At 41.0% G+C, this 144,179-nt stretch overlaps 1 protein-coding gene across 5 annotated transcripts; it reads left to right on the top strand.

Moving 5' to 3' along the window:
* The first annotated feature begins 50,189 nt into the window (after positions 1 to 50,189).
* On the top strand, positions 50,190 to 127,216 carry LOC120713970 (netrin-G2). Of its 5 annotated transcripts, none has more exons than XM_039999941.1 (14): positions 95,520 to 104,615; positions 104,788 to 105,426; positions 105,556 to 105,651; positions 105,741 to 105,842; positions 106,720 to 106,800; positions 106,905 to 108,455; positions 109,634 to 109,714; positions 109,900 to 109,995; positions 110,156 to 110,233; positions 112,780 to 112,872; positions 114,003 to 114,077; positions 119,074 to 119,241; positions 123,020 to 123,154; positions 124,277 to 127,216. In XM_039999941.1, exons 2-14 carry the CDS (start codon positions 105,231 to 105,233, stop codon positions 124,498 to 124,500), a joined length of 2,976 nt encoding a protein of 991 aa, XP_039855875.1. In that variant the 5' UTR covers positions 95,520 to 104,615; positions 104,788 to 105,230; the 3' UTR covers positions 124,501 to 127,216. The 5 variants fall into 5 exon arrangements, with proteins under 5 accessions (XP_039855877.1, XP_039855878.1, XP_039855875.1 ...); XM_039999942.1 differs by having other exon boundaries at positions 95,520 to 104,901; positions 105,030 to 105,426; XM_039999940.1 differs by having other exon boundaries at positions 95,520 to 105,426.
* Positions 127,217 to 144,179: the final 16,963 nt, after the last annotated feature.

The raw sequence follows: 144,179 nt of genomic DNA, 5'->3' as shown, positions 1-144,179 counted from the left end.
CAGAGGACTGATTAGGGAATGAGACACAGGTAGACTGGAAGTGCAACACGGAACAAAAGCCAGCAAAGATAACAAGGACTACCACAGTGTTCCTCTGGTGACATGGTTCCTTATATGGAGAGAAGTGTTTCCCCCCCTCCTAGATCAACTATGAGTGGTATTAATGCAAAGTGGAAGCATTTAGGAACCACAGCAACTCAGCAACAAAGCAGCAAAGCGAATTACAGAGCGTGGTCATCGAGGGTGAAGGCACATAATGCATACAAGTCACCAGCACTCTGCTGACTCAGTGACAGCAGAACTCCAAACCTCTTCTGGGATTAACATCAGTGCAAAAGCTGTGCGCCAAGTGCGTCGTGGCATGGGTTTCCATGGACACACAGCTTTATGTAAGCCTTATATCACCAAGTGCATTGGACAGAGTAGTTTACACAATGCCGCTCTGGAGCAGTGGCAATGGCTGTCACCTGTAGGGAATGGGGCACATCGGTGCAGGTGGGATAACATTTTTCTGGGCTTTGTCTTGGGCACCATAGTTCCTCCCACTTTGGACAGCTCTAACTTTGTGGGAACAGTTTAGCACTTTTCTATCCCAGCGCACAATGCAAGGTCCATAAAGCCAGAGTTAGCCGAGCTGGAACAGAAGAACTTGAATGGCCAACACAGAGCCCTGACCCTCAACCCCCATCCAAAACCTTTGGGATGAACTAGAAAGGTGACTGCGAGTCAGGCACCTCCCATCCAACATCAGTGTCTGACCTCACAAGTGTTCTTCTGCATGAATGGGCAAAAAAATCCCACAAACACACTTTAAAATCTTGTAGAAAGCCTTCCGAGAAGAGTGGAAACTGTCATAGCTGCAAAGAGGGGACCAACTCCATACTCATGCCTGTGCATCTAAAGAGGATGTCATAAAAACATCTGTATGCATAGTGCAGAAGACCCAATACTTTTGTCCTTTTAGTGTGTGATACATAAGGGCACTGTGGATTATGTTGACCCAATGTATTTTAACGCAATAGAGCACCACGTTGTTAATAATTTACAGATGAAAATATAACAAATTGACTTATTACATGTGAGTTATCTTCAGTCACTGGTTTGGAAGAGAGAAAACACTTTCCTTTCCTTTCCTTTCCTTTCCTGTCTGTCTCATGTTCCTCATCCCTACCTTTCCAGGACTTGTTTTGATTGAATACTTCCTTATAAAGTTTGCCCTCTCTTTATCATTCTGTAGGTTTAATAAACTTCCTGTTAAATCCCTTTTGGTCCATAATTCTGCATTTGAATTCCTATTTTGGCAAACCATAACAGCAAGTGGGAAAATTTAACAAGATAATCAATGATTAATTTGTCAGTGTGAAAAACTACAGCTCCCACGTCACCATAACCACTATTCCCCCCCCCTTGATCCATCACATTCATCAACAGTCTCCCTAAATGCCAGCTTTTCAAGCCTGCAGAATACTTAACTAGAGTCGACTTGGAAACTATCTCCACCAAAGGCTGCAAAAGCATAAGTAAAGCATAAAAATTATTGGATTTTTTTTAAAGTCACTCATTATTTTTGGTTAGGTCCATTATTGTGATTGCAGATAATGTTTTCTTATGCCTTAAACACAAAGTGGGAGAAAAAAGTATTGCCGCTAGTCTAAAAATCCCAACAAATGTCGTGAAAAATCGTGAAAAGTTTCTTCACACAAAGTAGTTTTAATGACAGTGAATTTTATATGTATTTTTCAATGTTCCAAGAGGCTTAACAAACACACACAAAATCTATCACATCCTACCATCTCTCTCGCAAATCACAGTTTTATTGTTACGGCTTATTCTGGACATTTGTCATAGGCTTCTTTAATGGGGGAAACTTGAGTAGCGGGGGCAGATGACAAACAGCAATACTTCCGCATCTCTTATTTCACACACTTATGTGAATCCAATACCACTGGAGCAGTACCGGCCCCCTTTTTTTTCTCCCCCATTCCTCTGCTCAGCACTCCATCCACTGGTAAAAGTGAGCACAAACACAGAGAAAGAGTGAGAGAAGTGTGTGTCTGTGTGCGTGTGTGTAACATCAAGACAAAGATAAAGAGATGGAAAAAGGGTTAGTGGGTGCAGCAGAGAGCAGAACAGGAGAAGTGTGGGGAGCCCGAGGAGGGAGGGAGGGGGCTGGGGTGATGTTAGCGGTGGTGGGGCAGCACGCAGGAGAAGAGAGGGGGAGACTTACAGTTTTCTTCAGGAGACATGATATAAAGTGGGGGGAAAAAAGAAGATAGAAGCGTTTCAGATGAGAAGACGAGTTGAAAAGAGCGAAAGAGAGAGTGGAGGAGAAACAGAAAACAGCTGGCTTAGAGGAATGCGGCGGAGAAGGAGAAAAAACCCCTCATGTGAAGGCGAACCTGCATAATTCATGTTCTGCTCCTTTTAGAAACAGCAGCTTCATCAGGACAGGGCTGCTTCACTGTAGCAATGCAGTGTGTGTGCGCATGTGTGTGTGTGAGAGAGAGAAACAGAGTATGTGATGCGTCGAATTCTGCTTGTAGTGGCATGTTTGTTAGTTGTGCGCTTTCTCTCATCGCTGTACTTTTTCCACCGCGCTTGTGTGCAGTGCATCTAAGCACACAGATGTTCACGTGCATGTGTGTGTGTTAATCTGGAAGTGGATGTGTGTGTCTTCACCTTGCTCTGCTCTTCACCCTCACTCTCCCTGACTGCACTCTACAAGGCCATTAGAGCTCTCTGAGGCCCACGGAGGCTGCTCGTCTCTGTGTCTGCTTTCATGTGTCAGTGAGTGGGCCCTAATGTGCGTGTGTGTGCACATGTGTGTGTATGTGTTCACAGCTGTGTGTCAACCCTACAAAGAGAGCATGGTAAAGCTAAACCGCGGTATGTTTAGCACGTGCCGGGCATATTTTATAATCAGAATATGGAAGTTTTCCTTTTTGTGTGCGTGAGAAATATCAATACACAGGTGTGCGAGTGTGTGAGAAGCACACAGTGAGAAACCTTGTGTGCGAGCATCTACTGATGCAGCGGCCTGTGCACACACTGCGTGCAGCTGCAAACCAGTCTCTGTAGGGTTGCGAAAGGGGGCTCAGCAGGCAGCGCTGGTCTGATCAAAAGATCCCCGGGTCTGTGAAATACACGGCTCCAGCTTTACCACTGTTGACTGCTAGATTAGCACGCTGAGAAGAAACATAACCGTACAAATAGATGGATAAAAAAAAAAAGTTCTTAAGAAGAATCAGCGCTCCCACCCACTCTCCTCACAACCAATATGTTAAAATGTGACAATGTTGTTACAGCTCTGCAACAAGGAAACAAAAGGGAGAGCAGAGGGTGAGCAAGAGAGACATCTTTTGTTTTGAGAAGAGTCACAGCAGTTAACTCGGATATATTACAGATGTCATCACAGCGGATCATGGATACATGTTAGGAGTTTTCTCATACGTATGTGATACACAGGTACTGAAATGTGCTATAAATTAACCATCTATACAGGGATGTCAAACATAAAGCTGGGGGGCCAGAACTGGCCCTGCAAAGACTCAAATCTGGCCCAGTGTACTGCTTTAGAAAACATGAAGGAGTGTATAGATTTTGAGGTTTCATAGTTTTTCCTACTGAGAAAGACCTCCACCCAATCACCATCACACTACATCAGAGTTATCAACTAACACATAAACAGGTAAAACCCCTTTAAAGCCTGAACCATGAAAAAATTGCCAGAAATTTAGAATTTTTTAAAAATAGAATCTTTATTGAACATCAAAAACTCGATAACACACTTCTCAAATGTGATACATTAGGCTTTACTAATGATTAAATGTTTAAATGAATAAAATGAAAAAAACTAAAACAAAAAACTTTATATACTTTATATGTACAGGACAGTCTGGGCATTGAACTACCAGAACTTTTTCTGTAATTTTTCATATTTATGCCTTTATTAAATACTTTCATTTCCACTGTTTATGTCCCATTATTTAAAAATGAGTTTGACACCCCTGCACGGTAGTGTGGATTTTCTTTTTCTTTTAAAAAAAAAAATCACCCTACTTTTTGAGAGCTTGGGGGTGTCCCTGTTGATATATCAGTCCCCACCTTCCCCCTTAACCAGAAATTAGTTTGCTGCCTCAGGCACAACAATGTGCCATAAGGGTACCAAAATGTCACAGTTTCCTGTCTGTACTCATGTAGTAGATCCATGAGAAAACTAAAAAATGTATTCCAATGATAAATAACAACCAATAAGTGTGTGTGTGTGTGTGTGTGTGTGTAATGTTTTAGCCTGTATGTCATCAAGTTACTGTTAGGGGGAGTGACCCTAACTGACCAATCACATTCTTTCTACCGATAAAAACAATGATTTTGCCCATTTCCTGTAATTTGGTACAACTTCATGTCAGTTGTTGGTTTGCATACAGAGGTTCTCCTCGTGATCCTGGTCCTTGCTCCAACAAATCAAATGACTTACTCAGCATTAAATGTTGATTCTGCCTGATGTCACGGTGCATTTGAATCAAGTGTTTTGAACCAGGTAAGCACCCAAAAACCTAAGGCAAGCAGCCACAAGGACCACGCATGGCTTTACCATTATTGCCCAAGGAAAAGTGTAATAAAAGCATAAAGTTGGCCCGAGGCAGCAAACCAAAAAAAAAGTATATTTTAGTAAATGAATTAAGTCAAATTCTGTCTTTAAACAACTAAATATACTTCTTCACATATTCATGACATGTATATATGTATTTTTCATAGTTATTTTAATTAAAAATGCAGAAAAACAATATTAGTCTCAGCAGTAGCCCCATCACCACATCAAAGGTCAAACCCTCATCAGCAAAACTCCTCATTTTACTGATCAGTGCTGATCCCTGTGTCTTTACATAAACTAAATAAATAACTCAGTATAATAACCAAAGATATGCCAAACAGGATTCATTATAGTTACAGAGTAGCACAAAAAAGCCTTGTTTTCAATGCTTATACGAAGCAAATGATAAAAACTATGACCTGTTAATAGTAACTTAGCCACATTCTGATAAAGCATTTTACCTTCAGCTGTGTAAACCTATTGACAGGAGGATTTTGGGCCATGATTTCCTGCAGCTCTACCCAGGTTGTCCATGAGTGATATTAGAGATGGTCTTCAGCTTTGTGCAGCTTTGACCAAATTTTGCTTTCACTTTTGTAGTCAGTGTAATATGAGAAAGCTTTCTGGGTTTTTTTTTTAAAGCGACCTAAACTATGACAAACTTTGAATAGGATGCTAAAAACACTTAATGATCGGCAAACATTTGATGTACAATTTGCACAATCCATCTATCAAGTTTTTTTTTAACCAGTGGGTCATAGGATAAAAGGCGGAGTACCCTTTGGACAGGAAGGCAGCCTGTCCATTTATGTCAACTTAAATTATCTCCATTTCTCTATTCCCTTTCTCTATTTACTATTACCAAGCACAGGAACCTTGTGTATGATACTCCTTGGAAAGACAGAACAGGTTGACATTTTTTTCCCATCAATCGTACTGTAACAGTATTCACTATTGGTGTGATAAAGGGTTAAGGTGTGATTTTGGCAGGAGGGGAAAAAAAAATAATTAGAAAAAGTCCCACTGAAATTTCTGTTGTGAGCTGCAGTTTTGTTTTTAGTTATTAAATGCAAAGTGATGTGTAAACACAAAGAGCTTGAGAAGAGGTGAGTGAAGAAGAAACACGATGGGATGATGGGAAGCCCCCAGCATCAGCAGCAGGTTAGTTTTCACAGAACATGGGTTGTGTTGATTTTGTTATACATTTTTTACACTAGAATTGCATCAGAAAGAAACTTTTTCAGAGCCACACTGAGAAAACAAATAACTTAAGCCAACGATGTATCAGACATATATTAATATACTGCAGATGCGGGGAGAGGGCACTGCACGGGAAGAAGCTGAAAAGATATAAACCTGTCCTTTAGTGGTGTTTACGCAGTCATACCAAGTGCCTGTAAATATCCCACTGCCCAGCAAGAAACTCCAATCAAATTCTAGTGTGATTAAATTTTCTTTTTAAAAATCTGCCTGTCGGCATAGCCACGTGCTAAAGCTTACTCCAGGGTTTTAAATATGTATTTTGAAGGTTGTTTGGGTTTTAATGTTATTCAACAGGGTGACTTGATTAGAGGAGTGTTTGTTGGATCCCTTCCTATTACTCTGGATTATGGCTCGGCCAAATACTTTCATTAGCGTGGACCTTTTGAGTTTTGATCTGAACACGGATTATAGGATATTTGCCACTTTTGCCCTCTTGACCCAGGTCACATCCCCCACCTGCTTTCATGCTGGAGTGAGTGCAATGGGGGTCATGGAGGAACACAGCAAGGCCCTACTCTGAGAGAGTACGCAACGCCCATAAAAATGGACTCAGATCGGCCACTAAACAAGCAGCTTTTTTGATTCTCACTAATTGTGAAATGGTTAAACATTCTATGCGTGTTTCTCTGCTGCGCTTAAGTTAAGCCTCCGTACAACCGCAGTCTTCCTCCGGCCCTCAGATGAGCTTCGTCAATTAGAGCACAGGCCAAAGCGCGGCATGTTAATTCACAGTAAAATATTCCTCCTCCAGCGCTAATTAGGTGCTAGCTGTGGTCGAGAAGCGCCGTACACTGAGCAGGAGCAGCCTGTGCTGCATAGCAGTCCCCCAGTATCGTTTGGCTGACCAAAGCAGCCGCGATAACAGGGAATTATTTTAATTAACTGGTGCCGCCTTCTGCAGCTAATGAGCCTAGTTAAAACGAATCCGACATCTTGCTGCAGCATGCGCACGTTCCTCGAATCTAGAACCAGGACCATGTACTCAAAAAGAAAAATGTGTGGATACATAAATTACAAGGTGAATACTTAAGAAACAGTACTTGCCTAGATAAGCAAGTACTTTGAGTACCGTGAGCAAAAACTGGCTCACCGGGAGACGATACAGTAAGCATCAGAGAGAGTCAAAGTTCTCATGTGCACCTGAATGCTACATGTGTGGCCTACCGTGACCGTGATATGCAGGTAGGAACAGCGTACTGAAGACGAGACAATGGCCTCTTGTTCATAGTCTACACTCAGACACCAGAATGATAAATTTCTAGCATGAATGTAGGAGAAGGACACTTTTTTTCTTCCGACTGAGTCAGAGTGAGAAAAGAGTAGGCTTTGAAACTGTGCCCAGTCTCCTGTACAGCGCAGCAGAGGAGGGAGAAAAGAAGAAAAAAAAAAACAAGCTGGCCCTCAACGTGGTTATTACTCTTCAGTTGTGTAACGGCGACATTTGCCCCCAGTCTGGAGCACATTCATCTCTACCTCCAAACCACCTGCATTTTTAGAACTGCTGGCTATCACATCTTAACCCAAACCACTAAAAGAAAAGAAAAAAAATTTGCTCACATATTGTTTAACCTCCATCTGCTACACATGAATGGAGTGACAAGAGTAGCACAGTAGGCTCGGACACAGATGTTAACTGACCTACTGAGTTGCTGAGAGCAGGAGCCTGCAGCATCGCACTGTGACAATATGTTATGTGTGTGTGTCTAGTGAGGAGATAGCACGTTTTCATTGGGGAGGCCGCTGAATTCTAGTAGCTGACACGGGAGATTAGGGTGACATCACCCTAATGAGGTAATCGTCATCAGGGCCGTAGCGCGGTGAGCTAACTAGCTCCGAGGCAACCCGCACCACCCTCGTGTCCACTCGAGCACACTGCAGATGTCCGACCTCAAATCAGCAACCCTGGCCTCTTAGCGAGATGCTGTTGTTAGTGCAGAGGCTCTCATTACCTTTACTTAGGAGCTGAACTTTAAATTAGTCAGCGTGGCATATTCATTAGCTTGCCCGAATTTAGCTCCTCTAACCCACTAAAGTGCAACAGCACACTTCATCTCCACATCACACATCTTGTCGTCATACTTAGCCTCTCATCTAAAACCAAGCGGCGGCAGCAGTCAAGGTCATTTGATGAGAGCGAGAGGTGTATGTGATGTGAATTCACTTGCCGGATTGATTCCTCCCGTACGTCCTAATGATCAAACCCTGGTGGATTTAGAGGATAGTCAGGCCCCTTAATGAGAGTGCGGAGGATACCGGTGTACAGGGAAATGAGATACTGTAAGGTACACGTGTTACAGTAGGGAGTGCCAAATAAGAGGCTCTTTCATGGCGTGAACTGCTGATCGTGTTTGGAGTGAGAGAGGAAAAGCCCACCTTGTCTTGTTAAAAATCAAACTGACGAGCTTGAAGTTGAATTTCAAGAGCATCTTACAGCTTTCTGTTTTTAAGACACTGTATGTGATGCGTAAGCATTTCGAGTGGTAAGTAGTAGTCTTTCAAAATGACTACTGAATGCTGCTACTGTAGTTCAGTAAGCACATCAGGTTCACAATTTTAGAAAATTATTTTTCCCAGATTTTGAGATCACTGTCTTTAGTACCTTCTTCTGCACAGGCAGTAAAACTGGAGGTTAATGTAATTTTATTTGTAGCACTCAAAGTATTAGAAAGAAACTGCCTTTCTAATCAGTTTGGATCAGAAAAACTTGGTAATTTGTTATTACATTTACATTTAAAAAAGTTCTTCTTTGTAAGAGGACTGATCTCACAAGCCATCACGTGGTTCAGCCTTCCATCTTGGGAACCACTGATATCGATTAGCAGCATCGGCTGCTTTTTTTTGGATGTTTTTGAAAATCAGACAGTTTGTTCTTGCGATTAAATGGTCTTTCAACTGACCAGAAATTCAAGGAAACTTTTCTTATTCCGTAACGTTTACATAAGGTGTTTTAACTCTTTGGGTTCAGGCGATAAAAGGTACTTGTGTGGGGTGGGATTATAATCTGCCCCTTCACCACAGCAACGAAAACAAGCTGAGAGTGACCCAGTCTCTCTGAAGCCGTAACAGGCGCTGAAGGACACCTTGCGTGTTACCGAGACGCGCCAGCAGCTTTGAAATTGCAACAATAATTGACAAGACTGAATCAGAATGAGCTACTTGAACCATACATCCCATAATTACATGCTTTATATTCACCTCAAATGGAGTACATTTTGCCGATGTAGGCCATGCCTTTTTCACTTGTATTTTATTTTTTTTTTGCAAACGATGTCTAGTCAAACTACCTGCAACCTCCCTATCATACCCTGGGGTACTTGTCTTGGGTCTAAATTGCGTGGGGCTGCTTGGACCCTATTATAATTGCTTGCAATTCTATTTTTTTCTGCTTTTACTCACTCATTTGCTGCAAGATAGTAACTTGCCAGGCAGGGAAGGGGGCAATTACGATCAACCCTAAAATGAGCAGAGGGAGAAGAAGCAGCACAGAGACAGAGAAAGGCAATGAAGTCCAGAATAATGGAATAACAACAAACCAGAAAAGAAACAAGCATAACAAATGTTGGCTCTGAGATGGAGGTCTGTGGTATTTCCTAGTTGGGACCTCCATAAATCAGGCTCCTCTGGATATGTGGACATGAGGGTTTTTGTAGCCTGGAACTCATTTTGGATTTAAACACGTCTTTGCTTGCTATGATTGAGCAAGTGGAGGTGTATGTGTGACAGTACAACACGGCACTAATGAGATCCCAAACCAGCACCAAGCAATGCTGGAATTAGTGCCTTTCACACCTCCTCCTCCTCCTCCTCTTCCCCCTCCACCCAACAGCCCCTTAATTCTCCCAACCCTTCGACTGGCTTTATTAAAACCTGGACATGAGGCAGAGTTGAAAAATGAGCTGAACTCAATCACGGCTTTAGACGGACGCAGTCGGGGTTGTGTGCTCTGAGGGGGGGGGAGCGGAGGGAAATGACCTATGAAATACAGCCTCGTCTCAGCCCTCGCTACACACATGTAGAGTTAGAGTGTGGGCTGCACACACACACACACACTCACACATGCTTGTGCAATCCTACGCGTATACATGCGCATGCCAAGCATCGGAGCAATTATGTGATCTGTGTTTCGTGTAAGAGATGGAAGCGGACAGGGTTCCGTTTCATAACGAAGTCTTTGCTCGAGACAAAGCCCGAGCGGCGAGGAGCGCTCTGATTTAACAGATTACAACTGAGTAAACAGCCGCACGCGAAGAAAAAAAATATAATGAAGCAGTTATGAAAATGATACATTTTAAATAAGATATATCAACACAATCTCCTGGTGTCGGCAGCCAACTCACACAGTGGGCCTTACCAGATGACAGCGCTTAGAGAAGTAAAGCAAACACTGTGCTGCTTCTTATCAAAGAGCTCCTGCTGCCTCTGACTGGTTTTAATGAGGGATTAGCAGTAAAAGATAAATAAACAAATTCTGATTTTACTATTCACTCGCGTCTTACAATGTTCCATCGTTCTCTCGCCCATCAAAGACCTAAGCAGATCTGAGTGATGGAAGAGTTTTTGTTTGTTTGTTTTGGGGGGTTTTTGTGTGTTTTTTGGTCAATGCCAAAGCTGTAAAATCTTACTGGCTCATTGGAGCTCATGCTTTGCTGTTTTCTCATTGATTTTTTGTTTGTGTGTGTGTGTGTGTGTGTGTGTGTGTGTGTGTGTGTGTGTGTGTGTGTTAGGGGTTACACTACTTTCAGTGTTTGACTGACCAACTTATTAGCTGTGGCTCACAGAACAGCAGGGAGTATGTGTTCCTTGTCATTAAGGTGCTTTGCTGGGTCATTAGCAGTTGAGCAGGACTGCAGCACAAGGAGGAAAGCAACATGTACACACCCACAAAAATGCACAAATACACACACACGCACACACAGGATGAGCGTGGGTGGGTCACCACTGACTTCAGCCCGTGGCCTCGCTCCACAGATGATTAAAGCCAGTGGTGACACAGAGAAACAAGCGTGCGTGCGCAGGCAAATGCGTAAAACAAACATACAAGTGAGCGTGCTCACATGCAGACATGAAGAGGAAATCTGCACAGCAGTGATGCTGCTATATACAAAGGCAAATAAACAACTTTTGATCAGCTTTCAGGGAGAAAAAAAGCCGATCCAGAAACAAAAGATCCTCAAAAAGCGACAAACAGTGACAGTGGCGCGGCACGTTCAGGGGAAGACTATGGGTGGACTGCCCATAAACTGTAAAAAAAAAAAAAACAGAGTTCAACTTTAGACAACAGATTAACATATTAAGTCAAAACCTGAAGCTAATCTGCAGGCTGCGTCCCCCTACTTGCTCTCTTCCCCCCTCTCTGCCTCGCCCTCATTAGTCGGGTACATTAGCTTTGCTGCTACCCTTCGAGCCAAAGAAAGAAAATAGAGCCTGCGGCAAAGTGACCTTCTGGGGATGGAGGGAGGCCAGGGGAATTTTCTGACACCACTGATCTCCAGCAAGCTCAGCCTCGCCTCAGACAAAACTCTGATCTGATGCAGCCACCGGTGATTGACGGGGGAGATGGAGTGAATTTTAAGCGTAGTTCCTATGCGAGAGGAGATCATTTGACTACTGACTGACAAGCCTGCTGATGGCTGCTAGCAAATTAACTCCTTGAAGAAATGTCACGAAGGAAGATCTGAGGTGGAGAAATGTCTTGCGTTTGATTAAAGAAGAGGGGGATACACAAAGGATAGGGTTGATCAAAAAAATGGGCTGCTAGTTCCTCGTAGAATTAACCTGATAAACATACTCTTGAAGGTCTTGAAAGCTCTCCAAAGAAATGTTACCCAGAGACACGATCCTTTGAGAAGTACCCAGGGAAGCATAATTGAAAGTTTGCCTTTGTCTTTTTCTTCATAATCACCACTGCAGCTATATCAAATTTTGTGGCCATAGCTTTGGGCGACACTTGAGAGACCTCCAGTGCCCCGGCATTACCGCCCGACCCTGTCACAGTCAGCGCTTCTGCATAGAGCACTGCTCAGCATGTCACATAACCTGCAGTTCACCGTGTATTTGTTTTTTTGCATGCTCATGTAGATAGATAAGAATATATCGCCAAAAGTATTCACTCATCTGCCTTCACACGCATATGAACTAGAGTGAATGAATAGTGGTATTGTAAAGCGCTTTGGGTGCCTTGAAAAGCGCTATATAAATCCAATCCATTATTATTATTATTATTATAGTGACATTCTTAATCCATACAGTTTAATATAATGTCAGCCCACCCTTTGTAGCTGTAACTGCTTCAGCTTTTCCAGGAAAAGCACGTTTGTGAGGTCGGACACTGATGTTGAATGAGAAACCCTAGCTTGCATTCTCTGCTCTAATTTATCCTAGAGATGTTCTGTCGGGTTGAGGTCAGGACCAGTCAGGTTCTTCCACCCCAAATTCGCTCATCCATGTCTTTATGGACCTTCTTTCGTGCACTAGTGTGGAGTCATATTGCAAGAGGAAAGGGCCATCTTCAAGGTGCTTCCACAACGCTGGGAGCGTGAAATTTTCCAAAATATCTTGGTATACTGAAGCATTAAGATTTCCTTTCACTGGAACCAAGGGGCCAAGTCCAACTCCTGAAAAACAACCCCACACAATAATCCCAGCACCACCAAACTCTACACTTGACACAGTACAATCAGTACCATTTTCTTGGCAAGTGCCAAACCCGGACTCATCCATCAGATTACCAGATGGAGAACTGTGATTTGTCACTCCAGAGAACACGTCTCTACTGCTCCAGAGTCCAGTGGTAGTATGCTTTAAACCAATACATCCAACACTTTGCATTGTACTTGGTAATGCAAGGCTTGGATGTGACTGCTTTGCCATGGAAACACACCCCATGAAGCTCTCTATGCACTGTTTTTGTGCTAATCTGAAGACCACATGAAGTTTGGTGGTCTCAGCAGAAAGTTGGCGGCCTTTGCTCAATATGCCCCTCTGACCCCACTGTGATTTTACCTGGCTTACTACTTTGTTACTGAGTTGCTGCTGTTCCCAATTTTTACCACTTTGTTATAATACCACTAACAGCTGACAGTGGAATATTTGGTAGTGGGAAAATCTTCCGATTGGTTTAGCTGGACAGCTGGCATCCTATCACGCAGATGTTTGTAGAAGCAGTCTGCATGCCTAGGTGCTTCATTTTGCGCACCTGTGGCAATCCAGTCTCACATTAAAAAAACAGAACTGATGATGATGGTGCTTGATGTGATCGATAGAAAGACAAGCAGATAGATTGATAGATTTAATAATATGTCGTCGATACTACTGTTTGTACCACCACTTTAAAAAACCTTGAATGTCGGGCACCAGATGCTGCCACAGATTCACTGGCCTTGCAAGATAATAAGGCCCAAACTCAAGCTGACTGAATCGGGGGAATGGCATTTATAAATTACTATAAGACCTGAATTTCAAAATGAATCCTGAAGGTATTCGATTTAAGATCAAAAACATCAGCATGGATACAAAAAAAGGTAAAACTGTAGCCTTTTAAAATGTTTATATTGCGTAACCAGTGAGATGATCAATTTAAAGTCAAACGACATTACTAATCTACAGTGCAATAAGCGTCAAGGCACCTGCCAGAAAGTGTAGCTGGTAACCAGTGAGCACTGTGTCCCACATTATGCTTTGTATCATTATTGAAACAGCATCAGGGGCGGTGGGTGATAGGTGGAAGCTGTGCTCATGTATAGAGCAGGGCGATATGGCCAAAAATATTTATCACGATATATATTTGAAAATTTGCGATAACGATATAACCGACGATATAATTGATGCGGGACAAAATACAACTCCACAACATTACTAGCGCAAAAAGACAACCTTCCATTTATTTTCACTTAAACAAGAAGCTTTGTTTTAATGTACATTAAAGCTTTATAAAAATGTAACAGTGCAAATGCAAATTCCTTGCTGAAAGTTTAACCAAAAGGCATTTCCAGTAGAAATGGGCTGACATATCCTGAGCATAACCATGTATAATATCCAATGAAGTTAAAAAGAGGTGCTTTGCAACATTAAACTGCAGTGTGCAGTACGCATTTTTCGGACCATAAGGTGCACGGGATTATAAGGCACATTAAGCGAAACAAAGCAGTCAGATAAATCAAACTTTATTAAACTCATTCTTCTTGCTTCCTCCACTTCTGTACCATTGATTTATTAATGAATGAATTCTGCTCTATTCCCATGTTGTTGCAGTATATTAATGACTAACCTTGTATTGTGGATGGATTATCTCAGTTGTTCTCCTGACTGAAGTTTGGTCCGTTTACAGCATCCTGCCATGCGATTGCATTTGTCTCTAACTATCAGGAACCTTAACGTTAACTTTTATAAGTGGAAAAGTGTTAGTGTTCGTCCTCCAGCTTCACTGTTTATGTTATGCTAACATAGCTGTGTCGCTAGCGATCACGTAGCACATCATTATATACCAGCTAGCCCAACTTCAGTAACCCTACAAATGTCACTGCTGTTTAGTTTCCTGTCTTCATTTATGTTGGAAGTGATAGCAGAGCTGTACGTTTGAATTTTTCCAGAAATCTCTCAGTCAGAACATGCAATATCATGCTTAGGTAACTAGCGAAACTAGCGAGCTAACTTCCGCTAGCTTCCTGTTAACTTCTAACTCCGTTAAATGTAATAAATTTTGTTTTCATGGATGCCTGGAAATTAAACTTCATAGTTACACCTGGTAAAGCAGCAATGCTGATCGTTTTTATTAAAGATGAAAGAGTTTAGACAGTTTTTAACTCTCAGTGATGCTGCAGTGTTCGTTTGACCTGAAGATACGGAGTTTAGGACCCAGATTACTCCCAGATTTAAGAGCATCTTAGTCCGACAAATACGACAATAACGACGGCCGCTTGCATGTTCTGCAAAAAAATGTGCTTTGTTGTGTATCTGACGGACAAACACCAAACCAGTTCCACATCACTGAAGTTGCACCACTTTTACAAACCAATTCTGGTTCATCTGTTTCACTCAACAATCGGCCATGTGCGTATGAAAACAAAGGCACTGCGCATGCGCGTTTTACTCATATTCTATCGCGATATTTCATTTTCCTATCGTTGCCTAACATTATACCGGTATTACCGTGAACGGTATAATATGGCCCAGCCCTACTCATGTAGTCCTCAGCATCCTTTGTGTGGCTCTGTGAAACTCTACGCCAGTTTAAACTGTTCACAGTCTGACCGAGCCAAAAGTGAAAAAAAAAGAAAAAGAAAAGAAAAACGAAAGAAACAGTTGCTACAGCACCACATCGGCTTTGAAACACACCCCTGTCATCAGCCATTACGAGGAAATGCACCAGCAAAGGAAGCATCAGACTTCAAACAGAGGAACTGTGATCCATACACAACAGTGTGACAAAGATATTTTTCTTTCCCAGAGAGAGCTGATAAAAAAGACACACAGATATGATTCAATCTCCTCAGCACATTTTGCAAGTCCAATGAATTATACAAACCAAAAATAATTTGTTTGTCCATGAAAGTCCTAGAACGACACACATGAGAGTTTTGTTTTTGTTTTGTTTTTAATTTGGTGACACTATCTGCAGAATTTACTTTCCAAAACAGCTACAATCCTTATTGCAATTTTTTAAAGCTTTGGCTAAGATTTGGTCTAGTATAGTAAAAGACCACTGAGTTGCCTTTTGGGATCGGCTGGGACAGACAGTGAATTTGAGGAGCGGTTAAGAAAATGATGACTTTAGTTAGATAAAGCATTTTTTTGAGGTCAGAAAACATTGTGACTTTTGTGTTAACAACAACTGTGAATCAGTATCAAAATCATGTCTGTTTTGCTGATAGTATGTAGCAGCATGTGGTTAAACTTATCTCATACTATATTTTGGGGATGGGGACGGGCTAACAACTTGAGACTTTACAGATACCTTCCTAGGCAAAGTATGGGTATGCTACACAGATCTCTGGTTCAGAGCCCCTCTTTGCTTTGGTTTTTGCTCATATTTTCTCCAGACAGAACGGCCTCCTGCCCAGCTGAAGGGAAACTACATAAAAAACCAATTATCCAAGAGAGTCAAATTCCCCATAGTCTCCTTTTTTGATACCCTGAAGTAAGCCCCACCTGTGGAAGCCCCCACACTCCTCTCTGTCCCAGCTACAAGAAAGAGACAAAGGGCCCTTTAGCTAAGATGGCAATATGTATAATGGGAATAAACAAACATGACATGAAATGATCTGAGAGTATAATTATTACCATGTTGTACATTCTGCAAAAATAAAGACAAGCTGCTGGTTAGGACCAACACTGGCACTGAATCCGCTGCAGCTGCACCCCCTGCTCTCCTCTCCCCTAGCTCTCCCTTCTTCTTCCTCCACCTCTTTCTTTATACTTGGTATGAGGCATCCCTACAGGATTTCTGTGCTTTCCTCTCAGCCTGTTTTGTTTGTTTGCTCTTATTTCTTAAAACACACTGCCAGACTCTACAAGACAAGCCAAAGACTCGGACACTGTGATCTGAAGTCTGGTGGCTGAGTCCAAGGACCAGTGGAAGACTGAGCCGGAACAAAGCTGACCACAGATCTGAGTAATGGAGCATTTAAAGGTGGTACAACAGTTTCGTTCCAGGATTAACTGGCCAACTTGTGGAGGTCACGCTTGGAAAGATGGTGGAGACATGAGTTTAGTGTGGTTTTCTATGTTAAAAGCGATTAGGCCAAAATACACAGCAGCCATACAAATATCTACGCATAGATATGTGGGACTAAATTTGCCTGCGTATATTTTTTTATATGTAGTATGGGACTGTGTGAGTGAGACAAGGGGGAGGGGCGGATGTGTAGGGGAGTGCAATGATGCACTTGATATCTTTATTATGTGACGTGGGGGGGGTAAAGCAGGTGCTTACACGGCTCAGCACTTCCCCACAACCGTGCCAGCACCGGGAGCAACCACACATCCAGTGTTAATCACCATGTTCCCTGCCATTTCACTTGCAAGCATGCCTGCTCTCACACACGCACACACAGGCACACACAATGAAAAATACAGACACACTTGGGGCACCCCAGTAGCCTGCAGGGAAATCGGGGGCTAATCCGACAGTGATCTAGTGACTCTGGAGAGAAACCTCTTGCACACAGGAAAGTTGCTGGCTTAGGGCTGAGGAGTGTGTATGTGTGTTTCTGTTTTAGACGGCAACTGGGGACAAGACGTGGACTTGGAACCTTTGACTGGGGATAGCTTTATATTTGCACTGCTGTTGGGATTGTTGTATGGGTGGTAATTAATTATGAACTGGGTTTGAATGATTTAAAAAGAGGATAAATTAAATATATGTTAACTAACAAAAGTTTACAGTATAGCAATGCTAGTTTTTTCCTGGTGGTCACACCTGGCAATACAACAAGTTTTATCATTTCAAGCTTGAAAGTCAGCCTCAGCCTGAACTCTTTTAGGCAAGTTTTCTTGCAGTTTCTTGAAGTAGTCTTCGGGAGCAGTTCTCCGGGCTTCATGAAGAACATTCAAAGCTCTTCTTTGGATTTTTGTTGCCTTTTGTTTCAATCTCTGTTAAGACAATCTCACACTCCTATAATGTTGAGGTTTGGGCTCTGGGGAGGCCAATCAATGACTGATAGAGTTTCATTCTGTGTTTTTCTGCCAAACAAATGCTTTCCAGACATTGTTGCATTTAGGAATTATTCATAAATCCACCAATTATGACAAGATTCTCAACACCTCTGGCTGAAATGCAGCCCCAAACCATGACAGAGCCTCGGTCGTGTTTTACAAATGGCTGTAGACCCTCGCTATTGTACCTGCCTTCTGAACTCTCCGCATACAAACTGATGATGATTTCAACCCAGTTTCAAATTTGGAATCATCACTTCACAAGAGCCACTGATTTTCAGGCCAGTTGTTGTAATTTGGCATACTTCAGCCTTCCTGAACAGACACCGTTTCCACTGAGATGTCTTATAAAGCTTCCTTAAAGTCACGTTTTTTAAGAACATGACTTTCAGGAAACATAGGTCTGCCACTTCTTCTGTTGTCCACCACTTTTTCAGGTTTCACGATGTTTTTAAGGATACACTGCACACCATGTTGAGAATTGCCAAGTTTTCATCTAATAGTTCTCTAAATCATTGATGTAAAAATGCTTATTTTTTCTGTCAAACTGCGTTATCTTTGGATTTTTACGGGAATCAACTAAAGAAATTTTGGTTTTTGCGACAAGTAACAAAGTGCTTATAGATAAAATGTTTGCTGTTTGCTATCTTTAGAGAAAACAGTAACTGATCTTTTACTGATCTTTTTAGGTTTTCATACTTTAATGATTCATACTATAGGGCAGTGTTAAGTGGATTAACAAACAAACTAAAAAATGCTGTGGAAATGTTTTTGTTTGTTTGTTGGTTTTTTAAAACAAGGACCAATACAAAGACTGGATTGAAAATAAATGAAAAAGCAGCTAATGTCTAAAGAAGAGCATTGAAAGACCTTCAGAAAGCCTGCAGAACTTGACAGCAAAATATAAATTATTGATGGGTGACTCAAGACTTTTGCATCATACTCTAAGCAAAATGACTGAATGTTTAATCCATGGAGGGAGACATTCTGTAAATCCCAAGAAACAGCAGGATCGGTGGGTGAAACAGGAAACCAGTGCACAACTGTCTATAACTGAAGTTCCTTTAATGGTCACTTGAAGCGTGCTCCAAAAGCACGTCAGTCTCTGTAAAGTCATATGAAAATTCTCATTTTTATAGAAGAAATAAACTTCCAAAATCTCAAACTTGAGGATTTAAACCTGTAGTAAACAATCCCAAAGATGAGGTCAAAGTACGTATCACTTAGGGACTTAGGAAAATGTATTCTTCCTAACTTCTTATCAGTGTAACATATGATCTGGGGGAAATAGTAATATTTGAGATGTGATCACCCCGTTTGTGAAAGTAAACCCTCAAGAATGATTTTATTGGCACATTTATCATATAAGCACATCATTCAAATCAACTAGTTTTGTAGTAAGCAGTCAGTTCATCTTATACATAAACCCATGGGTAGCTCATCAGGACTACTTATAAATTAAAGCTGCTGGATAATGCCAATAGTTTTATGCTATTATTACTAAAATCTTAACTCTAAACTGATGATGGGGATAAATTGAGTTAGTGAATCATGAAAGTAATTTCGATATATCATCTGGGAACCATGAATATTTGCACAAAAAGCTGGGTGGATCCAGAAGATATCAAGGTATTTCACCTTATCAAGTGGCAACTTTGATCTGTCAGTGGTAGTTTATATTCTAGGGACCTTCAATGAATGTCGTCACAGTGATGACATAAATGACCCCAATGAACAGGAACAGCCAGGGGACCATCACAATCAGGGATTCATCTATCTGAGACCACGAATGTGTGTATAAAATTGAATGGAGATTCATTCAACAGTTTAATATTTCAGTCTGGATCAAAAAGGAAGATTTCAACAGATTTCAACACTCCTTCATAAAAGCAACGACTTCTGCGTATGTCTATGTTGTGCGTGCGTGTGTTTCTGTACATAGACGGCTCGCATTACTGGCAAACATTACTGTAATCACAGGAAGTGAAAAGAGAGTCGGGTAACAGGGGTGGGGGGGGGGGGGGGGGGGGGAAAGCAAACTCAAACAAAATAGAAATAGACAAAAGATTATAGAGATCAACCAGATATAAAACAATAAGAATGCTGGCAAAAAAGAGAAAAGGATGGCAATAAGAATGAAGCAGATATGTGGAGAGAGCTGAAGCAAGCAAACAGTTTGGACTCTCCTGGGAAGGATCTGTTCATCCCACACATATCGAGGGATGAAAGAGAACAAATGTTCTGGGGCCCACATGTCACATAACAAAGATCGGACCGTGCCACTGCTCCATCGGATCCCTCTGAGCTTCTATTGTTAGAGCACAATTCCCACGGGATCCCGAGGAGAACGATCACGAATAAGCCACTCAACATTTAGAAGGTACAGCGTGAGAGACTCCAGAAATCTACTGGCAGAATATATTTTCACCTGGCTCAGAAGGAGAAGAACAGGTGGAAGTTATTAGAATTACTGGAGATGTTCCAGTGAGCCATAACATTAATTGTATCTTCATCTGTTTTTAGACACATTTTGAGTTTTCACATAAAAACAAAGCTTTAAACATGGTACATTTGAGGAAAATGGGCTTATGGTTAGATTAAAAAGATATGGGTACCCAAGAAGAGGACCGGCAGCTCAAGAACTTAACTGGGTAAGTTGAGCCATCTGAAAAAAAAAGGTTAAGAATTTGAATGAACTAGATCTGATAGTATTAAAATAGTCTGTGGATTTTACAACTTGTGTAACGTGAATAAATATGAGAATGTTGTGACAAGCCAGACATGGAAACCTTAAACTAAAACAATATTCTACACTTTTTGATGACCACGAACTTAGATTGTTTTTCAAACCAAACAAAAACTGTTTTTAGCCAACAAATATTACATTGAATACTGAACACTTTGTAGAAAATGGCTATTGAAATTAACAAAACAAGAGTGATGTTTCAAGGAGGCAAACAAAAACTAGAGTTATAAGCATGTCTCTGTCCAAAACTGGAGCAACAGTGGAGCCGTTCTCCATTTTTCTTGTATAATTATGTGGATTAATAGCTCTTAACTTCATATCTATGAAATATTATGTCTATGATTCATGGATAAGTGTGTTCACATGCAGTGGCACACTCTACTGCTTTGCTAGCGGTTCTGAACAAACTTAAGGCATAGTTGTTCATGCATCCCTTTAAGCAATCAGAATGTCAGAGAAGTAATGGTAGCTCATTGGCTTGTGATTTGTCACAATTCATAGGTAAATGCCTGTAAAATAACAGATATAACCTTAACCTTGACATAAAATTGGATGATGACCATATCAGTGTCAAAGTTTGACTAAATTCTGATCGATGCTATAGGAGGAGTAGCAATTCTTGTAAATTCTGAGAGGTTGTTGGATGGATGGATGCCTCGTCATGGCATGTGCTCACTGGTTCTACACTTAAATGAGGAAACTAAAGAAAAGATAAGCCTCTTAAAGTCACTGTGAAAACATATCAAAGATCAGTACAACACGTTATGTCCTTCAATATGTGTCACTTGCATTATTTCCACTTGGTAATGCCCTATGATGTCATAGTGCATGATTTTTTTATAGGTCGGCAACTCAAGTTGGGCATGCAATCATGCAGAGTAAGACACAGAACAGCACTATTCTCTGCAAAAGAACATATTGCATAAACTTCAACAAACTATTCATAGTTTTCAGTCTAAGACTGACACAGGGATCAGAAGGGAAAGGCGCTGTTGCATCAGGGCTAACACCAAATGCACCAAAGAAAGGCAACACAGGCCTGTGACGTCTATTTGATCATCTTTGTCTTCTTCCTGTGGCTGTTCCTTTCTCTTAGGGTTCGCCACAGAAGAGGATGCTATGCCTAGGATCTGATTCTGTGATGGAAACTCTCTGCATGCCCTCCTCCACTACATCCATGAATCTTCTCTATGGTGTTCCCCTTTTTTCCTTCTTTCAAAATCCATCCATCCATCCATCTTCATCCGCTTTATCCTAGGCCGGGTCGCGGGGGCAGCAGCCTAAGCAAAGAGGCCCAGACCTCTCTCTCCCCAGCCACCTCCTCCAGCTTATCCGGGGGAACACCAAGGCGTTCCCAGGCCAGCCGAGAGATATAATCTCTCCAGCGTGTCCTGGATCTGCCCCGGGGCCTCCTCCCGGTGGGACATGCCTGGAACACCTCACCCAGGAGGCGCCCAGGGGGCATCCTTGTCAGATGCCCGAACCACCTCAGCTGGCTCCCCTCCCGGATGGCCGAACTTCTCACCCTATCTCTAAGGGAGAGGCCAGCCACCCTTCGGAGGAAGCTCATTTCTGCCGCTTGTATCCGCGATCTCGTTCTTTCGGTCACTACCCACAGTTCGTGGCCATAGGTGAGGGTAGGGATGTAGATAGACCGGTAAATTGAGAGCTTCGCTTTTACACTCAGCTCCCTCTTCACCACGACGGACCGGTGCAGCGTCCGCATTACTGCAGCTGCAGCCCCAATCTGTCTGTCGATCTCCGGCTCCCTTCTCCCATCACTCGCGAACAAGACCCCGAGATACTTGAACTCCTCCACTTGGGGCAGGAACTCATCCCCGACCCGGAGTGGGCACTCCACCCTTTTCCGGCTGAGAACCATGGCCTCAGATTTGGAGGTGCTGATCCTCATTCCCGCTGCTTCACACTCGGCTGCGAACCGTTCCAGTGCGAGCTGGAGGCCCTCACCCGATGAAGCCAACAGAACCACATCATCCGCAAAAATCAGAGATGAGATTCTGAGGCCACCAAAGCGAAAGCCCTCCGCCACTTGGCTGCGCCTAGAAATCCTGTCCATAAAGATTATGAACAGAACCGGAGACAAAGGGCAGCCCTGGCGGAGCCCATCACCCACCGGGAACGAGTCTGACTTATTGCCGGCAATGCGAACCAAGCTCTTGCAACAGTTGTATAGGGATCGAATGGCCCGTAGCAATGGGCCAGACACCCCATACTCCCGCAACACCTCCCACAGGACACCCCGAGGGACACGGTCGAATGCCTTCTCTAGGTCCACAAAACACATGTAGACTGGTTGGGCAAACTCCCATGCACCCTCAAGTATCCTCGAGAGGATAAAGAGCTGGTCCAGTGTTCCGCGACCAGGACGAAAACCGCATTGTTCCTCCTGTATCCGAGGTTCGACTAGCGGACGAACTCTCCTTTCCAGCACCCTGGCATAGACTTTCCCAGGGAGGCTGAGGAGTGTGATCCCCCTGTAGTTGGAACACACCCTCCGGTCCCCCTTCTTTTTTTTTTTTCTTTTTTTTTTTGCCTGTCCCATTTGGTTCTTTAGCCATCAGAATTGTTGTCTGACGACCAACAAGGATACCCAATGGATTTACTTTGCCAAATGGATCATCGTGGCATTGCCGTGTTGGTCCATTTGATCGACCTTTGTTTTTATTATTTATTATATTTTATTTTCAGATGTTACAGACGGGACAGACATGAGTGAGGGATAGGAAAGGGAGAGAGAAAGAGGAAGGAAAAGAAAAACAGAAGGGGAGAGGGACAGTGAGAAAGGGGGGGAGTCCGGTCCCCCTTCTTAAAGATGGGGACCACCACCCCGGTCTGCCAGTCCACGGGTACTGCCCCTGATCTCCACGCAACATTGCAGAGGCATGTCAACCAGGACAGCCCTACATCGTCCAGAGCCTTCAGGAACTCGGGGCGGACCTCATCAACACCAGGGGCTCTGCCACCAAGGAGTTGTTTAACTGCCTCAGTGACCTCACCCCCGGAAATTTGCGAGTCATTCCCCTCATCCCCAGACTCTGCTTCCTCCTCGGAAGACGTGTCAGTGGGATTAAGGAGGTCCTTGAAGTATTCCTTCCACCGCCTGACAATTTTCTCAGTCGACGTCAGCAGCGCTCTGCCAGCACTATACACAGTGCAGGTAGCGCACCGCTTTCCCCTCCTGAGACGCCTGACGGTTTGCCAGAATCTCTTTGAGGCAGTCCGAAAGTCTTTTTCCATGGCCTCTCCGAACTCCTCCCACACCCGAGTTTTTGCTTCAGCCACTGCCCGAGTCGCATTCCGCTTGGCCTGTCGATACCTGTCGGCTGCCTCCGGAGTCCCACAGGCTAACCAAGCCCGATAGGACTCCTTCAGCCTGGTGGCTCCCTTCACCTCTGGTGTCCACCATTTGGTTCGGGGATTACCACCACGGCAGGCACCAACCACCTTGCGGCCGCAACTCAATGCAGCAGCTTCGGCAATGGAGACGCGGAACATGGTCCATTCGGACTCAATGTCCCCAGTCTCCCTCGGAATGCTGTTGAAGCTCTGCCGGAGGTGTGCGTTGAAGATCTCGCGGACTGGGGCCTCTGCTAGACGTTCCCAGCACACCCTCACTACGCGTTTAGGTGCACCAGGTCTGTCCAGCGTCCTCCCCCGCCACCTGATCCAACTCACCACCAGGTGGTGATCAGTTGACAGCTCAGCCCCTCTCTTTACCCGAGTGTCCAGAACATATGGTCGCAGGTCTGGTGATACGATTACAAAATCGATCATCGACCTACGGCCTAGAGCGTCCTGGCACCACGTGCACTTATGGACACTCTTATGTTCGAACAAGGTGTTCGTTATGGCCAAACTGTGATTAGCACAGAAGTCCAATAACAAAGCACCGCTCGGGTTCAGATCAGGGAGGCCGTTCCTCCCAATCACACCCCTCCAGGGACTCTAAGAAGGCTGGGTACTCCGAACTGCCACTCGGCGCATAAGAGCAGATTGCAGTCAGGACCCGTTCCCTAAGGCGCAGGGAATAAACCCTCTCATCCACCGGGAAAAACCCCAACGTACCGGCAGCAAGCCGAGGGGATATTAGAATACCCACCCCAGCCCACCGCCTCTCACCAGGGGCAACTCCAGACTGAGACAGAGTCCAGCCCCTCTCCAGGAGACTGGTTCCAGAGCCCAAGCCATGCGTAGAGGTGAGCCCGATTATATCTAGCCGGTACCTCTCAACCTCACGCCTCTCAAACTCAGGCTCCTTCCCCACCAGAGAGGTGACATTCCATGTCCCTATTGCCAGTCTTGGCAGCCGGGGGTCAGTCCGCCAGGGCCTCCGCTCCTGGCCGCCACCCGGCACACAATGCACCCGACCCCTATGGCGCCTCCTGCGGGTGGTGGGCCTGCTGGAGGATGGGCCCATGTTTCCTCTTCGAACTGTGCCCGGCCGGGCCCCATGGACTAAGGCCCGACCACCAGACGCTCGCCCTCGGGCACCCTCCCCGGGCCTGGCTCCAGGGCGGGGCCCCGGTAACCCTATCCCGGGCAGGGTAAACTGTTCCCTCAATGTTATTTTCATAAGGGTCTTCTGAATCGCTCTTTGTCTGGTCCCCCTCCCATGACCAATTTGCCATGGGAGACCCTACCAGGGGGCAAAAGCCCCCAGACAACATAGCCCCTGGGATCCCTGGGAAACACAAACCCCTCCACCACGATAAGGTAGCGATTCAAGGAGGAGCTTTCTTTTGTCCAATATACCCACTATGTCTCATCTGCACTTCTCAGCCTTGCTCTAATGTTGTCTTCAAAACAATCAGCCTGAGCTGTACCTCTGATGTACTCATTTGTAATCTTTTGTGAGTTGTCTGTTGACCCCAGGTATTTAAACTCATCTACCATCACCTTGTGGGAGTGAGAAAACCTGTCTCACATGTATTCAGTCTTGCTTCTCATGACTTTTATTCCTCTTCTCTCCAGAGCATACCTCAGTCTCTCCAGGCTCTCATATACCTGCACCCTATTCTCACTACAGATCACAGACTCATCTGCAAACAACGTAGTCCACAGAGACTCCTGCCTGACCTCGTCTGTCAGCCTGTCTATCACCACCGCAAACAAGAAGGGACTCAGAGCCGATCCCTGATGTAATTCCATCTGGTAATATCTTAAAAGAAAAACACCAAAGGCAGCTGAACTTGTAAAATGAAAACAGCAAAGTCCCTGCCAGAAATCCCTTTGCATTCCAAATATCTCGTGGAGAATTCTTCCTTGTACCAATACTAGAATAAAAACAAAACAAAATAAATAAATAAAGATACATTTTAATGTATTCCTGACTTTGCTGGGTCACTAATGCTGCTGTTTAGAAGGCTTAGTATTGCCAAAGTGTACTAATTAGTTCATATAAGCCAGATACCAAATGTTGAGCCACTGGGCATAACTTTTAGAGTAACTGTAACTGCAGTTGTGATAAGGTGGTAAGAATTTAGTTAGAACTATAGAAGATAGATGCTAAAACAATATCTTGTAACACACCAAATTAAAATTACAAATAATTTCCAGTGTCAGTTCAAATTCCCCAAACATGCCAATAAACCGAAGTGGACAACGAAGCATTGGTACCATTTCCAGCCAGGTCAGGAAAATGTTGTTAATATGCAATGCCACTAACTTTACACTTTGCTGGAAGGGTAGAAGCTGTAAGTTAATGTATCCACGTACTGGGTAGTGTGGTGACTGTCATGAACTTGATGATTTTAAACAGAACATGATGAACAAAAACTGAATATTGTCAAGTAACCAAGGGCCACTTCAAACACGCGTCTTAGCAACACGATAGTCAAAAGGTGGCCCATCATAAAAGCATTATCATTGATCATCCTTTGAAATTTGAGAATTATTTTCACTTAGAGTGACTGAATAGAGTCCTGCTCATTGATACCCAGGATTATACGAGATCACTAAAGAACATTAATTTAGGCTGGTAAAGAGAGTTAAGAGTTACAAAAGAATTTGGCAAATTAGTTACAGAGACGTCAATAAAGCGCAATCTACAAAGAACTGTGTGGATGTGAACAATTTACACACCCACACAGCCCTTTAAAAATTCTCCCTGTAGGTGCATTAAAACATTCTCCTGAGATTTAAGTGTTAGCTAAAGTTAACTTTCAAATAATTCATGTTTGCCTATCGTTTCTCTCCCACACGTTTTCTGACTACGAAGTTAATCAACACGGTGTTTTCACCACGGAGATTCTGACAAAGCAGAGAGACCACAAGCCAATCTTATATTAACGATAGCTGCAATCCATTTAAGAGTTCAGTTTCAGCACTCTGCTATTATTCACAAATAATTACTGACTTATTTTAAATTAAATCATGTAAAGCTTTTAATAATGCTTACTGACCCTTTGTCTGAGGTCTGTATAAATAATGTCGCTATTGAGTATCCATTCTTTTATATCAGTGGATAGATGAAGCCACCAAGTCCAGTATCATCTGATAATAATAGATAATAAGTAATATTAAGTTGGACTGTGGTTGTGGTGACTCAGTTTCATAGTCAGCAAACCAGGATCAGGATACCTGAACTATACCTGAACAGCTACATGCATTATTTACTCATGAGTGATACCTTGAAATGTCTGGAAAAGGTCTGCCATTTTCTTCTTTACTACTCTTTAAAAAAAAAGCAATAATAATAGGACTAATGATAAAACTAACAATATGTTGATAATTTTATTTTAAACCCAGATGTACAAACCCAAAATGAAGATCTGATGGGTCTAAGATGCTGAAAAGTAGGACATTTTCTATTAAACACAAAAAATATGAATGCATGCATGCATATAGACTTCCTGTTTAAAAGGAGATTTTCCTTTCCACTCTCGCCAAATGCTTGCTCATAGACAGTTAAAATTGATCTGAAAATGTCTTTATTCTATCATAGTGTGTCTTCAGTTTAGGTTCAAGAGGTAGACCCTACAACAGAGCAATATTTATCTATATTTTCTATATCTTTAGTACAACAGCCTGCGAGCTGCAGTATTCATCCATACTTTATGGTTCTATACTACTGCACTGAGTGTGTAGTGTTTTTTTCTAGTGACAGCAGATGAGACAACACATCATTCAAAAAGGAGCTATCATTTTAGATGTGCAAACACAAAGTCTTTCCAGGTATGATTAAAGATAAACATTGAAAAAAAAAAAGATTAATGTTTGGGGGAAAAAAATGCAGATGAACTGATTATGGATGTGAATGACAAGTGGTGGACAGGTGAGGAACAGCAGAGACAGAAAAAAACAACCAGTAAAGCCAGAATCATGATAACTAAATGATTTCACTTTGGTACAGATCAGTGAGAAAGTTTCTATTTTTAAAAGCAAATTGCTTCAACCTACCAGTGTGCTCTTCAGAAAACAATGACTAGGCTCAAAAGCTGTCAAAAGTCAACAAAACCAGAATAGATTTATCAGAAAATCCTTTTGCCTTTTTTGACACTGAAAGGAGAGAGAATATTAAGATTCATACAGAAACTTCCCGAATAATACCAAATCTAACATTGCAGAGGCTCCTAACCTTCAAAAACCTTCTTAAAAAAAGAAAAAGAAAAAACAAACTGTGAACTTGAACACAGAGCACATAGTGACACAAAATTTAAATGCTTATGAAATATCAACTGCAGTCTCCGTTGATGACCAAACTCAACGGTGGAAGGTTAAATACCTAACCTGTAATAAATAATAGCACATAATTAATACAATAAAATATTTCATAAACTTAGAAACATTTAAAGGATATTTATATAACTGCACTTAAAATAGGTTTTCACATCCTGAAAGAATAAAGAAATGCTATAACATGTCAGAAATACAGTGGAGATTTGAGCAGATGTACAGATGAGCTGAGGATAACATCATTATAATCACTTACAGGTTTCTGAAGGGAGTTATCTAAATGCTGGAGGTTGAACAACAACCTGCAGCCATCTATTCAGGTGTTTGGAGCTAGAAAAACAGTGTAAAGACAGACTGGGGCAAATAACAAGAAAAAAAAGAAAGCAACCTGAGTGATATAGGTGAAGATGCCTATCAGTCAAACAGACTCCCATTTTAACAATTCCCACACTGATATGGAATACTATATTATTGATGGTGTGCTTGAATTTGAGTTTTGCACACTGAAATCCTGCATAACAGTCGTGTGTATATGCAACTGTGCTCGATGGATTGATTTTATAAGTCTGAGCATTCAGGTCACTGTCTGTGCTTTCAGTTCTGTTCCTGCAAACACTCACAAGCTGTAAGGCAGAAAAGTACATGCACGAGTGTGTGTGTGTGTGTGTGTGTGTGTGTGTGTGTGTGTGTGTGTGTGTATGTGTGTGTGTGTGTGTGTGTGCGTATGTGTGTGTGTGTGCGTGTATTCTCAGACTTCTGACAGGTTTACTCCATGGTAGAGTCTTGTCCTGAGCTTTGCACACACACAAAAAAGTCAATATACTTTGAAGTGACTACAAACGTTGCAATTGGCTGTACGCTTCAGAATGGTGTGATGTGGCTGTGAAACAGCCAGCCTGCTGCTACCTACAGATCTTGGCTCGATCACAGACTTCACACTAATAACATAACTGAGCGAGATAAAATGACCCAACCAGTTAAATCTCATGTTATGTATAAGTCTCTAGACCAATGTGAAATTGGACAAAATTAACAGTTTGGTTTTTTTTTTTTGTTTGCTTGTTCGTTTGTTTTCCCAGAAGTCCTAAAATATCACATTAAATGTTAATGGGAGACAGAAGGATGAAGAACATCATAAATATGACATCAAAACTGGTACGGCCCACACCGTGACTGCACAAAACATCGGCACATCTGTAACACTAGTATTCCACAGGTTTGGTATTGAATGTGCGTTTAAATTTTTCAGCTCTTGGAGTTACGGATTACATGGAGTCAGTGTGGAGACTAAACACTAACAAAGCTGAATAATGAAGAAGGAGAGCAACATATTCCTGTTCTCTGTAGAGTGTTGCCAGGACGGTTGGAATATGAAACCACTTGCAGCCAGTACAAAATGTGGTAGAGTATACAATGCTTTGCTACAACATTTGGATTGAGAACCTTTATACTTGCAAAAACTCCATCGTGTCTGTTGTTGTTTCTGAGGATAAAACACAAAGGAAGTTGAGCCAATAACATGACCGAGAGCGCTGTAGAAGAGACAGCAGAGGAGTCATTGGTGTTGTAAGAGGGAAAAAGATACAAGGTAATGTGTGTTTTAGGTGCATAATTCATACAATACCTTAGATACATGTTTGCTCTTTCTGAAGTTTCAGTTCATTCAAGTATATAGCTGCCACCAAACAGTTGGCATCATCATTCTGTTGATTCACTGACATTTTAGAGGAAAAACGATAATGGTGTGTTTGTTCTACCACACAAAGCAGCACAAGTGATGTTTAAGTGTACAACTTTATTTTTTACCTTTTTGAAAACCTTTTGCATGAACTATTCCATACATCACTGTAACTCTAGGGTAAATGTGAAGACTGAACTTCTGTTACTGACTTATTAGTTTCCAAAAGAATTTCTCTTTGCTACTTAAAAGTTAAAACCAGAGCCTTTGATTGGAAGAGTCACATCATTGCCATTCACTCTACAGCAATGGAGCCTCACAAACATTCAGAAAGTTAGCAATATAGCTGTGGCATAGAGATTTAGCAGTACAGAAGTTTGAAATGCATTTTTAAAAGGTAAGATGTTAAAAAAGAGGTCTGTCTGTTATCAGCACACAATCCAACTGCCCGCTAGCAGGTTCTAGCAAAGTCCAAACCCTGACAGGACTCTGACTTATTCGAGGTAGCTGGCTAAAAGTAGTTTTAGCCAGAGCCCTCGAGTAAGTCAGAGACACAAAGTACATTCAAGTGCAGTCAAGAGAACAAGGACATTTAAATATGATGGCTTACAGAAAGATGGTGAGAATGAGGGAAGACTCCGACCTCATGGTTCTGTGGTTTCACTCTCTCCTTTTAGCTGTGCAGGTCTCACAACAAACATATTGATCGTGTTTACATTAATGGCTACGTGGGGAGCAGCAGAGGAGAGGCCGGCCCTGCCTTTGCTGCAGTCGAGGAGGGCTAATCTTACGGCCAGACCTCCACCCACTGTCTGCTTTATTCCCATACTAAGTGGACAGGAAAGGTACACCAACAAACACCATCGCCTCACATCTGCATGCTGTGGGAAAAAGATAAATACATGCATGCAGTACTGTACACATGCTACACGTACACAGAGACAGAACAGAAAGGTGAATGAAAAAAAGACGAGCCCATACTCATGAGAAGAACAGCAGGAGAAGTGCTGCACACATGCTCATTCAAGCACAGGTAAATTACAGCACATAGTCTGGTAAACTGTGACCCAAGCAGACAGGCTTAAAAGCATGAAGGAAATCATCCAGTTGTGGTGGAGCGGAAAAAATAATTGCACGAGAATCAATGTTCTTTGTCTCGGTCTAATAAGGGAAACATCAGGGAGTGAGGGAAGAAATGCTTTTAAATCCTGAAAACCTTAGGTTGCAGCGAAGGCATACACTGAACCCCCGCAGCGTGCAGCTACTGTAGGACGTTGGATCTGACGGTAATTAACAGAGTTTCCATCCGATGGCACTGGGTCCTGATGAGCTGGAGCTCACATAAAGGGCTTTTGATGCAGAAAAAGAAAAGGCAACAAGTTCCCCACCCAATAAAATAGTCAGAGGTTTGATGCATGGTTACCAGTTAGTGAAAACACAGCTTCCAACTAAATGATCTGATCAGTCAGATGTTTCATATGTCCAAAAATCACCAAACAGGGCTTTACTGGTTTTAATGGGCTTAAAAGGAATTCTGGTAGACTTAATGGATGTTCAGCTGTGATATATATTTTAAAGCCTATTGGGCTAACATGCAAGCTAATGATCATATGCTCAGCCATGCAGCAGGCATGGAGGAGCAATAATTTGTGTGTGAAATATCTGACTCTTTAATGACTAAACACTTTGCTGTGTTAAAGCACACCAAGTCAGTAAAATCACAGGCTCCACACACTGAGCCGAAAGACTTGTCAATGCTCTTTAAAGGCGAGAGGAGCTCCGGAGTTTGGGTGGTAAGTTTCACTGCATTTCTCCCTGCGAGTGACACATTTCACATTACACACTAATTTAATCCACTGATAATTAGCTGGTCTTCCAACCCAGAACCCAAACAGCACTGGGAGACCCTGAGTGATATACAGAGGAAAAAAATATATTGTGCAGTGCAGTAACTATATGGAGCGATTGATATATTGTATATGATACCTTTTGGGCTGGTGTTTGCAATATGCTAAGAAGGTCCAATAAGCGAGCAGCAAAATAAGCCACATTAAAATTCACTGAAACTGAAACCAAAGCCATCAAAGTTGGAAAATTCAGCAAAGTTTTTCATGAAAGTTTCTGCTGAAATGAGAATGTTAGATGAGCTGCTTGGAGAGTAAAACTGCAGTAAGATGAAGAGTTGTTTACATCCTGTTTTGACTGAGGGATTGATTATGCTTGCTTTTCCTCTAATTTCCTCTAACGTTTTTCTTCTTAATCGAATTCTTCTCGTTTTAGGCAACAACAACTTCGAGAAATTGTTTGGGGATGAATCTGTTACCAAAATATCTTAAATATACATTTATTATTATTGTTTACTCAGATAGGTATATAGATATATACTTCTAAATAATCCTTACATTTAGGAAATATCGAGCAAAAACGTTACCTTTGCTTTACTTTTTTAATGTATTTTAATTTTTTACATGATCGGTTTTGCTGTTTTTTTTTTGTCTTGTTGTGTCTTAACTCTTTTGAGCCTCTTGATTTGTAATGTTTTGTGCATTAATTAATATGACAACGGTTGTGGGTAGCAGTGCAGGACATAGTGGGAAAGCGCATAAATACACATAGAAATATAGCATAAATAGTTTCCTCCAGCCTCATATCCATTTCCCTTGGATCGCCACTGCTGACCCCATGACCTGTTAGATGTAGAGCTTCCAAAGACGCAAGCCTCATTACCCAGACTCCTCTCTGGCGGAGCGGGGTCTTATTTACCCCCGAGGAAGGACAGAAATAAACAAAGACCACCACTGATTGAGTGATGGAAACAAAACACCACTGCAGTAAAAGGTTACGATGCCCGACATCCTGTTCAGTGCCCACTGGCTTTCAATCATAAAAAAAGAAACACACAATGTCGCTGACACTGTCTCAATTCTGACAAAAATGTCAGCCATAAACAACATTTACACATGTTAATTATCACAACAGCCACGTTAGAGTGTTAGTTATGGGTTACTGACTGGTTATAGACAACAGTCATTAGCAGTGAAAATGCACAATGTTCCAGCTATCAGTGTGCCATGTGCTACATCGGTAAATCAGTAGAACATTGGTAATAATTAAGACAAGTACTTTAAAAAGGCATACAGGCTCATGATATGGTGAATGCTTTTCCATTAGAAGACAAAGAGAAAGTTTGTGATGTTGCTCTTAGAGTCCACAGCGGGAGGAGGTCAGGGTGGTTGATGGGTCAACGAAGCGATCACCTTTAATGCAGGAATGCACTTAATAGTTTCCTGTTTCTGTCACTTTTGCTTTCTTTTGACAATTACCAAAGAACCAAAAACCCAAACGGCTCAAGCCTTTCCCCAACTTTGTCTGAAGCAGTGGTGGAAAACTTAAATTTTGAAACTCAGGAAATATTATACAGCTGCTCAAAAGTTAGCAGTCACTTTGACATGTCCTTGTACTTTTTGTGAAATTGATCAGAAATATTATAAATGATGGTTAATGATTAACTGGATCACTCATCATCAATCATTTATACAGGCACACAAAAGCCAACAACCACCGATCCTAAGTTCAACAATGTGTTTCCTCTGATAGTTTAGCATGTTTAAAAGTCACTCAAAAAGAATTCCAGTTTAGTTGGAAGATGTAAATATAGTTCTTCCAATTAAAGAAGTCCCAAATAAATTTCACACCTGACCTGTTTAAAATGATTTCTGTTTCATTTTCCCACTGATTTCTTGCTCATTTGGAGCTCCTTTAGAGTTTTCTTTGTTTAAAAACAAATAAAACCACCAGACAAAGTTAAAAGTTGACAAACTCATCATCTAATTCAGACCATGGTAAACAAACTAGGTGTGAAAATCCTATAAGAAATTAGGCCTGTTACACGCGGGAAAGTGGAAAAAAAGATCTCACTGAACGGTGTATCTAACTCCCATCACAGAACATCAAAAACTGACTTTAACCAGAAAAGAAAAAAGACTTGTGAGATTCCAGAGAACAAACAAATAAAAGCAAAAGCACATCAGAGCCTCGAAGGTCCTCCGGTGGCAGCCTCGTTGATAATACCTTTGTGGGTCATCGTGGGACAAAAGCTGATGCTACAGGCATTCAGCTGGCCACATTTATAGTTTTTTATGTCTGTTTGAGGTCTACGTCCTGATCTGTGATCAGCCCGACCCTAAACTAGCCATGATGCTATTGAAATACATGCTTTATTTTCATACCTACATTTCACCCTCCCCCAAAAAAGTCCTTTTTGTCTAGGCCTTTAGTAATCATCAGTGAGGTCTTAGATCTCACACGGTTAATTGGTGTAATTGTACATAATCGGAAAGACCTTCAACGTAATAAACTTGTGTAGGGTAATACCAAAACACAGGCATTGTTGTTGCTGAGAGTTGGCCTTTGTGCAATAAAAATCCTCATTGAATAAAGATGTTTATGTTGATGTGTCCATAAATCAGAAATGATCATGTACAATATTTTGGATCAATTAGCATAAATAGTCCACGAGTGTGAGTCTAAGTTTTCTTTGGATTTCTTTGTTTGTGGCTTTGTTGAGAATCTGTTCATACTCAGAGATTTGCCAGCACCGTCTGCATTGTACGTACAAACAGACAGAAATTAAATCTCACCAATCACTGTTAGGGATAGTTTCTTTCCTGTTTTAAAAGATGATATTGTGAGATCTCTAAGAGCTGCTGTCACTAAACAAAGGCACCATCTCCTGCTGGTGAAATTGATAGGCACTATTTGTAGCTATATGAATGAAGAAGAGCATCCACAGGTGACATCAGGGGTCAGCGTGGCAGGAAAAACCTCCGGGTGTGACGAGGGCGAGGTTGGGTGAGCAAATCAATGAGACGAGAAGCTGGTATTGATCCTGCTTGGATTTATCCCCCACGCCCCTCCAATGTCAACATGGAGCGTCAGTATGAAGAGGAGACTGCACCCTGTTTGCCCTGAGAGCACCGGGATAAATCTCGGTCTTTCTTCTGCAGCTCATTTAGTGAAGGATATAATGGTGTGAGTAGGCTGAGAGACTGTTAGCAAACCATTCTGTTGAACAGACTGTAAATCTTTTGTCCTGCTCTAGATCCGGCATCTATTTGCTGAAAATAAAAATCTGAGTTATGAATTTGAAGTGGGCACACGAGCGGCTATAGCGCATGCCAAATAATTTGTTCACCGTTGGTTACATGAAATTTGCACATTCATTACCTCCAGCGCCGCGTAGAAACCACTGTTAGTGCGAAACCACTTCATAAAACGCTGATGTAACAACCATTAGGATCAATCAATAACCATCACCATTAAAAGGAACAACTCAATAAGGAATCGCAGTGTTAAATGAGGAGTGCTCAATCTTGCCTGATATAAATAGAAAATATAAACATAAATAAATCAGTTGGTAGTAATTCCCATGACATCAAGAGAGTAGAATCGCAACCTGTAAGATGAGAAGCCCCTCTTTAAAGGGGCACTACGCTGTTTTTTTACATATCAAAGTCCTCAAAAATATTCTGAATATGAGGAGAACTCACTGAAGGAGGCCACGAAGGAGCTCTGAAAGGACAAATTTAACCAGATGAAAGCGTCAAGGTTATGTCAACTTTCAATGCTTCAAGAATGAAAGCCTGCATTATAAAATGGTGTGTGGATTTACAAAGAAGATAATGTTTTGTGGGTGGACAGGCTTTTTTTTTTTTCAATGTACAAATTTGACAGATGCGAATCAGGAGAATGAATCATACTGAGGATTAAAGGTCCGGATGTCAAAGCGTCTGCACATGCTACTACCTCTCACAAGCCTTTCCAGACTTTAATTGCAATATTAAACTTGTTAAAGCAAGAGTGTCAAACATATCTGGCCCACTGAACGGCTTTGGACAACGTGAAGGAAGACTTTTAACTGTAGGCTTTTAACTGTATTTTAAGTTTTACAGCTTTTTGTATTGATCAAGATCTCACCGATGGCAGTAAATAAAGAGTTTCCATTTTATAATTATAGGGCAAACAAAGGGCTAACAGAATTTTTTCTGTAATTTTACACATTTATTTCTTACCGTTTAAGATGTAGTGTTGAAATCGCACTTCTTTTTGTTATTTTTAAACATTGCAGTGATTAAATCTGTCGTTAAACTTCTTTACACAGACAGAAAGGACAGCTTCGCTGGTCCGTTTATCACACAGAAAACACTGTATCGCTTCATCAGCTTCAGTGCAGTTGTCATGTCTTTAACCAGTCCTTTTGATTTATTTATTTATTTTAATCACTACGCCTTTGATTCTTACATCTTCTTTATCAGTATTTGAAGGTTGCTGCTGTAAGCTACCACCCCCAGTTTTTAATTTAATTTTCCTGACATGTTTTGCTACACCTTGTCAGTAGGGGGTGCCGCAGCACCCTCTGCACCCCACTTCCTGTAGCCATGCATGACTGTGCAAAAGACTGACGAACTTTGATTTTTGTGTCTTTTGTGATGCGCTCAACTCAAAGTGAATTACTTTTTAAAGCACCCTGAAAACACTTGCGTTACATACACTACATGGTGTTGTGTATCAGTAGATCCCTTGCAGCAGATCAATATACAACAAGAACATTAATGACATAGTAGCTCATTTGCCACACAGTCCATAAATGTTACCCTGACCTTGACCTTGTGTACAATTTGGGTGGAGCTAAGATAGGTCCCAGTGCTCCCATGACCCGGAAATAAATAGACGGGAAAAAAATGGCTGGTTGGCTGGTTGGATGGAACTATTGGATGGATGGACTCATTAGATGATCATTGCATGTAAGTTTTATAATATTCATACTGTAGGAGTAATAGCAGTCCTTTGGTCAGATGAGCTTATGTCATTTTCAGATCCAAAGTGTTTTAATCAGGTGGCATGGTGGTACAGTGCTTAGTTCTTGCCTCACACCAATGAGGTCCTGGGTTTGAATCCAGTCTGTGTGGAGTTTGTACTCTCTCCCTGTGTCTCCATGAATTCACTCCACTGTTGCTTCCTCCCACAGTTAAAGGACAGACATGGCCCTTGAAATCTTCAGAAAGAAAGTGTCCTTTTCTACTCATATATGTGAAACCCAAATCCATCGGGGAGTGTCATGAGAATGACAGCAACAAGGCAGGCTCAGCAGTGTGTGACTGAGTCGGTAAACAATGAGATCAGCCTAAAGTGTGAGAGAGTACATGAGCACTGCTCGAGTGTCTGTTTTGGTCATGTCAGTGAGATTTACCAGCAGGGCAAAATCCTGGCAAGAGCCAGTACACCTCTACATTTGTTGAGGTCGCCTTGTTGACAGATAGGCGAGCAAACAAGTGAGTAAGGAGGAACGAGGACGCGAATGACTAATCAAATAATCCAGTGAGTAAAAAAGGTGACAGAGAGGTCGTCTTTGTAACTGTAACCTTGAGTGGCGACAGACACTTGCGGTGTTGAAGAGTGGAGCGAGGAGTGTGTGAAAGGCACCTCCAGAAGTTCTCATCGATCACTGGATCATATGGGAGCTCTGAGGAGGTTCAGTCAAGCTGCAGCTGACGAGCAGAAAAGAGGCCACTCACTGTAAAGCACCTGCACAAATGCACAAATGCAGTGCATCTCACAGATGGATACAGCTTTAACACCCCTGTACTGCTGCATACACACAAAAAACAGAAAAATAGACAGTGACCAGGTCCTTCCACACACAAATCCAAACACACACTCACTACAGCAGAATGTGTCTGCTGTCGGCCCAGTGTGGGACAGGACACCAGCCGGGCCCTCCACAAATGCTGTTAATCTCAGACACAGCACCTTGTCATTGCGTGTTGCAAAGAGAGGATGTGTGATGTAGAAAGACGAGCGCCTGTGTGTGTCACAGCGCTTCATTTGGATCTTTAAGCGCTACCGCTCATCAGACTTCCTAGGACTAAATTACACAGAGGTCTACATCTACAACTGTTTATGTTAGGAGTAAAAGAAATAAAAATAAAGCTATAGTACAAAGAGGTAGATGTAGTGCTGATACCTCTTTAATAGTACCTCGGTATATGGTGGTTTCTGGGAATGATGTGAAATACATTTCAGGGTCACTCCAAGGTTATATCTGGTTTCCCTGGTGGGCAAACACCAGATGTAAGTGAAAAGAGCATCTTTCCCCAAGGTAGGACCACTAACTAGGAGTTGCTAGGAGACCATGATTGGTGTGTGTGCGTGTGTATGTGTGTGTCTGTGTGTGAGCGACACAAGTGTGCATGCTTGTGTGTGTATGTCTTCATTCATTGTCTGGAAGGCCCATCTGTTTTTTTTGTTTTTTGTTTTTTTTTCCCTCGAAGAAGGAAATGTGTTCATAGTGACAGGTGTTTTGTAGTCGGACAGAACATATGGGGCTCACTGGTGAAAATGCCACGAAGTACATCCATCTAAACTTTTAAACAACACATGAAAGAAGAGCAAAACAATCAACAGTATTTATAAAAATGTCAAAAAACACAGTTAGTTAAACATTTGGCTGTGTAGAGTGGCAGATTATATCCAGGAGAAGGCAAATAGTCAATGTGTTAGATCCAAACTCAAACCAGATCAAGACACAGCGGACTGACTGTACAAACAATACAGGTGGGCTCAAGGCACAGGTAGGAAAGGCAAATCAGCAAATCAGAGGACATCCAAAGACAGGAAACGCATAAGAAAAAGCAATTATCAACTTAAAACAGGAAGTTGAAACAAGGAAGACAGGGGGTACTAACAAAACAGAGGCAGAAAAAAGCTTGGAAACACTGGGAATACTAGGAAAAATAATAACATTATAAACACAAGAAAGAACATCACCAAAATCAAAGCAGTGACAAAAACTCAATAATCAATAACAAAAAAACCCCAAAATATATGGATGTGATTGGTGAACTGTCTCTTTAAGGGAAAAACCTCCATCTATATTCTTATCACTGTTTGTCCCTGTGTGCTAGTGATTTTAAATATCTTCTTATAAGTTATGTAGTTATATATCTTATAAGATATTAGCCAGCTGAAGAGACCTAATGCACATGCAGCAAAAGAAGATGAACATGAGCACTGGGCTACCTTCACCAACAGGAGTTGCTTGGCTATGGAAACCCATGGCATGAAGCTCGCGGCTCACACTGTTTGTACTGATGTTAATGTCACAGGAGGTTTGGCCGGTTAGGCGACCACACTGTAACTTAACGAGGTCTGAGTTGCTATGGTTCCTAAATGCTCCTGCTTTGCAATAATACCACTTAGAGCTGATCATGGAACATCTAGGTGTAAAGAGACAAGCTGTCTGATTGTTAGCTTTCTATCACAGCACCACACTTGACATCAGTGAGCACTTTCGAACGACCCATTCTTTCATGAATGGATGTGAAAGCAGACTGCATAGTTAGGTGCTTGAGTTTATGCACCTGTAGCAAAGGGACTGAAAACTGATTAGGGGCTTTGCTAAAGTTTGCCAAGGATGCATAAATGTGACTCTTGCACAAGCAGGTTTTTACAGAGAGAGAGAGCGACAGAGCGAGAGATGAGGCCTTTCCTGAACCTTTTCCAAACTCCACAGGCTGCCACGATCAAGGGTGTATATTTTATCAAGGTCTGCCAGCTAGGCTACTCTCATAGCCCTATCCTCTGCCAAAACACAAATATGGAGGGAGTGAGAGTGAAAGACTGGGAGAGTGTAGAGAAAGTTGGGGAGACACAAAATAGAAACAGAGGATGGAGGAGAGTATGATTTGACACCGTTCATTTGTGCGGTTCACACAGCAGATTTCAATCCAAACCGATTGCAGATTAAGTGCTTTTTTTTTTTTAAAGGATGGCATGTCATGTCAGCAGCACCCCTTTGAACACTGCGTGGTCATGCGACTAACATTGTTGCAGGAAATGAATACGGCAGCGTCGCTTGCTGTGCTACATGCTGTTATGTGCGCGAGTCTATTAGCCAGGACAGCCTGTGCTATTGTTATTGATGCTCCTATTTAGGTAGACATAATTGAATTCCAAAATACAATATCAGTCATTCATCACATTGAGGGTTGACATTTCGATCAGATTATTGATGCCCATTCAAGTGAATTAAGAAAAGTGGGGGGAAAAAATCAAACGTACATGTCGAAAATGGCTAAAAACACGATTAGGATTTCTGTTAGAAGCGATAAGCGGTAAATGACGTCAGCTGCCTGACCGGCTTCACTGCCTACACCCGTAATCTGCATCCGTTTGTGAAATAAATGTTTGGAGCTTATTCACACTAAGTCACATTTCAAGCACGGCTGACGCGCTCTGGCCATTGCTGAATCAGTGATGAACCCTGGCTTCAAATCAGTCACACCAGGAAAACAGAGGAGCGGAAGAAAAAGTAGGAGGGTCAGTTGCTCAAAGTTTCAAATTCTAACTAGTAAAAATCTGATGACCTTTGGAAGTGTAATACTGAAAGTGAAATATAGGCTGCTACATAGTTTTTTCGCAGCCTCTGACAAATGCTACACTGTTCGTCTTTCATCTTTGACTCCGAGGCTGTTTGATAAATTGAGCGGGGCCTTTTTTCTTCTCTTATAGTGCAGTGTCGATTAAAGGTCTATGTTTTTTCTATATCGATAGCCTCTTATAATGGTGAATGCCATATTTGAGATGCCCTATTGATTGCAGAAGGAGGGATTTGTCTTTCAGCTTGGCCCTGCTTAAACTAGTTAGAAAAATGGTCTTTGCCTCTAAAATGCTCTGGGAGTTAAAAAAAAAAGGGTTCAAACTCATCTCAAAGACACGAAAAGAGAGGGAAGGCCTGGCAAGGACAAAGTATTGATCCTCTCCTGGGTTTACTGCCGGCGTTTCATACAGAGGTTCATAATTTCCTTTCAATTGTACATCTCTTTCTCTCTCCCACCCCCTGCGTCTTCTGGCCTCTTTCTACTTCTGTTTGTCCTAAAATGTGACCGGAGGTGTGAATTATGTAATCCCAAATGCTTGTTGTTCACCTCTTAAGTGTGAATTAGTGTTCTGGCCCAGTATGAACTGATTACACATCTGTTCTTGTGTTTTGGCACCACGACAGCGTTACTTATGCAGCTTGGTGTCATGAACTGGCACACGAATGACACACCAAGTCATTTTGTGTGTCACAGCTTAGTCACACTAGTGTAAAAATAGGACAGCAACCTCCTTGCAACTAGGAAAAGATGGTTGTCTGGCAAATGCCTTTAATTTTTCTTTTTGCATTCAGCAACCAATTGCAACACGATGATTGCGCAAGTCAGCGGGAGGGAGGCAACCAGTCTCTAACCAGTCACGGTCCAGCTATCAGACTGATTGGAAAACATTTGCAAATAATTGCTCTCTAATTTATTTCTAATTTATACAGCGCAAATAATCTGAGTCAGTCTGAGTTGATGAGCACAACCTGTCGGTCTCTTTGCAATTGAGGACTTGACTCAACTAGTTTCCAGCTGGTTATATTCTATTTATATTACTACAGTATATAGAGTGCCGAATTTCTTTGTCGGACCTATGACGGTCCAGCTGAACTCTGAATGTAAGTACTAAATATAAATTTCTGTCTAAATGCCAACAGATTCACAACAAGTAGCAACAGATTTTGCAATTTTTGCTGATTTTTCACAGTTCATTGCCGTACTACCGCAAACAGAATTCATGCAATTGCCAACTTGACCTCATTCAATCTTAAATCAAACAATCTCACACTTATGAAAGACTGATTCCTTTTTTTATTGCTATTTTATGTCCATTTTGTTGCAGTCTCTTTAGAGACAGTAACTGACTGTGAGTGATCGCAGACCTGTTCCCATCTTATAAGCTACCATTAAAAGAGAACAAGATTGCAGGTTTGTAGCATGCAACAGCAGTAATTGCGGCCATGTCTTGGTTAACAACCACTGCTTTCCCTAGTAAGCAATATTGAGGGTCATTTTTCTGCTTTTGGAGTCATTTATTTTTATCTACATGAATGGCACATTAAAGTGCATTCGGGTGACTATTGTTGTGATTTGGTGCTATGCATATTGAATTGAATTGAAGCAAACCCTAACTTTAACCACAAGCCATTTAATTTGTTAAAATGATAAAAGAACCAGGACAGACAACTTAGGTTAATCACAGTTACCTTTTTGCACAACAACTGCGGGGGGAAAGTCAAAAAAGGACACTTTAAAAAAAAAAAAAAATCTTTTTGCTCATCAGTTAAAATGATTATTCTGCACAGAATGGACCACCAGTAGTTGGCACCAGTTACATTTCACTGTTATTGTTGTTGTTCTTTACATCCACAAAATCAAACTGATGCTAATCCTTCCGTGACATAAAGGCTATTTATTCTGCCGTCTCCCCAAACTGAGCTACATAAGTGCACTGACATAAAAGAAGGCAGATGTTTAGCCACCGTGACATAGCCCGTTGACTTAGGTACCTGCATTTTCAAGGTTCAATGTAGTGTTTAGTTTAGTGTTTTGGCTGTCACAGTGTTGCCTTTTTTCAGTCAGACATTATTGTTTTTTTGGAGGTTAGCAAGCTCTGTTAGCAAGCTGCATCCGCACAGGGAAACAGACTAATAAAATCACTAGAATTTCATCCACCAAAACTAAATGCACAAACTTTTGTGTAAAGCAAGCCATAATATTTGTCAGAAACGTCCATTAAAATGCTTGAAAAGACACCAAAAATAAATATACTGGTTGCTCCAATAAGCGGATTTCATCTGCTATTCCCAAAATCCAGCATTCAGGTGAAAGAATACTGGAGCATGGCAACTTCTCACCCCCTGAGGAGTTGTCATGAAGGTTGGGGACTTATCCATTAAGGCCAAGAACATCTTAGTATCTAGTAAACAAGCTTTTAATGCTATAAAGTTGGGCATTTTATCATGGAGCTAGCCCCAAGTGTCCACTAGAGGAACTAAAGTTTTTGGCACTTCTGGGTTGGCTCTCATTTTGCAGCCCTGGAAGTTGCTGCTTGCCTGACAGTTGTATTTGCTTCAGAAGCATGACAGTAAGATTTTTAAGTATAGTTTTTAAGTATAGTTTCTAAACAATGGTAATGTTAATCATAACAAAGTGCACAATTAACAAAAAACAAAGAAGTAACCTGAGTACTATAACAAGTGATTATTGTATGGCTCCAAAAGTTGATTCTGTTCATCTGGACGTAGCGTTTTGTGGGAGAAATGTTTCGTCACTCATCCAAGTGACTTCTTCAGTCTCAGCTGACTGCAGGTTTCCCCAACCTTATAAACAGTACATTTGCATAACTGGGTGTCATCAGGACGCTACAACACAGAGCGAACACCATCCCCACTGACACAGCAGCCAGGGAGGCAGAAGAACAGCACATCAAGAAGGCCCAGAGTAAATTCAGTTCAGTTCATTTTTATTTCAAACATTTCAAGCATGTGCCTTCACAATCATTACAAAATATCATTCCATTATTTGTTTGAAAAGGAGTAGGCTGAAGTATTTACTTATTTGTCCCTACCCCCTCAAGTTTTACCTCTCATTCATTTATTTATTTATTTTTTGTCTTAAATTAAACAAACAACATATGAAACATATGAAACATATGAAGTAAAGCAAAACAAAACAAAACATACATAAATCAAAAACAAGAAATTAGCAAGCCCCACCACAGTATAGTTTCTTTCATATGAAAAATACAGAATGTGTATATTTGCAGATACACAAGTTATGGAAAAACAAAAAAACAAAAACAAAAAAACCAAAAAAGAACCGCAACACCATTACCAGCAACATTACCGTCTTGGGTTAACCCCGTTTTCTTCATTCTTATACTTATTTAAAATTAGGTTTTTATATTTTACTTTAAACTGTTTTATGTTTTTACTGTCTTTTATTTCTTCTGTTAGACTGTTCCATAATTTAACTCCTGCAATTGAGATTGACATAGTTCTTAAAGTTGTTCTAGCACTTTGTATTTTTAAATTCCATTTCCCTCTTAAGTTATACCCACCTTCTCTTTCTATGAACAATTTACAGATTTCTTTGGGAAGCAATTTATTTCTTACTTTATACATTATTTGCGCTGTTTTAAGCTTCACCAAGTCTTGGAATTTAATAGCTTGCATTTTGACAAAGAGTGCATTTGTATGGTCCCTGTACCCCACATTATTTATTAATCTAATGGCCCTTTTCTGTATTATAGTTATTGTTTGTGTGTTACTTTTGTATGTGTTCCCCCAGACCTCTACACAGTAGCTCATATATGACAGTAGTAAAGCACAGTATAAAATGTGCAGTGCTTTCTGATCCAACATATGCTTTGCTTTCCCCAGGACGGCAATGCCCCGTGCCAATTTCCCCCGAACATAAGTAATGTGTGGCTTCCAACAGAGCTTGTGGTCAATGATCACCCCAAGAAATTTTATTTCATTTACTCTTTCTAAATATACATTGTCAACACATATTTCTACTTCGATGTTTTTCTTTTGGTTTCCAAACAACATAAATTTGGTTTTATCTAGATTCAATGATAATTTATTTATATCAAACCACTTCTTTAATATCGTTAATTCCTGTGTGATCATCCCCAAAACCTGTGGCAATTCCACACCTGAACACAGTATATTTGTGTCATCTGCAAATATTACAAACTTTAAAATCTCCGATACTCTGCAGATATCATCATATATCATCATTGAAGTACATAATAAACATTTTTGGACCCAGTACTGAACCTTGAGGTACTCCACAAGCTATATCCATCAAATTAGATTTATATTCATTTATTTGTACATATTGTTGCCTATTCCCTACATAGCTTTTTAACCATTCCAAAACCACTCCCCTAAACCCGTACTTTTCCAGTTTTTTTTAATAGAATTTCATGATTAACAGTATCAAACGCCTTCTTTAGATCTAAGAAAACTCCGAGCGCATACCTCTTATTATCCATACATTCCGTTATCTTTTCCATTAAATCTATCAGTGCCAAAGCTGTTGATCTGTTGTTTCTGAACCCATACTGACTATCTGTCATTAATTCATATTTTTCCACAAAACTGTCAAATCTTTTTATGAAGAGTTTTTCCAGTATCTTAGAGAACTGGGAGAGTATTGACACTGGTCTATAGTTTGTAAAATGATGCCTTTCACCAACTTTCATTTTTTGTGGAAAAACTCCTTTTTGAAACGACAAGTTGAATATATATTTTAATGGTTTTACAATACCATCAATAACTGTCTTTACTGTTACCATATCAATATCATTCCAGTCTGTACTGGTTTTGTTCTTAAGTCCTCTAACTAAGTCATAAATCTCTTTCTCTTCCACTGCTCTTAAAAACATTGAGCTACTATTCCTTTCAATATTTTCACCAGTGTCCCTTTCTATTCCATCAACCTTTATTTCTTCTGCCAGTTTTGGCCCTATGTTTACGAAGAATTCATTTACTATCTCTTCCATGTTATTAATACTTCTTGTCCCTTCTATAAAGTACCCAGGGTAATCATTATTCCTTGATTCATTTTTGATTATTCTGTTTAATACATTCCATATATCTCTTGTGTTATCTTTATTGTGTTCTAACCTTTTAATGTAATACTCTCTTTTACAGGATCTCATTATATTAGTTAATTTATTTTTGTAAGTTTTATACTTCATTTCAGTTTCTATTGTTCTCTTTTTTATGAATTCTCGATATAGGGTATTCTTTTTTTTGCTGGCATTTTGTAGTCCTTTTGTCATCCATGGTCTTCCTGCATAGTTGTGTTTCCTATTGATTTCAATTACTGGGCAGTTTTTATCAAGTAATGTGTTAAATGTTCTTAAAAATCCTTCGTAAGCTTTATTAACTTCTGTTTGTTCATATACAATATTCCAATCTTGCTTTAAAAGTTCATTTCTTCTTCTTATTCTTTTGTAAATAATCTTATGTCCATCGTTGTTCACTTTATAATGGCAATTATAAGATGCAAAGACTGGTAAATGGTCACTTATATCATTGATTAACAGCCCACTTTTTATCTTTCCTTCTATTATATTTGTAAATATATTATCTAATAGAGTTGCACAATGAGATGTTATTCTGGTCGGTCTTGTTATCAGTGGAAATAAACCGATGCTGTACATGGAATCAATGAATTCTTCTGTACTCTTATTATGATTTGGATTCAATAAGTCAATATTAAAGTCCCCACAAATAAACATTCTTTTCTGATTTATATTTGTAAATAAGTCCTCCATATTATCCTTAAATATCTCAATCTTAGATCCTGGTGTTCTATATATACAACTGACAATTAGGTTTTTCCTTTTTTTCCATATTTATTTCCACTGATAAACATTCCATCACTCCATCAATAACAGTTGTCATTCTTCCCATTCTTTTGTACTTTAGGTTTTTATCAACGTAAAGTGCCACCCCACCTCCTTTCTTGTTGATCCTGTCTACATGAAGGAATTCATATCCATTTATTTTAAAGTCTTCTTCTTTTCCAGGAGTTATCCAGGTCTCCGATATGGCTATCACATTGAATGGCTGTTCAAACTGTGTTATGTAGTCTTTGATGGATTGAAAGTTTGCATATAAGCTTCGACTATTAAAGTGAACCATTGTTATACCCTGTTCTACCTTGAATTCCTTTTTAAGTTGCTCATTTGTATAATAATTGCATTCATTTGTCTTATTGTTAAAGAAATTACAATCAGGATCTATGTTGCTGTCATACATCAATGTCTCATTTTCAATATCTATATGAGTTGTTAGTTGAAAATTGTCAGACATCTGCGTTGGTTGTGCACTTGGACGGTCCCATCATATTTAGCACTGCTTTGCATTTATCAGTTATATTTTTCTAGTTCAGTCATCTCTTTGATGACTAGAACCTTAGCCTGCTCTGGTGTTCCATTTAACTTAATGAATATTTTACAGTCTGACGTCCAAGTTGACTGTATTTTCTTCTGTTTTCTTAATATTCTTGCTTGTCTTGCAATGTCTGCATTTTTCTTGATTAGGTGTTCATTTAAATAAACATTTGTACCTTTTAGCTTTCTTCCTTGCTTGAGCAGTTTTTTTTTCTGTTTTCTATTAACAAAACGAATGATAATGGCAGGTATTTGATTTTTGTTTTTTCTCGGAAGAGGATGGCATCCCTCAATATTTTTACTGTCCATTTCGATACCTTTGCTTTTAAAGAAGGCCATTACCTGCTCTTCCAAAGAGCGTAGCTCTTGCTCGGGTGGCTCCCCTCTCTCTGATGCTGCTATCCGTGCGTATGTCTGATGCTTGGTTTCCAGTCCTGTCACTATCACATCATTTACTCTTGAATATTGTTCCAGATCTGACACCCGTCCTTCCAGCATAGCAATCTTCTTGTCCTTTTCCTCGCTCTGCCTTCTTAGTTCTTTAATATCATCCATTAAATTGAGTATCAGTTTTTGTTGTTTTGAAATTGTTGTTATTTCTTCAGACATAAAGTTTAGGGATTTCTTTATGTCCTCCAGTTCCTCCTCATTAACGTTGCTCCTCTTAGGCGGCATCTTAACGGTGTTAAGGCCCGCTGGTTGCGAAGCACCCTTGAGGGTTGCCGAAGCCCGGCCTGTCCTGGCAATTAGTGGTGGAGCCCTGCACGGCCTGGCAGATAGCCTTGCTGGCTAGTGTTGGTACCCTGCGTGGCCTAGCGTGGTCTGGCAGCTCGCCTCGTTAGCTGCAGGAACTTCTTTCTTCTAGCACTATGAAATTCTGGATGCTGAGCTGCTCTCTGATAACTTCTGCACCAGATCAGTTCACTAGTTAACAGTGAACAGAAGCTCGTCATTTAAAGTTTCACGTGGACTAAGGAGCGATCAGATTTCACAGTCAGGTAAATCCACCTTGTTAAATTAGGCAGATACTTTTTTCATTACACTTTGCTGACGGTGGGTTATCTTCCTTTTGCCTTCAGAACTTTGTCGGCTACACATCCATGATGTAAATCTTCAGTTCCACCACATCCCAGAGCTGCTTTATTGGACTGAGATCTGTTTGCGTCCAGTGAAAAATAATTATATAGTGTAGAAAAAATGTGGTTACCAAAAGAAAGCTCCAGCCGATCCAGGAGAGAAGGACAACCGCTGCCTAAGCGAAAACCTGTAGTGATCCCGTACGTGTCAGGAGTATCAGAGCATTTGAGATGCATTTTTTTCTAAACACCGGGTCTCTGTGGCTTTTAAACCCCAAAACACGCTGCGCCAAAAACTGGTCCACCCCAAGGATCGGGTCCCCCGACACAAACAGAGTAACATAGTGTACGCTAAGTGCCAGGAGGATTGCCAGGATTTATACATCGGGGAAACCAAACAACCTCTGGCGAAGCGGATGGCACAACACAGAAGAGCTACCTCATCAGGCCAGGACTGCAGTCTATTTACACCTACAGGCCAGTGGACACTCTTTCAATGATGAGGATGTACACATCCTGGACAGGGAGGAACGCTGGTTTGAGCGCGGAGTCAAGGAGGCCATTTACGTGAAAAGGGAAAGACCATCTCTGAATCGAGGAGGGCGCCTAAGGGTACATCTGTCACCATCTTACAATGCTGTGATTGCAGCCATTCCCCAGCTCTCTGTGAATGGTACTCATGGCCAGTGATCAGTGGGCTTTGATCAATGGTCATGAGAATTTGCATAATTAAGATTAAGGATCTGACCTCCCAGCCCATTGTTCCTTCAGTGGGCTGGTTTCAGTCATTATGCAAATGACTGTTTATAAGATTGGGGAAACCTGCAGTCATGATTGAGCATGCATCAAGACGTTACCTCCAATGCATCACACAAGAAGTTTAAATGTGTGGATCTAAAACGTTATATCATGATATCACGTTGATATTTGTGGTTTCCAGGTGCACGGACCTTTAGGCTTATGCCAAATAAACCGTTTGCATATGTTAGAATGAATTATGAGGTACATCCCGATCTATCAAACAACACTCTGAGTGGAATAAGACCAAAGAAAGGTCACTAAATCACCTTAGTGGAGGGTTCTGTTTTGCTACATTTGGCACTGCTGTGCTGTGTAAAATATTGAGAAATGCTACGCGAGCTAAAAATGGCACCACAGCAAACCTGTCCCAACAGCAGTGTCTCTGTTTGAGATTTGAATATGTCACATCGCAGTATTTGCCTCTGTTACACACCAGCTCCCCAAGTTTCACTGCTCTTGACATTTTTTGGCCTAATCTCCCAGTCCAGTTTTAACTTTCTTAAAGTCAGAGGCTTTTGGTTGCACTTCTGCTATCCACGGTCAGAGTGTTTCTGACCTGTAAACCCACTTGAATAAAAAATAAATAAACTACTGATGCTGGGTGTGACCACTCTTGAACTTTCACATCTTGCCAAGATATAAACATTCTGAGCTTGGCAATCAGCGCTAGCAGGAGAAGCTGATTATCGTTTTCACTGATAAGCAAGTTGTTTATGTCTAACCCTGAAGATGACAGATTTTGTAACCTAGGAATAACAAGTTTTTAATAAGAGAAGCTCGCTCAAAATTAGGTCAACGACAAAAAAAAGTCCTGACCACAACCCGATAAAACGCCTTTGTGATGATGTCTTGATGCATTCTCAATCATCCAGGAAAGTAAATCTCCAGAAAGTTGATTCTGTTCATCTTGACGTAACGTTTTGTGGGAGAAACGTTTCGTCACTCATCCAAGTGACTTCTTCAGTCTCAGCTGACTGCAGGTTTCCCCAATCTTATGAACAGTACATTTGCATAATGACTGATCAAAGCCCTTCCTCGATTCAGAGATGGTCTTTCCCTTTTCACGTAAATGGCCTCCTTGACTCCGCGCTCAAACCAGCGTTCCTCCCTGTCCAGGATGTGTACATCCTCATCCTTGAAAGAGTGTCCACTGGCCTGTAGGTGTAAATAGACTGCAGTCCTGGCCTGATGAGGTAGCTCCTCTGTGTTGTTCCATCCGTTTCGCCAGAGGTTGTTTGGTTTCCCCGATGTATAAATCCTGGCAATCCTCCTGGCACTTAACAGCGTACACTATGTTACTCTGTTTGTGTCGGGGGACCCGATCCTTGGGGTGGACCAGTTTTTGGCTCAGTGTGTTTTGGGGTTTAAAAGCCACAGAGACCCGGTGTTTAGAAAAAACAAGGAAATACTTTTGATAATTAGTGTAGCACCATAGTTGTTCTTCACATTCTGATGATGTTTTTTTTAGTCAACTTTCAAATGTTTTCAACTGCTTTGAAGAAAAAACACACATTGCTCCTTTAATGGATGGCATGCTGTGTAAGTGGGTGCACAGTTATGATTATGAGAACTGGATTCGTTTTGTTTCTGTACTGATGTGTTTTTTTTCTATACTGTTGATTGACTCAAGTCTAACAGCATACATCAGGTGAAAGTCACACAACCTTGAGTCAAAAAAACACATTCACTGCTTGAAAAGTTAAAGAGTCTGTTTCACAGTAGGACCATGGACAGGACAAAAGCACTACACATCACTGCGCGGGCGCGCACACACGCGCAGCAGTGTAAGGAAACTAACTACATGTACCTCACGTTTATCAAAGTACTTCCATGCAGTGCACACAGGCACCACATGCTGCAGTTACTGCAGACACATGCAAAAGTCATCCTAATATCTTTGCAAAAAATTAAAATCAACATTGCTGTTACTGAACCTCACAAGTAAATTTAAGGCGATTTTGCGGTTCAGGAATAATGATAAATAATTCAACAAAGTGGGATAGGGTCACAACGTTCTCCGGCACTACAAGTCCCGTCAGGAGTACTGCGGGAATACCTATTTTTGAAGGGAAGGGGGAGATTCTTTTGAATAAACTGATAAACAGCGCGGGCAGAAGAATAGATGACGTTATCTTCACAAATCTGGACGGATAAGATCGGAGGTAAAGGCTACGGTACCACCGGGACCCCCACCTCTCTCTCCGGCTGCTCCTTTAAAGCCGAGCGGAGTGCTGATCAGAGCTGACGGGGAACAGTTTGGAGCTGGAGCGGATAGGAGAAGTTGCACCGCCCCGGTTCAGGCAGCAGGGCTGGAGCAGATAAAAGCTCAGATAGTGATTGAAAGTGATGGTAAAAGGATTTAGCCCAGGCATTAACCGAGGGAGAGAGAGGGAGAGAGAGAGAGAGAGGAGGGAGGGAGATATTTTCCATAAAGCCTTTTTTTTCCTCCTCTCTTTCTTTCTGCCCTTGAGCATCCCGGGTAAACCCGAGCTTTGTAAAAGTGGGAAAAGGAAGTGGAGAGGAGGGGAAGAAGGGCGGGCACAAGCCTTTTTTTCACAAACTCAATATTTTATACTTTTGATACTCCTTGACGCTGGATTTCAGTCCTGTTTTCGCAGCCGTTTCCAGATCTAGGACACCGATCTACCGTGCGCAGCCATCTACGCTGTGATCAAAAAGTATCCGTCGGACGGCAAAAAAAGGAAAAAAAGAAATAAAACAGAAAAAGAAACCAAACAAACAGCGAGCCGGCTGATAACGGGAGTACAGTGAGGACCGCGGCGGGGGACGAGTACACTGGATGGTAAAGGGGATTTTTTATTTTTTTTTGGCCAAACAGGGGGGGTGGACGTGCACGCACTCCGAGCAAAGTGCTGACCTGCCCGACAGATGCATGTCAGAAGTAAGTGTTTTATCTGATTAAAGCATTTCACAGCGGGATGCGTTTGTTGCGAAAGCTCTGCGAAGTCAGACAAGCACCGGAGAGCTGCTGATGAGTTGTAGCCTCCACAATATCCGGATCACTTCAGGATGTTCGGGGGGACTGGCAGCATAATTCATTCTGCTTTAGACAAACGCGCTGATGCATTCATTCTTGAGCGTGCATTATAGCCCGCACACATACATATATATGTAAAATTGGAGTGATGCTCCACGGAAGGATGCACTACTGTAGAAACTGACACACCCCTGCGAGACTGCCAGTGCCGGGCCGGGAAACAGCTTTGGCGACTTCACTTGACAAGTGAAGTAAGTCACCGGGTGTGCATGGGATAGGCTGTTTAAGCACCAGACTTCCTTTGGTGTGGGATGACGGGCGGATTATAAGCAGTGAGTCCACGCTGCAAAAAGGGGGGCAAATTATCACGAGTAGCTCTTCATTTACTCGGCCTAAAATGGAAACATAATTAATACAAATAATATTAGTTTATTTATTTATATTAGCGAATAACTCAATTAGCAGTTTGTTTCTCCGGAACTTTATTATCACACCAGTTACTGATGTGCTGAAGCAAAGCTGAATTTTGGATAGGCCCGAGGTTGATGAAGTATAAATGAAATGGCACCACGCTGAAGAACCTTCTTGACTGTGGATAAGTCACTCTTTATTTTTTGCACCATTTGCCGGGTCATAAAGTAAACAGATTATATTGGGCTATTAAATACCTCTTGCCGACGGATATTTCTTGCAGTGCAGTTATTACCATCTGTATAGTCCACTCTCTGTCGCCGGTATTGGAGCAAAAACAACTCTTACACACATACAAAAACACACACGCACAGGCTGCACCCGGCAGCAGCACGTGTTTTTACGCATAAGGTTATCCACGCGGTGTGGCGGTTTTTTTTCTATTCTTTCTTTTATTTAAACACTCAGATATTTGTGCTGTATGTAAAACAAACTCCTTGTAACTAACTGTTCGTGGCATATATTCACTTTAAATGTTTTCATAGTTTGGGGGCAGTTGTGATGTTTTCCAGAGTAAATCAGTGGGATTTGTTGCATTTTTAATCTGACACCGCGAATTAAAAGCTCAACGTTACTATAAAAATGACATTTCGAAGACGGACACTTAAGTTTTATCGAGCATAGTCCTGTCAAATGCCACGTGTATATATTTATTTGCAGTGAGATTAAGAATGCGAAAAAATTGCGGACACAGGTATTAACTTATTATTTCTGCCCCCCCATTTCACCTCCAGGACAATCGGAAGAGCTCAACAAATCTGAAATGTCCAATGGATACATCTGGAGACGCATCAACTTCTCCTCCATCCTCTCCAACTAGCTCCGCCGTTTCCCTGAAGGACACCGCTCTGTGAGACATGGATCCGCGCAAACATCTCCCACCCAACTCCCTGCAACACTATGGTTAGAGTGCATGCCGAGACTCCTCTCCGTAACATTATCCACCCCCACTGCCCATCTTCCTCAGGAAATCAGCCATCAAAACAGTGAAGTGTCCTGCTTTCCTTTCCTCTTCGGGGCTGCCAATAACTGACGAGAAACGCTGAGAGAAAGCTGCCGATTCAGTGTTTCGTTTTGGGGAATTAATAAACCTGGAGGCAGGTGATGTCAATTTACCCTGACCTCTCCATTCCAAACACAGCAGTATGGTGGTAGGGATGTGCACTCGTTCCCTATGATTATCGCTCCATGCTCGTAACCTGTCCTCTGAGCTCCGTGGCCCCCTCACCCTGTGCCGGACCCCTCTCCAAATACCCCCCCAGCCTGCCATGCTCCTTCAGGCTGTGTTGCTGCTGCTGCTGCGCTGCTTGGCCTCCACTCTGGGCCAGTACGAACTGTGCAAATCCCTGGTGAGCACGGACGAGGGCTCGGTGTGGGAGCATTACGCCTGCCAGCCAAAACCTAGGTCCATGAAAGACTTTATGCGGATCAAGGTGGATCCGCCTGGGATCACATGTGGAAGGCCACCGGAGAGGTTCTGCACTCTGGTGAGTCCATGTCAGGGCTTGTATCATATATGTTTCACTTTTATTAGTGACTTTAAAATGTAGGATATCGTAATAATAATGTTTCAAAGTGGTAAAAAAAATAGTGACCAGGAACACATGGGCCACATGCACAGTAGCCTTGGTCTTGAATGAAATGCACCTAAAAGTGTTGAAATAAAAGTTGAAACTATTAGTTTGGAAATCACCAGCTCACAGGGCTGAAGCGTAAAAGAGTAATGACAGGCATTTCTAACTAAGGTCAGAGCAAGATTCACACTGTAAAAGCCACAGGGACCCGAAAGGAACGACACAAGTGCAATGACTGGGGACTGACCTAAAGGTGTTGTTTACATTAGTATGGACTTGCCAGCCCGGTGTCCGGTTTAATTTAGGGCTTCTAGAGGGGCTCGCATTTCCTGTGGTAAAATGCATACACTGGGACCTTTTAGTTCCAAGGACACTAAAGGGTGAGCTGCAGGAAAACTCGTTAAAATGTCTGCTACAGCAGTATTTAACACACTTTAGCCTGGAGGCTACTCCCAACTAATGTAGGTGTAATAATTAGAAATAAGGGTTATAAAATCGTACGAATGAAATTAAGCTTCCTCCCGCCTCTTCCGTGGAAAGTTTTATATCTGAGGTTTGACTCATGATTTGACTCACAGCACGTGTATGTATATGTGTGAGTGTGTGTGTGTGTGTGTATTGAGTGTGTGTGTGAGACAAGTTCACCCTCTTGATGATCAGCCCTGCTGTCGCTGAGTGTCCACTCACTGGCAGGGCCAGTACCGGGGGTGCCAGACCCGTCTCAACAGCCCTGAGTCAATCTCACAACAAGTGTCTCCGCAGAGCGTTGGTCGGCCGACAACACATTATAAAATCATGTCATGCTGTTAATTAGGTGTTTATATTCTGAGTGACTGGAGACTTGTTAGTTGTTAAGACGATTTTGCAAACAGCCCTCCACTCTTGTCTGCCTCCCTTCCTCCCACATAGGCTGGCATTTGGGGGGTGGAGGGGTCATTTGACAGGAGCAGCAGAGGATACTGTGGTTTTCGGATACCTAATGGTTAATGATTTGTTTAACAGCGGAAACCACTGTTGTCTTGAGAGAAGCCTCTCATGTGACTTATCCTGAGAGGGGAGATGGACATAGCTAGTGGAAAGAGTGTGGCGGGGAGGAAAGAGAGAAGTCAGGAGAACTGCTCGCTGCCATAACGTATTGACGTCTGCCCCCTAATGGCCTCAGCCTGGAAACTTCTATAACTATGTTTCTGAGTGAGCAATGATGAAATATTGATGGACGTCTTAATGGGCTTCCTTACAAGGACTGGCCAGCGTCTCTCGTTCTCGGGGATCCAGAGTGGTGTTGCTTGGTAGATGAGACAGAAAGAGAAAGAGGAATGGAGGGCGGGACAGGAAGGAGTCTGGCCTTAGTCAGCAGTTTCACATCGGATCGGGTCTTTAGAGCAGAAAGTTCTTGTTCTTCTCAGGTCGTCGGTGGTTGTGGGGGGATTTAGAAGCAGCGCTCCCCTCTAAGTGCATTAGATGGGGATTTAGTGAGCAGGGAAGCTGTCAGATAAAAGTTTACTTAAGAAGCAAGGGATGTCAGAACAGCGGGTTTAATTCTGTACCGTGACTATATTCTTGTCATCACTTTAAGTCCTCATTCTGATTTGTAATGACCCATGAAATCTGTTCATATTCGCTACAGAATCACTGAGCACTGAGCACCGAGGTCGGGATGCGATCGTGGTTAGGGTTAGGCTTACAGGGCTTTAGTTAAGGGGTTAGGGTCTGGTGTGACGTTGTTTCCACGTCACAAAACAATGACATCACAACTATGTGATTGGTCGCTTGCAATGTTGAACCTTAATTTTAATAATCCAGGAACAGCACCAACACGGGGATATCATATTGTGCTTCTTTCTGCTGCACATGCCAAACAGGTATTGGTTGAGTGATATTAGAATACAGATCATTTATTTTCAAGCAAGTGCTATATTTTTCTTCTCCCTCTTCCTCTTCCTCCCCTCCCACCCTTCCAGATTTGGCAGCTTTACAGAAAAGCCAGTTTCTTATCTAATTGGTGTACATTTACATTCACTCGTTCAGCAGTCCCACAAGTCAAGAGAAAGTCAGGGCACTCTGGAAAAAAAAGAAAAAGTATCACCCAAAGCGCAGAGCTGCTCACTCTTAATAAGACTACAGACATACTGCGGAAGATGTAAAATAATTTTTCCCCCCTCCACTTCTCTCACTCTACGACTGCTACAGCGCTGTAGCAGTCGTAGTAAAAGAACAAAAACTGGGGGAGAATTTACTTTTGGGGTTTTGATGTGGAGGCATGCTGTAGCTCTGTCCACCCCCTCCCGCTCACATTGGTTTACAGTAGTTTTTTTTGCTCCCTCCATCTCCACAGGGATGCATTTTTTCTACTCTATTTATCTCTCTTGTTCCCTGGGAATGCAGCATCCTTTCTCCTTCGCCAAACAGGCCAGCATGTTGGCTTCTTTCAACATGACGGGCTTCCAAGCACTTTGACAAAGATGCTACTGTCACTAGTGCTGTGTTAGGAGCTTCAGTAGTCTCTTTGTAGCTTCTCTGTACGGCAGCTGCTATGGAGTTGTAGCTTGCAGTCGAGGGGCGATGGTCTAAGGAGATTTGAGGCAGCACGGTGTACTGGTGGATAGGTAATAATGAGGAAGAAGTAATAATGATCCAAGCTTAGCTAAGCAGAAAGATGAAATCAACACTAAATGCACACGGTGTTGATATATATTAAAAAACAATGTAGCATTCAAAGAGGTCTCACCGTACTGTTGTTTGTTATTTTGTCTCTCGGTTTTGAACCAAAACCTTCAATCAACGCTCTCCCTCGGGGCGGAGAACATAGAGCAGCTGAATGCAAATGGGTAGCGTGCATGTGTACTGGAATGTACAGTGAACCAGCAGGGCTGCATGAAACGTGCACGAGTTGGCCAACAGTGCACACTAGTATGTCTAAGAAAGACACACACAAAAAACATGCGCGCACAGACGCACACACACCTTCCTGTTTCAAAACACATTTGCCCATTTTAGAAGGTAGAAATCTGCCAGCTCTAAAAATAGACATGATAAGAGAGAGAAGCCGCGCAGCAGCGGAAAGGGAGCATGCAGGAAGGGGAGGAAGATGGCAGCTGGTAGCGTGGATCAGTGCATCCCAGACTGGGCCTATGGCCATACTTCATACTCCCTGCCCAGTGTAGCCATGCCAGGCCCGGCTGGCTTGCCCTGCCCAGCAGCGGGACTTCAAGGCTGCGCAAAAGGGCCACCCACATCCAGCAGTGGGCCATCGTCAGTCAGCCTCCCTGGGGTGAAAGGTAGCTCAGGTGGCCACTGTCCTAATAATACACCCATGGAGGTGAATTTGGGCACAGCATGAGCAGCTTTGACAGCGCAGGGGCATAATTATCGAAGGGAAAAGAGAGAGAGAAGGGAGCGGACAGCTAAAGAGAATGACAGAGTGTGACTATACAAACAAGGCAGGAGGGGGAGGGTGCGGTGATGTAATGGCATGGCTTGCTTCCCCCATTAGGACACAGTTGAAAGTGATCAGAGAGTGTTTAGATGTGTTGGCAGAACGGGAGGATAGTTATAAGTGAGATTTATCCCTGACTGAGGTGAAACTAAGAGGGATTGGCTGCAGGGCTTAGACAGTCTGAGGTGAACTTAGCAAAACACCTTGTTTAACCTATCAGGATGTGTGGAGAGGAGTAATGCTTAGTACTGAGGGATGTGTTGAGTGGGGATACTACTACGAATGCAAGAAGCTTTCACGTATCCGTCCAGTGTACAAGAGATTGAGTGGCAACAGTGTAAGGAGGATCCTTTAAAAGTCTGGGTTATAAAATTCAAACAAGGGCAAGGATGCAGCACCCTGCAGCTGTCCAAACGCTTCAGTGTATCAGAATCTATCAGAACAGACAGAGAAAATACAGATATCCCCTGGAACAGCCTATTGACAAGTACTTGGTATGATTTCCTTTGATTTGAAGAGTTTTTGGCCCCCCGGCTCTCACTACAATCCACATTTTCTTACACTAAGGCAAAGCACCCCCCCCCCCCCCCCAAAAAAAAGAAAAAAGTTTGATGTCAACTTTCTAAAAACCTTTAAAATCAAAAGCAACCCTCCACTCTCCTGCACCGCTTTCCCGCACTTGCACACGAGCATACTTCCTGTGCTAACTTTCAGGATGATTTGAGGTGCATATAAGAAGTTTTCAGATTAAGGTTTTCAGTGAAGCTGTGAACACGGATCATCTTGGTTTACCAAAAAATCTATAAGGGAGAAGTAGTGACTAAAGTGTTTTCAAAAACAAAGATTGAAAGTATGAGGACGCCCAGGCTTACAAATACCAGAGTTTGACATTTATTCCTCTTAGGGCAGCTCCTCAGTTCAAAAAGTGTGCAGAAGAAAAAGATGCACAGTTCTGCTCAAAAAGATTTTAAAAAACCCCAGACGTTTTTTAAATCTGGCTGATGTCCCCTTCAAGGCAGTCTTCTTGGGTAGCAGTTCACTGTTTTCTATTTTTAGATCACTCAAAAAGGTTGTGTCAAAAAGGTTGTCCTTAAAATCACAGGACATAGGACATAGGTGGTGAGCAAACTTTATGTTACTGCTGCCTAAAAGATTTGATGGAAGGATGGCACATGCAGTTCAGGTCGCTTCTGCCTAATGTTCTCTGTCAGATGCCTACATTAGTCTTGACAGTCTGACTCTCGGGGTTGACTTCACACAGAACGACCCATGAATTTTTAAAAAAACATAACATCAACAACAGCAATGAGTTCCAGGAAGTGATTTAAATATAGCAACAAGGAAGCAGTGCAGATGTGCACAAGAAGAAGGAGGGATAAGCCAACTTTAAATTAGGTGTAAAAGTCAGTTTAAAGCACTTAAAGGTACAGTTTGTAAAATCCGACCACCAGTTGTTTCAATTCAAGTGTATCATCCTAGCTACGGTGGCTGCTGTAGGACAAACATGTTTTAGGCAAGCAAGCGAGATAAGAAACATTCAATTTTGATTCCATCCCATAACAGATACAGTCACTATACTACTGTTTGTGTAAAAAAAACAATTTTTCTAAACATTATATTTTAAAAACGGATATGTGTCAATTAAATACTTTGCTATATTTTCAGTTTTTACCCTCAAGTCTTCTCGAAAACTCTGGCTGCTTTTCATCTGTAGAACCGAGATAGCAAAGTAAGTTCAGACTTGATCTGAGTTTTTTGCATTCTGGCTATGCTGTCAGGCTGTTTACCTCACAAAGTTTACTTGTCAATATCGTGGGTGAAAACATCCATGTCTATTTACCCTGGAAGAGAAGAAGAAACTTTGTGAAAGCAGTCCAATACTCTCCAATGACGTTGATATTGAGGTGAGTGGTGAGGATGTCTTGAATTTTATGCTGGTAAGCGGTGCTGTTTTTGCTGCGCTAATGAAACTTTGTGGGACTCAGACACTTAGAGAACAAATTCTCATAAAAGATGAGAAATTATTCAAACTGTGCATCGGAGTGAGTGTGTGATTCTTAGGACACTCAAGCCTAACGTTAGCTGGCGTAATGTTAGCTTATAACCAGCTGTTGTTGTTTAGTTGGCGCGTTGTCATCTGTCCAGAAATAGCAGGGTCGCATGTCTAATTTTAATGTGTAATTAAAATTTTCCTCCACTTTTTGGCATACTACAAATGTGGCTGATCTCTAGCCACAGACATAAAACACAATCAGACAGAATTGCGTTTTCTATATCAGCCTCTGTAGTTTGTTGCCCCATCATCTACAATACAATGTATTTTTAATGGATTCATTCTCAGTTCCTAACAAAGCATACAAGTACAAGTACAATATTATCTTTTTCTTTTAAACAAAATCTACAAACAACTGTCTGCACCTTTAAAATAAAACTTCATGCAGCTTCAGAGGGATCCGAGAAAGAAGTGGGGACCTACCTCAAGTGATCCGTCAGTGTCAGTTGCAGTGGGCCAAAGATTGTAAAGCTGTCATGACAAAATACTTGGAGGTGTGACATAAAAGCTTGCCACACTTCTATATCCCACCCCTCATCCCCACTTGAGGTTAGCCACCATTAGCATAACCGGTGCGCCAACTCTCAACTCGTAGCGGTCAGTTTAGGCAAGTTAGACATGATATATCTGATTCTGTTATATGAGTTTTAATGCTTTTCTTAAATTGTCAACTGTGAATTCAGCTGTGTTTGCAGACTGCATTTGAGATAAACTGCTAGTGCAATATTTAAAAAATACAGAAAGGTAAAGAAAATGATATAAAGATCTTTGTTGCACAGTTCACATCTCATCTCTTCTGCCTTACCTTACCTACGTCTCAACTACCATTGGTTTAGATTTTACAACGGACCCTGAATCCATCTAATCGCTACACTTGGAGACAACAGTAACTCTGCCAGATATTTTGGATCTGCTATAAGCACTGCCTGAATTCTAAGATAAGTTGCTAATAAAACTCGTGCTGGTTCAACTGCGGTAATTTGAACAGGACAAGCTCTGCTGCTGCTTCGGATCAGCGTGGTGTCGCTGCTTGGTCCTTCTTATTCTCTCCTCCTCCTCATGCACAATCACACATGCCTACAGTAAACATTTACTTTTTCCTGCCTGCGCACACACATGCACACGAATACACGCACACAGACATAAACAACACCCGCCCACACAAACACACACCTAAGACACTTTTACACTTGCCAACTGCTGTTTTGCACCCAGCAAGACATTTTCCAGCAAGTGGATAATCACTTTTTCAGGTAAAGTAAAAGGTTTGTAATCCTTTACATGTACAAATACACAGTTACGTACGCTCGCTGGCAACACACACACACACATACTGATGTACTGTCTCCATCCAGGGTAACAAGAACTTGCAGCATGATGGAAAAGCTTCCAACAAAATAAAAGATTACGTTATAAGTGAAAAAGCAATATCTCTTTCTCTTCCCCTCTGTGCCCTTTTTAATGGGGAGGGCCATTTCATTTGATGTTTCTCCAAAATAAAATAAATTGCGTTCTCTGAGTGAGGGTCAGTACCCCTATTCCCCTCGCTAGCAATGTATTGTGGAAACCTCTATAAGTGGAGGTAGAAATAAAGCAGACAGCGTGATAGAGAAAGGTGGCAACAGAAAATATTTCTTGGGAACACAACTAGTCATAAGAGCAAAGGAAGGGACAGAAATGTAAAGGAAAATTTTTTGCATACTTCTTTGTGAATGGATGGTGGACTTTTTCTTTTTCTTTACAGAACAAGAGTTGTTTCGTCGCTCCTGATGTGTTCAAAAACAAGGCAACGATCTGTGCTCACAGCCGTAGCATGAGCCACATTTTTAGCACTTGAGGTATTTCTAATGATCATTTAGGATCTCACTGTATTCCTGTGAGTGAAAACAAGAAAGCCACTGACGGCAGGGGCATCATGGCGGCTGTTGTCGTGGAGACGGGATCCCGGTGAGGATAATTGCTGGAGGGGCTTAGCAGTGCGGGCCACCTGCCGCAGCATTTGGCTGGGATCTGTGTGTCTGTGTGTTTCTGTGAGGGAAAAGATTGTGTTTGCTGGTGTGTGTGTATCCTGGAATATAGTGATATATATGTGATATATATATATACACACACACATATATATATATATATATATATATATATATATATATATATATATATATATATATATGTATGGCTGTATATGTGTGTGCTGTATATATAGATATATAATACACACACATACATATATATATTAGTATGTGTGATATATATAATATATATACACACACATATACCTACAAACATATATATCTCTATATCTATATACACACATACATATATAATATGTATGTGTGCTGTGTTATATTAATATATATCTATATCTCTATCTATATCTTTCCTCACTACACACACACCTCCTATAATATCTATATATATATCATATATATATATATATACTATATATATATATATTATATATATCTATATATACGATATATATATATATAGTATATATATATTATATATAATATATATAAACCACCCAGCACGCCCTGCGGGTGGTTTTATCCTTCAAGCTGCCCCGGGGTCCTCTACCAGAGGCCTGGAGCTTGAGGGTCCTGCCGCCGTATCTAGCTGTTCCCAGGACTGCGCTCTTCTGGACAGAGATCTCCGATGATGTTCCCGGGATCTGCTGGAGCCACTCGCCTAGCTTGGGAGTCACCGCACCTAGTGCTCCGATTACCACGGGGACCACTATTACCTTCACCCTCCACATCCTCTCGAGCTCTTCTCTGAGCTGAAGAGCTATACATATATATATATATATATATATATATATATATATATATATATATGTATGTATATGTGTGTGTATGTTGAGCCTGGCTGGGGAATAAGAAGGTGGAATAAGGAGGACACGGGCATACAAAGGGCTTAAACATAACCTCATGTAAGTCTCTCATGGGGGATAAAATCTTCCAGCTTATTACAGTACATATCACCTCCAGACTAGTTAATCCTAAAGGGCCGGCTGAGGTCGGAGGAGGTTGGCGAACGCTTTCGACCTGATGCTGTAAAATACTGTAATGACTCCCTCATGTTGTCTGGTACTCACATGCTTTCTGTGTCAGACAAAACAGGAAATGCTATCACCGGTACACTTCAGGAGCTAACCTATATGTGCTCTATCTGGGACAGTGTGACAGTGCGATCATTTTCAATCGGATTTGTAGGTCAAGGGTCATCCTCAGAACAACAGGCGTACTAATCTTACTTTGAGTGTGTGTAAACACGTGTGTGGACGGGTCTGGATTGAAGGGCACAGAAGCAGCTGATCCACCACGGAGCTGCTACTCTCACTCCGAGGCTCGCTATAACCCTCTTCAAATGATCCTAATTACTTTTTCTGGTTGCAGTTGTTTATGAGCATTGTAGATGATCATCTTAAGTGTGTTTGCGCTGACAGCAATCTCGATCTGAGTCAGTGCAAAGAGAGATAATTGGGTTATCAGATGGGGAACAATGCTGCTATGTTGCTCCAGTGAGCAGAGAGATAGATTATCTGCAGTTTCTGGTATAAAGATACCACTGCTGTGTCTTCACATGCATTATGATCCCGCACAGTGTCTTTTGTGCCATACAGCTTCTCTCAGCACCAGCTCAGCGTTTGCTTATGTTTGGAGTTTTCCCCACTCTGCACTGTCACCATAAATCAGATGATTTATAATCTCAGCCTCGCAGGATTGTAACTTTTGCTTTTGTTATCAGGCCACTAGAGTGAGCTTGAGTGACTGCTCACTTTTCTGTAGCGCAGTCCAATGACTTTATTCAAGAGGGCTTGGCAATAGATGCAAAGAAGCAGCGACACGTGATACGCACTTGCAAGGTTCATCAATATTGTGCAGTACTGCTTTCACAGAAAGAAGAAACTGCTGTTTCATGTGATACTCCACCCAAAATCTTTATGGAACTGAAAGGTGGCTGTAGAAAGCTTGATTTCTTTTTAGTAGCGGGGGGGGGAACCAAAGGAGCTTCTCTGACCGCTTCTCCTGCTCTCTATCTGTATTCTCAATATATTACAAATACTCCGATATCCATGAAACGTTTGCACCTCAGACCCAACTCTGTCAAGCTTGTTAGCAGCTGTGTCATCTTGAGGATCTTCAAGCGCCCTGCCGACTTCACCAAGTCCACGAAGAATGAAACTTCAAATTCTATACAACCAACCTTTAAACCCTGCAGGGTCAGTGTTTGATCGTCGAAAACACAAATTTGTGGTGAAATCATCAGGCGATCAAATTTAGCCTTGTTAAAATTTAAGCAGCAGCACCATTACATTACTCTACATTAAGGCTTCTATCCATGGTGTAATACACTTTTTCAGTTCAACATGTAGCCATGACTACAATTTGATAAATGGCTACACCAAAAGTAATTAGATCTCAATTGATCGAATGACTACTATATTTGCATAAATAAATTCATTACATTTTGACAATATTTTAACAACACACATTATATGTGCATTGAATTTTAGCCAGGACCAAGAAATTGGTATTATCAAGAGAAAAATGTTTTTTTCTTTCTTTCTTTTGGTCTAATTAATACAAGAATAAACAATATGGCAGATCCTTGTGATAAATTGTTAAAACATCTCATTGGTTGTTAAGGCTCATGATATGTGATGTTACAGGTCCAAGTAGGAAACTGTTCTTCTTCCCCACCTTCCACTAAACGCAACAACCCCCAGGGACCTATATCAGGTCCTCTTCTCTTCTCAGTATACACGCTCTAGCTTTCAGAAACACAATATTCACTTATACCTGGATGATACTGAACTTTATCTACTTGCCACACTTGAAAAGATCTTCTCAGTGAAAAAAAGTCTTTGTCTCAAATTGTGGACCCTCCTTCAACTAAATGATACCAAAACGATTGAGTTTGGTCCATCAAACTCCACAAATATCTTAACAAACACACCTGGTGCTCCTGGTTGAAAATCTTGGTGTTTCTATGGAAAGTTCCTTTATTAATCAAATCAGCAAACTCAGCTTTCACTAATTGAGAAGATTTCACAACAGAAGAAGAAGTATCACTTAATTAGAGCTGGTTTAGGCTCTAAAGGATATGGAAACATAAATCCACAGCTTTATCACCTCACAGCTGGACTCTAACTGGTACAAATAAAAGATAACATGTCACTTCTGTTTTGGCTTGGCTGTCCTGGCTAAATACAAAATTAATTTTAAAAAGGTTATAGGTTGTCTTTCAAGCCTCCCTGTGGATCGGCTCTATTAATTTCAATCCATATTTTACCTCTGGGTCCCTGAGGTCATTTTGTCAACAACTTCTCTCATTGGCCCCGTTTTCACCTAAAAACGACTAAAGGTCATTTAAGGTAATTGAGCCTTTGCATTTATTGCGCCGAGACTCTTGTACAGTTTGCCAACTCACATAAAAACCTGTCCAACAACTTAAAATTTGAAATAATTTTTAAAAACCTACCAGTTTTGGGATCTCACTTGCAGGTCAAATGCTAAAGAATCAGTACCTTGCTGAAGAATTTTCTATATGGTGTAGATATGAAAGCTAACTTTGTCTGCTTTACAACAGCCCATCTTTACTGCATAATAATTGAAAATCTTCAAACTAATTATTTAACTAAACATGTTTTTTTTCTCCCTGTAGTAGTTATTTTCAGCCTAATTACTATTATTTTACCAAATGACATTTCAAGTTGAGCTGGTGCATTCTTAAACACTACAATTAGAAACAGCACAAACGCTAAAAGTAAAAATAATAAGGGAGGATGAAAAAAGAGAAGAAGAAAGGGGAGGAAGCAGCGGAGAGGCAGGGGCGGTAGAGGTGGAAGAAAAAAAGAGGGATATTTATACTCTCTAGTCCATCAAGAGCTTGTTAAGCACGCAGCGGTAAAACACAGAACGACAGCCAGATTTCGAATAAATAAAAGAATAAGGATGACATCAGCTGTAGAACTGCAATCAGTTACTACGAGTGGAGAAAACCAGAGAGGAGGATGAAAACGCAGCTGAAGATTCATTATTGTAATTATGCAAACATAACGCTGTTATGGGAATCCTTTTTCACAAGGTACATAAAAACTTAAATAACAAATAAATATACTGACATAAATTTAAACACATATTCAATATATAAATACAATATACTGACATGTATTGTTTGTGACATGTTGAATTTTAAATGTGAAGTGATGTCTAATGAAAGAAGACAGTATATGAGGGCAATAGAGTGAATGCTTGGTCAAATAATACAAAGATATTTGTATTTGATGCAATTAGTGACTTCGGCTAAATATTGTAGAAAATCATAACTCTAACAGTCTAATTAGTGCATCTTGGGGGCATGGTTAGCCTTCTGAATGTAAAACAATCCAAACAGCACGAGAGCTGAGCTTTGCAAATTAAGCACCAAGAGAGATGGCTGCGGATCTGTGGGATTTCCTTATGTAAATATTTTTACTTGGGTGGTGATGGGGATGTCAGACAACTGGCTTAAAACAGTCAGCTGCATCAATTTCACTGAAACCTCTGCAGTGGTTTTAATATGATGAGCCAGCATCTGTGGAATTAAAGATGTATAAAACTTATTTGAAAAGTTGGTGGAGTTACGACAACTCTTAATGTTAGTTGATGCTAACTTAGGCTCCTAGAAATTACATTTATCACACCATGTTTTTTGTTAATTAACATATTTGGCAAGTTACTAAAATGATTAAAGCCAAGCTATTTTATTTGCTTTTCGCTGGTATATCAGATCATGCAGAACATTGGTGTAATGACTATAGCACTGATATATTTTATAGTTATGTGTAGACAGTCAGAAATTGGGCTAGGAAAGGACTGTGGTCTGGTTTAATATATAAAATGTCTTGATACAAAATGAACTGAAGGCACAGTCTTGTCGCCTAAATCTACATAGAGATGGGAATCACTTGTCAGGAGCTGCAGCCCACCCTTTACCCACCTCTCTGTGACTGTGCTGCAGTACATACACTAAATATAGCACTTCATTCACTCAACCCTGATCCCAAACATAATCCAGCCAAAGATTACATTTGTCAATGCTGAGAAAGCCGTGCTGTATCACGTATATAAAGTAGTAATGGACCTGATGTTTTTTGTTGGAGTTTTTTTTGTGATGTTTTTTTGGGGGGGGGGTGTTTCAGAATTTGCGAGCCTAAAGGAGTTGAAAATGAATTTGTCTTACTGGTATCAAGGGAAGATGAGATGCATGAGATATTCTTACAGAAGCATTTCTCGTTGCAGGTGTAAAGAGGCTTGTAGCTCTCTGTGAGCAGCGTGACTAATCCTGTTGACTTTTAGTTGTGTAGAGGGGCAGCAACTTGAAAGTCTTGGCATCACTAGAAGAGGAGGATCAATTCTCTGGAGTTAAAAGTGCAGCAGCACTCTGCTGTCTATGCAAAGACAGTGATGATGCACGATCCTCTTGACCTTCACACTTCCTGTTGTGTTGTTTGGCAAGTTTACTTTTAAGCTCTCTGTCCCTTGGTGCATTGGAAAGGCCCTCCATACACGTCTCTTTTTGTCTTTTTTGGGAGGATAATATGGAGGATTTTGGTGTTGAGCTGTGGATATTGTGGGAATAAATAAATATCTTTTGAATCAGCATTTGTACTGGGAACAAAGGAACATCCTGATGATTGTGAATAGAATTTGTAAATCCGTAGCTTAACATAATTTTCCGTTGCAGTAATGATGGCTGCAGCTACTGCAGGGACCACAAATCCATTTTTAAAGCAAAGACATTTTGTTGTCTTGTCAATTGAGAATTTGCTGAGCCTATTTAGGGCTGGATGACCAGAAGAGAAAAGCAGGCAACTGCCCAAGGGACTCAAAGGGCCCCAGTGTCAATGTGAATTTGCAGTAATCTAATAAAAATGCAATTTTCGGGAATATGCACTATATTATCAAGCATTCATTACTGTTCCTCTTGTTAGAGTCATTCCCGAACCCTGAATGAAATCCTTTCTGTCTGACTTTATCTCTCTTTTAGGAGAACCCATACCTATGTAGTGACGAGTGCGATGCCTTAAATCCAGACCTTGCCCACCCTCCTCAGCTGATGCAGGACAATGAGCGCAACGGCCTAATTACCTACTGGCAGACAGTAACATGGCGAAACCACCCACTGCCCCTGCTGGCCAACGTCACCATGTCCTGGAACAAGAGTCTGGAGCTCACAGACGATATCCAGATCTCCTTTGAATATGGCCGCCCTACGATCATGGCTCTGGATAAGTCCATGGACCACGGACGCTCCTGGCAGCCCTACCAGTTCTATGCCGACGACTGTCTGGATGCATTCAACATGCCACCCAAACAAGTGCGCGATCTCTCACCTGCTAACATCACACGGGTCATCTGCACTGAGCAGTACTCGCGCTGGGTTGGCTCCAAGGGTGAAAAGAATGTGAAGTTTGAGGTGCGGGCACGATTTGCTGTGTTTGCTGGACCTCGGCTACAGAACATGGACAACCTGTACGCCCGAATGGAAAGTATGAAGGGACTGAAGGACTTCTTCACCTTCACCAACCTTAGGTTGAGGCTGCTCAGGCCTGCCCTCGGAGGTACCTATGTCCAGAGAGACAACCTACTCAAGTACTTCTACGCCATCTCCAACATCGAGGTACCTGCCAGGTGAGAGCCACTTTTGACTACATCTTGATACAAATTCACACCTTTGAATGTAAAATCTGATTATGAACATAAGAAATTCTTTGGTGAGAAGAATACAATACATGAAACTATTAAGAACGCCGTACAGGACAAAAAAATAAAAAATAAATAAATAAATAAAACTATTAAAAACATATGTGTTAAACTGAAGTTCACTAAGAGGAACATTTGCAAAGTATTAAAACTCAGACAGATTTATATATTTATAAAATGGGAGCCATTTTATTCGGTTTATCCAGTTATAATACCTTGATAAAATACCAGCATCCTTTTTAAAATCAAACATCACTCTTAGTAAGAATAGCTTAACAAGGGTTAAAGGGTTTTGTCAAGGGCACAAATAAATGTTTGAGGATAGGAGCAGAAATCTCAAAGATGCTCAGCTACTAAATTTCTGTAAAACACATTAAAGGCCTAGACCAGTCAGCAAACGCCTGACAACCTCCAGCTGCTAATGAGAAATGTGTTCAAAATCCTGTGTTCAACAGCCAGCAACAAACAAACCCATCAGGGAAGACATGTTTTATGTATGCTAGCTACTCTTCCTAGAAGTAGCTAGAAGTAGCTAGCAATGACTAAAGGTAAGCTGCAAAATATTGATATCATCATTTAAATAAAATTAAACTTTGTTTTAATTGAAAACCATTTTGACAATGACTTACATAGTCTCCAATCGAAATATAAAATACCAAAGCAAAACCACAACAGTTCAATTACATCAGTAACAGTTTTCCATTTCATATAACTTGGTAAGGGTTAAATCTGAATCATATATCAAATTAAATGCCACTGAATCTTTTAGCAAATCTTGAATGTAGCTTTGTATTTTTTAATGTTATTGTATTTGCTTGAGTTTTTTAGTAATTAATTCTTGCTTTATAAGCTGTATGTTGTCTGTAAACTTTGGATGTTTTCAGTCCAGTTGCTATAGGTGTACGAAATGAAGCACTTAGCCATGCATTCTGCCTTTACAAGCATTTGTGAAAGAATGAGTTGTTCTAAAGAGCGCCGTGAATTCAAGCGCCATAGTGTAATAGGATCCCACCATTGCTGCAAATATGTTTGTGAAATTTCTTTCTAGATGTTCAACAATCAAGAGTGGGTGGTATTATTGCAAAGTTAACATGTTTAGGAACCTCAGCAATTCAGCCACAAAGTATGAAAGTTAAAGGTTCGTCTTTTTAGTTTCAGTTTTTTAGCTTTGAGGATGATTTCCGTCTTTGAGTTTCGTTGTTAGTGAAAATGTTTTGTTTTTATTAATTTCAGTGGAAATTTGAAATTTTTTAAGTGAGAGGCGTATTTTTTGACATTGATTGTTCGGACACATTGACATTACATTCACACAACTCGACCAAAATAATGAAGGTCTTGATTCAGAACGGCGAGGTTAATTAGTTCAAAATATTGATCTTATGTATGAAAATTTTAACTGGAGCCTTCTGTATGCATCACAGTAACGATCAACTAGACCATTTCTCTGCAGAACAGTCAGCACTCTGTTTAACTTAAAAAAAAAAACACTGTACGCTTGCAGTCGTTGACGATATAGTGGGATGTTTCTCTGTACTCACACTATTTGGCAGAGTACAGTCAACGGCTTGGAGAGAAGCCGCTTGGACCGATAGACCAGTTTTTCAGGGTAGCTGATACAGAATTAACTGGCACTGCAGCCACAGAATGCAACATCCAGCACCAGCTATAAAAGTGAAAGTGTTAATTTTACATGCGTACACTGTTTAATATGAGATTAGTGAATCTTCGCAGACCAGATCCAATATGGAACTGATGATATTTATGCTTGTAGTTCAGTATTACTTTTCCTGCACTCAGACATGACAGATAAGGTATGTTCACCTGCCAGTGAATGTACCCTCTGTTCTGACATTCAGCCACACACTTTCACACACAGCTACTGTGATCTGAGGGCATTTCAAATGACACCCCCCCACCAACCCCCACACCTCCACACATACTCTCTCTCAGCCTGAGTCCTGGTCTGGCTGTCACTGGCCTGTGAAGACAATGATTAATGACAGAAACACGTGGCCTCGGTGGTCGAACGTAAACCGCCATCCACATTCTGCCAGAGGAGCCGGGAACCCTTACATGGCAACTTTGTGACAGTGAACGATGCCCGGGCCGTCATGCTGCTGCTTAGCATCAACAAGCCATCTTTCCTGCCTTTCAGAATTCTTCCAGAATTATTATTCCAATCAATACAGCAGGCTGACATTTGAATGGTATTTAACATCCTTGTTGGGATGGCATGGACTCAGAAGAAGAAGGCATAATTTGTGTGTGTGTGTGTGTGTGTGTGTGTGTGTGTGTGTGTGTGTGTGTGTGTGTGTGTGTGTGTGTGTGTGAGAGAGAGAGAGAGAGAGAGAGAAGCAGACAGGGGTTGAGAGTGAGATGGGGAAAGTGAAAATGAGCTACTGTTTGAGTGAGGCGTTGACCGATGGGGCCTTTGTGTGTGCGTGTTTGTGTGTTTGTGCGTGTGTGTGTTGAGTCAAGGTATGGGGGTGGGGGGTGGGATGTCTGATAAAGTCCTGAGTGGATGCTGACACAGCACACGCACACAAACACAAACAGCCCTCTGGCAGTGGTGAAAGGGCCTGCAGGTATTGATCACAGCCACTTTTCAGGCTCAGCATAGCATCAGAGAGAGCAAGGGATCGACCCCTGGCTGCAACAGTCCCTCGCCAAACCAGAACCGCAACCAAACTCCGAAAATGTAACAATCAACCATTTCTGGCTTTGATATATTCGAGCAAACTCTTTATTTAGTGGCCTACAAGCGCGCAGCATCTAAGAATTCATCATCACACATGAAATCCCCGCTGTGCCACTCTGCTTGAAACAGCTACACCTACACTGTTAGCTCGGGGGAAATTTCTCTTTGTGTACGTCTCTTAACTTCTCTCCTCATCCTCAGAGCCGGGCCAGTGGCAGCTGGTGATAGTGTCAGCGTGTGTTGGATCTGGTGACAGAGGAGCCAAATTTAGCTCTGTGGAGATGACTGAGGCCAGTCCGTCTTCCGCCCTGGCCACCCACACCTCCCGTAACATAATCAGTAATCAATAAGTTATTCTGGGCTGCCAGGAGGAGTATTAGGTGATAGTGGTGGGGGGTCCTCAACAGTACAGTACAATCAGGAGTGTCTGATGCTTACGGCTGGGAAATTGATTTTAGGGGAGCGAGACGATTAGTCAATGTTCCCTGGACAAAAGGCTAAGCCATTCCATCTCATCTCATCTGGCCTTAGTAACATATTAGGATTTCCAATGCTTAAAATTTGAATAATGAATATTCCACTCTGCTGGAGCTCCGCCGGGGACAGCGCGCTGAAATGGGTTTTATATGATCAAGCCCGAGTGGCAGTGTACCACAGGTCGCAGCAGTAATGAGATATGCTGGTGTTATCGATGGAGAGAGGCTTGTAGTCACTTCCTGACCGTATTGTATGTCCCCGGGCCTCTAGCTGTGGCTCTCTGACTGAACCCAGTTAAAAGTAATTATTATTGGTTAACTCTTTTTAAAAACCCAAACTGACCGCGGACAGAGACAGCAGAGCAAGCTGTTTTCCCATCAAACGGTGTAAGATGTTACCTCTGTGGAAAGCGTTTCACTTTTATCTGACGCTGCATTGTCAGAGTGACTGGTCAGGCTCTAAAAAGCTGGCACAGGTATGCGGGAAGTCAGGTACTTGGGGGAGGATGGGGGCAAATGTTGCTGCTTTATCAATAAATAGGTAACCTGATAGGCCATTAAGTGCAAACGCAGGCAAGTTGGATTTGATGAGAGTGAGGTTGTAAATTTAGATTTGTGGACGCGATGAAAACACTCAGCAAACCGGATCTCGGGCGAGCGGCGAGAGGGCGTCTGGGGTAGAGGACAGCCAGAGGTGGGGCGGGGGGTTTTGAAGTGGGCAGAGTGGAGAGAAGGTCAAACAGAGGCAGCGTGGGGAAAGTTAAATTGGATCGGGTTGATAGAATATTATCATAGGATTCAGCGTCACTCACTTTGTGTTGCAAAGTTCTCCCAAGGTTAACTGTAATGAGCAAAAGTACTGACTACAATTGAAACTCTAAGCCAAGGTGTTTGGGGTTTTAAAAGCCCTGGGCTGTATGTTCATTTTACAGGCTATATTCAAACCCCAGATCTGGCCATTTCCATATCATTGATGGGCCATGTGAAAGCCATCTCCAACCATCAAAGGCAGAGTAGCACAGCCTCAGCTCTATCATCATTTACATCATTGAAATCACATTCACCGGGAAGCTTCACTCATAAGCGGAGCTCTCAAATTCTCCCTCATTCATTGGACCTCCTTCTCTCCATCCCTGTTCCCGGTGTTCCATCTGTCAGCTGGAACGTGGCGTGGACTATAGCAGGCCGTGCCTGGCCCGTAGTCTACATTATGGATTAGACATAGGGTCATGGATAGGGCCTTTTTAATGAAATAAGCAGCAGGTCGTACAGTGGGTCTTTATAATGGAATAAGGGAAAGGCTCTAAGCTCAGGAAAGAGGCAACTAAGTGGATTAGGGGCCAAGACAGAGAGGAGGAGATGGAGCAGGATGAGGAGATAGACGGAGTCTGCAGCGCTTCTCTCCCCTCGCTCATAATCGCTGCAGCGTCGAGTTCGCTTCTGCCTAACTTCTCAATTTGATTTGATTGGCTTATGGAAGAAGATGACATTTAAGAGAAGCCAAGTAGTCTGAGCGTCTCTTACTTCTCATTGTCAGTGAGCTGAGTAATGGGTGCGATTTGCGCAGGTACATTACAGCACCGATTATGTTTCTAGAAAACATTAACGATCCTGGTATGCAGCTGGGGATATAAATTCAGATTTTAAATATTTGTGTGCACATAATTTGTATCAGTGTTTGTAAAATAAACCCATCACTGACACCTCTATCATTTTTATTCAATCAGTATTTTTTAAAAATCTATAGGCTTCTGCAAACTACAGAACAAATGGTGAGGGGAGACGTGTCACAGTCATAGACTGTATCCAAAAGATGACCTTAGCCACCATGACATCACCTAGTCAGATAGTGGGTCTCAGTGAGAGGTAAATCCACCTGGGAAACAAAGGGAAGCTCCACACTTATACAGTTTAGTGAGTCCACAGCCACAAGGCAGCTATGTGTTAATGCTTACCCTGTGTTACTGGTCATTATTTACAAATAAACATCATATTATTAAAAAAAAAAAAAAAAAAAAGAATCGCAATAAACTTGCAGTTGGGACCAAAAAGTAATCTGGGAAATGTTTATTGAACTAATAAATCAAGGGAGTAGAGGTGTAATTTCCTCATAGACAAACTTGTTTCTGCAACCAGAGAAGTTGCCCCCTGGTGGCGATTGCAGAGACTGTGTGTTCATTATTATTTATTATATTCATTTTAACACAAAAAAGTAATCAACTAGACAAAGGCCAAACAAAGTTTGAAACATCATTTTGTCAAATACTGTCAACTACTAATTGTTTAATAATTAGCAATATGTTAACAGCCTTTCATCTCAAATAAGGAGGCCCTTGGGCAGCTAAAATATGTAAAGAGTATTAATATCAATACCACTGAAAATACATCTGCAGGCAGAGGAACACAAAGAACGTTCTCTGGGCTTTAAACACTAATTACAGCTGGTAGGCCCAGTCTTGTCTGAAAGGCCCATCTTTTACCAACAACTAATTATTCTCCAATAGTGAAAATGAGTTAAGAGCTGACCAGGCAGGAAACAAGGCACATGAATGCTAATGATATTCAGAGTGTTTGTACACGGTCATGTCGTTTCATGTCTGCTCGACTCATTTATCCGTCGTGTGTTTGTGTTTGTCTCAGTGCCGGCCCCATGCTGACAGCTAATGTGCTGAGAGGTTTAAGCTCTCCATCTCCTCACAGACTGGAACAAGCTGGCACAGAAAACTTTCCTGGTGTTTGTTAACATGTTGCCGAGGGAAAGAGCAGTAAAAGGAGTTTTGTGTGAATTCTTTCATGTACTCGTACATCTTCTTCTTTTGTGGTTTTATCAAAACAGCCGTTGCAGCAGAAGTCCTTTGTAATTCTCCAACAAATGGCTTTACTTCTGTTAAGTAAAATGCTGTAGTCATGAATATTATCTATAATGAGATGTGTTTCAACTTTGAGAAAAAAATAGAGGAAATTTAAAGACCTTTTTTTTAGGAACGTTAGTTTTTTAATGTAAATTATTTTATTGCGCCTCGTTAGGTACGCTATTCATCACCTACGAGGAAACGTGCTGATTCTACCAGAATCCAACATTCAAAATCAGTGTGTGTGTTTACACTTTGCACTGACAGATTTCCATTGTACTGATGGGATATCCACAGGCAGCTAGTGTGTTAATGCCATCAGTCAGTGACGTGAAGGGGGGACATTTCTGGTGCCAAATCTTTAGATTCTTTATGAAGACGTTTTAATTTAATCTAATTAAATAACACCGCAAAACCCAAAACGAAACACGACATGGGCAACACGCATTGTGAACGAATCCGCGCTTTCTGGAGCAGAGGCTCCTATCTGGGCTTCCTTTCCTCGGAGGATTGTATAATATCTGAGGGGTTGCAGAATGAACAAAAAAATTAATTAACAATAAAGAGCACTTCTCCATCCATTAAACCTTAAAATCAGTTAATCTGTCACTTTAATGCCCCACTTTAATTTCTCTTTGGTACCTTTGAATACAACAGACTGCAGCTCCTTTTATTGATCTAAAGTTTAAATGTTGTTTTTATGTTTTTTTTTTTAAATAAAATTGCATTTTATGGAGGACTGCTTCAAAGAAAAGTTGTTTTAATTTAATCTTTTATTTTTGTTTTTTTTAGCAGCTCTGACAGTGACGTGAATTACAATGCTAAGAAGTTGTAACTCATTAAAACCTGGAAGTCACGATCCTTAAGTAACCCTGATTAAGTAACCCTGCAGTCGCACTCCATCCTACAGGAAGGACTAATTAGACCCCGAAAAGCTCTCAGTGCTTAATCCAATTGTTACAAAGCTCTATCGTTGTAGTAGAAACATGAATGAGGATGACGGGGCAGGTAGCGGGAGATCTCGGAGGCCTCGGCGTGTGTCCGTTTCCCTCACCGGAGAGCAGATGCCTCTGCTCTGCTCTCTCTTTTTTGGAGCCTCCGGTCTTTTTCATGTCTTGATTATCTTCCAAGGGTGACTTTGACTTTGGAGACTGTCACGCTATTTTTGAATCACACCAAAGTTTCCTTTCGTGTCCTTTGCAAGAGTGAAGGTGAGAGGATGGGAGGTATAAGCCTGGATCAGGTGGGGGAGAGGGGAGAGGGAGAAAAGAGGGAGGCAGATGATGGATTAACTCCTAGTTTCATGGGACTAGCTGGGGTGTGTGATTCTGTGATGAATGATGCGAGGTGCGATGCTCTGTAAATATTATTCTCCAGTTCACACACAGCCACCGCCGCGGTGCACATCATAGTCTCGCATAGTGTCACAGTCTCGCCACATACTCGCCGCATTTTCCAACTACAGTTGAAAACTTCCGCATTTATTCTGTTTGATGAGGAAAACTGCTTTGTGCTTGAATACTGCCACCTTTCACCACCCTTCGTGAATGAAATACACAGTCTGTGCTTGATGTGCGATGAGGAGAACATAAAGGTGGTGGCTCGTATGTTCGGGGAACCTTCATGCGTGGCCCACCCTTCCTTCGCCCAGACTCCTCCCCTCCGAGTTATCTCCCTCCGAGGCAGCCGAGGCTCCGAAACGGATCACTTTTTAAATCATTCATGAGCACTCCCCCAGAAAAGAAAGGCATGCAGAAAGCTGAGGGACCGGAATGAGGAATGTGTCATTGCTCCCCTCATATGCGATGATTTATGACACAATGGTTGTAACTGATTTGATAATCACAGTTTATTTCCCCTCCAAAGGGAAGAAAGTTATAGTCAGCGATTTTGCCTGTTTTCCCTTTATTCCACGTCTTTTTTTTTTTGTTTCACAGATTAATTTTTTTTTCTTTAATCCCCGCCCTCTTCGATTGATTTCTCTTTTCTTCTTAAACGCCCTCGCCCGCGCTCGCCAACTCATCCCATAACCATCCTTTTAAATTCACAAATACAATAAAGAATACTCCCCACCATGCGCCAGCATCACGCCCTACCCAGCATCTGGTGAGGGGGGAATCTCTTGATACCGCAAGCGTGCTTTAAAGCTGAAAAGCATGCTGGGAATTGTAAGTGAGAGAACATGAGGTAGAGGGAGGGTGTCCTTGGAAAGATGGCTTGTTCTCAGTCGGCCACATTAATTAGCATCGCATTATTACAGGCGTGGCGTGCTCGAAAGCACACAGCGTCTTCGCTCCTGGAAGGCGTCTGTCATTACTAACATGTAGACAGGTAAACAACTCGTCAACTGGCGCCTCAACGTGAGAGACAATGTGTGTTTGTCTGCGAGGAACACAACGGCTCACACTGTGATCAGCCGCCGTTTGATGTCGGAGACTTTCGCTCTTACAGCAGCATCGTCCCATCATGTGCCGCGGCGTCTCAAAGTTTTCAAACCAGCAAAACAAGGCAGCAGAAAAAAAGAGACTAGAGAATAAGAAAAATATTGAGTTGTTACAGCTATTAATGATAATTAACACCTTCCACAACCGTCAGGCCAATACTGTTGATCACATTAAGTGATTAAGTGAGAACATCCATTCATTTTCTTAATTGCTTATTCAGTTCAGGGTCTCCAGGGGAGGATGGAGCCAGTCTCAGTTGTTACAGGCTGAAAGGAGGGGACACACATGCTGGACAGGTTGTCTATTGCAGGGTTTGGGGAAATCCATTGTATAGAAATAGACCTGAAATGGCTCTAAACCACTACCTCCGGACCTTTCAGCTGTACTGCAGTCTGCAAGTTTTCGCCTTCTCAATAATTCTCAGCACTTTTCTGACTTTTTTGTCATCTGCTGAAGACTCATCTTTATCTGCTGATGTAGCCCAGCCAAAAACTCTATAACAAGATATTGTTCTGTCAACTGTGCTTTTCAAGGTCAAGAACTTGCTGCAACTTCCTGCTATAGTAGTGAAGGAGTACAGTTTAGTAAATAGCTCAGTTTACTGACCAGTTTCTCATATATTCCTTGTAAGTTTTAATTAGCTGCTAAATACACGAAGAATAAAGAATTAACACCTTTTTTTCATTTATCACATTATGAAAAAGCTAAATTATTAATCATAACGTCAGTTTAGTTGGCTGTGTACTTTTGTGTTTCTCAGCTAACCAGCAATCTGATATTAAGTCTCCAAAAATAAATGAGAGAATATTAACAAAGTTATATATGCTCCATAGTGTATTAGGGTTAATTAATGCAATTTGTACTAAAAGTAACAAATAAACACAAGCTTCTTTCAGCTACTCTCTCGATTTGGCCAAGAGTTTTACACCAAATTCTCTTCCTGACGCAACAGTACCAAGGAGTCTTCCCAATCTCAGTTAAGGAATCTTTCACGTGCTCGGCAAATGGGCTAACCTGTACTCTACGTACCCACGGATAAATAAGTAAATAATAGGGGTGCAACGATACTCGTATCGATATTGAACCGTTTGATACAGTGCTTTCGATTCGGTACGCATATGTATCGAACAATACAAAATTTTTAATTTATTTGATCAACTTTTCTTCTGACGATGCTGTCTGTGTTGAGCACTCAGTGGATCTGAGCTCGACAGTGCAGCCTAGGCGGAGTAGTCGAACGCAGATTCACTGAGCGTAGGGCAAGCTAGCGAGACAGAAGTTAAGCTCTCCTTGCAACATGGCAAATTGAACCTCCCCCACCCTCATTCAGATCTGGCGTTAGGAACTATTTTGGTTTTCATGTGACGTATGACCCTGAAGGTAAGCGCGTCATGGACTAAAGTAAAACAGTATGTTGGATGTGCCACGCAATGCTCAATTACATTGGTGGGAACTAGTGCGTTAGCCCAGTTAGCTCGTTAACGTGTTGGCCGTCCAGCCCCACGCACGAGGTGATCCGCGGTAGCTCGTTAACGGAGATTTGCCGTGTTGTGGCGTTAACGTCATTTCAGATTAACGCTGACAGCACTAGTGGGAACACAACGAATATGACTGCACATTTACTCCGACATCATCCTAGTGCAAAGACAAGTGGAAGCAGACAAAATCAACAAGCAGGCATGCTACAAACTTTACCGGAGTCATTTAGACAGCCGTTAGCACATGATTCTCCTTATGGGGACCTGATATGTTTAATATGCTGCTGAGAGTATACCCCAGAAGAAGCGTATAGTATAGCTTTATTTTGGAAAGAGCCATTTCTCTGTAATAAACTCTCTTTTCCAAAGATGAGTGATATCTCGATCAGATAGATTAATTTTTTTATTACTTTGTTATTTCAGCAACATTACATTTAAAAACTGTACTTTTGAGTTAAAATATATTTTTATACTTTTAATAAATGACAAATTAAAAAGGCATGAACATTTTTTTTTGTATCGAAAAAATATCGAACCGTGACACCCCTAGTAAATAACAGCTTAAGTTTAAAAGCAACATTTAACAGATTAAATTTTAAAAGATTAAAGTAATAGATTAGACAATTGTTGTAATTGACAGCCATGCTTTATTTTTCAAGCATTAAAAAAAATAATTCCACTTTTTTGCGTGGCTAGAAAAATGTACAGCATTCATAAAGCACTTGATATGGTTTATTTCTAATCATTATCTCTATTAATAAGAATCTTATTATAATGATTGTAGGAAGTGTATGCATTCATTTCTGGCTCTCTTCCACAGAGTCTTATAATCCGCCCCCCTCCGCTCACACCCAACCGGTCGTGGCAGATGACTGCCCTGGTTTTGCTAGAAGTTATTTCCTGTTAAAAGAGAGTTTTTCCTCCCCACTGTTGCCAAATTCTTCCTGACAGGGAATTGTCTGATTGTTGGGGTTTTCTCTGCATTATTGTAGCATCTTTACAATATAAACACCTTTAGAGACTACTATTTGGATTTGGGCCTGTATATATCAAATTGAATTGAAAGTTTTCTGGTGATTATCGCCACCCATATATATCATTCTGTTATGTTATGTGTTCATAAACAACCCAGTTTCTGTCATTTGGCTACATACAGTGGGCTAGCAAAACCTTAACTTCGCCAGTAGGGTTTAGGGTGGGGTTTCTTTTTTTTTTTTTTTTGCATTAATAATAGGAACAAGTCACCTGTGCATCTTTCAGCACTACAAACTCATGGAGAGTTGCAAGGTCGGTCAAAGAGTCGTTGTTTGTTGAAAGAGTCGTAACAGCAAACGTGACTCCCTCTCCCCGAACTTTAACAAATCATGTTTTCAGGGGTGCTTGGGTCTTATTAAGACAACCCACGCGGGCTCCCCTGTAGTTTGTACGCTGCTCCCCATCCCTTTCAATATTTCATACAAAGTCACCCCCACCACACAAGTTATGCCCACCATCCTCACATATTTCACCTGAAGTGACAAGAGGAGGACTGATCAGTGAATTCACCTGCTCCAAGTGAATCTTTGAGGTCTTTATTATGCTTATGAATAGAAAATACTGTGCCCTTCGATAAAAACGGCTTCATGTTAAACCTCCTTAAAGCAGAGTTCATTCCATTTATTGCAAAATTATGCTGAGAATTTGCCTCAAAAGAGCATCATTATGTATATAGTTTAAATGTGACTGTAATTTCATTCAATTCATTTTTTTCCTCCAGTAATTCATTTATAGAGAGATTATTAAGCAGAATATAACAATTACTGAATAAGCGACACAGTTTCAGCCACTGCTTAGAGTGCTATTAAACACTGTCCTTTCTTCTTCTTTTTTTAACAAGGACCCCCAAGTTTTACTCTTTGTGCTAATTGTCTTGCTAACTGCACTGGTGGGGTTTTGAAGCTCTGCTTTCCTATTTCCCCTTTCTCCTCCTCTGTTCCTCTCTCCTCATCTCCTCTGGCCTGCGGCTTGGGTAGCTCTCCTCTTGCTATGACTAATGATGTTCTTTCAGTCTCAAGGTTTTAGCAGGATAATTATATTAACCCTTGTCCTCTGGATGATCCCAGCTCAGCTCCTCTTCCCCAGGCATTCTCCCCTCCACGGTCTCCACGGAATTAGACTTTAACACATACGCACATACACGCACACACAGAAACACAAATTGTGCTGTAATACAAAAACTGTTTGCATTCGCGCGTGTATGTTTGCGTCTGGTGTGAATGCACATGTTCAAGTTTTAGTGACTTTTGGGAGACTTTTTACAAACTAGTTTTTTTTTCTGCTTAAATGAAAGGACATGCACCTAACAAAAAGAAAGCATGTATAGTAAAGTAATTAGATGAGTGGCTAAACACGGGTAAAAGCCTGCGGGTGTAGGTTTGCAAATGTGTTTGCACAATGCTAATTTCTGAAAACAGATTTGTAAGTGCATTCATGGTTCAAGTTTCAAGTTCATACAGCGGGTATATGCCATCAGAGAGAAGAGATCCACATATGAGTTTTGTGATATACGCAACAGCTTAAAAAGCCTAAAAAACAACTTAAAGATCCTGCAAAGATCTATATCGCCCTTGGGGGTTTCAGGACTCTGCGGGGGACCACACAACAGGAAGAACCTTGCATATTGTCCCGGAGTTTCTGTTTCTTCATCACTTTTTCACCCCCCCCCCCCGCCTCCCCACAAACGTACACACACCCAGCTGCCTCCCTTCATCTATTAGGTCATCTTCCTTGTTTATATCTTAAATAAAGGAGGATGTATAACGACTCCCTCCCTCCAACTCACACCCAATTTCTTCTCTCCCCAGGTGTTAGTCTTTGCTGTAGTGTTCATTAAAACACATTCAGCAGCAGTAAGGACTCTGCAGGGAGGCTGCACTCTAATATCCAGCACAGTCACACGGTGAGCTCAAGACAACCGGGGGCCGGCTGGAGCAAAAGGCTGGACTCTCTCTTTAGTGAAAGAGGGCTTAAGATGCAGTGACATGTCTGCCTCAGTACGACAGTGTCAGCCAGCCTGCATCATTCATGCTGCATCATGCATCATGAATATTACAATGCTGGCATGCAGGCTCTTAAATTACCACCTGCCAAGTGCCAAATGCCAGTAAAATATGTCTTGTGTGTACGAATTAATAAGGGTCACCCATCACAGTGGTCACTGACTTTTGAGGGTGCATCTATTCATGGGTGATAACATTCAGCATATGTTATTTATAGTGCAATAACTTTTCATCAGAATCATGTAGAGACGACCAAACAAAGAAAACAAAACTGAAAAGAAAGTAAATGGCCTGTATTTGTATAGCGCTTTACTAGTCCCTAAGGGCCCCAAAGCTCTTTACACAACCAGTCACCCACCCATTCACACACACTGGTGATGGCAAGCTACATTGTAGCCACAGCCACCCTGGGGCGCACTGACAGAGGCGAGGCTGCCGGACACTGGCGCCACCGGACCCTCTGACCACCACCAGTAGGCAACGGGTGAAGTGTCTTGCCCAAGGACACAACGACCGAGACTGTCCAAGCCGGGGCTCGAACCGGCAACCTTCCGATTACAAGGCGAACTCCCAACTCTTGAGCCACGATCGCCCAAGCAAAAATGCCGATGTGGGGCTTTCTCATTTCTGTCTCTATACTAAACACAGAGATTAGTTTAACTGTAACTAACGCGCATAAAGAATGAATGACAGTTTCTGGCTGCATGAGAGGTTTTCTAATTGTTTTTGACGCAGAATCAAAAAATCTAAGATTCTACTCAGCAGCTTCAAATACAAATGCTATTAATGACTTTTAATGATGTCACATATTTTAAGCTTTTTTTAATGTTATCATTTTGATTCATTGTCTAAAGGGGTTGATCAGTCAGCACAGTTGGTTGATGGTTCTCATCTCAGTGTGTCAGGCTTTACTGTTCGGTCACACCTCCCATGGCGCTGCACTAAAAAACACAAGGTTTTCCTTTTCATCAGTGCCGTCACCCACTGGCCCAACTGGTCACGGCAGGTGTCTGCCTCTCTCTGAGTCTGGAGGTTTCTTTCTGTTAAAAGGGAGTTTTTCCTTTCCACTGTCGCCAAGTCCTTGGTTGATTGTTGAGGTTTCCTCTCTATTATTATATAAAAGGCCTTAAGGCGACTCCTCTTGTGATTTGGTGTTGTACAAATTGAACTGAACTGAATTCAATTAAGCAGTGTAAGGGGTGGCAGTGGAGTGACAACTTCATCAGCCAGGACACTGCAGTTCCTGTTGGGAGCTTTGCATTTTAAAACGTTGGTTCACTTCTGATTCTGCTTTTGCTTTCTCTTGTTTGGGTGCTTTGTGAGGTTTAGGAAAAGACTGTTGCTTGAGTTAAGACATTTCTGTCCACAACATTAACCCTACATGACTGAAAGGAAGCTCACGTATACCAGTGCATTTAAATCTGATGTCAGATGTGTTAGGAGATAGATTTATCTCGGTGTTGCCATTGTAAGGTTTCAAGGTGTGTCATGATACCAGTGCCTATGAAAATATCTGCAAGACGCTGGCAGATTTGACAAAGTGGCAGTATTTGATGCCTGGTGAATGACTGATGTATTTAGGGCAGAGGCAGGCAAAACATGAAGGTGTCAAAAATGCCAGAAATGATTATGAATACAGCAAGAAAAACCAAAGCCAATTTTTTTTTTTATCTTCTTTTCCCTTCACCACACAATTTTCTTCATTTGTTAACAAAAAAAAAGGGCCAAAGTTTAATTTAAATGACATTTTGAAAAGAAGAAGAAGAAGAAGAAGAAGGAAAACCAGCACACCAGCATCAGCAAATTTAATTTGTTTCCTCACTTGCTCTTTACTCCATATCCTTCCCCTGGATATCTACATCCCACTTATAGAGGCTCCATGGGGACCCTGCTCCTGTTTTGGAGCTATGGATGTAGTCTAGGGTCTGCTATATTCATGGCTTTACTAACACTTTTTTTTTCTAATACGCAAAATCAAAAACTCGAAACGATTACAGGGGGTTGCCAGGGTAACAACTAAGAGCCTGTACAGTTTATAGATGTACAGTATAATGAGTATTGCTTACATGCCCATTAAAGCAAACTGCATGTTAAAGAGGGGAACTGAACATTGGCAGCGTAAATGATTTTCTTACAGACCAAAAATTTTAAGAAACCAGACAATCTCCTCCTGGAACCAACTCTTAAAGCAAGTTATATATTCAGTGTTTAACTGAGTAAGAAAGTCATTTACAAATTGTGACCACATAAAGTATCACAGGAAACAGCAAAGAAAATAAAAAACAGCATATTAATTACCTCTGCAGAGTGAAAGGCCAGCTAAAATGGTAAACATTGGAACCTGAATTGTTCCAATGTATATCTCTGTCACTCCTGGCAGCCTCTGCTGTGCTCAGGAGAAAAGTCCTCTGAGGTCCCGACTGGAGAACAGGATGTGCTAAGGCTCCATTATTTAGATGTTTGATGCTGTGCATATAGTACATACTTCAGAGAGCAGGTACCTCAAAGTGGAGCTGGAGTTAGACTGCTGTACTTTACATGGCCAAACCTGACCAACTGCAGGGCAGCTCTCAGGTCCGAGCACCAGCTAGGGATGCATGCAATAGCCATTTACTGTATGCTGTGTTAATAATATACATGCAGGCCTATTCCCAAGCAATCTCTCCCTGTCTAACTATCCCACTGTCTAGTGCATAATCACTTGTTTTTTTTTAAATTTAGAGCAAACTGTGCTAAAATAATGAATCACCCCAAAAACGCACCAGGGAGGTCACACGTCCCAAAACACTGCACTGTAGAAACACACACAAACACACAGTGTACAAATTCACACAGGGTGTGGATTGCAAAGACAACCAAGGTCATTCCTTTGAATAATTTAAAGTGTCTTTTTGCCGGACTGTTCACTTCAGTTTTTTCCCAGTGCCAAAAACATGCAGTGACCCCTCAACAGTGAACATATTTAGCAAGTGGTGCATGTGTGTGTGTGTGTGTGTGTGTGTGTGTGTGTGTGTGTGTGTGTTACAAAGAATGGTAGCCCATAAACACATAGTTCCCGAGGCCTTCCCCTTGTTCGAGTAGATGCTCTTTTTAAAACCTTTCTACAAAAAAAACCCAAGAACAAAACAAAAAGTTCAAACTAAAAAAATGGAAGGCAGGGAAGGAAGGATTGATTCCGAAAATATATCTAAAGCATCTGTGTTTTTTTTTGCTGTCAACAGTTTACATTAGATAATGACCGATAAAGTGCTTGGGAGGAATGATTTGTTTAAAAAGATGTCATCAGCTCTGCTATTAATGTGAAAGAGTGGGAGGGACTGAGAGAAAACATGTGAAAGAACTGCTGTGGTTGTGAAAAGAGGCAAACTGTAATTCCTGCTCACCATCCAATAGCAGGGGTGGTCAGTTATAGATTACCTGTTTAGTCTGGAGCGAGAGTGGGAGTACACGTGAGTGGATGGATGGATAGCTGAGCGGGAGGAATAAAAAGATGAGGTGTGGTAGAGAGGAGAGGGAACGTTTGAAGAAGCTCGTGCTGCTACGGAAGGTTGCACTCGAGGAAAATCGATCCTCTCCCTTCAGAGAAAGAAATTTATGAAGCTGGAACATAAACGCAGTCATGTCCAATTAGCTGCTCTGAATTTACAAGCCGAGGCAGGGGAGGAAGTGGGAGGGGACGTGGTGATAAAGACTTCAGCAGAAGCCAATAAGGCGTGCTGTTGATCAATGATCTACGCTTCATGGAACTCCCACTTCATACTCGGTTGCTTCCTCATATGCTTGGGATGCACTGTGCCGTAGGACTTTCCTGCAGCTGTCATCGTCTAGCCAGGGGAAGGACGTATACGACGTGTATGCAAATACGGTTTTCCACAAAGTCATTGGTATTTAGAGCTAAACACAGCTGAGTACAATCAAGAAAACAACCGACAGGAAGTAACAAGATACAACAAGGGACAGAAGGCTTGAAAATGTAACAGGAAATGAATACCTGAACCACTGAATAACTTAAAGGAAACAAACTGTAACACAGAAAACAAGTGAAAATACTGCCCTTATCTGCCCGTGTGAATGCAAACAGTTTAGAAAAAGCACACTTTTATGCACGTGATCATGATAAGAACCGTTTAGAGAACTGAAAAAATGTGTGATGTGCTACGAATTTACATTTGATAAGGTTCTTGCATAGAAAGTTGAATTAGCCAGTTAAATTTTGAAGGTACATCTATTACCTCTGCCTATAAATTAACATTTCAATGATTTCATTGTTTTTCTTTAATTTTTAAGTTAGACTGAAGATGCCCTTCACTCTTCCGTTTTTATACTCAATCCAATCGGTCTTCCAAACTATTTGTGATCTAACAAAAAAATATATATTCAGAACATGTTTTGAACTCTGATTCAAGGGGCACAGAAAAAACAATTTGTAGACTCAAACCCATCAAATATGCATCATTCTGCACAGAGAAGGTCAAACATTTAGACACAATTGACAAAATATAAATTACAAAAAGTTTCTGGACCAAACTACGAGCTCAAAACCACAGAAACTAAATCAAATCTGTACAAAATCTGGCATTGTAGACAAACTGCTGGACTATTGCATTCGTTATGATTATAGTGCACTTCTCTGCCTCTTTTATCAGCCCTGTCACAGAAATTGTGTTTATGTAATATCAGGATTACACTTTTTAATCAACATAATGAGGAAATCTGGCGAGCTGCAAACTAAATCTATCAGTTCACTGAAAATGTGTTTCATTTGTTGGATGCCAAAATATCCAACACTGCAATACAAACACAGTTTGAACAGTAGCATAAGTGTACCACGTAGTATAATTACACTGTTTTATGGGCACAGCACATAAAACACTTTCCTGAGGTTACTGAAATGTGCTTTTCTTTCTACAATTTAGCTAAAACCACAATCATAATACAAATGTAATTTATTACAATACTTAATACAGCCTCACATTATGTATATCCATCTACCTCATTCCAGTGTGGTATAGAAATAAACAGATTCATAAAGCAGTCACTTTTGTCATTATCTTAATATGATTCAGGTCTCTCTGGATGTTAAGGCTTTCTGTCTCTGGCAAACAGGCCCTGACACACAATGCCTATTAGCCTCTCTCTCTACTATTACTACAGCAGGTTGTTTAGCCAGTTGTGAGTTTTCCGGTTTCCAGAGAGGGAATAGTTGCAAGTGTCGAGTGGGCCTTCTCAGTGACGGTTGATCGAACAGAGAGTGGAGAAGGAGGGAGTCCTCCTGCTGGGTCAGAGCCGCATCAATGCGGTCTGTCATCACAGGTTAGAGCACGTCAATGCAGACCCTCCCTCTACTCCTCCTCCAACTCTCACCGCTGTAGTCGGAGAGGCAGGCAGACTGTCAGGGCTTTGACACAACTGCCCTACTCCCTGCTGTACTGACTGCTCAGCCCCCCACATGGTCTAAATCCCCTCTATTTTCTCCTCAACCCACTCCTCTCAAACACATGTCCGCAACCCAATTTAGTCAATGCACTCTTCGGTGAACACTGATGCGACTGGCTAAAAGGGGAACATACGTAAACTGACAGAAGGGGGAAAGAGATGGAGGATAAAATGGGAAAACAGAGATCAAGAGCCAAAGGAAAGGGTGGAGGCGATGGATTTATTTTTTTTATTTTTTTTTTTGGGGGGGGGGGGGGGGGGGGGGGTAGCAACAGATACAGTGGAAGAAGAGTGCAAAACAGAAAATAGGAGAGAGGGAGTGATAGCGATGTCCCTAGAGAGGAATAGAGGAATATGCTTCAACTACAGTAAAGAGACAGATAAAGCCCCATTAACTGCTGCTTCCAGCTGCTTTCTCAGGCTCTGCCACCACATGACTCCCCCTTGATGTTTGTTTATCTTTCGTCTTATTTATTCCCCTAATTGCTGCGTCTCTGCTGTCTAAAACAGGCAGTCTTCATATCATTAAATACACATGGCCGACATGATTTCAGACAGACATGCTGCGGGGAGAATGGACAAAGACAAAGGCAAACAGGGCTGGACACAGATGCACATAGAGAGATATAATAATTATATGCCCTATAATAACCACCAATCTGCAATATGTCTGAAAATTGTTTCAGGGTAACCTGAAAATACCCTGCTCAAAAAAATTAAAGGCACATCAGATCTCAATGGGAAAAGAAACATGTTGGATATCGACACTGATATGGACTGGGTAATGTGTTAGGAACCAAAGGATGCCACGTCGTTTGATGGAAATGAAAATTAGCAAACCCACTGATGCAGCAGGTTAGTCCATTTTACGAAATGTTATAGTTTGTACAGCCCCCACGTGCTCGTATGCATGTCTGACAACGTCAGGGCATGGTCCTAATGAGAAGACTGTTGGTCTTCTCCAGACCCTGCCAATACTCGTATGCCACCAGCTCCACGGTGCTGAGGACAACATCATGAAGTCTGCCTTTGATTGTTTGGTCAGAGACATTCCCTGCTGGTCATTTTGTAGCTCTGGCAGTGCTCATCCTGTTTATCCTTACACAAAAGCGCAGACAGTGGTCTTGCTGATGGGTTAATGACCTTCTACGGTCCTGTCCAGCTCTCCAGAATCTCCTCCATTCTCTGTGCTGGGAGACACAGCTGGCAATGGCACACATGCCATCCCGGAGGTGTTGGACAACATGTGCAACCTCCGTAGGGTCCAGGTATCGCCTCATGGTAGTGTAGGTTAATGGAGTGTATGTAGATCGCTCCCATGATATGACATTAGCTGATATTTAATAACCGCAATTCTACAAAATACGTTTAAATCCAACTAAATAGATTTTCATTTCCTGTTTTCATGGCCAGGATGTAGTTAGGTTGTGTTATTTGGAACTTTGGAGATATATTTATAAAAGGGAAAGTCTGGACAAATAAGTGGACACATATGAATCAAAAGCTTAAACTCTGCTGTAATTATTTTATACTGCAGAGCTTAATGTATATAAATTGGATGAGTTTGTCACTAACAATTCAAACTGTAAAGCACCAATTTGCAGGAATTTGGAAAGCTAGTACATCGTGCACTTCAGGTGGTGCAGAAGAAGTCACAGCTAGTTCATCAAGCATTTTCTTAACTAAAAACAGTGTCACACAGCCCATGGTTTGTTGGGAAATACATTTTCTGCTCACGGTGTGTTAACATCCTGCAGCGGTCAGTGAACTTCACTTAACATAACACCAATTTTGTTTATATCCTGTATTCTCACCAAACACAAGAGAAGTCTAAAAAAAAGTCTGTGTTTGTTCATGTTCATTAGTAAGCAGTCGTCTACTTTCTGCACACTGCTGCCTAACTGGTGCATTATGGCCTCATGTAGGTCAGCAGAGTTGTGTAAAATTATTGGCAGAAATATGCATTATGTCACTCGTGTCCATGCATGTGTGTGAGAGAAGAACAAACATGCAAGGGATCACATAAGCATCAAAGAAACCAAGACTACCTTTAAGGCAAAAATATCCTTAGATATCATAGCAGCTAATTAAATCAATGGTTTCTTGTATAGACCGGAATTCATTTGCATTCTTTATTTTTCCCCTGTTCCTAGACACTCTTATTACCCTGCTTTCTCTTGCCCTTCCCACTCTCCTCCTCCGCTCACCTTCTCTAATTTCATCTCCCCTGTCTCTCCCACTCCAAGCAAATAGACTGTTGTGATGGATCCAGCTGTCCCATCTTAACTTCCTTCAGCTCAGAGCTGATTCTCCCACTTTGATGACTTTGCAGCGAAGGCAGACATCTTGCACATTAACATATGATTGTGCCCATGTATTATTTGTGTGCGGGGGGACTGGAGACAGGGATCGGGAAAAATCCCAGTGCAAGCTGTCATCCGAAAGAGAGACAGAGAGAGCTACAGGAACACTGCACTTGAAAAGTTAAGAGTGTCAACATCATTCATGCGGAAAGAGTGCAAGGCTAGATGTACTCCGAGTCTTCCTGGGTTGTCCTGTGTGGAAGGAGTCAGAAAAGGAGGTCAAGGAGATGAAGCGTCCGAGAAAAAGTTTCAGCCTGTGAGACTCTGAGGCTTCCTGAACGCAAGTTAATTAACAGAGAATTTTGTTAAGATGAGAAAGCAAGTGATATTTCACAACTCGAAACACAGACCCACACAAACACACATGCAGGTTTTTGTGCTCTCCAGCTAAGTGACAGAAAGAAGGCCATTTCTGATGGCATGAGGCCCGTGAGCCTGAAAATGCACAGCAGCATACCTAGAAACCGCTCACTCTTCCTCAGCATTGTGTTTAATCTCCAGCTTCTAGGTTTTGGACTCAGCCCGCTTACATTTTCAAGATGAGACAGATGAGATTTATCACTGAAGATACAGGAGATGAGAAGTAGTGATATGTTCGGCGCTGTCAGTCACTCAGTGCCGGCATTAGTCACCGCGCCTCAGCTTCTCTGATCTGTTGTCTGTCATCGACGCTCGCAGACAAATGCATCACGCGAAGCAGAAACACACACACAAACGCGCACGCACACACTCGTCTCATTTGAAACACGTTCGCTCTCGCGCACGCACCGTTCTCTCCATGAAAAAGAGATGTTCAATTTCCGTCTTTGCTAAGTGGACAGCTCGTGTCCTTCAGGAAGCAGGCAGTAAACAAGGCCTTGTTGGTGGATGGATTCTCTGTGGCACATCCTGTCAACTCCTCCAGTGATCGGAGAGAAACTGAGGTAATCTGCGCGACTCTGTGTAAGACTCATGGTGCAGATCAACTGTCTCGATTTCTTTCCGTTTTAAGTTTTAGTCATCATAATTCTGTCCCTGTCATATTTTTGAAAGTCCCCCCCACCCCCAAAAAGAAAAAATGGATGCAAAAGGAAGATTGAAGTAGTCATCTCGTCAGAATACAGAGGCCATTCTTTGAATATTTGATGCAGACGGATAGGTGTTCACTCCAGTGGAACAAACTAGATTGGAGTCCAGTCGCTCATCTGGAAAAGGCTGTAATTTAAAGTCGTAGCTGCCGAGTGTCCTTAAGATCCTCATTTCCTTTTTTTGGCAGAACTTCAGCCTCTGGATCAGCCCACCTGGGCCCTGTCCTCTGCTGAGGTCAATTGCCCAAAGGTGCACACACAAACACACACACAACCACAGAAGCACCTACGCTCAGATGCTTGAATTTCACCGGCACTAATTGCAAACAATAATTTGCTCAGAAATGACGGTGTCAGAAAGCAAGTGGATAAATAGATTATCAACAGTTGTGGCACCTTCAGTGTACTCTGATTTATTTTCTCTTTAAAGTCCAGACTTAGTTGGGGGGGGTTGAGAAGGGAAAAACAACATTAACATATACTTTGACTCACAAATAAATAAGCTGATAAAATTACACTATGCAGATCTCATAGTACCATATCACTCAAATAGAGTACGCCACTCTCGGACTGCAGGCTTGCTTGTAGTTCTTTAGCTGTGTTTTATGGAACCAGCTCCCAGTTTGACTTCGGCTGTGGCAGATGGCTGCTCTTCCCTGAGTCTGAGGTTTCTTCCTGTTAAAGGGAGTTTTTCCTTCCCACTGTCACAAAGTGCTTGCTCATAGGGAGTTGTCTTGTTGTTGGGTTTTCCTTTCTAGTATTGTAAACAAATGTTGTTGCAAATAACATTGAATTAAACTGAATTCAGTCATTGTTTTTGATTTTAATTAATTTATGATTAAACTAATCAGCTGATTCCACTGTTACTATAGTTACATATTAATATTGGCAATAATAATTTGTGTAATGATTGCAGCGTAGTAATATCTTTACAATATGTTTTGAAAGATATTAAAAATATGGTAACATACTTTTGATTAAATAATTTCATGAGTGCATTATTTAAATTAAAAGGGGGTACTATATGTTCATTTTACAAACGTCATTGGCTACTAGCAGTCTAATATAGAGGGCCATTACTAACACGAATGATGTCATGAAGTGAAGATCCACACACTCCAAATAACTTCTAAATAACATTAAAATTGTAAATTATGTTCAAATTCCCAATGAAAATATTAGTAACAATAAAATAAATCCACATAGATGCCGTACTAACATTCTCCTAGGTCTCACCAGTAGTTTGATATGCACCAGTGATCCATGTCAGACTACTGGCTACAGACTACTGCTGCATATCAGATTACTATCAGTGATGCATCACTCTGTACTGGAATTCATTTAAATAGCAGTACAGTCCCACTGCTTTTTTCTTTGTTTGTTCATTTTTTTTAAATTGCCTGGCAGCGGTTTTGTGCAGATATCAGGTGTGGTGTACGGGGGTCCTTAATAGACCAAACTGAGGTGATCTGTATTTTACCTAGGTGTGCTCTAACACTATATCACCGGTAATTAATACTGAAATACCTTCAGGCATTATGTTCCATACAGGGCTCCCTTGTTTCAAGACAATACAGTAAAAAATGTTATGTTTGTTGTTGTGATTTGTGTGTTTGCTACCTGAAGACCCTTGTAAAGTTCAGTAAAAGTTCTGATGACTGAGGGCTGCTAAACGCTACCAGTTTCTATTTGATTTCATGTTATTATTATGGTAAAGGACCTTTACCCTGTTCCAACATACACAGTCACTGCTATTTTGTTTTGTTATCATTTTCATATTATTTTCTTCTGTCTGTTTTAGTGCTTATCCTGTTAGTGTGACTGAGACGTCTGATACTTTTATACTGAGAGTAATCACAAAATTTTTAAAGAGGGATTAGTTAGTTAGTCCAGCTATTGCACTGATGTGCTGGCAGATTATCCCATTGTTACCAACATATTAAAAATACTACTACGATCACTGTTCATTGATATGTTTAAATGTGAAAAAAAAATCATGAGTCAAATAAATAAATAAAAATCATATGAGTACTTATTACTCATATCTCATGTGTTCTACTGTCAGTTACTTCTCTATTTCATATACTATTATACTACTGGCTATTATAATCATATTAATGCTCAGATGTCCTGTAAAGTGGTAGTACTAAATATTGTACAATGTGTGACAAAGGGCTAATAAAATTTCCAGGAGTACAGATCGGCCTTTTTAAGTTCCCCCACAAGCCAAATATATTTAGTTTAATATTATATGTGATTAAAAGAAAAACCTCACCTATGACTTCTTGCAGCCAAAAAAATTGAAATAATGTTCTGAGAAGATTATCAAAATAGCTGCTGATTTATTTTCTATCATCTGACAAACTGATGAATTAAGTGTTTTTGACTCAGTTGGGACTTTTGTTACCCGGCAAGGTTTTTTTTTAAGCAGTTTAATTCATTGCTGTCACTTTAGACTGTCAGTGTGAGTACAGCTGCCAGTAAAATACAAAAAAACAGAATCAGATGGACTGGCAACTGTACAAACTTTACCAGCAAACATCAAAATAGAAATGGGCGCTGAAGTTCTGCCAGTACTTTCTGAGAAAGCACTGAATACATTTGAGAGCAAAAACAGAGTTAAGTAATAAACCTATCACAGTGACAAGTCTCAAGGGCATCGCGATTTTTTAACTATGATTCTGCTCGTCTCGTTTGCTTGGTACAAGTGCGCCGGCGAGGCCACACTTAGTTGACTCTTTGTGACGTGCATGCTGTAATTTAGAGCAGCGGTCTCCAACCTTTTTTGCGCCATGGACCGGTTTATGCCCGGCAATATTTTCCCGGACCGGCCTTTAAGGTGTCGCGGATAAATACTACAAAATAAAACCAGTACCGGTACCGAAAAAAAAGAAGATTTATTCATAACACACGTGAAAAGACCCAGGAAAACCGAGTTAAAAACGATAACAAAATAACGCTGAAAACCGATAAAAACCCTGAAAACTATACATTTTACACCTGAGCCTCAACTCTCACGGCCCGGTACCAAACGACTCACGGACCGGTACCGGTCCGAGGCCCGGGGGTTGGAGACCGCTGATTTAGAGTATTCGCTAAAGAATTAAACACAAGAACAAGAAGTGTGCGGCGTGTCTGTGCACAGGGAACTCAGCAGTCCACAGCTGCACTTTGGTGAACATGAAAAATGTTCCTTTAATACAGAGTATGATTAACACTGTAACTGTAACCTGGGTGTGATTACAGCTTATTCCCGCAGCTTTATACACAGTCAGCTCTCACACATCGCATGAACATTTTGTCTTACGGGCGTCCGTTCTATTTCTGTTTAAGGTGTAAGTGTAACCTCCACGCCTCCCAGTGCCTGCCAGATGAGGATGGCGGGAACCTCCAGTGCCAGTGTGAACACAACACCACAGGCCAGGACTGCCAGCGCTGCAAGAAGGGCTTCAAAGCCAAGTCCTGGAAAGCAGGTTCCTACCTGCCGGCACCCAACGGAACCCCCAACACGTGTAAGTTAGAAATAACATCACTGATTTTTTCCCCTTTCTCACTGTCCCTCTCCCCTTCTGTTTTTCTTTTCCTTCCTCTTTCTTTCTCCCTTTCCTATCCCTCACTCATGTCTGTCCCCGTCTGTAACAACTGAAAATAAAATAAAATAAATAATAAAAACAAAGGTCGATCAAATGGACCAATACGGCAATGCCATGATGATCCATTTGGCAAAATAAATCCATTGGGTATCCTTGTTGGTCTTCAGACAACAATTCTGACGGCTAAAGAACCAAATGGGACAGGCAAAAAAAAAAAAAGAAATAACATCACTGACTCTTTTTAATAACACCTATCAGCCTTCTTTATTATAATAGAGCTGCACAACTGTAAGACTACTTTTTGCGGAAGCAATCTGAACCGTGGCCTCCATCGTTGCCGACTTATGAAAGAGGTTTTCTATCACTCTGACGTCCTGCATGAAAGCAGGCTGGAAAAGAAAGAAAAGGGTGAAGAGGCTGAGTTGTTGTCACCTCTGTGCAGAGAGCACATCAGAGCCGCGTCATGACGTGGGAGTGTGTGGGGAGGAAATCCTCTCAGAGTATAGCCAGCTACAGTAGCTAGATATGATAAAATAATAATCTAGGGCAGCCCCTCCCTAGCCTTTCTCCTTCCAAACAGACACTGAGACACTTAGGAGCACGAGAGATGCACACAGAAACCCGCAACTGCACACCTGTACTTGTGCACTCACACACACACAAACACACTGCAGAGAATGGCTCTATTGTTAGCCTTTTGTTTTAAATCCGCCTGACATTTCCGACCCAGTTCTAATGGTACCGACGCAACTCCCGAGCCCATCGCCCATTTTTTCTTTTTTTTTAAAACTGAATCCCATTAGTGGAATTTTAAAAATTCAAATGTTTGCAGCTCGCTCCGTCGAAATGCTACACAAAACGGCCACGGCTCACGAAAGAGCCTCTACAGATTGCATTATGCATGCTCGGGCTAGGCTAACTGTTAGTACAATCTCGGGGAAAAAAAAATATGCAAGAGAGGCAAAAGTTTTGATGCGAGTGTAGCAAAGTGGTAGCGCTCTCTTAAAGCATCCATATATGATGAGCGCCCGTGAATATGGGGATTAGAGAGAGAGCAGCAAGATAAAATTAGGAAGAATGGAGGAGGCGGGTTCAGTAATTACTTCAGGACTTTGAGAGGTAGTCCAAAACAAGCCTTTATTTTTGCAGAGCAGCTCTTTAGCTCTTTCTGCCACCTGAGTCTGATGAATGAGGCAGAGTCAAGTCTTTAGGCAAACTGAATGCATAAATAAACAAGCTCTCATCTCATATCCTCTTCCCTTTTCTTATTCTCTTTCAGGTACAATTGCTGGTTCCCCCTCTGGTTCTAGTAAGTAATAATGCAAAGCGAAGCAGAAGAAGTGCTATTCCACTCTGCTTCTCTCCCTGTCTCGTCTCTGTCCCCTTTTTGTTGCATTATTTTAACCCCACACCTCGCCATCTGGATCTCCTAAACCCCACCCTGCTCTCTCTCTTTGTGATGTTCAGCTGGCTCTCGACTCAGTCATTCCTCTCCCCCCCCCTCTGCATCGCCTCACCTCACTTGCTGCAGCTCAGGCCCCGCGTGCTTCATTATTAATAGGCCTCTCTGTCGCCCATGTCCTTTCATCCCAACACATCACACTAACCTGCACAGGAGGATTTCTTCCACAGTTCTGCTGTTTTTTTTATTTAGACTAAAGACAGTTCTGTTGATGGATTGAAGAAAAGGGGCGAGGAGAGAGGGCTGAGTGAGAGAACGGCGGGTGGATGGAGCAGAAAAGGGAGCTGAGCGAGGGAGAGAGAGAACGAAAAGGGAGAGAAGGATGTGGGCATATGTTAGTGTGTTGTAATGCAGTGTGATTCCGGGTGAGGAGCGTGGGGAGGCAGGAATAAAAGGGAATTTGATTAGGGATTCTCTCTGTGGAGAGACTCGCAGCCTCCGAGCTGTTAGACAGAAACGATCGGCAAAGTGGCAACATCAACCCTGACAGCACTGGGCTTTTCTCCACATGGCCCAACAGTAAAGGCTGATGCATGGATAGACTGAGCAATTGGACTGCACTGCAGAAGCCTTCTTTTTTAAATGGTCTCCTCTGACAGTTAGACACAACTGTGTGGTTATTTAGAGAATGAAAAGAAAAAAATTGGTGTTATTTATCAAAGAAAATAATGATTCTAGCTAATGGGATGATTACGGGTTCAGTTTTCCAGTTTCAGCCTACCCACACATTTAGCTTCTGTTTATTAATGGAGATCTGTACTTGTTGTTGCCAAATAGCCACAACAGGAACTTCATCTAGGACGTTTACCGCTCCCAAAGCTGATGACGGGACAGAGGTGAAAGCTGGAGTTGAAACTAAGGGTGAAACTGAAGGTGAGGGCGGGCCCGAGGGCGACGTGGAAACAACCACAACCATCTCTGAAGCTGAACGGTCTCCCGCTGTTACCCACAAACCACTTGGAGGCCTTCAGGAAGGTGCGACAAAGTAGATTAGGAATAGGTAGATTGAAAGTTGATGCTTTATACTTTTTCAGTATGTCCTCAATATGATGCAAAAGCAGTTCTGATGAGCAACGTGCCTCTGTGGTGTTAATGCTCGGCCTGCCTCTAATGGTAATGTTAAAAGCTGGTTGTCTTATCTTGAGAGCAAGGTCATCAAGGTCATTCAGAGTTTAGTCATTCAGATTGAATGATTTTTGAGCAGTCCGGGATAGATGTGAACATTTCGGTCAGCCGCCTCAATATACTGTACGGTAAAGTGGCCTGTAAAGCGCGGCTTGCTTTCATACTAAATTAAATCCTGCTATTTTGGTAAGCAGCAGACCTCTCATATTGTACCAGGAAAGCACTTAGAAAGTGGGAGGAGCCGTGATAGTTTTTTTTGGTCTTAAGGAAATCCATTAAGAGCATGTTTTGAACAGCGCAGCAGTTTTGTTGTTTGGCTGACGACAGGAACTCAAAGAACCCACTCATTTGCTTTGATTTAGGTGAGCCTGACAGGAGCTTTAACATTACATAAACAGGACTACAACCCTCAGAGAGCCTTTTAAAGTCCTGTTTGAAGGACACAAACTTTACAGAATATCTCACGTAGACTTTTAAATGTACTCATAATGCTAAAATAAAGCAATACAATGCATTCCCAATGGGGCCTCAACCTACAGCTTCTTTTATTATCATTTACTTCATTCTTTTTCTTTCATTAATCAGACAAAACCCAAAATACTGAATTAACAGATGGAGAAATGTTTTGCAATGAAAAAAAAAACACTGGACTGAAAGATTGAACCAGTGTTATCAGTGTGTTGTTTTACGGACTTTGTTTGTAGCAGCCTGTTGCAAGAACATAAAATGTGATGTAATACACGGTGGAGGCTGTGTCATGGTTTGGGGCTGCGGTGAAGTCAGAGGTGTTGAAGATCTTGTCAATAATGATGGAATTATGAATGCAAAAAAATACTTTCAGCTTGTGATTCACCATGCAAAACAATCCTGAAAAAGTTCCGAATATCAAGAACTAAGGAGTGGCTCAAGTTTTAATACATAAAAGTTGTTTCTGCTTGACTTCTATCTGTACATACCAGATATAAATGTACAATATGCAGCAATATTAAAAAATATACAACACTGCTCTGTTACACTTCTGGTAGACCAACGTGAAAGATCATCCTATTGTAGAATTGTATTCTTGCCTATTTTTAATCTCAGCTTTAGAGAAATGTATTTGGCTTGAATCTGACCCCAATGTGAGCAAACCTCTGTTATCTGTGTGTGTGTACGTGTGTGTAAGTGCATGTGAATGTGTGTTTGTGAGCAGGTGTGTTTAGATTTATGGCGAGCATATGGTGCAGTTCAGTAAAACCCATAAATCATCTTCATCCCCTCCTTCACCTCCCAGGGATCTCAGGTCTTAGGTTCCATTCTCACAGAGTGTTCGCCACTACTGTTTGTACATGCGCACACTGATACACACACACACACACACACACACACACACACACACACACACACACACACACACACACACACACACAGGTTTTATCATATCATGTAACTGAAGGTCCTGACTTTAATATCTAGATCAAATAACACCATTAGTCTTGAATAATACAGCATAAACTGTTATTTCATTTATCTTATTTAAGTGTATCTTAAGAACCTTTTTAAAACCTCCAGGTTAGAAGTAACAATACATGCTTTAACTTTTTCCCACTTATAATGCTTGATTTTTTTTATATCCACATAAAAAGCCGGTTATATAAACAATATTTTCAATACTATTACCGTTTCCAGGAATATAAAAATGAAAATCCAGGCTTAGTTATTCATTGATTTTGATGTAAAATCAAACAATGATAAGTTGTATTTTTAATGTGTTCTGTGCTTCCCGAGCAGATGTACCTTTTAAAAAACATTACAGCAGCTTATGCTTGGACAGGATGTTATAGTAGTCACAGCCTTTGTCGTGCCTCTGCCCCAGTTAAGTCAGTGAGCATGCTCAGATAAGGATTAGCGATGCATTGGCAAGAGGCTCTGATCCAATGAGCCCGTTGCCTATTGGTCAGCTGGACAGATGGGTGTTTGGTGAGTGGGGAGGGCTGGTGGGAGAAACCAAAATCCCCAAACCCTGTCGTACATCTACCTATCCAGACGCATGACCCCTCGTGACCCATGACTTCATCGTTTATCCAAAACCAGATCCTCTGGGCTGAAAAAGAGCCATACAAGCATAACCTGTCACATGCTGAAAACGCACATGCAGATGACCATGTGTGCACACACACACTGATGATGCATTACTCTCCTGAATTACTTGCATTTTTTGAAAAGATTGAACTTGGCCTTGGTCTCGGAGAGATTGGATCATGTCTGGAAAATCATGTGACATATTAATAACATCCATGCGCTCTGCCACCGTCAGGTGTTCGGGCAAAATGTTAACCGCCTATGAATCCCAATGTATTCATTAGTGTGACTCTAAATCAATGTTTAACACTCCGGTAATAAATGATGAGAATGCTAAGACTGACAGGTGGCATTAAAAATTATTGTTATACTTTTTTCCCGGGCTACATTAATTGAAGTGACAAATGATCTCATTACATGCAAATGCATAAAAATGCCAGTGCGCGCCAGCAGACACTACATGCTCGCTTCAGCACGCGCGCTGAGGCGAGGTGTGTGCATGGAAGAGTGTGTCATGGGACAGTTAGTGAGTCCATTTGCGCAGACAGACAGGCACATATTAAGGGATTTAAAAATGAATCAGCTTAGACTGCCAATGCATTATGTGTGAGAGTGGTGGCACTGTTGCATGGCTGGAAATGATACAAAGACTTATTTTTTTATTTTTTAACCCTTTTTCTGTATATACAGAGTCTATTACATTCCACAGCTCTGTTTCTGGGGTCGGAAAATCACATTTCAGCTCTCTAAACCCCCCATTATTTCAATACAAGTGAAGGTAGGCGCCATAGTGTGAGACTCACTTAATGTAGTTTAGTTTCGATTGCAGTAGAGTGATATTAGGATTGATAGCTATGAGTGCGATGGTTAAAATGCCTTCCTTTACATCTTATTCAGAGTTTTCAAAACCCTCATACTCAAAATCCACTGCTAGCCCGAGTTTAAAACCTACCAGATTCCTCTTCTCCATTCCTTTCCCGGTTCAATCCCCACCCACCCCCCACATGACCCTGAACTGGATAAGCGGAGAAAATGAATGGATGGATGGATGGCTCAATGGAAACATACACAATATATGTCTTAATTAAATTATTATAAATAAACCAACTGCAAAATAAATATATTAACGATGCAATAAAGTGAAGTGTAGAGGAACCGCGCAGCTAGTATTACAACTCAGTTATTCTCTCTCATTAACTGCTTACTGATGATTCACTTAAGTGGAAAATAGCATGACGATCAGCCCGGACATTTCCGCGGTTTCAATGCAGTTTCTTATAATTAGATTATGTGGCAATCTGGTGCACCTCTGTGCAGCTGTGTTACATTTATAGTGATCCAGCAACTGATTTGTAGCTGTTTTGAAGGTGAGAGATAAGCGTTGCCATTATTTGTCATTGTTTTTGTCTGACGACAAAGCTGAGTGTGTGCAAACACATACGGACACATCCATGTAAGTGCAAAGAAAACGGCGTAATACACTTTGACAAACACTGTGTGATTTCATTTTACAACCGCATTAACAATAGTCACACCTTTTAGCAGTCACAGCGTTTTCCAGAAAGGACACAATTTCCAGCACAGAAAGGGTTTGTGGAACAGCTTTTTGAGTTTAGCCTGTCTCAGCAGTGTGAAATCGCACTTTCATTGCGGGTTCTCACTTCCGTTCGTGTGTGAACGTGCGCATACTTGTGTGTGAGTGTGTGTGCGCGTATATGTGCTCATTTGAAGGGAAAAAAAGGGGGGGAGCGCTAGGCTTTCTTTGGATAAACAATCTGAGGCAGCATCTCTTATGCTAATGCCATAGCCTGCACATTCCTCATTGCATTTACATTCTCCGTCCTCATGCAACTGATGCAACAGACAGCAGAGCTCCACCAGCAGAAACCCGAGTTACAGAGAGCTCAGCCTCGCTAACACACAATGTGTTACCCACCAGCGCTGCGCCTAAGCCTCTACTGATACCCACGGGAGAATCTGACACACTTCATATTACAACAAAGGTTCACCCTCCATCACCATCCTCTCTGCCAGAGCAGCGCAGAGTTCCCCTGACACCAGAGGAGTTTACGCCTTCAGAAACAATCCCCGAACACTCGCATCTGTCGCATCTAGTCCTGAAGAACTCTGCACATGGCTCAGCGGTCGATCAACATCATCGCCACCACCGACAAAAGATCACAGAGGAGCCCGATGTCCATCTGCTGACACACCATCACACGAGCTTGTGTTAAAACTGGGGATAAATGCTCAGAGCTAAGGCACAGTAAGACATAGATAGCAGTAGATACAGAGTAGAATGGAGGCCCACAGAAATGAGAGTAATCTCATTTAGAATGAGATCGTTTTACAGCCAGCGTGATGGGGTTTACAGGGTGTCAAAGTCTTTTAAAATGGGCAATTTTCAGGCCTAACATGCTTTTATACACAAGCTACCATCACTTTTACGCTCACCATTATATCATATGTCTGAAGCCTTGCTCAGTTTAGGTGCTGAGAGTGAAATCCACTTAATATGGGTGAATGAGTGTGTGAGAAGCTACAGAAAGAAACAGAAAGTTGGATTAGTTCGGCCGACATCGTCTTTGCATCATTTAAAGTCACAGAGAGAAGCGCAGAGCATCAGAGGATCAGAGACTGAGCCCAAATTTATGTGAACTCACTGCAGCACATTTTTCTTTAAAAAGACTGCCGGAAGCATTGTGCGTAGTGCCGAGATGAAAACGATCCTGTGTCGTTTGGGGTCATTTTCTGCTGGTTTTGGCACAGCGTCAACCTGCCGGTGAGGAAGCAAATGAAGAGCTCCATCACTGTCATGGTTTACGAAGCCCAACTGACTCTTACACATGCCCTTCTTTCAGTCAGCGAGGAGCAAAGGGGGAACACCGAAGGCTCCGGCTGCCAGCGTCTCCTGTCAGATGGTTCGAGCTGAGCTGATTGAGATTAATGCCAAGAATGGTTCGGATCACTCCTACCCCCCCAAGGCAGCGCGGGTTACTGAGATTAAATGCGTTTATGCTCACCGCTGTGCTACATCAGCCAGTTGAAACAACTGTGATTCAGAATCCTGCTTTCCCACAAGAGAGTTCATCAGCCGGTGTGTGCGCTCTCTCTCACTCACTCACACAGCTGTGACAGATGTGGGGCCAGAGTAGGACATGAGTAGAGGTAGGCAGGAGTTACTATGATGAGATGTAATGATGGCGCAGTGCCAGTTGTGTGAAACGGTCCCGGGTGCTCTGAGAACAGCTGCTGGCGTCCCGTCTCCCTGGAGGCTCTGGGAGAGGGAGGGATGAAGAGGAGGAGCGATGTGGGTGGGAGATTGCCTGAAGGGGGATGCTCCGCAGGGGAGCGGGGGACGCTTGCAGGATGCCCCTCTCTCTGGGCAAGAACAACTGGAGACGTACATTGCTTGCCTGAAAAACACCTCAAGGGGGGTAACACAGATGGAGGCATGCAGGAGAAATGTATTCTCTAGCGGTCTAGTGATCATTAGTCCCTCAATGACGTGCACGGTGTGGTCACATTATGGGATTGGCTATCTGTATTTTTAACCATCTCTGTGGTGGATTTTTAAAAAAAAATTTAATTTATTGAACTGTGCCGCTCTGTGGTGCAGTTAACAGAAAAGGTGTAAGCTGGAGGAGGTTTGATCCACAAACTGAACTAGTTTTACATCTCTCTTCTCTAGCCCTAAAAACATGAAGCAAAGGATTCTGGGTATGGCATAAAGCCCTCTGGGAAAGTGGAATATACAAAGGAAAATGCTCGAAAAAGGAAAAGCAGGAGCGAGTGACAATTATAAATGCAGCAAAAGTGGAATGTGTCTCTGGTATTGATTTGAGATGTTTTGTGTGACTGTGGCAACAGAGAGCACGTTAAATCTAAAAACCGAGGAAATCCACCCATAAGAAGAATTTGCTCCGATATCCATAGCGTCTCATGAATATTCATAGTTCTAGTTTAATATGATAAAAAGACAACAAGAGCAGAGGTGGATCATCTTCCTCCATTATGCGAGGGAACAAAGTGAACGAGTGCAAAAGCAGTCAGAACATTTCATGACATTCAGATAAAAGGAAGTGCATGTCATTTCTTTCACACCCAGAGTGAAAATGTAGTGATGAAGGAGTTTCTCAAGCCTCTCTGACTCTCACAGCTTTTTCCCAAGCCCAGGGCTGAGGCCCCTGATGGGCCAATCCGCTATCTGACAGAGAGAAAGGCAGAGAAGAGGAAAACAAGGTCTCGGAGGAAGAGGGGAAAGCAGGCAGACGATATCAGAAATCTTTACCCACTGCAGTATCAGCCTAATTATAAAGCTCTTATTGTTCAGGTTGTCGAGGATAGGTGCCTGTAAAATAGCTTAACAAGAATGGGCATCCTGTGAGGTAACCGTGTTTGCGGCGTGCCAGTCTCCCACAAGTCTTTCCATGAGACACAAAACAACAACGTCCTCTGAGCATGGGCAGAAAAGGGAGGAAGAGGAGGAGGAAACAGAAAGAACATTTGAAAAGACGGGTATTTCTTTAACTAAGTGGAGTAGATTACTCGATTTCTTTGAGTGTTCGGTTTTGTGATAGAAATGTGACAGCTCATGATTCTTAACTGAAGCAGAAATATATCTAAATGTCGCTTCTCGCTGACAGGCTGTCATTAAGCTTATCCAAAATGTTGGCTCCAGCACATTTATTTGGTTTTAGGCTTAAAAAGAAACACAATTTAAACCCAAATGCATTATGCAATTAAACAGATTAACTAGCGCTAGCTTAAATTTGCTCAAAGAATTCAAATACTGTAATGTACTTTCGAGTTTTATAAATAAAACTGAATTTAATTGAACATGTTTGTTACATTATGTTTAGATTTAGGTTGCATTTGATTTAATATAGAAGGCTGATTCAATAAAAAGTGTTGTAGGGAGGTTTCTGACGATTATTGTGTGAAACTCTTTCAGTCAGCTAAAAAATACCTGCGCACCAGCATAGACGGCAGGTGCATTGGCGGAAAACTTCTGCAACATGTTAATTAAAACTCGGTAGGAAGTCACTTTATGAACAAGTTGGTAAGTCATTTGTACTACTTGATGTTTGTATTTTGTCTTCATCGGTTTATATATTTGAATATGTGGGAAAAAACTGTGTAAATTGGTGAAAGATCTTTGCCATGGTGTTGTTTCTAATGAGTATAGGCTATTTTGGTGATATTTTCTGTGCAGGCGAGAAAAGGGTTGGATAGATGTTATTTATGGTTAGCTTCAGTCTAATGCTTTGGGTTTTTTTTTAAATAATATTCTGATTAATGGCACATAAATGTGAAATGTGCTAATCACACTTTAAGTTCTGACTGGATGATTGAAACGTTTCAGGAGGATGTGTGTGTGTGTTTGTGTGTGTGTGTGTGTGTTAGTGAAAGTATGAACATTAACTATATACCTGATAAAGGTCAACCAGACAAAAACCTTGTGTGTGGTAGTTATATTTAAATTATAAAAGAAAGTCGTTAAAATGAACATTTAGGTAGCTTTGTTGGATTTCTCAAAAGTGAAATATAGATTAGGTTTCACAGATTGATAAGATAAGACTGTATTTTTATTAGGTCCTGTGGACTTAATCCCATTGGAAAAGTAAATGAAAACTAACTCAGGCTGATTTTACACTGGGACAGTACAAAAGATGGACATAGTTAGGAAGACGTCACTCTATTTATTTGTGTCCCGTTTTGAAGATTTTTCTTGTGGTCGATAGCTTGACGTTTTGACACCATGCTTGTGTTGGCTTCACTTTCCAGACCAGAAAGCTATATTTCCTTTTATATAATCTGTAACCCAACCGGTAATCCAACCAACCAAATCCAGAAGATTACTTTTAAATTCATCAGGTGGAATTAAATGAGGGCAATCAGATGCCTTCATTTCTTCTTTTAGTTCTTTCATCTTTTAAAAGGCAACAGAGAAACAGGCTGAATCAAGATGGGACTCTTTATGTATGTTAATTTGATAATTTGGAATAGATCAAATTAATAACTACATCTTGCATTGTTGCTTTTTCTGCAAATGAATATTTTGGATTATGTCAGAAACCCACAAGTCAGAGGAACAGCTGCATGAGACTCATGGCCACAAAGCTACATCTTTGTTTGAGCACGGGGAGAAAACGGAGGAGCATTCAGGAGGAGAAACTGAAAGAAAAGGTATCCCTTGTGTATGAAGTGTAGCGACTGTAGTTAGTAGCTCAGTGTAGTTAGTGGTGTGCATGGTAAGTAGATTGCACTTTGTAACTTAAAGCAAAAAACAAAAACTGTAAACAGTAGAACTGTATTTAAATTTTTGTTTCTTATGTTAATCGTGGTTGTGATGTGTTAAGTCTCCCACGAGTCTGAAAAACATTCACATGAGATTCGTGGCCACAAAACTACTTCCTCGTCTGAACACGGAGCAGGAAGGGAGGAGGAAGATGAGGAAGAAGAAAGAAAATCCAAAGAGACAGGTATCTAGTGGTGGAAGTACGAAAATCTACAGCATATGTAGATTCATGTACCTTACTTTACTTGTTGTGCAGATGTGCTGTAGACTTAAATGAAACTTGGCAATCCCTAGGTCCCCTAATACATTGGAAACGACAGAGTATTTATCATAAATTCTCCTCATTATTTCAATCACAGCTGTTGCGTTTCAGACCACCATCAGTCTTAGGGACACATACATGACAACCAGAGCTGTAGTTAAAGTGTATAACAGTAGTAGTGTTCGCCATGTGTTACACATCTTCCCGTTAAGTTGATAAAAATATGTGGTGTTTCAGTCTCTCACAAGTCTGAGGAGCTCGTACAGGAAACTCACGGACACGCATCCACAACCCAATCTCAGCACGGGGAAGAGAAGCATGCAGAAAGCAAAGGTACTGCGTTTTGTGCACAGTGGTCCAAATGATGTCATAGTGTTCACAATCCGATTTGGAGATCATAAACAGAAGACTTTTAGCTTCTTTTAAGCAACTTTTACAGTTAAATACTAACATGTTATAGAGGCTTTTGAGGGACGTTTTGTGAATAAAAGTTGTGGTATGACAGTTTCCCACACATTTGAGGAACACGGCACTCACGGCCACAAAACAACAGCCTCATCTGAGCACGGTGAAAAATCACATGAGGTGGTGCATCGAGAACGAGGAGAAGAACGGAAAGGTGACAGTTCTATATGCACTGTAATGGCAACTCTGTAGCTAACTGTAGTAAACTTGTAGTGTCCTGACGCAAAACCGCAGAGATGCATTTTTATTTTTAAACACACATTCATGACTGTCTTGTGACAGTTTCCCACATGTTTGACGGGCACACACGTGAGACTCACGGCCACAAAACAACAACCTCACCTGAGCATGGCGACGGGCATGAAGAAAGAAAAGTTGAAGGGAAAGGTATACAAATGCACTCTTCCTGCTCATGCTAAACAAATGCACTGTAGAATTATATAGCAGAGGGCATAGGCGAGTAAGGAAATATGCAGGTGATAAATGAAAACATGGTTTATTTACTACAGAAGCCAGACATGGAAATGTGTCTCAGTTTTGGCTTGTTATGTCAGTGACAATTGTGGTGTTTCAGCTCCCCACAATTTTGTGGAACACGTACACGAGATTCACAGCCGCAAACCAACAACCTCATCTGAGCATGGGGTGGAAAGAAAGGAGGAGGAGAGTGAAAGTAAAGGTATTTTTAGAGCATAGTGGAGACAAAGTCTTTATAGATTTAACATGGGCTTTATTAATAAATAAAGCAGAAGAAATTAATGTTTGCCCAATGAGATTTTTTTCTGGTTCTGACTGAAAATTGTGTCAGGAGAACACACGCACGAGACTCATGGCCACAGAACAACCTCGCATGTGCACGGATGGAGACACGAGGAGAATAATGTAATACATCCTGAAACAACAGGTACTTTATCTTTTATGTTGTAGTGTCACGCGAAACACAGCACACAGAAGAAATACAACTTGTTAACAATAATGACTGTGTTGTGTCAGACCCCCACACATTGGAGGGGCATGTACATGGGGCCCACGGTCACACAACAACAACCTCATCTGAGCACAGACAGCAGGAGCATATGGAAAGAAAACCTGAAGGTAAAGGTATTGTTGAAATCTAGTAGTAGCAGTTTTTCTTTTAGATTTAATATAACATTTTAGCTTAATTTTAGTACTAGTAGCAGTATTGGTATTTATTTATTATAGTTTTTATTATTCTGAAATCAAACTCAATAGCCCGATCAGAACCGAAGCTGTTCTGAAGGTGACTTTTAAAGTCTCCTTCAGAATAAATATGGCAACTTGCTTTTTTCTTCTGTTCAAGGCAATTGTGGGTTGCCAGTTCCCGTTAGTATGTTGAGCTCCAATGTGGGACTCATGGTCATAAAACATCACATGGACATGGGGAGGAGGAGCATGTGGGAAGCAAAGCTGAAAGTCTCTCAGTTTAATACACAGTAGTAACAAGTTTCTTTTTAAAACTCAAAAACCTCCTAAAAATTGGGACCTGGAAGGACTGTATTAAGAAAAATAATTTGAATTTAATGTCTCAGCAGTTAGATTGTGTATTGGTTCATTTAAGATATAGTGCTAAATTTTAAATATAACAGCATAAAAAAAATACAAAACAAACTGAATTGGCATTTCAGTTTCCCACCATCATGAGGAACACTTGCATGGGAAGGAGGTGTATCCACTTTACAGTATATTTAGTGGGAACATGCAGGAAGCAAAGCTGAAAGGACTGGCATTTGGAACTGGGAGGATCATATTCAGAACAATAATTTCAATTTGATGTTTCAGCAGCTGGATTCACAGCAATTAGGTTAAGATAGCTATTCTCCTGAATTTAATATGAATTTATTATACATATTATATACATTATACCAACGTATATTCAGATATAATATATTATCTGAATATTAGAAAAAAAACAACAGAAATGTTTCCTGATTATATAAATGTGTTTTGTCAGGCCAACACAAGTCTGAGGAACACATACATGAGGCCCAGAGCCACAATATACCATCTGAGCACAGAACAGCTGAAATTACAGGTACCATATGAATAATCTTCTGCATTATATTTTTGTTAAACAATGGCTAGACTGTTCCCCCGACTTGAAATTCCCAGCTACTATTAATTGTTGTGGTGTTTAAGCCTCCCACAACCCTGATGGACATGTGCATGGAGGACATGTAGAAGAAGCCCATGGCCACAGATCAACATCTGAACATGGACATCGCAAGCCTGATGGACATGTGCATGGTGGACATGCAGAAGAAGCACATGGCCAAAGATCTGCATCTGAACATGGACATCACAAGCCTGAGGGACATGTGCATGGTGGACATGTAGAAGAAGCTCATGGCCATAGAGCATCTGAACATGGACATCACAAGCCTGAGGGACATGTGCATGGTGGACATGCAGAAGAAGCACATGGACAAAGATCTGCATCTGAACATGGACATCACAAGCCTGAGGGACATGTGCATGGTGGACATGTAGATGAGACTCATGGCCATAGAGCATCTGAACATGGACATCACAAGCCTGAGGGACATGTGCATGGAGGACATGTAGAAGAAGCTCATGGGCATAGAGCATCTGAACATGGAGACCACAAACCTGAGGGACATGTGCATGGTGGACATGTAGAAGAATCTCATGGCCATAGAGCATCTGAACATGGAGACCACAAGCCTGAGGGACATGTGCATGGTGGACATGTAGAAGAAGCTCATGGGCATAGAGCATCTGAACATGGAGACCACAAACCTGAGGGACATGTGCATGGTGGACATGTAGAAGAAGCTCACGGCCATAGAGCATCTGAACATGGAGACCACAAGCCTGAGGGACATGTGCATGGTGGACATGCAGAAGAAGCACATGGACAAAGATCTGCATCTGAACATGGACACCACAAGCCTGAGGGACATGTGCATGGGGGACATGTAGAAGAAGCTCATGGCCATAGTGCATCTGAACATGGACATCACAAGCCTGAGGGACATGTGCATGGAGGACATGTAGAAGAAGCTCATGGCCATAGAGCATCTGAACATGGAGACCACAAGCCTGAGGGACATGTGCATGGTGGACATGTAGAAGAAGCTCATGGCCATAGAGCATCTGAACATGGGCATCACAAGCCTGAGGGACATGTGCATGGTGGACATGCAGAAGAAGCTCATGGCCATAGTGCATCTGAACATGGACATCACAAGCCTGAGGGGCATGTGCATGGTGGACATGTAGAAGAAGCTCATGGCCATAGTGCATCTGAACATGGACATCACAAGCCTGAGGGACATGTGCATGGGGGACATGTAGAACAAGCTCATGGCCATAGTGCATCTGAACATGGAGACCACAAGCCTGAGAGACATGTGCATGTTGGACATGTAGTAGAAGCTCATGACCACAAACCTACAACTGAACATGGACACCACAAGCCTGAGGGCCATGTGCGTGGGGGACATTTAGTAGAAGCTATTGGCCACAAACCAACAACTGAACATGGACATCATAACCATGATGGACATGAGCATGGGGGACATGTAGAAGAAGCTCATGGCCATAGAGCATCTGAACATGGACACAACAAGCCTGAGGGACATGTGCATGAAACTCATGGCCACAGAATAACAACCTCATCTGAACATAGACATGGAAGGGAGGAAAGGGGACATACAGAAAGAAAAGGTATCCGATATATTAGGTATGATTAGCAGTGTATTTAATAGTTTAATGTACACTCATTGGACACTTTGTTAGGTATACATTGCAAGTATTGGATTGAACTCCATTTTGCTATCAGAACTATATTAATTTTTCCAAGTGCTCAGAGATGTTAGTTCTTATTGACGTGATAGCTTGGAAGCCATTTCAGTGCAGTGTTGTCACAACCAAAAATATCTATCTATCAAACCAGATAGAGATAATTTGAGCTTCTTGACACTGTTTTCCTTCTGGAGGCAGCCATCAGAAGATAGTTACACTATAGTCAAGTCCATGGATGGTACTCATTTGGAACTGTTGGAGCCCTAGGTGTGCCAAGAAAATATCCACTATACCATTAGGTTGAACAGCCTGAACCATTGGTTAAGAAGGATGGATGCATGGTTTCATGTTTCTGTCATTTGAACGTTGCAGCAGAAATCAAGACTCATTAGACCAGGCAACATTTTTCCAAACTTCTGTTGGCTAGTTTTGGTGGGCCCTTGTAAAATCAAGCCTCAGTTTCTTGTTTTCAGCTTGCAACAGTTGATTGCTGTGTGGTCTTCTACTGTTGAAGCCAACCAGTTTCAAGCTTTCAAAGCTTTTCTGCTTTCCTTGGTTTTAACAAGTGGTTATTTGAGTTAATGCTGTTCCTATTAGCCCAGGGCAGTCTGGCCATTCTCCTCTGATCTCACCAACAATGTATTTTAGGCCAGAGAACTGTTGCTCTCTGGATCGTTTGGCTTTCTTTGGAACCATTCTCTGGATTCTCTCCATAAAATCCAGAGATGATTGTGTGACAAAATCCCAGCAGTTTCTGAAATACTCAGGCATCAACAAACATAACTGTCACTTAAATTGCCTTTCTTTCACATTCTGACGCTTGGTTTGAATTTCAGCAGGTCATTTTGATCATGTCTATGTGTTTAAATACATAGAGTTGCTACCATGTGATTGGCTGATCAGATATTTCCATTATTAACAAACAACTCAATGGGTGTAACTAATGAAGTGGCTGGTGAGTGTATATTATTGTACACCTGTACTGTCAGATGATCTTTCTCCATAAATAAAGCATAGCAACCCTTAGAAGAAAATTCCACCTGAATACTGAAAACAGCAGAAATGTTTTTGTCTAATACCGATGGCAATTATTTTGTCAGACTCACACAACTCTGGGGGACACATGTATGGCCACAAAGCTTCATCTGAGCATGGAGAGGTGGAACATACAGACAGACAAGGTATATCTTTTTTAGATATAGGGGTAGTGGTAGTGATCACCCATGTGATGGAAATACGCAGTAGATAAACTTTAATTACATTTTTTTTTAATGTCAAAAGAGAGAAATGGGGTCTCAGATGTGAGACGAATGTTCCCAAGCTTTAGTTGTTAAAGTGTTTGCGTTAATAACAACTGCTGTTTCAGACCACCACGAGTCTCATGGACATGTGCATGAGGCCCATGGCCACATAACAACACATGGACATGGAAGGGAGGAAGAGAGGCATACAGAAAGAAGAGGTATCTGTGACTGGGATTGTTTTACTGCAGTTATAGTTCCTTGTGTAGTACACCTGTACTAACAGTCTTTCTCTATAAAGAAACCTTAGCTAATCTGCTACTGCATATTGGAAATTGTAGAAATGTTTGCTTCTAATGTTGATAACAATTATTTTGCCAGTCTCGCACAGCTCTGAGGGACACACACATGGCCACAGAACCTCATCTGAGCATGGCGAGGAGCATACACCCAGGCAAGGTATATAATTTAGATATAGTGGTAGATGTGTTTGGGTAGCTAGTGAGTGAAATATGCAATGGATAAACTTTAATGTTTCCAAGTTTTAGTTATTAAAAGTGACAATGGCTGTTTCAGACCACCACAAGTCTGCCGGACATGTTCATGAGAGTCATGGGCACATGACATTAACAACCTCGGGCATGAGGGAAGAAAGTCATAGAGAAGGAAAAGGTATTTGATGGTGGTCAGTTTGTTAGTTATATAATAAAACATACAGCAGAAAACTTTTCTTACAAGCTAACAATATCACTTGACAAGTATTAAAAATTGGGCTACTTTAAACAGAAGAAATGTATCGAAATTCAAACTAATGGCAGTGTTATATTAACTGAAATGACAGAAACTGCAGTAGGACCAAGTAAAGGAACAGAGATCGACATTGTTCAATTAGTATTTTTTTTAGTTGAGGAAAGAGCTATTTTCTTATCCCTTTTTTGGTTTTGATATGACTGTCAACCACATGTGTGACGTGCACTGCACAAAAAGTTAAGGGAACACTGAAAACATGTGAGACGTCAATGGGAAAAAATCATTCTGGATATCTATACTGATAAGGACTGGACTGGGCTGAATTCAAAGACACCCTGACGTCAGATACATAACATAATGTCCCAGAGATGTTCTATTGGATTTAGATCAGGTGAACGTGGGGGTCAGTCAGTGGTATCAATTCCTTCCTCCTCTAGGAACTGTCTGCATTCTATGTCGGGCATTGTTGTGCACCAGGAGGAATCCAGGACCCACTGCGATAGTGTAGGCTCTGAGAAGGATTGGCAGTCAGAGTGCCATTGCCCGTCCTGTATAGGTCTGTGCGTCACTCCATGGATATCCCTCCCCAAATCGCTCATGCTGAACAATGTTACAGAGTATAACGTTCTCCACAGCTTCTCCAGACCATTTCATGTTTTTCCACATGTGCTCAGGGTGAACCTACTCTTATCCGTAAAAGGGACGGGGCGCTAGCGGTGGAATTGCCAAATCTGCAATTCTGTGGCAAATCCCTGTCAGACTCCACTGTGCCAGTGAGAACAGGGTCCACTAGATGATGTCGGACACCCTCATGACGTCTGTTTCTGACATCTTCACCAAGGCCTGATGGAGGTCATATTGTAGGGCACCGGCAATGCTCATCCTGGTAGTCATTGCATAAAGGCGTAGATACTAGTCTTACTGATGGTTTAAGGGCCTTATAGCTAGGCCCTTATCTGCTAGAGTCATGCCCCCCCCCCCCTTCAAGGAATCTCCTGAATGCTCCTCAGACTGTTCTGGGAGACAGCAAACCTGTGCAACTTTTGTCGGGTCCAGTTATCGCCTCGTGCTACCAGTAGTGACACTGACCTAGTCAAATGCAAAACTAATGAAAAAACAGACAGAAAAGATAAGGAGGGAAAATATGTCAATATCTCCACCTGTAAACCATTTCTGTGTTGCTGGGTTGTCTCTGGGTTTCCCCTCTAGTGAACTTGTTGTTAATTTTATTATAACCAAAACAGCTGAAGCTGATTAACAACCCCCTCTGCTACTTAACTCACCAGATCAATATCCCAGAAGTTTAATTAGCTGAGTCTACACTCTGGTTAAAAAGTGTTGCTTTACATTTTTGAACAGTAAACATGTACATGAGACTTGTGACCACAAAGCCTCCAGCCTCACATGAACAACAGCTGAAAGGAAAGCTATCTATGCTATGTGTTGTGCTAGGAATTTCATCATGAATTGTAGCTCATTTTTTCTTGATGTGTCATTGATGACTGTGGCGTTTCACTCTCCCATAAATTTGAGGGACATGTATGTGAGACTCATGATCAAAAACAAAAATTTAATTTTACCACGGTCAAGAGAAGGAGCATAGCGAAATAAAATTTGAAAAGACATTTTGTTAATATGTAGCCCTTTTGACGTTCAGTTGACTTACACGAGCTAGAAAGAGTATATTACTTGTGATGCAGGCAGTAGAAGAAACTTTCACCATCACTTAACCTTGGCAGCCTAAGGTGAAAAATGAAAACTGGAAAAAATAACTAAATATATGTCTTCAGCTACATGATGGCCTGTCTGTCAACATGAACCATAAGGCTAAATTTAAGTCTGTTAGCAAAAGCAGAGCCATTTTTTAATCATTTTTTTTTATCTAAGACAATGAATGATGCAGAAGGGCTGGACAGAAAAAGCAAATAGCATAAAGGATGGCACAGAAATAAATGGGCAGAGTAGAAAAGGAAGATGAATTTCACACTGAAGATGCTCCTGAAAAAAAGAAAGTGCTGTTTCTGTGTTTTTCCCACATTTTAAACACCATCGTGTTCTGTCTGATCAACACATTATAATGCAGAAAGAACACATATCGTATTACATTAGAATGCATGAATGGAATCTGCATTAGCAAAGGCTTTTTCCACAAATCTTTTTTTGATTTTTGTAGTCTCTCTGTTTCTTTACAAAAACCTGAGATAATCTGTGCAGCATCAATATAGATTGATTTCTGAGTTGTTGCTCATTTGTAGCGCACCATGGCATTGAAAAAGCAGAATGGGAAGTAGTCGGTCGTGAGGAGGATGAAGACAGAGAAGAGGAGAAGCAAAAAGGGAAAAGGCGAGGTGGGATTTTAAATGTGAAATAATCACTCAGTGATTCATCTCTGGTCAGACAAATTTATCGTGATGAGATTAACAGGGGACAATGTCCTGAATTTATAAAAACGTTATAAAAAGCCAGCACGGAAGATACCCCGTGAAATGTAATGACTTTATTCATTTGAGCTCCCTAACAGATTTCATTATCTACATATGAAAATAAAATTATGTGCAATGTTTCATTCGGTCCCTGTCTGGACACAAGATTTGCTAAATATGTCGCAATGTTGTGGATTTTATTCTCTGCCTCTAGTAACTGAAACAGGGTTGTCACCAATTTTCTGCATAGCTTTAAATTTGTTAATACAATATTTACCATAAGTTTACCCAGTTATCTGTTAAAATTTCTATATTAATGTGTATGAAATCGCCCTTGTCCTTTCTTTACTTTGGACCACCAAAGTCTCACCACAGTCTCACTACAGCACTGTGGTGGGATTAGTGGCTTGTCTTTAGCCTCTGCGAATTTGAATATGATCATTTATTGTGTAACTGTTGTGCACATTTGTTTATAATTAATTGGCAGTGTTTCAGGACCAGATATTAATCTTAAAAGCTAAAACTATGCTTTTAAAAGAAGAACTAAAAGATGATTACCTAAAATGAAAGTTTTTTTAATTTCAAGTTATTAAACAATAAAGAAATATGCTTGATATATACTGAATATATCCAGTCAGTGTATCCAGTCAATTGCATTTATGTTGGACCAATTCCACAAGATTTTACATTTTGCATTGTACTTATGCAACAAAATTACATGTAAAAGTCAGCTATACCAAGCTGAAGCCAAGTGTGGCATACCTGTACTTTCTTTACTGCATATAAATGCTTGTAAAATCTGCTGTCTGACCAGTGAAGAAACACTGCACTAGTTAAAGATATTGTCAGCTTTATAGAACAAAGCAATCCCCTCTTTTAAGGTAGGATCTAGTGGGAATCCCTGCCACCTCCTCCAATAAGCACCTCTATAGTACTGACACTGACCTTTAGGGTATACTAGCTCCTGCTGTGTGAAGCTATGGTGCTGTAGATGGCTATAGCACAGTGAATGATCTGGAGCTGACTTCTGAAGAGAGATTGCTTCATCCCTCAAGGGCTGCTGAAACTTTTGATCTCAGGAGAGCCCCAGGCCAAACAGTTGTTTGGGATCATATACGATGATTTCAAAGGTAAGAGACCAACACAAACACAAGGTCTGAAGAACAAGACAGAAAAATCTGAGCTTAATTAAATCCTGTGGATTTTGGGTCAGTGAATTGTAAAGTGTTTCTTTGTCATTTCACTAAACTGTTGATGATGCTTTTCAAGTAGAAAAGCTGTGGAAGAATTCCCTCCTTTGTATTTTGTCTGGGTTTTTTGTTTTCATTTCACTCATTCTTTCTCTATGCATCTCCTTCGTGGTTGTGTTTATGTGCATGATCAAGGTAAGAATTTGGATTTAAATGCACCATTATTCCACCAATCTTGAAGCTTCTCTGATGCAGGTTGTTTCCTCTCAGTCTTGCAATATAACTGTCGTTTAATGTTAACGGTTCACAATTGATAAATACCTATAAAGCAGCATCTTGACTCATAACGTTCATTTGTGGAACAATGTCCCATTGCCTCTCTAGTCTGTGGAGTAATTGGCCATTTATATTTAATTAGGCAGTTCTTCCTCCCACTGCTAGCATGGTTCCCTCAGTGCTGAGAGAGGCACTTTACTGTGATCCTCTCGCTGGCTTCCTTTAAACCAGCTCATTAATATTTCAGCTGGCATCATCAACCAAACAATAATAAAATAATAATGTGACGGCTGATTAAACAGCTAAACTCCGACTTTTTAATGTGCATTTAAATGTGTATTTGCATAAACATGCCTGGTAAACGCCTCTTTAGAGGACAGTGATGCCTTGCAGCACACCACTGCAGCCAACTTCTGAAGCTTAATAAAACCTTAATTAGGTACGAGTCTCAGCCAAGATAATCGTAAAGAGACTGTCGAGAAACCTCTCCTCTCTTACACCCTTCTGCACAACACAGATCCTACACTAGGTTATAACCGGCTTTTTTTTTTTCTCTCTCTGTGGAAAAATTATCCAGAGATCTTAAACCATTCTCCACATTATCACTTTTTTTCTTCGTTTTGGTTTTAGGGTGCAAAACTTGTAACAAGTCTTAACTTATCAAGCGTACAAGCAAAGGGAGTAAAAACCTGAAATCAAATCCACTCGAATAATTCATGAATTACAAAGAGAAATTTTAATTAAGATCTCTGATTACGCAGCACTTTATAAAAGGGAATTTAAAACAGTGTGAATGGAAAAACCAACAGTGAAAAGAGGAGGAAGCTGGGCTGGAGTGTAGGACCAAAAATACTCACAACATTTTTTGTTATATTGATTTATATTTACAATATAGAATAATGAAGGAGGAAACGGCATCTGCACATTTATGCACAGCTTGTCCTGGTGTCCACATTGATATAAACATATGACTTTTTAAGAAGAACAATTAGAAAAATTACACAAATTCAAAACAAAAAAACTTAACTCGAAGTTTAATTAAGAGATCTGAAATCTGTAGACAGCACCTTTCTGCTGGTAGTGCAGGTAGGTAACTTGCACACCTGTGAGGACACAGTTATTGCTGAACAACATAAAAGCTTTGTTGCCAGCCAGACATTTTGCAAGGTCCTGATTATTTAAATAAAGAAAGAAGTTGTCAACTACCTGATTACTACAGTGTTGGGTAATGCAGTAATGTAACAAGTTACTGTACATAATTCAGTGATTGTTGTACATTATGTTGTTACTCAGGTTGTAAAGGTTCTTAAGTTATCTGCACGCCGGGAACATGGAAAGACAAAAAAAAAAGCACAAACAAACTTGTGTTTTGTTCCCAATTTCTGTTCACATGCAGGAAATTTGGCATTGAGGTGTGTAACTTTTGAGCATTGGAGAGATCAGCATTACTTTTATAATTACTGCTGAAGTGCAAACTGCATGAAGGATAGAAACAAATGGAATATGCTGAGAAGTATCAGACAGGGTCCTAATGCAAAGCTGGCAGAAAACTCAGATTGATGTTAAAGTTGAGTGCATTTTGACCCAAGCCCAGCAGCCAGACCCTGAACCTTAACAAGAAACAAAGACAGTGATGAGCAGTCAGGCTTTTAGCGTTATTGCCTCCATTTCTACAGTAGAATCACCATGGCAATCATTTTAAGGTCTCTTTGTGCCAGTTTTCATCTTTGCTTTGTCTTTTTGTCTTGTGCTCGTACATAAACACTAAAAGAAAGGTCTTATATGTTTCCTCAGTAGTTACCTGGTAATTACAGTGACAGTATGTTTCAAGTCCTTTACTGGGTAACAGCGAAAGTACTGTAATGAGTAGTTCCCCAAGTAGTTAGCAAGTGGTTGTGGGACTGTTGTTGCAAAGTAAAACTGGTTACAAAGAGCTACATGGTGCTGCACTGAAAACCTTGCAACTCCTCTGCAAACACTCAACAATTACTCACTTGCACATTATTAAGTTTTGCTCCTGCCCGAGTGTGATTGGGACCAGCCTGTTTGGCGCCCCGGGCTAACACTCCCTCTGCCCCCACCCCCCCACCCCCCACACACATAAAACATATTAAGGATTGTACATTAACATAAAACTGTTGTCGAAATTCACCAGAGAAACACACACACACACACACACACATATATATAAAGAGAGAGAGAGAGTATGCATAGTATGCAAACAGCCATAATTCGTCATACAATGAGAACAGGACAAATCAACAACTGACACTGACTAATTAATATTAAAATCTGTAACATAATATATTGTTTGGAGTTTAGTCTGTTACTGATGCTATTTTTACCATTTCTTTTTGGAGCAACTGTAACCCACGTTATTTCCTTAGGGATTAATAAAGTATTCTGATTCTGATTGTTTCAGGATGACCTGCCATTATCCAGTGACACATCTGCTTACCTGTATCTTTTGCTCGTTTCTCCTCCTCTTCTTTTCCCTTTTTTCTAAACTGAGGACCTGATGGCTTTGAACTTTTCTTGTCCATCTTCCATTGGTTTTCATTTTGCACTCCAGTATGAACACAAATCCCCCAACCCGAGGATCACCACAACATAACCTAACACACCTACACCTTAGTTCACAGATTCGCTTTGTCAAGGGTTTATTTCTGGGATTTCACACAACCCAGGATTCAAATCATGAATACATAATGGGCTTGGATTTACAGCATTATAAATGAAATGTGCTCTATTTGGAAGCAGCTGCCCCCTTCCCCTTTCGACGGGTTGTGTGTGAGACTTTAAATCATCAAACTGTAAATTATAAATTTTAAATTGTTATTGATCCCTTTACTTCCTAAAGTGTATATTTATTTTCTTACTGTTCTTATATTTATTGTTTGTTCACTTGCACTGCTGTAACTGCAGCCTCGTCGTCTCGTCTCTCTATATCCAATCCAATCCAATTTTATTTATAAAGCACCTTAAAATACCCAGCACAGGAACAAAGTGCTGTACAGAAAATAAGTTAAAACAATAGGAAAACAGAAAACAGCAAAATAAATAAATAAAACACATAAAACATAAAATAAAAACAGCCCAATATTAAAACAAAAACAAGATAAAACAATATATACTGGACTGTATGTAGCGGAGATGACAATCAAGTTTACTTTGACTTCAGCAGCAAGCAGGCGCACCGAGGGCTCTCGCGCTCACTTTTTGCGTATAGAATTTTGAAAAAACATCAGTGCAAATTATGAGTCTGTATCATAATATTGTTGGTTATTAGATGCTGCTCCAGCTAGCCAGAGAATCCTCTCCTGCCTGCGCCGCAAGCAGCAGGCGCACCTCGCAAACAAAGGGCGCCCTTACTCCCAGCAAATGGGCGATAGAAAACCGATCGGTGCTTATGCCATTCCCAATATGCGCTGGTTGATGTCGGGGCAGCATGAGTACGAGCAATTTTTTATTTTTATTTTTTTTGCCAATGCCCGTGTTGCCGCCCTGGGCAACCGCCCGTGTCGCCCATATCAAAAACCGCTACTGCTTGGGACCAGTCGGCATCTTACATTCAAACAGTGGGTGACTGTAGCAAGATGCTAGCAACCAAAGTAATCAAAATGAGGTTGAACTTGTCCAGAAAGAAAGTGTGTGACTAAGGCATAAGACAGCGGCAAACTAAAGCTTTTATATACTCCAACAATATGGCTTTGAAAAGTTCAGGTGCTAAACTGGCCTGTCTTCAGTCCAAACCCTTCACTCATTAAAACAAAAAAAATTATATGCATGTTATAAAGGAAGCCCTGAACTGCTGAGCAGCTGAATTCGGTATCAATTTGCATCGTCAACATTTTGATCCACCGAGTTCCTAAACTGAGTTTTGTTGATAGAAGACCTGATGCAACACAGGGCAAACCTGACCTTGGTGGGAATTTACACATTGCTGCGCTCAAATTAAAAAAAAAATCATCACATTTTAAAAATAAAGAAACAAAGTTTACTGTTCCTACAACGACTTTTTGGTATTTTACACATGCTCCAATATTATTCAGATTGACTCATTGCCGAGGCGTGAACAAAGGCCAGTTTTCCATCAGCCTAACCAGGGTCAGACCATTTTCATATTGTCAAGCGCAGTCTCCAAACACTCACTGTACCACTCACCTCAAACTAATTCCCTTAGTTACTATTCTACAGCTTATAATCTGCTCATTCTGTAACACAATTAAATTCCCAGAGACAATTACCATGCTTGTATTCACACAGCTGCACACATAGCCACAAACACGTGCACACTCACACACACACCCATAGCCAGGATAGTGCAATTCCCATCAGTAATCAGTGCAGCGCAGTGAAGCAGACTCAGCAAACCTGTGAGTGTAGTAATGGAGAGGGAGTGGTCTGTCTTTATTGAACCAATATAGAGTGAGAAAGGGAAGCCATAAAACACACACGGCATCATTTGTTTCTCCACTGACATCTAAAAGTAAAACTTTCAGACATTTTATATAAGCTCAGCTCATTTATCATTTCCTTGTGTCACCCAAAAACACCTCCAAGACTGCAACACCCCCCACCCTCTATCCCATTTCATTCATGAATCTTTTTTTTTCCTACACCTGAGAAGAAATTTGAAATCCGCCACTTTTTCTTTCAGACTGCGAGTGCTACGGCCACTCCAATCGCTGCAGCTACATCGACTACCTGAACATCGTCACATGCGTCAGCTGCAAGCACAACACCAGGGGCCAGAACTGCCAACACTGCAGACTGGGATTCTACCGCAACGCCTCTGCCGAACTGGATGATGAGAGCGTCTGCATCGGTGAGTCTGCTGGGAAACGGGGAGAATATGTGGAGGGGGGGTGGGGATCCTGAGCGCATCGGTACGACAGCAGTGGATATATGTGTGTGTGTGTGTGACTGACAGTGAAACAGGTAAGAAGATCCATTAGGCGCTTTTAAATTTTCAAACAACAAGATGATGCATCTTAAGTTAAAAACAAAGTTACCAACACTTGGTGGTGTAGCAGCAAATTTTAACGCGTAGTGTTTAATGCAAATGTTTTTTCAGCGGCACTTTTATAAAACATATTTGCCTATGTTTGCTTTGAATTTAGATAGGGCACGATAATTACGGGATTATAGTGCTGTCAGATTCAAGCCGTGTGCGTTTACATCCATATCAGAGAAAAAGTGAAGAAATAGCCTTGTTTTAGACACTTATTCTCAAACTGCAGGGAACATACAGTTCTAACAAAATCTTAAAGCCACTCTAATTGATAGGAACAAACAAAGCAAAGGATGATACGACTACTTGTGATGAAATCTCTGCTTGTTTCAGGGCTTTCTTGCCTTTCAGTGCGGTCTTAAGTAAGTGGAACAGTATACACAGGTGACTGATGTGGCCACTCAAGAAGTTTTTATTGCTTGGAAATCAAAGCTTTGTGAGTTTCTAAGGGCTTTTTCGCTACTATCTTAAAGCTTGGCGGACTACAGTTTGAATAAAAGAAGTCAGACACTGTTCAGCCAGTACTAATGCGAACACCCTCAGGCATCCTTTAAGCTAGAAGCCAACTCTTTAAACTCATATCATGTCTTCTGTTCTACCATGCAAAGCCAAAACAATGAAGAACAGAAACTGTAGGATTATTTTATAACTGTACTGTAAAAAAAGAATAGTTTTGTATTGTTATTTGCAGTGATATGCAGGATAATGTGTGTTTGTTTTAAAGTCAGTCACATTAAGGGCACGTCCTGATAAGACGTCACTCTGTTTGCATAGCTGTGGAGCGGAAAATCTGGTGTTGATTTGGATCCATCTCTAGGTGGACTGCAGGGGGTTGGAGGGTAAACTCACTGCGGTCAGGGCACACACAGGGCCAGGCATTGGAGTCAGCACAAATAAGGTCCCATTAGCTTATCTGCCAGCACACTGGCACACCAAGTGTGGCAACAGAAATCAGTTCAAACTAGCATCTCTAGAGCAAGAAGCCAAACACTGTAAAATACAAATGTGTTTGCACTCAGTCTCCCCACACACATTCACAGATAAAAGCTCCCATACGTCAACCAATACTGATGCACATGACCCACAAACACAGGAATGCCAACCACAGCGCTGTGGTTGTCTTAATCTCAGACTTTTTCCCACTTCTATTAATTTTTAATGCTAAATTTCATAATAAATTACTAAAGGCGATCTCGGGTTTTCTCAAAAGACAAGCTATTGACTTACATCAAATTATGATAGAATCATCAGTTCATCATCAACTCACTGACAAATGTATCCTAAATACGCAGCTCTGCAGTTTGTGAACCTTTTATCTGCTGCCAGCTGTCACTGATCTCAATATTATTCAAGGATATATGGATTTGGAATCCTAATGACTAGTGGAAATAAAGCAATTTATTAAGAAAAAATAGTATTATGTTTAGTCTATACATATTAATATAGGGCGCCTGTGCACTGACTGACAGCTCTCACATCAGCTCAAGTGAAATGCACTAAATAGACAAATGAACTGAGAGTGTTTTAACCAAACTACAGCAGGCAGGGGAGACTTCACAGCACACTGTGTATATGGAGTATTTTTGTGACTTTGCAGCTGTTTCTCCAGCACAGGCAGTTTGTAACCCAATTTAAAAACTACCTGATAATGGCATTGGGATCCATCCATCTTCTTCGGTTCATCTAATTCAGGGTCATAACTGGACTGGAGCCCAGCTGTCATAGGGCGAGAGGTGGGCTACACCCTGGACAGATTGCCAGTCTATCCCACAGAGGGAGAGAGACACAACAGCTATAGGCAATTTACAATTACCAGTTAACCTAATGTGCATGTCTTTGAACTATGGGAGGAAGCTGGATCACAGCTGTGGCCTGTAGATTCGAACCCAGGACCTTTTAGCTATGAGGCAGTGGTGCTAACCACCACACTACCATGCTACCCGCGTTAAAAACTCACACTTTAAGAAGGCTTCTAAAGTTGTTGAAAAATGCTTACCTGCAAGGGTCTTGTGCCATCCTTCAGTTCTTGATATTTTGCTTTCAAGGAGCCAGACATTCTTGTATTTCTTAAAGTTGTCTTCAGCACTAGTTCTCCAGGTTTTCTCACCCATTCGAGCATTTAAAAAGTCACCTAATTCAAGGGAAGAACCAGTGTAGTGTCTACACACAAAAAAATTAGCAAAGAACCAAAAGAAACCATTTTAAATTGTATGTTTAGGCACTTTGTTACTAGCAGCCTGTCACAAAACCCCATCATTTGCTCCCATTACTTTAGTTAAATCTACAAATAATGCCAAAAATAATTTTTAAAAAATTATGCAAATAGATGAACACTTGGCATTTTTCAGCATGGTATGCAGTGTGTCTTTAAAAAAAAATTGAGGAAACTGGCCAGGCCTAAAAAAACGATCTATAACAGATGAACAATATCTGAAAATCTTGTCTCTAACAAGTGGGGGGGTGGGGATCCAGTAAAGACCTGACGCAGGACCTGAGAGCTACATCTGGCCCCTCAGTTCATCCATCTACTGTTCAATGAAGCCTCATCAGAAATGGTCTCAGTGGAAGCTGTTAAGAAGCCATTCTTAAGGAAGAGAAACAGGGAGAAAAAGCTGAGGCATGTGTAATTACACAAGAACCATTGAGAGGAGAGAAGAGAGGTGTAACAGTGAGTGTCTACAGCAACCTGCGAAACACAGTGGAGGACCTGTCCTGGTTTGAGGCTGCTTTTCAGCCAGTGATGTTGAGGGTCTTGTCAAAATTGCTGGAATTATGAACACAAAAAAAGTACAGCGAACATCCAAAGAAGAGCTTTGAATGTCCTTCAAGAAGCCTGGAGAACTATTCCTGAAGACTACTACTAAGAAAGTACAGGAAAGCTGCCTGAGAGAGCTCAGGCTATTTAGAGAGTAAAGGCGGTTGTACCAAATGTTGACATTTAGTCTCATTAGAATCGTACAAACTCTGTTTTTTCCTTCTATACTCATAATTATATACTGTGCATGTTAGCATATGCATTGAATTTGGAGACAAATCAGAAAAGTCTTTGCAAAGACAGGTATTGTTCATTCTGCCACATGTCAGTGAATTTGCTGAAAAACTCTATAACCTCTAGACCTTGAAAATTTGTGCTCTGCTGTTTTAGAATAAATGTTACCTGTGAGATGCCTTTGAAATCATAACAGTTTGGTAGCCCAGACAGGACTACATTGATCACATAATCATGGAGTTTTGCATGAAAAAAGAAAGTAAAGAAAAAAGTACACTGAATGTTCAACAAGGTGATACACTGCAGGCTAAACACTAATATATTTCTGGCTGAAAAATTGCCTCAAATTCAGCCCTGAATGTCTTCAACGCTTGGACGCCTTTAGAGAAACTCCACCTCACATGCACAGAACCAGAGCTCTGAAGATGTTGAACATCAAACACAACTCAGTGGTCTGAATACAAATGTGCAGATTTTGAGCCAAACTCATTTCAAGTCTAGATTAACCCCGCCCCCACCCAAAAAACAGACAAAAAATGAAAAGAGGCAAGCATTTATAACTAACTCGTTCTGTTCTTCTTCTCCACCCTTCTCTTCTTCCAGAGTGCAACTGCAACCAGATGGGCTCTGTTCATGACCGGTGTAACGGCACAGGTTTCTGTCAGTGTAAAGACGGGGCCACGGGGTCCAAATGTGACGACTGTCTGCCAGGATACTACTGGAAGCAAGGCTGTTACTGTGAGTATGGGGATACTGACTTTTGGTGGTTTAAAAAAATTTCGAGTTGAGGAAACGTCTTTCCAGGGCCTTTGCAAGTGCACCATCCATTTAGCTCGTGCAGCTCTGGATGTTGTCCGTTCTCACAGAGGAATAGATCACGTAGCTCATTAGTGACATCAGCCTCTTATTTAATTGATGACCCTGTCGCACCTTAACCCTATTATGGGGAAACGCCTTCCTTATGCCATCTACCATCGAGCCATTGGCCTCAGTCTCAAGTAGACCCAACTACCCACACACACACGCGCGCACACACACACACACACACACAAAAACAAATGCATCTGTCTGTGAGTTTTTTATTAAAATATGGAAAATGCCGCACTAAAAGGCCGTGCAGTTTGTTTTAGCCGTGACATCTTACTCCAGATACTCCCAGGCAACAGAACCAATTATCTTTGGTGTAGTAAAAAAATGTTAGCACATGTAATTACTTCTTGTCACGGAAGCTGGATCCCGTTTCCCCTCAGAACATTTTTAGGTCAAGTATGTTATGTGGTACAGTTACCCAAGTACCTATGATTCCCGACGATGCTCATTCTTCCAAAAGACTCCTGAACAAATAAAACACATGTTGTGTATTTTCTGCTGGATTTGATACAGTGATTCTGACCTCACCCTGAAAAAGTGCATGCTCAAGAAAAACAGTCAAAGAAAAGGGCTGCAATAACGAAAGAAAAAAAAAGGCAGGTGTTACCTGTTGTAGTCCCCGAGGCAAAGACTGGAGAATTTATCTTGGCTCTTTCCTTCCTGCTCTTTCTTTTCTACTTTGTTCTTTCTGCCCTGGATTCCTCTCCTCCTCCCCGTTTCTGTTTCCTATCATGTTTTGTCTAACATTGCCCCTTCTATCATCCCCCACCTGTCTCCCTCTTTGCCATACATCTTTCCTTCGTCTTTGTGCTCTTTACTCCCCCACTATCCTTTTACCGCCTGTCATTCTGTCACTTCCCCGCATGCTCTTTATTCACAACTCATCTCTCCCGTTCACCTTACCTCTGCAAATCCTTCACCCTCCATCCTCTACGCCACTTCCTCCCTATGCTGCACTTTCTATTCTCGCCTTTCTTTTCTTTTCTGCAGCTAACGTTTGTGACGAGGAGATGCTCCTGTGCCAGAACGGAGGAACGTGCTACCAGAACCTGAAGTGCATCTGTCCTCCAGAGTTCAAGGGGGTACTGTGCCAACATTCGCGCTGTGAGGCGGGCAAGGACTGCAGCGGCGCTTCTTTGCCGCACCCTTCCACGGCCACCCTGCTGCTCGGCACTCTGCTAACCTACCTGCTGGCCACATTAACGCCCCATTGAGCCACGAAAATCCTCCCCACCCCCCAACTCCGCCCACCCCCCTGCCTCACACCTAAAACATGTGTATATGAGCGTATTTGTGAGGCGACGGGTGACCCAAAATGGGAAGGGGTCGTCCCTGTAATGGACCCAACACTGCAGCACTCTTAAAAGCGCACACGCTCACCGATCACTACTCGACTCCCGTTCCCGTTTCAAACACACATGCGCACTTCACAGGACTGTAATGGCACTGGGTGTACACTCAGGTGTGCGAAGGACAAACAGAGAATAAATATGAGCAACCTCACAGAAAAAAGATGCAGGGGGGGGAAGAAAAATCATACCAACCACTGTTCCCTTTATTCCTAAGCTGGAGCAATGTGCATCAAACCAAAAAGCATAGACAAAAACTTAATCACCACTGTTTCACATCAAAGGGAATGGCTGTTGTAATCACAAGACTTTTCTTTTCTTTTTTTAAATTTCTTCTCTTTCTCGGTTGACTTGCGGATCTCACTTGCAACTGACGTCGAGGGCGTGCGGTCGGGCTCAGAGTGAGGACAAGGCATGTTGACAAGGGTCGAGCGGAGAGGCGCTTGTTTGATCCTATTGCTGAGGCCTACGTAGTATATTAACCAGGTTTCATTTTTTTCTCTTAATCTGAGACTTGATTTTACATTTATTCTATTCCTGCTGCATTTTTTTTTCTAAAAAAAAAAAATATATATCTTCAGTCATTGTATCTAATGTGCCCACTAGCAGTTGCTGAGATTATACATATTATATAATATCCAGGGGGTTATGAATTATAATACATTAGTCACTATTATGGTTGTTATAGGAATGAGTGATTGTTGCCACACTTAGCGAGATTTAATCTTCACACAGTATTCAGGAAGAAGAATTTAACTAATCAGAAGTCTAAAAGAGAGAGAAAAGATATGAACCACGTATCGATATTATATGACATTATTTGAATATTTTTTGTAGAAATTATTTTTGTTTGGAGTTACAATAAATTATAAAAAAAAAAGAAATACATTTACATCTATTCCAAAAAGAGCATTTTATTACACTGAGTCTAAACCTTGCAGTAAATATGACTGTTAATTTGCCTTCTTGATTGTACTTTTTTTCATTCAGTTGGTGTCCACAGTTACTTGCTATTAATCATCTTCTTTTTCAGGGGGGGGGGGGGGGGGGGGGGTAGCAGGCGGAGAGGGGGTGTTACCAAAAAAAAAAAAAAGAAAGAAAGAAAAATGGCATCATTGCAAGTCATTCAGTTTATCTATTTATTCTCTTTGGACATAGTGTTGAATGCTTATTACTGCGAACGGATTATTCCGATTTATCCGCCGACAGTCTGTCTGACAATCACAAAGAACTGTTTCCTGTCAAGAGAATATAAATTATTTTATTCTGATAAAAGTTGCAAAAGAGTTTTTATATCTGGAAATGCCACTTGCAGATGCAGTGAAAATAAGGGGCTAATTAAAAATCTTTTCCACAGTATAAACACGGTGATTCACGTCAGCCCTGAGTGACCAAGGGACTGACCCTGACGCCAGATCTTTCACTCTTCTCTACTTTCAAGGCTACGAGACGTTCATGCGAAAATGTCTTTAAAGCTTCTATTTTATGCAAAACTACAGTTTAATTACACTTATCCCATTGCTGAGTCAGTCGAAGTACAAAGTGGATCAAGATACATGAATGCTGCATTTCATTAGGATACAGTGTACATCAAAGATGAAAGCGGGACTAAGCCTGTGAGAAATGACAAGACGGGGATTCTGGTATTACTCCCCTCTGTCTTAGCTGCTGGTAGCTGTATTAGCTATTCTGTGTGTAGGGCTCATCCCCTCAGAGCCTGAACGGTGTCAAGAACTGAGACTTGGGAAGGAATAGTTTATGAATGTAGAACACTGAGAAATGATGTAAGCCCACGTTTCATTGTGGATCAAAGACCAGGTAATAGTCATGCTGAGAAAAAAATGCATTATTGACTGAGTGTACTAGACGCAGTACAAATATCCACCTTGTGAACAAGGAAAACGTCATTAAGTCTGGTTGATAATAAGGTCGGTGATTTGAAACGACAAAGAAGTGCATGACCTTACTAAGTTACTTCGTGAAGTTCAGGACTGTAAAGACAGCGCACGGTATTTTAAATTAAAGAAATACTTTTACATTTTGGAAATAAGCAGATTTGATTTATTAAGAATATATATATCAGCTTCATACTGAAAATACACAGAAAGGTTACAGAGAGAAGGTAGTTAGGTTGGCTTATTAGGCATGTTTGAAGCGCAAGGAAATAGCAAGCCATTGTAAAATAATACATAGGCCACGACATTGAATAATACTGATCATCTGGTTGCAACACAATGTTATGTTGGGACACACTGGCTTATGGCATTTCTGTTTCTGACCACCCACCAAAAGGTTGTTGCTGTGGGCTCCCACAGTAGAAGCACTCTCATCAACGCATTGCCAACTTCCCATTCCAGTCAAGTATCCGTGGGATGTGCTGGTAAAAGATTAATCCATCGAGGCTTCACTTGTATCCCACAGGACCCGAAGGATCCACTGCCAATGTCCTGGTGCCAGACTTCCCCAGAGCTCCTGTACCCATATCCCACCCGACCAGCGCTGTTATGGCTGAAAGGGAAATACACAGTTTTACCAGATGGTTTTAATGGTTTAATTGGTTTACAGGAATTTAAAAAAAAAACACACACATTTACTATATATATATAAGTTCCATGCAGTGACTTTTGTAGAGAGCTAATGAGAGAAGACATCCCCTGACTACACACATTTAACACACTAATGATGAGACAAAACATCCAGATTTATGATTATGTGATAAATGACTTCTAGTCTTTTATATGTCCTGACAGTTTTGAGTATTATCTGCACTCCTTCCTGGCCTGGCTGAAAAAGGTTATTACCTCCATGCTTACCATCAAATATTTACCATTAGATGACAATGAGCAATGGTGGAGGACTTTTCAAGAACTGTTCCCTTAGTAAAAGTAGCAACACTACACTACGAAAACACATGACTCCTGTGTATTACTAGCAAACTTTAAATATCAAATGTAAAAGTTCTCATTCTCCAGAAAATGATTCCCCATCAGTGTTATTTGGGTTATTATTACGGCTATAGATGATTACGTTTGAGCTAATTTTTAATACATTGCTTTGTGTACACTTTAATCTAAGGTAATAAATCATAATCTAAAGCACTGTCATAAGTTAGTAGCAGGGGTGTTCTGTAAGCTCAGAAAAACAATCCTACACCTTAATTAAAATTAAAATGTATTCATATAATATCAAAAAAAAAAACATCACAGCTGAATTAGAAGTCTTGAGCAATGTGTAACAGACTTAACAGTCAGTATACTGTATACAGGGAAATAAAAATACTAGTTCAACTTGGTCCATCTGCTCCACCAAGCTGATTTCTGCACCTGTTAGAGTTGATAGGCTAGGTAATGATGTTACTTCTTTACAGTCTGAGTTTTGTTGCTATCATGTTTAAAAGTCTCTCTTTCTAATAATAGGTAATTATAGCAGAACATATCTTTAAAGATAAGAAATCACATTAGAGTAATTTGATTGTTCACTTGCTAACGTTTACTCTGCTTTCACACGTCAGGAATTACAGATCAGAACTAAAGCAGAGTCAGGAGTAGCAAGCAAGCTAGTCACCCTTCAGCCTCGAGCCAGACAGCTCAGGTTTATCCACAATGTGTATGTGCAAAGAGCTAAAAAAGCCTCTGTTAATGGGATATAAACATACCCATGAAAATGACAAACTATGAAAACCAATAGCTCCGAGTCAACCGAGCTTCCACATACAACTGATAACTGCAGTCGCAAGATAGCTTTAATTTAGAAGATAGATGTGAAGAGGCAACATGAGATCATTTGTGGGACACAACACTGTCTGAGACGCAAGTCTGAAGGTTTGTTTCATTTTTTTACAAACTTGAAAAAGCAACAAGTTGTCATTTTACCTAAAGACTCACTCATGATTATAATAAGTGATCGACACATATACTGGATTAAACATAATAAGCAAGAAAATAAAAAACAAACAACAAAAGACAGAAAACGTCTGAAATAACTAGTGTTTGAGTACAAAGATGAATGCTAAAACAAATGGCTGTAATCTGTGAGCCTTCACACAGCTCTGAATTTAAAACCAGACAAGCTAGCTTTCTGGTATTAGATCTCAAATTTGCTTATGTTTCAAAGAACAATATGGTTCCTCACTTTTGCCGTGTTACCTTTACAGACAATTTTTACCATAACCCAACTTTTCTATGGAAACAGGGCTGTAGTTCATCAAAACAAATAGTGCACTTCCCTTTTTTGTGATTAGAAACAGACAAATAAGTTTGGAACTGACAAAAGATGCCTCTATTCAAGGCAAAACTGAGCACTTTTAACACCAGGGTTTATTATAGACATTAATGAATATTCAAATTAACCTACCCAATTAAATTAAAACAGAGCAACACTGTGTTTTGCTACTCTGAGCTGAACCCAGAGATCTATAAAAAATGAATGAGAGCAAACTCTTTGATCAGCAGACGGCTCATCTTTTCACTTCACCTCTTAATAGTTGAATATTTAGTGAAAACGAAACAAATCTTTTAATTTATGCTAATGCTTTATATGTTTTAATAGAGAATGAGTCTGTGTAAAATCAGATTTCAATTTCAACAGCCAACCATTAGATAAAGGAATGAATACATGGTGCCACATACATTCCACCGACATCACTACCACGCTATGATCTTATAGATGGGCTGGTGTGTGTGTGTATTTTTAAGATCAGAGACAAAGAACAACAGCTGAAGTTTGTCTTTATCGCCTTGAATGTAACTCCTGAATCTGACTCAGTTTGCTGAAAACCGTCTCTATTTGTCCACGTCATCTCGACACTGTTGTCCCAGCTGTAACACTGACTCCTGTTTAAATTTTCAGCTTCTTAGATTTCCATTGGGTCCTTGAGGCTTCCACGTCTTTATTGCCCTAATATTTCCTTTTCTAAACGTCTTTTGTTTTGCGGATACAATTGTCGATTACCTTCCCCCTGGCTGGTGCCCAGGGATCTCTGCCAGTCATTCTTTACACAGCCTACCATCTCTTGTACATGACCTGATTTCTCTTCTAGGGCCAGTTGTTTCTCTGAAGTTTTACTCATGTTTCATCATCTTTTGCAAAAATGGTTAGCAAAGCATTGCTCGATACAATCCCCGTGGAAAAAGCCTGACAGAACACCTCATGTTTTGGGGTTTTTTGGAGTTTATTTAACTTGCACAGACTTGACATGACTTGACAACTCTGTGTGTTTCTGTTCATACTGTGATATCTGTTTACATCACTTGATAGGAAAAAAGGGATAGACCAGTAATAACATCCGTAGGTAACGTAAGTCCGTAGTATCTCAACTTAACGTAGGTAACGTAAGTTGAGATACTAGCTACACAAAAACCCAATACCACAGAAGACGTATCACTACTGGCCACATCAATCCATGACAATAATCCCTTCAGTCAGGGTACATTAAGTGATTGATACAGTACATAAGGATTTATTAGCATGGCAATCATTTTGATAGTCCTGTTGTTAATTAAAGAGGCAACACTGTAAAAGAAAGTATATGGTGTCCATAAATGGTTTAGTAAACACTAGGAAGTGACTCGGATTATTAAACTTACTTCTTAAACTGTGAATTAAAGCAAAGTAGCTCATAAAATGGATTTGCTTATTATCTGTTTATTGTAAGCAATTAATGAGACTGACACTGTTTTCATGGATTAGCCTGTGATAAACTCAGAGGAGAGACTACCACAAACAACAGAGACAGCGTTAGAGTGGGCATCCTTCATTTGTTATCATGGTACTGCTTTTTTGGAAGATTCTTTAAATACATGTCTTTTTGTGAGCTAAGCAACTCACAAAAATACACCACAGGCATGCACACTCAAATGTTTTTGTGTCTATGCTTTAATGTAACTGCGTGCATTCAATCCAATCCAATCCAACTTTATATAGAGGGCACTTTAAAAACAACATAGTTGACCAAAGTGCTTTCCAGTAATAAAAACAAAACAAAACAGAGATGACAGTTAGAAACCATACATTAAGCAGACAAAGAAATATATATAAAAATAAGAATAAAATAAATACATACAATGAAAAAAGAAAAGATGAAAATAATGAATATATATTAAATATTAAAACATGAGTAAAATGTTTTAATATTTAAAAGAATAAACAATAAAATAAGCAATAAAATATACAATGAATAAAATTAACAAAATAAAAAGATTAAGACCAAAAACTGACTAAAACTGTTTACTGTTCAGACAAGTCTAGTAAGTCACATAAAAAGTCTGTGAGACCAAGTTCAATCTGGTATTTTGCTATTGCAATATTTGTGAAAACGTGTTCAAATCTTGCAGATGTTTTATTGAATTTCGTCCGATGTGTACTAGAAGTTAGTAACCTCCATAAAATTGAAGGACTCCAATTCACTGATTGATTGCAAGTACATGAAGAAAGGATAAAAACTGAAAGCACCAAGGCAAGAATACCGCAAAAGAGTTTTGTATTTTCTTTAGTCGTAAGAATTTTGCTTTAGAAATAGTCACTTAATAGCTGAACCGCTACAGCAACAGAAGTTCTTTTAACTGTTAAGCAACCTACAAAAGCAGATAGGGTTAGCAAGAAGTAACAATTCTTACGAATATATGTTCTAAATGTATCGAACATATTTCATCGAGATACCTTAACAAATGGCAAACAAACTAAACCACCTATGGTCATGTGGGTATACTATAACATTCAGAATTAGCATACTGGTACTCATTTTATTCAACATTATTTCTAATCCTTAGCAATTCTTACCAGAGATGATGAAGAGTGACCAACCGAAATAAATGCTGAAATAAACGTATCTTCAACACTCTGAAGTCCACATGTTGGATTGTAGTTAAGAAGAAACGAGTTGGATCAAGATGTACGGTGGAGGTGAGTGATGCTAATGACAGGTCAAAAATGAAACAGCCCATATACTACTACACTACAGTTTTGAGGGCAAAATATTTATATATATATATATATTTAAGAAGGTAAAAAAAATCTGTTGGGTACAAAATCCAACACAAATATTTAAAAATAAATGAAAAAATTAACCGGTCAAATTAACAGGTTCACAGATGCATTACAGAGAAAGAGCATGCTAAAATTCTGCACATGAAATAGTTCAGTGAGGTGTCTAGGCACTACTCCTATGAAAGACTACGACACACCGGCTATGTGAGTTTGTGAGAGCGACTTACACTTATTTGCTGAGCAGAGCAAATTTACCATAAAAAAAAAAAAAAGAAAAAAGACAAAAAGCGCTGAGAGGAATGGCCGGTCCAAAAGAATCTACTAACAATGCACAACTTCATGAACACAGGAGCAGCCAGTTCATGTCAGCAATAATGAAATCTACCTAAAGAGGAAATCAAATTAGTGCTGGGTCACAAAGAAGCATCCCTAATGACAGCAGGGATAAAATACTAATAATGTACTTATAACGGAGCTTATTACTTGTATATGGCATAAATGATACAGAATCAGTATTGATTTTAAGCATGCAAAGTTTATGCTGTATAGGGTTTCTGACTTTAGCAGGGCCCTTTTTCATACCTTAATACTTTTTGGGGATTTCACCACAGTATAGAGAATTTCTCTAGTAAATACTAGTTTATTGAAATAATTATTAGTGTCATAAATGTAGAACATCAGTTGGCTGCTGGGTTACATAGCCACTCGTCTCCACCTGGGGCTGCAGTCTCTGCTGCTGCTGTGCACCCCCTGATGTCAAGCACTAATACCCATAATGGATATTTTAAAAGTGTAGGAGCAGGAAGGCTGACATGTCTCAGTGGTGTAATCTCATACAGAAAATGAATGACTGTATTTATGGATGTACAGATGAGGACATAATTATTAGTCCCCCTATATATTTTTTTTAAGTACTGGGCCAGAGATTGTTCACAGAAAACAATAAAACTCTGTCTGTTCACACGTCATCGTATCCTAACAACCTCACAGATCCCTGCACAGGTGTAACATCTGCAAAAGATGCAACATTACCATCTTTATTATCTCTATAAAGGTAAACGCCCAGTGATGCCCACTGAATGACACATTACAGTGTGTTAAATATGAAGCTACACACTCTAGTTGTCCTAGATCCTTATGTGGCAATGCTTTTGCCACCTAAAATGAAATGTTTAACCTTGTTGTCACAACCTGCTGAAACATTCAAGGTGATGGTTTTATTGTCTGTTGACTGTTTGACGAATAAGCAAGTGGGAAGAGCTTACAATGGCCCTTAGACTGGCTGTCTTCCCTATTCTTATTTCTCACACTGTCCTTTAGTAGCACTTGCACTTCTGAAGTATCAGTGTCCCATATTTCAAATGTGTTGGCATATGTCTGAGAAATGGCTGCTGCTGTGCAGCATGTAACCCTCAAACTGTCGGTGCTTCAGGCCAGAAAATAAAATCTTTGTCAATTCACTGAGCTGTCAGGCTCAGGGTAGCAGTGGTTCTGACACCAACGCTCCAGAATACCAGTTGTAAAACTTAAGGGCTCAGATGTCTGGCCTTTATGCTGCTTCTGCAAATGTACATTAATGTGGAAATGTACAACTGGATGTCTGTGAACTTCATAAACTAACACTTTACATACTTGTTGTTAGTAACTATAGAAAAATTGAAAACAAATTTAGGGGAAAAAAACTTTCTAGTCTAATTTCTTTGCATTATAATCCCTACTACTGCTGGTCACAGTTTGGTGTGTCTTTTAAGGAACAGGGTTAATCTGTATATGCATCTTAAGTAAAATGCATATAAACAGCACATTTATACCGACACACAGATGGTATTTTGAAATATACTCAAAGAAAGTCAAAAACGAACTTGTGCTATATTAATGCAATAATAAAATAATATTAGTAGATAGACTAAAATAAAGTTTGTATTCCTAATTTTTTATTCTAATTGTAATCAGCTTGAATCACTGAAGTAGAACACAAGCAAAGAAAAGAAGGGAAAACATTATCTCTCTTTTCTGTTGCCGAAATTGTAGGGAGTGACTTTACCTCTAAACAGCAAGATGAGTGGGAACGAGGTTAAAGTGGGATTCAGCATTTGGGGGAACCCTAAAATCGGTTGTAGTGACTCAACACGGGGAAACAACTCACAATAATTGCTATTAAGAGCTCCAGAGAGACTTTGTTGATATAAAGGCTGTGATCAGCTGATGTGTGCTATATTAATCTCTGCTACACTTCATGTAACCTAACTCCAACCATAAGGACCACAGCCACTGTGCACCATACATTGCATTTCATACAAGCTTTAAATAACACAGTTAGTGTACCTTAGTTTGTTTTGCAGCATGTTTCACAATATAAAAAACATAATGTCACATGTACAGACCCAATCTCTGATTTAAAAACATGAACATCTAACCTTTACAGTTTCCAGTTTATCAAATCCTACTGAGCCGTTCTTATCTTTAAATCTAACCTCTCTTCTTCCTCTCCTGCCCTGTCTTTCTTATCTTTCTCCATCTCTGAGTGAAGTTAGCTCTCGTTCTTTTCTCTCCCTGTGAAATACAGCTGCTGGACCTTTAGCCAGCAACAAGGCCCCTGACTATGGCGTGAGGTTTCATCTGTTTTTAAGCTACATGCCCTGGCGATTAATACACAAACAGGACTGCCTTTCATGTGTCTCTGTTTAGACTTAAATTGGTTTGATATTTGAAGGCTTGCACTGACCAGAAATAATAACCAAAACCAAAAGTAACAAGCCTGAAAATGTAAGGAGTAGGAAGTACAGGTATTTGTGTGAAAAAGTAGAAAATATGGGGAGTAAAAGTAAAAAGTTCAGCAGCAAAGTGTTGTACTTCATTACTTCCCACCTCCACTGACACAATTATATTGCTTGAAAAATTATATTCTGACATTTTAAGAATTTTACTACAATATCTGCAACCTTCCCACATTAAAAAACAAACAAACAAAAAAGAGTCACATGAGAGGGAGAGAGAGATAAAGGGAAATGAAGGCACCAAAGTACACACAAGGCTTGAGGTGATAAAGGAAGGGGGTTGTTTTCTGTTGCTGAAGCAGCATTTTAGTTTGTACTCACACTAGGCCACCTGTACGGTACCCAAGAGCGACTGATTGAGTGTGAAGTCCAGTTTGTTTGACTGGTTGACATGATTGCTGCATGTCATGCCCAGGCACAGATCCCCAATGCTTCCTCGGTGACAGCAGCTTCTGAAATAAAAATCAATCAAATCCACCAATCAAATTTTGCTAATACGTGAGAGGACAGTGTGTCACTGCAAATGCATAAAATCTTGAAATGTGAGCTCTGCTGGAGTGCATTTCAAAAGCCCTGCTGTGCATGAAAGACAGAGATAGCGAGGGTGAGAGAGGAGTTAAGATGCTGAGACAAACTGTACTCTGGCCTGGACAGTCAAGGGCACTGTGAGCGCAGGCTAGATAGATGAGTAAATCATCATGAATAAGACTGATTCCAATGCACCTCTGCTGGCAATCAGCTTTTTGGCGTATGCTGACTCCATCGCTTTCTCGAGCAACACACGATATAGAAAAATAGGAGACAATTAGGAAGGCAGAGGACGGATGAGAAAGCATGTCCTGCAGACAAGACGCTTTGTTTCATTGCAAAAGGAACCTTTGTCACACCACAGCAGCAGAGGCCACGAGACCAGGGTGGGTCACAGATTAAGTGAATCAAAGCACTCACAATATTAAGTCTAATATCTTGCAATACTACATTTTCATCATCATCATCAGGTTTCTTATTTCTTCTCAGAATTTTCATTTGTGCTGCTGAAAATAAAAATGAGAGTGAGTTTGAACGAGAACTCAGACGATGAAGGTTCAGCTTTAAATACTAAAAGACTAAAAAAAGAACATGACTTCAGTTTGCTGCACACAATACAATATTTCCTGACTTCTTATATAAGCTCCTGACTCATACTGAAACACAACTTACAAAACATAAATGGATAAATTAGGACTTTTTTTTAAGCCTTTTTGAACATTTTATAAATCATCACAAAGACAACAGGTGACTGAGTGAACATCACACTGGGAAAACTATGAATGCCTGATTTCCCAGGCCTGTGAAAAACCTCCACAGGAACTTCACTGCAGGTAGTTAAATACTGTGCAAACAGCGATGGCACGACATTTAACCACGAATAATGAAAGCGTGAGAGAAACATGAAAAACAAGGCAAACGAGGTGTGAATTGGACTCACTTTTTCGTGGAAGTCCACGCTTGTTTATTTCGTGGAGATAGTCCTTTAATCTAGTATGCCCTATTTGTTGCTGTCATCTCACAGCAGTGGCTTATTTCCTACACAAACACTGCAGCTAGCCAAAACGAGGAGGTCAGAAAAACAGCAGTAACAAGCTAACTCCATCCTGTTTTTCATTACTAAATGTGCTAACTACTTTTTTTCACGGATATGCAAATTTAACACTGTTTGCCTCTCAGTTTGTAATGAAAAAATGAGAAAAAGAAATTCTGCAAAACTTTGTAAAACTATCCAAATCAAAAATTTAAAAACAAAACAAAGACTTTCCTGTGACAAGGAAACCAATCAGGATAATGTAAAGTGACACAGCAATATGCCTGATCTGAAACTGGTTCCACACCAGTGTCAACATTATGGACGGGGCTCAGAGGTCCAGGTCCACCCACCCAATAAAATCACCCTTCCCCCACAGCTGAATTCTGCTAATACACTTTGCTTAGGTTATAATAATTCATGCCATTTGGTGATGTAAACTTAAACATCCGTATTACTGATGGTTCACTGTAGTTTGGTGCTTTTGCAGCAATCCTGTAGTGGTAACTAGCATGACTGAGGAGGACACTGTGCAGGTCAGACTTTGGGAAGTACCTCATGTCTCTTTGAAACTAAAAGAGGACATTCATGAGCTAATACAGCTATTTTAAAGCATGACCCTACTTGAAAATTGCAAAACAAATGGAATAGAAATGTGCTGAGAATATTGCACGCTCGCAGTCTGTTGTAGCGTGTGGTGAGTTCATTGATCCAATTCTGCACATGGAGAAAATGTCTCCACTGTTTGTCATCTGCATTGTCTCTGCAATGTAAGACAGAAGTTTTGCACTTAATAAAATGATTCTAAGGAGAATGTTTGAAGCTCTACAGCGGGATTTCAGCGTTTGCATGAAATGTTGAGCATGAATATTTTTGCATTTTTATCACTGATACATCTGGTATGCGTTTTGGCAATGATATGCCAAAATCACAGGTGCAGGGTGCCGCCATCTGCAGACTAGACACTTTTATTCATATGAGGGAACTTTAGCCATTAAGGGACACCAGGGACCTGACTGTCATTCCCCACACTCATCCACATTCAAGTTCCAGAGTCCATGTACTTTAATGTGTACAGCTAGACAATGGCACAATTTTTTGTAATTATACCTTTGCAGATAGACGCAGAGCCTTTAAATCAGACGTACAAGATGTGACTGGTGACTTATCAAGAGTTTAGACGGGCAAGGGTCACAGATGGGTAAGGCCTGTCCTTTTATTATACCATGACAAATAAAGCAGAAAGCGCTGTACAAGATACCAAACGGAAAGTGTTGAACTGTTAACACAAGTGAATCAGGCCGTTATTGGGCTTAAAAAGCCAAATAAACTTTAGACATGCTAGGAGTGGCCTAATCTACAATCTTTCACATCCTCAAACCTAATTCACTGGCCAGCTCAGCAACATCAAAAGGTGGGGAAAACCACAGAAAACAGCCACAGTAGACGACAGCAAAATTGTTTCCTTGGTTAAGAAAAACAACATCACAAGATCTTACAACTCAAGGATACTGTTAAGTAGATAGATGTGCAATGCCAAAGTCCATAACCAGGAGATGTTTTAATTTCTATATTAAAGGTTTGCATCAAGGTGCACTCAACTGGTTACACTGAAGAAGAGGAAGGCGACATTTCTGAAAAAAATGCAATATTAACTCGCACTAGAGTGATGGGAAGATAAAAGTATTGCAAAAGCATACCTCATCGTCTGTTAAACATGGTGGCATGTATCACCGCCATTTCGCTGGTGTCTACTGATGATGTCACAGCTAATAGAAGTATCAGAAGGAATTGTGAAGTGTACACATCTGTAGTCTCTGCTCAAATTCAGTCAAATGCTGCAAACCCGATCAGACAGTTCTTCATCTTTGACTGCAAAAGATCTTCGTTCGAGTATTAAAAGTAACCCTTATATTTAAAAGGATGTCAGTTTGTCGCATTACTTTTGAAACTTTGAAAATGTGTGAGCTGTGTATAAAAATGGCTGTAATTCCTAAACAGTTAATGAAATAATTTTGTGAAACCATTTTCAATTAAAGCTGAAAGTCTGCGCTTCGATCACATCTTGACTGTCTTATTTAAAATCCTCTGTGATGGCTTACAGAGGCTTACAAAAATGTGCCAGAAAAAATGAACTGACTTCATTCTGTCACGAAACAAAAAAGACAAATTGAGATTTTATTGCAGAAAATAAGAAATATTCTGTGAAGAATAGAGATACATATTTAACGCTCTTATTTTAAAAATCACACGCCTAAGGCTGGCAGCAAAGAATTGGATTTTCTATTTTTATCTCTCTCTGGTGTCCTGTGTTTGGGTCCTCTTCCGCTGAACCATCACACATCAAGGCAGTTAGGTTTACACATTTATTCAGTGCAAGCACCGAGAGGGAATTCACAAACCAGCTTCTCTGATTTCAGCCTGTCCAACTGAGCCGATTAAAAATGAGATCCGAGAGGACTGCGCCACTCAGCAATATGGAGGTCAAAACAAAGCACGGCAAGAACTATACTGTAAAAGAAACAGACACAAGAGAGACAACGTGGCAGCTAAATAAGCTTGGTACATGAGCAAAGTATTACCAGGATTTAAAAAAGGCATATCTGCAGAGTAAACATCATCGCTACCTGTCGTTTAGGTCACCTGAAGACTGAGAATTTTGCCTTAAATACAAAACAGCTCGGTCTCTTCTCAGTGAAACTGTCAGCACAAACTGGAGAAAGCATGCAAAAAGTCAGTAAAAGTGATGCTGTGAAAATATTTAACCAGGGTAACATATATGCTTCCACTGTTTTAATGTAGGATTTTTTGTTTGCTTATTTCTTTATTTTTTTTTAACCTGTGGGTGTTAAATACTACATTAAATCTTGAGTGCACATTGCCCTCCCGTATCTCTTCAAGAAAAGACTCCTTTTTTCAATGTATTTGTTTTCTTTCCATTTTTACCAGTTTTTGAAAGGACGTCCCAAGTTGCCCTGCTTTTGTTGAACACTCTGTTAGGAAATATATTTCCATCCCTTTTGCGGTCTCTGCTCTTGCGTGCCTCTCTCAAACGCTCCTCTCACAGTCATCCCATTCTTGGAGCTTCTTCATGGATGGCAGAGCACTGTGTCAGCTACTGTCACACGTCTAAATGATCAAATGAAAGCTTCAGATGTGCATTTACTGTATACTGATGGGGAAAAAAGAAATACGTTTCTAAAATAAGAAAACAATAGTTGCAGGTTTTCAAAGTCCACACTGCTGTGCAGGAATAAACATGTGACTTGGATTTGAATTTGGCATTGGCGAAGCTGCTGTTATTTAACTTTACAGGAGACTTATATGTAAATTTCATGGTAATCCATCCAATACTTCTCAAGAGATTTCACTCTGAAGACACAAATCCTTCCAATAATATATGAGAGTTTTCAGTCCAAATCAAAGAGAGGAGGTGTGCTAATTGGGACCCATTATAATCCATAGAACAACCCCAAAAATGAGGAAACTAAGCAATCACAGTCATTTTCACTCTGCTAATGAGTTAACTTACAAGCCTTACTTTTATTTAGCCTTTCATCTGCATTTTTATTTTTGGCGTCTTAGAGCTCGCATCACCACTGAACTCTCTAAATATCAAGACTGAAGAGGTTAGGAAAAGAAACGGAGGGACTTTAAAAATTCTGAGTAGTTCAACAACTTTTCAGTGTTGCTAAAGAGATGCAAAGCCTTGAGGAGATCTGCTATATACCTCTTTTAGATGTAAAGTCTAGCTTTAATGAGATCTGCCAAAAGCACTTTATCACAAGAAAGAGAGAGATGAAGTCAATAAGGTCAATTTAAAAAGAGCAAGAAAGGCAGCCTGTTCAGCGTCTCCCTGCAGACCTAGGAACCCGAACTCAGAACTAACACCAGGGAGTGCAATTATCTGTCGCGCGACCGGTTATCAGCATCTTTGGATTTTACATAAAACTCTGCTTGTGTTTAAAATAGCTCTTCAGAAAAATCAACATAATTCAAAAATGTAAGTCAAGGTTTTCAATCTTGAGGATATGAGAAAATACTAATACACTCATCTGTGTGTCAAGCTTTTAAAATGTACTGCATACTGCTAGAATTTTGTTTTCTTTTTGCAGTGAACACATGCTGCGGCATATGTTTTGCAGATCTGATTTTAGCACGTTCAAAACAATTAGGGAAAGCAAGACTTCATTCACAACTGCTGTAAATCCACTGCATATCCACCGCTCTCAACACAAGAAAAAAAGAAAGAAAGAAAGACTGAGCTTTATGAAGAATCTGCCAGATACCCAAAGAGCATATCAGTGATATTTGTACAGGCGAGGACCTAACGAAGGTGTTTGGTCAGCGTGTCTGAAGCGGAAGCAGAACATAACAGTGTTTTCTTGTGTAATGTGTGTGTCCTGCCAGCAGGCAGCCTCTGGGGCGCCTAAGTGTACCATCTGTGACCAGGTCTGCCATGCCATCATATGCTGTACCACTGCCATTGACGATGGCGACGTACTGGAGCACATGACTTGTGCTTTCACAGCAAGAGAGCTGCAGATAAGAGCCAACAGGAAATAGCATCATTTGTTTTTCTTACTTTAAACACCCTGGTGGCCATGAGAAATGCTGTTTTCACACATATTGCTCTGCACACTTAAAATGTTTTTTGTTTTTGTTTTGTTTTTTACCAAAATTCAGTGGCCCAAATTTAGTAAAGTGATATTTATTTTAGGAGCATTCTAGTTTTAGACCAGTGCCTATTAAGTCATTTGTTTCCTTTTTCTTATTACCCAGCTCTGACAAAGGTAAGATAACAAATAAATAAATAAAGTCCTCTGTAAAACTGCAAGATATGCCGCAAAAACCCGATGTTGTACCTGCTGTTTAAAATGAACATTTACAACTGCTTGCACACCGTTATCAGATGGATTGAAGTGTTGCAAACTGGAAGCATTTCCTTAATGCATTTATAGAGCAGCAGTGCTCCATGCAGTTCTATACTGTTAAACCATTACTAATGGAAACTTTTTGACTTGTCAAAAGAGGAGTAACTAATCCTAGATAATGGCTCATTTAAAAATAATAATTATCATCACCATCCTCATTATTATCATATCTTTACTGTTGCTGCTTTGAATGTAAACACCTTAAAATGCTTAAAAATATGCCCATAAAAATATCAAAGTCTGTAAATATTACCATAAAAATTTCTAAAAAAATTATACATCATACTACACTTACAAAAGTTCCTGCCAACACATGTAACAGTGGTATTGTTACAAGGTTAAATTTTGTAAACACAATAGCTTGAAAATGTTTTGATAAAACTTTGTAGGGGTGTAGAGTGTGCTCATGTTAACAGTCCGCAGCCAAGGTCAACGTAATCATTTATTGGTCAAAAATTGATAAAAAGCCTTACACCTTTGAAATTGTGGTGTAAGTACTGTATAAAGATTTAAAATATCATGTCATATTTGACCTCAAGTTCAAGGTCAGGAGACTGAGATGTAGGTCAAAGCAGTAATAATAATATATAGATCTATATACACACACATTTTATTATATATATATATATATATATATATATATATATTTACAAGAGTCAGACTAAAGCATAACAGAGCAACATTTTCCACATTATCTTACTAGCACTCTATTTCTGTTTTTTTAGGCTTTGCTGCGATTCTCCTTTAATCCCTCCTTCCAATAACTACCTTGTATTGAGCCTTGCGCTTGACCTCAAACTAGGGAATCGATAAATGTGTTGATTCAAATGACGATTTGATGTACAAAGGCAAATCCTCGAGGATAAACTGCTGCTCTGATTTTCACGGTGGAAAATTATTAATTGCTGGCCTGCTGCTGTTAAAAATAAATAAACAAATAACTAGAGCTTGCCTAAAAGCTGCACACCCTGTGGTGTTTGAAAATTTAACGAGATTCAGGAAACATTCAGAAACGTCGCAGTGGTGAAGGGTGTCGATACGGGCAAATATTCATGATGCTGTCAGAAAGCTCAAGAAATCAGAAAAGCATGTGAACTAAGCTCCCCGCAGCTCTCAGATGGATCTCTGCTGTCCATCACTGCACACTTTGTGACACGTACCATCAGTTAAACACAAAGCATGACAAGGAGCTTCTCAGGAATAACTTACTGTTTAACTCAGTGCAGTATTCAGAAGTACTGCAGTGAAAAACAACAAAACCGAGCCACCAAATCACACGCGCAGAAAATTCATGTCACTGTTTTGGTAAATTCATACGCCAATGCATGAAAAATACTATGGATGATGAGAACGTAAGAAATATGGACGTCAATAGAGTTCAGCTTCTTTTCCACAACTGGATATCCGGACATGCAACGGCCAGCCCCAGTCGTGCAGGTGACAGGGATCCCAGGACCTGCCCAACCGGGCTACAGCACTGCTTGGCTGCAACGAGACATTTTTCTGGAGAGGCAACAGTCAGTGCTGCACTTCACAAATCTGGACTGTGTGGGAGAGTGGCCAGATGGCAGAAGACAGGAGTTTACAAAAAGGCACTGAAAGATTCTAAGTGCATGATGCAAAAGACTGTGGTCTGATAAAATGAGTGCCGGAGACTTGTAAACTGAGATTTTGGGGTATTTTTAGGGTATTGGCGGCATTGCCCTTAAAGTTGAGTAATCACACAGGCAGCATTCTGTTCAGGTTAACCTGCAAAGATCATGGCAAAAACCAAAAATGAGAACATTAGATTGCACAAAATTTTAACTTGAACCAAAGATTTGTCATATTTTAGATGTGAGACTGAAATCATCATAATAATTTTACATCTAGTAAAGTCCAGTGCTCACTATCTTGAAGCCTTCATCAGTTTGATTGGGCTGTTGAATCGTTTAACATTACAAAGCCTGTCTGAGTGATTCCTGTAAACAGTGGAAAACATAGGAGATGGATATATGCAAAAATTCTTGTTATATTTTAGTTATAAAGGACAAATCTGCCATGAGAGAGAACAGAAAAACAGAAAAACAAATCTGATGCATTCATTTATGGTTATTATATTACAATTTCCATTAATTTTTCTTTCTTGTGAATTACTGGATAGTGATTCACCTGCTGCTCCACATACAAATTACACAAATATAGCAGTTCAAATTTTGCCTGAATTGGATTACGCCCATTCTTGTCTTTGATTGGTTTTCACTCAAACTCCCTCGAAGACAACTTTTGTATCAGAGTGCTGTAGCAGCCCATCTACGGTACAGGACGATAATAAGAAGCTATAATGGGAAGCGTCAACATCCCTGTTAAGACACAACAGAAGTATGAACAGGTGACAACACACATAACCACAAGAAGGCTCACAAGCTATTCTTTCAGACTGTGAGGATTATGAAGATGCGGGAGGAATGCAGACAGATCCTGGCTGTAATCCTGAGCCTGATGTCTGCCTGATAACCTAATAGGAAAGGTGCTTAGAGTTTAAGAATTCACAAAGAGTACACACATCCAATGAGCACAAAAAAAGCTTAGTTTTACTTTAAATATAAATGTATATATTTCAAAAGTCAACATAGGATTAGTGACATGTAAAGAAGAAGGAAAGGTGTTTGGTCCATATGCCATATTTGTGGAGGTATGGAGATGTCTGGGCGAGAGGGCACTGGACTTTTTATCCAGATTGTTTACCACAATTTTGGAGAGTGAAAGGATGTCTGACAAAGAGAGAAGAAGTGTACTGGTACTGATTCTAAAGATCAAGGATAGCTTGATCTAGCTGTAGTAACTACAGATGCGATGTTTGCTATGAGAGTGTTGATGGAGAAGTACAGAAAGTCAGAAGGAGCTTCACCATTTTTTTGTCAGTTTAAAGAAAGTATATGATAGGGTGCCAAGAAAGGAACTGTGGTACTGCATAAAGAAATCAGGAGTGGCAGAGAAGTACAAGAGGGTCATGAAGGGCCTGTATGAGGACAGACAGGAGTGACAGATGGGTTCAAAGTAGGGGTGGGACTACATCAAGGATCAGCTCTGACAGAGGTCAGGCAGGTGTCTCCATCGATGAGATGTTCATAGATGACAGTGTGATCTGTAGTGAGCGTAGGGAACAAGCAAGCCTGAAGAGGTGGAGGTATGCTCTAGAGAGAAGAGGACTGACCGGCTAAAATGTGTGGTTTGCTGAGCTGGAGGTGGCAGAGCTGAAGATTTTAACATTTTTATTGGGATTAGAAAAGATTAGAAATGGGTACA

Source organism: Simochromis diagramma, unplaced genomic scaffold (assembly GCF_900408965.1).
Source record: "Simochromis diagramma unplaced genomic scaffold, fSimDia1.1 OVJJ01000596.1, whole genome shotgun sequence".
Taxonomy (NCBI): Eukaryota; Metazoa; Chordata; class Actinopteri; order Cichliformes; family Cichlidae; genus Simochromis; species Simochromis diagramma.
This window is presented reverse-complemented; position numbering and strand designations above follow the sequence as displayed.

Excerpts from the sequence above, each read along its gene's own strand:
- LOC120713970 (XM_039999941.1), top strand. The coding sequence starts at position 105,231 with ATGAAAACATGGTTTATTTACTACAGAAGCCAGACATGGAAATGTGTC. Across the intron at positions 109,715-109,899 it reads GGAACATACAGACAGACAAG|ACCACCACGAGTCTCATGGA; the intron begins GTATATCTTTTT and ends CTGCTGTTTCAG. Across the intron at positions 110,234-112,779 it reads GGAGCATACACCCAGGCAAG|CGCACCATGGCATTGAAAAA; the intron begins GTATATAATTTA and ends GCTCATTTGTAG.